The following is a 144,179-nucleotide window of genomic DNA, read 5'->3' as shown; positions in this document are numbered from 1 at the left end:
AACGCCGCAGCGCGCGTGCGTCCTTCCTTCCTTCCTTCCTTCCTTGCTTGCTTGCTTGCTTGCTTCTCCGTGCCGACGCTGCCTCTATTCCCGCACTGCGCGTACCGGAGTGACACGCGCACCCCCCTCGCGAACGCACGACTCATTGTCCTTGTTGTTTCTCCTCTTTCTTACGTCTTTGTTTCTTGTTTTTTTTTTTTGTTTTGTTTTTGTTTTTTCTTTTTCCTCCCACCGCCGCATGTGACACAATGGCCTCCCTCCCCCTTTCGTTCGTTGTCGCCGCTTTGTTTCTCTTTCCCATTGGTGCACGTCCGACGCGCTCCATTTCCACCACACCACGGCCATCGGCCTCCTCAACGGGCAGGCGCAGTGTGCCATTCTCCGGCGCCCAAGCACACCGCGCGGCTCGCTCTCCTCGCCCCCACGCCACGCCACGCCACGCCACGCCACGCCACGCCACGCCACGCCACGCAGCACAAATGCTGCCGTCTCGCAACACGACACACGGTGCGCACACCCCCGACCGCGCGGCTCTTAAAAGGCATGGCACCGGCGACATGCGCCGCCCCGGCCCGCACCCGTCGTCTCACGTTCACTGCCGGCCGCGTCTGCGGCTACAACCGCACCACAACAACGGTCCCCTCCCGGCAACACATTTGTTGCACAAACACAACCGCCGAGCGCAGCGCGAGCCACCCACACGCGCCCTCCCCGTCTTTAAAGCCTCCGCGTCTCCTTTCTCCTTTCGCGCCCCCTCCCATCTCCCGAATATGCCAGCAGCGGTGCCACTACCGCGAAACGGACACGCCTTCCGGGCCACATGCAAGGGCACGCCCACCACCAACTACTGCCATATTCGCGGACGCAGTTAGGCAACACGCAACGCACTCTCTCTCCACCTACTTTCACTCTCTCTCTCTCTCTCGTCCCTTCTCTTTAAAACACACAAACCAACCAACCAACCACGGCTAACACACTTTTTCGCGACACCTTTGACTGCCGTGACGGCAGCTATCGACCTTCTAAACACACACACACACACCCACCCACCCCTACATACACACCCTTCGCTACACCGGACAACAACAGCGTACACAACAGGAGGGCACACGAAACGGCAGGCAAGGGCAAGGCATTCTCATAGATTCCTCCTCCGAGCCATGTCGGCGAACGCTTTTTTTTTCATCCGGGAAGGCAATGCAATTCAGCCGTCGCCACGGCCGACACTTGCAGCCGCGCCGTAAACGCCTCTCAGTGCGGCTGCAATGCACGGGAACGTTCCGCTGCTATAGACAGCGCCTCTCCGTTTTTCCCTGCTTCGTTTTCCGGTGATTGCTTCTCCATTTTGTTTGTTTGTTTTATTACTTTCCGTTCCCCTCCTCCACCATTGTTTCCGTCCCCAACAGTTTTGCTCATTCCACACGTTCTGCCCAGACACGACACTCGACCGATCAAAGGTCAGCCTTTCGTCACCGTTCGCGGCGCCGACGGTGCCACAGTGCGACTGGTGTTCACACCGACACGTTGCCATGACGCCGGTGTATCGCGCCGATATTGACAGTTACTCAGAGCCGCCGGATCGGATCACATCACCGACACACCTGCCATTTCACACCGGGGGACACAGACCAACGAAACGCGTGTACGCCCATAGCCTCACGCTTACTGTACTCAACCGAACACACGTGCACCTTGAATGACGTGCGTGCGCACAACAGTCCAATCAATCATCAGTCAAACTGCAAGAAACGGCTATCATCACAAATCAAGGGCAACCGTGCGTGTCGCCTACCCCACCCGCCCGTACATTTCTTGGCGACATCGTAATGGATATGCATGATAGTACGACACGTCCATTTAAAACGTCAACCAACACACCAACGCGCCGTACAGCAAAGGGAATAGTCGACGGCAACACAACATTTCACCCTCGCCATCATGTATGATGTGACAACAGACACCCGCAGACGGCCGTAACGGTGACAGCCAACAATCAATCAATCGCGAGGACTTTCAATTGCAGTCACGTGACTAACCGGGCAGACGGAGACAAAGAAATGAATCAGCGCCACAGACAGCACCAACACCTCCTATCTATCTATCTATCTATCTATCTATCTATCTATGTGTCGACAAACAACCACGCCAGGACTCGTGCACGCATTCCACGTCACACCGGCGGCAACCAAACCCTCGCGGCCGTACCCCAGTAACCACAACCACATTCGAGACCACACCACCAGCTGCCTCGCAACCACAACCAAACCGGGTAGCTATGCCGCCCCCCTCTCACACACACACACACACACACACACACACAAACAATTCCGCTCTTCCCGCAAAGGCAATTTGGTGGCCCTGAAAAGGGCCGTTTTGCCGCTCTCGCAACGGAGGGAGCTTCCTTCCTTCCAAGAGCCGAAGTAACAACCTCCCCTCCTTACTTGGAGCTCGTGTACTTGGTCACCGCCTTCGTGCCCTCGCTCACGGCGTGCTTGGCCAGCTCGCCAGGCAGCAAGAGCCGCACAGCCGTCTGGATCTCGCGGGACGTGATGGTCGAGCGCTTGTTGTAGTGCGCCAGGCGAGACGCCTCGGCCGCAATGCGCTCGAAAATGTCGTTCACGAAGCTGTTCATGATGCTCATCGCCTTCGACGAGATGCCCGTGTCGGGGTGCACCTGCTTCAGCACCTTGTAGATGTAGATGGCATAGCTCTCCTTCCTCTTGCGCTTCTTCTTCTTGTCGCCCTTCGAAATGTTCTTCTGCGCCTTGCCGGCCTTCTTGGCGGCCTTCCCGCTAGTCTTGGGCGGCATCTCGAACGTACAACAACAAGCAGCAAGCGCTCCGCTCTAGTCAGCGTCTCCCCACACAGTGGCACCCGCCGCTACCGCAACACCGCACCTTTACCAGCTCGCCCTGTTGCGGCCGCCGACCAATGGGGCGCGCGCGCAACCGGCCGCCGCACCCGAGCCCATAAAGGGACCCCCACCCCGCCGCCGCCGGCACACGCACGCACTCCGCTGCTCGACTCGCTGCGGCTCGCACCGTTACGGTTACGTGTTTCACGCTTACGCCACTAGCCAAACGCCATGTCCGGACGCGGAAAGGGAGGCAAAGTCAAGGGCAAGTCAAAGTCCCGCTCAAGCAGGGCTGGGCTCCAGTTCCCGGTCGGCAGAATCCACCGCCTCCTGCGCAAGGGAAACTACGCCGAGCGCGTCGGCGCCGGGGCGCCCGTCTACCTCGCCGCCGTCATGGAGTACCTCGCGGCTGAGGTGCTCGAGCTGGCCGGAAACGCGGCCCGCGACAACAAGAAGACGCGCATCATCCCGCGCCACCTGCAGCTCGCCATCCGCAACGACGAGGAGCTCAACAAGCTCTTGTCGGGCGTCACCATCGCACAGGGTGGTGTCCTGCCCAACATCCAGGCCGTCCTGCTGCCAAAGAAGACCGAGAAGAAGGCCTAAACAGGGACCGCGGCGCTGCGCTTGCGTGCTCCCTGCACGCAAACGCAAACGCGCCTTTGCCTTGCCGGCTCGCCTCACAACAATCGGCCCTTTTCAGGGCCACCACACAAACCTACGTCCAAAGCAAAGTTTCCGTCGTCCTCGCCGCACTTTACAACAACGTCCACAGTCATTCATTCGCAGCCGGCGCCGGCGCACGTCCGCCATCTTGTCCACAGCCCGTGTGGCCGAACACACACACACATTTTTTCTGCACCCCTCCACGCACGCACAGTCGCGTTCCAAACAACGACAACGACATCAATACACCAATAATGTGATGTGATCATTGTTAATATGTTCATAATTAAAAGAGCGCGCGCGACACACACACAGCGCGTAACGGCCCGACGACGGACGACACGCGGGGCCGCCGCGCGCGCTCTCCAAACACACAGGCACAGCACAAACCAAACCAAACAGCTGATCCGATCGATGGTCCCGGCCCGCGCCACAAACAAACCACGCACACACCGGACTCAGCCGCGCCCTCCCGCATCCATCACACACACACGTCACGTCGAATCTCCAAACGGAACGCACGCACGCAAAGCAACAGAGGCGCACAACAACAACAAACACAGAGGCAGGCAGGCAACACAGACCCTTTCGCACTTTTCAATTTCCGAACAGTGTGGTGGCCCTGAAAAGGGCCGTTTTTCGTCTCTCCCACCAAGCACGGGCAACGGCACGGCCGCGGGAAGGCCACAGCACAGCACACCGGCTGCCTGCCTAACCGCCGAAACCGTACAGGGTGCGCCCCTGCCTCTTCAGGGCGTACACCACGTCCATGGCCGTCACAGTCTTGCGCTTGGCGTGCTCAGTGTACGTCACCGCGTCGCGGATCACGTTCTCCAGGAACACCTTCAGCACTCCGCGGGTCTCCTCGTAGATCAGACCAGAGATGCGCTTCACGCCGCCCCTGCGAGCCAGGCGGCGGATGGCGGGCTTCGTGATGCCCTGGATGTTGTCGCGCAACACCTTGCGGTGCCGCTTGGCGCCACCCTTCCCCAGCCCCTTTCCTCCCTTGCCGCGGCCTGTCATTCTTCCTCCTCCTCAAGCAAAAAAAGCACAAGCGGCAGCTCCTCACCCGGCGCTAGCGAGTCGGCTACGGTGCGCCGTGAGCGCGCGCCGCCCCCCTATATAGACTCTGGCCCGCCCTCCCCCCACCACGCGCACCGAGGGCATATAAGCGCAGCGCGGGCCCGCGCGGGCCCGTTGTCAAGGCAGCACCGGACGCTTCGCTACCGCACGCACCGCTAACCGCTATGGCCCGCACAAAGCAAACGGCCCGCAAGTCCACCGGCGGAAAGGCGCCGCGCAAACAGCTCGCCACCAAGGCGGCGAGGAAGAGCGCGCCCGCCACCGGCGGCGTCAAGAAGCCCCACCGCTACAGGCCGGGCACCGTCGCCCTGCGAGAAATCAGGCGCTACCAGAAGAGCACAGAGCTGCTCATCCGCAAGCTGCCGTTCCAGCGCCTAGTGCGCGAGATCGCCCAGGACTTCAAGACCGACCTGCGCTTCCAGAGCTCCGCAGTCATGGCCCTGCAGGAGGCCAGCGAGGCCTACCTCGTCGGCCTCTTCGAAGACACCAACCTGTGCGCAATCCACGCCAAGCGCGTCACCATCATGCCCAAGGACATCCAGCTCGCGCGCCGCATCCGCGGCGAGCGCGCCTAAACCGCTTAGCCGCGGCACGGCACCGCACGCGCGCAACACAAAAACGGCCCTTTTCAGGGCCACTAACATCTCTCCGTCGCGAGCAAAACTTTTGTCGGTCTTGCCGCCCAGCCTCTCTCTCTAGCCCCGTTAAAACAACCACCACAATTCCCACCCTCCCGTCCACAGCCGCTCTCGCCAACAATCACATTCGACGTCATCAACACCCCACCCCCTTCAGTACACACACACACACACAAACAAACAGCCGGACGACGTCACCCACGGGTGGCTGGCCGCCGCCGTCTCCGAGGCGCCACCGCGCCTTCCCAATTCCCGCCGGCCACTTCCACGTCTCAACGTCTCCCTTTCAGAGACAGAGGACACACACACACAAAAACAAGACGCGCCATCCGCAAAGCAAGCAGAGTCTCCAGAAACATGAGAAACCAACCGTCGGCCGCCGCACAAAATACAAAACACAAAACAAAAAAACGGCCACAACCGCTCCGCTACCGCGCGCCGCCGCCTACCGCCACCGGCCCCACAATCCATCCACCACGGCACGCAAACAGTACCCACAAGGGTCATACAGAAACGCCACACAAACATCAACCAACCACACACACACACACACACACACACACCGGCGCATGCACGCACGGCCACCCAAACAACACAACACAACGCGCCAGGCACGACAATCAACGCCTTCCCGACGTCCTCTGATGGCCCTGAGAAGGGCCGTTTTGGGCCGCGCGCAGCCGTGCCATCGCGCGCCACTAGACGACGCGGGGGAGGGGGGTGGGGGACGACGGGGTCAAGCGCCAGCCCTTCCCCTTTCCTTTCTTTACTTTACTTCACTTCACTTCTTCTTCTTGGGCGACGCCTTCGCCTTAGACGGCGTCGTCGCCTTCTTCGGGCGCGGCGCCTTCGGCTTCTTCGTCGGAACCTTGGCGGCCTTCTTCGCCTTCGACGGCGACTTGGCCTTGGCCGGCTTGGCCGCAGCCGCCTTCTTCGCACCCGCGGGAGCCGCCGACGCCGCAGACGCCTTCTTGGCGGCGCCCGCCTTCCGACCGGTCGCCGCCTTCACGCCACCAGCCTTCTTTGCGCCGGCCGCACGGGCGCCCTTCTTCTCCTTGCTGGCCGGAGCGGCGCGCTTCTTCTTCGCACCGCCGGCACGGGCCTTGCCGCCCTCGGCCGCCCCGCCGCCGGCGCCGGCAAGCTTGAAAGAGCCGGACGCGCCCTTCCCCTTCGTCTGCACCAGCTCGCCAGCCACGACGGCCGACTTGAGGTACTTCTTGATAAAGGGCGCCAGCTTCTCCGCGTCCAGCTTGTAGTGCGCGGCAATGTACTTCTTGATCGCCTGCAGCGACGAGCCGCCGCGCTCCTTCAGACTCTTGATGGCGGCCGTCACCATCTCAGAGGTGCGCGGGTGCGCAGGCTTGGCGCGCGGCTTCTTCGCAGACGCCGCAGACTTGGCCTTCTTCGTCGTGCCGGTGGCGGCGGGTGCCGCAGCAGTCTCGTTCGTAGCCGCCTGATCTGCCATTATTTCGACGGACGACGCGCGTACGCACACGAGAGCGAGAGCGAGAGCGGCAGGCGGCAAGCACGGCGGCAGAGAATAGCCGCCGCGCCGCCAGGCCCAGCCAGTGTCGCGGGCGGGCGCGGACGGCCGAGAGAGCGGCCGCCACTCTGCGCGCCGCCGCGCCGCGCCTCCCGCGCTTGCTACCGCCCAACGTCCGACAGCCTGTGCGGACCAGCCCCAAACCTGCGCCGCAACCACCCGCGCCGTTCAAACCACCGAGGATGGGGCTACACACGGCCACACCACAGTCGCCAACCAGTCGCCACGGCAGCGCCGCAAACCACGGCCAAACTGCAGCTACCGCGCGCTACAGCCTGGCTCGGCCCGCCGAGAATCGCCGCCCCCGCCCACATGCCGCCCCCACAGCCCCAGCCGACGACCCGCCACAATGGCCAAACCTTCGGCAAAACTGCCACACCGTCGCCGCGCCAGCCCGGCCAGCGCGGCCGCCGCCACAGCCACACAAGCGGAGGCGTGCGGCGATGCCGGCCGTGCAAACGCACCTCCGCCGCCCCATCGCCCTCCCACCGTTTCCCGATCGGCCCGCAGCCGTCGGGCCACCTCGCCCGCCAACATTCGCGCCCGTTTCTCACAAAATTGCCCGCCGCAAAGAAAACGGGCGCCGCCTGCGCAACATCGGCACCGGCCAACCGAGCGCCGCCGCCCCTCGCCGCTTACGCGAGGGGGGCTGACCGCCGTCCGCAACGACAGACACACCGCATCTGCCTTCAAGCACACACGACAGCCGACCTCCTACATTTGTACGCCGCAAGCCACCCAACGGTGTGTGGCGGAGGGCACTTTACGTGCCACTGTCATTACCACCCTTTGCCGTTCCAGTCGCGTATGTTACGCGGGAAGAACGACTGTCTGAAAGCCTCCGTGCGCGCTCGAATCTCTCTACTGTTACATTCGGGATCTCCTCGGGAGGTATATACGTACGGGGAAGCAATATGTTCGATACCTCATCCGGAAACGCACCCTCTCGAGAAAAACCTGGCGAGCAAGCTACACCGCGATGCAGGGCGCCTCCCTTGCAGAGTCTGCCACTTAGCCATCTCCGTAACGCTATCACGGTTACCACATACCCCTGTGACGAAAACGTTGGATCTTTCTCTATCTTCCTCCGTCAACCCGACCTGCTACGGGTCCCACACTGGTGGGCAACACTCACGTATGGGTCGGTCGAACGCGTGTTTCTGTAAGCCACCTCCTTTGTTGATGGACTACATTTTTTTGTTTTTGCTAAGCATTCTCCCAATGCATCTCAACCTGGTACCCGCCTTACCAACAATTTACTTTTATCTGATCATCATTCCACTTCCAAATCATTCCGCACGCCTACTCCCAGATACATATTTTACAGACGTCACAGCTACCAGTGTTTGTCCCGCTATCATATAATCAATCACACAGTAAAGGATCCTTCTTTCTGTATATTCGCAATACATTACATTTGTCTATGTTAAGGGGACAGTTGCCACTCCCCCTGCACCGGGTGCCTATCCGCTGCCGATCGTCCTGCAACCTCTCTGTATACTACATACAGCATCATCCGCGAAACGACGCATGGAACGTCCGCCACTATCTACTAGGTCATTTATATGATGTGAATTGTGAAAAAGCAATGGTCCCATAACACTCCCCCGTGGCACGCCAGGGGTTACTTTAACGTCTGTAGACGTCTGTCTCTCCATCGATAACAACATGCTGTGTTCCGTCTGCTGACATCTCTTCAATCCAGCCACACAGTTGGTCTGATATTCTGTAGACTCTTACGTCGTTGATCAGGCGACGGTGCGGAGCTGTCTCGAACGCCTTCCGGACGTCAAGGACAATGGCATCCACCTGGGAGCTTTCTGGGTCTCATGGGCAAATAAAGCGAGCCGGGTCTCACACACGATCGCTGTTTCCGGAATCCATGTTGATTCCTACATAGTAGACTCTGGAGTTTCCACAAACGACATGATACTCGAGCAAACAACATGTTCTACAACACATCGACGTCAGAGATATGGGTCTATGGTTTTGCGCATCTGCTCGACGACTGGGACTACCTGTGCTCTTTTCCAATCATTTGGAACCCTCCCTTCCTCTCCAGAGACTTGCGGTACACGGCTGTTAGGAGGGGGGCAGGTTGTTTCGCGTACCCTGTGTAGGAATCGCGAATTGGTAATCCCGTCGGGTCCGGCGGACTTTCCCATTCCTCCTTGGACACTTACTTCGATGTCAGCCAGTTTCTCGTTCGTGCGAGCATTTAGAAGACGGAACTGCAGAGTGCGGTCCGTCCTCTGTGAAACAGCTTTGGAAACAGGTGCTTAGGTATTTCACCACAGCTTTACGCGTGTCATCCTCTGTTTCAATGCCATCGCCATGCCGGAGTGTCTGGATATGCTGTTTCGAGCCACTTACCGATTCAACGCAAGACCGCAACGTCCTAGCATTTTCTGTCAACGTCGGTCGGTACATAGGGTTTGTTCTACTTTCGAATTCACTGAACGCTTCACGCATAGCCCTCCTTACGCTCACTTTGACATCGTTTAGCTTCCCGTTTGTCTCGGAGGATTTTGGCTGCGTTTTAAACTTTGGGTGAAGCTCTCTTTGCTTTCGCAATAGTTTCCTAACGTTGTTGTTGTTGTAGTAGTATACCACGGTGGGTTTTTTTTCCCATCCCTCACAGTTCTACACTCGGCACGTACCTGTCTAAAAACGCATTTTTACCATTGCCTTGCACTTTCTCCATGAACACTCAACATTGTCAGTGTCGGAACAGGCATTTGCGTTTTCATCTGTCAGGTCGTCTGGAAATCTGCCTTCTATTACTCTTGCTAGCCAAACAGATACACCGTCCTCCCTGCAACGGCCTTATGATCACTGCGTCCCTGTTCTGCACATACAGAGTCGAAACACGTTCGGGTCTGTTTGTCATCAGTAGGTCCACGATGTCATCTCCACGAGTCGGTTCTCTGTTCATTTTGCTCGAGGTACTTTTCGGACAGTGCACTCAGTATAATGTCACTCGATGCTCTCTGTCCCCCAACCACCCGTCCTGAACATCATCTGAGTGTCCCAGTCTATATCGGGTACATTGAAATCTCCACCTAAGACCCTAACATGCTGAGGAAAATGTATGTGAAATGTGTTTCCAAATCCGTCTCTCCGTTGTTCTGCCACTAATGCTGCTGCGTCGGGAGGTCGGTCAAAGGAGCCAATTATTATTAAACCTAGCTCGGTTGTTGAGTGTAACCTCCACCCACAATATTTCACAGGAACCACCCACTTCTACTTCACTACAGGATCAAAACCACTACTAAACAGCGACGAACACACCACCACCGGTTGCATGCAATCGAGCCTTTCTAAAACACCGTCCGTACCTTTGTGACAATTTCGGCAGAATTTATCCCTGGCGTCAGCCAGCTTTCTGTACCTTATAACGATTGCAGAGCTTCGGTGCTTTCTCTGTCAGCGCTTGCGGTTCCGGTACTGTACCAACGCAGCTTCGACAGTTGACAAACAATACCGATTGCTGCTTGGTCCCCGCACCCGTTGAGGCTGCTGTTGCCCCCTTTCTGTACTTGCCCAAGGCCATCTAACCTAACACAAACCGCCCAGCCCACGCCACACAACCCCTGCTACCCGTGTAGCCGCTTGTTGCGTGCAGTGCTCTCCACCTACGACTATAACATGCCTTCGACATTCGCACTGTACAACACCTTAGGTTAGGGTTGGCGTCGCTTGGGTTAGGTTAGGTTACGTTGGTTGGACGTGGGTTAGGTTAAGGGTTAAAGTTAGGTTAGGCGTCAAAGTTAGGTTAAGCGTTCGGACGTGAGGCGTCAGGTGGCCGCACCTACCTTACGGCCGGACATCTTAGGTTAGGCTAAGGGCGCCGAGGTCACGTTACGTTCACCTTCGGGCGCCACACGTAGCTGTCACAGGTAGGTCGTAGTTCGGTCGGTCGGTCGGTCGGTCGGTCGGTCGTCGGCAAGCCGCAAAAAAACTACAGACGACGTCGACAAAACCGCCGCAAGACCGAGCAGGAGGCAGATATATACCGAGCGCCAAAGAGACCGACCACACACACACACACACACACACACACAACAAAAAAAAAACAAAAACAAAAACACACAAAAAACACCACCCACCGGCCAAACGGGCACCACAAAACCCACAAAGCCGAGCACCACACGTCGCGACCAGAGGCAACCCCGCAACCGCAACGGCGCTTTCCGCACCGGGCCGGATGCACGTACGACAACACCGCTACCCGTACACAAGGCCTCCCATTGCACACAGCCGCTCTGTGTTCAACATCATCAATGGCGCGCCCGCGGCTCGTCGCGGTCGCAGCCATGACGCCGCCGCCACTTTTGCACCAACACATTCACGCACCGCAAAACAGCTCGCCGACCCACCGACACAGCACAGCCGACAAACAAAAACAACCGCGGCGGCGGCAACAAAACAAACAACTCGCACCAAGCGTCCGACAGAAAACAAACGGACAAGCACAGGCCTCTGCTAACGACCACGACACAGCGGCACGCTGCTCCTTTCCCGCCACTCTCGATTCACAGCGCACGCGACCCCGTCGACGACGACGACGACGACGACGACAACGACACGCGACGGGCTCGCTTCCCGCAACCTACACCTTTCCGCCACCGCCACTACGCACGGCTCCACCCGACGCCCGTCGCAACGGCACTACTGCACGCACTATCACCCGCCGCCGCCGCCTCTCCCCCCCTTCCCGTACACAACAACACAGCCAAAAAACACACTCACGACCCAAACATGACAACATGATGGCACGTGCATCGGCGCACACCCCCAACCAGTCACCGTCGACACAACCACACGCAAGGCACGGAAACCGGCGTCCTTCCACGTTGCCATCAAAGCAGCACAAACAACCACAGGAGGAACCACCAACAACAGCCGGCCGGCCGGCAACCACCAAACGCACATTCCCGCTCGCCACCACACACCTCTCGGCAGCCGTTTCGCAAAGACAAGACATGACGCGACATCATCGCATCACGGGCGACGCACGCACACCGACCCACTTTCCCCGCCCGTCTCTCTCTCTCTTTTTCTTCCGACGCCTTCGGCCGAGCACACACGTACGTGGCACAACGCCCAACACAGTCACACACAGTCGACAGGCGCACGCCCAGGCACGCAACGACGCAGCGCAGCAAAGGCGCCCGCGACACATACCTCCTCTCCCGTCTCGCCGCCGACCGCCAGCCAGCCACTCGCAATGTGCACTGGCCAACCGGACACACGTCCACCGCGCCGCCTCCGACCACCCGCCAGGGGGCGCTCACGTCCGCGACAACAGCGCGGCCCGCCGCCGGGCGGGCCCAGCCCGGCCCAGGCGGCGCGCGCTGCTCTGCACTCGGCGCGCCGCGCCCCACATCCTGCTGCAGACCGGGCTCGTCTCTCTGTACGCGTCTGCGTCTGCCCGCATCTCATCTTCCTGCGCATCGACACAACGAGGCCACGTGAGCAAACCCCCGTCACAACGCCACATCACGCACTGCCTTGTCGACCGCCTAAATGCACTCACCCACCAGCCATCCGCTTCGTCCTCTTCTTGCTTACTCGTTGTTCGTCGTCGTTGCTGCTGCACCAGCAGCAGCGGCGGCGGCGGCGGCAGCGCACACAGCCCCAGCCGGCCGCATCCGAGGGGGCCCCGCCGCCAGCGTCGCCTCCTTGGGCACAGGTGCGGTGCTGTGGCCGCCCATCCAACCGCATTTGCTGGCCGTCCCAGCCGCCAGGCAGGCGTTCCCACTGCCGCGCACCGCCTCTGCTGCAGAAGACGAACAAACGAAACGTACAAACATACACGCGCCCGAAGCGTGGCCACACACGGACGGGACCGACAGGCTCCAAGGCGACCAAACGATGGAAACACAAACACAAAAACAAAAGACACGCGAGCGAGCGGGCGAGCACGCAAGCAGTCGCCTCGCCTCTGTCCTCCCGCCCCCGCCCTTCTCCCCACCACATGCCCACAAACACCACCGCCTGCCCGCATCTCCACATTCGCCCCCTCCATTTGTTCCCTTGCGTTCGTTCGTTCCTTCCTTCCATGTGTCTGCGTGCGCGGCGCCTCTCCAACATCCGCCGTCCGTCCCGTTTTCGCCGTACCACACGCCACCGTCGGCGCCGCCTCGCCTCGCCTCCTCCCAGGCCACCACCGCCGCCGCCCCTGTCCGCCCCGCACACCACCATACACCGCTGCTTGTCCTGGCCGTTGCCACCAAAGGCGCCAGCCGCAAACCGCGCCAAACGCCGCAGCGCGCGTGCGTCCTTCCTTCCTTCCTTCCTTCCTTGCTTGCTTGCTTGCTTGCTTCTCCGTGCCGACGCTGCCTCTATTCCCGCACTGCGCGTACCGGAGTGACACGCGCACCCCCCTCGCGAACGCACGACTCATTGTCCTTGTTGTTTCTCCTCTTTCTTACGTCTTTGTTTCTTGTTTTTTTTTTTTGTTTTGTTTTTGTTTTTTCTTTTTCCTCCCACCGCCGCATGTGACACAATGGCCTCCCTCCCCCTTTCGTTCGTTGTCGCCGCTTTGTTTCTCTTTCCCATTGGTGCACGTCCGACGCGCTCCATTTCCACCACACCACGGCCATCGGCCTCCTCAACGGGCAGGCGCAGTGTGCCATTCTCCGGCGCCCAAGCACACCGCGCGGCTCGCTCTCCTCGCCCCCACGCCACGCCACGCCACGCCACGCCACGCCACGCCACGCCACGCCACGCCACGCAGCACAAATGCTGCCGTCTCGCAACACGACACACGGTGCGCACACCCCCGACCGCGCGGCTCTTAAAAGGCATGGCACCGGCGACATGCGCCGCCCCGGCCCGCACCCGTCGTCTCACGTTCACTGCCGGCCGCGTCTGCGGCTACAACCGCACCACAACAACGGTCCCCTCCCGGCAACACATTTGTTGCACAAACACAACCGCCGAGCGCAGCGCGAGCCACCCACACGCGCCCTCCCCGTCTTTAAAGCCTCCGCGTCTCCTTTCTCCTTTCGCGCCCCCTCCCATCTCCCGAATATGCCAGCAGCGGTGCCACTACCGCGAAACGGACACGCCTTCCGGGCCACATGCAAGGGCACGCCCACCACCAACTACTGCCATATTCGCGGACGCAGTTAGGCAACACGCAACGCACTCTCTCTCCACCTACTTTCACTCTCTCTCTCTCTCTCGTCCCTTCTCTTTAAAACACACAAACCAACCAACCAACCACGGCTAACACACTTTTTCGCGACACCTTTGACTGCCGTGACGGCAGCTATCGACCTTCTAAACACACACACACACACCCACCCACCCCTACATACACACCCTTCGCTACACCGGACAACAACAGCGTACACAACAGGAGGGCACACGAAACGGCAGGCAAGGGCAAGGCATTCTCATAGATTCCTCCTCCGAGCCATGTCGGCGAACGCTTTTTTTTTCATCCGGGAAGGCAATGCAATTCAGCCGTCGCCACGGCCGACACTTGCAGCCGCGCCGTAAACGCCTCTCAGTGCGGCTGCAATGCACGGGAACGTTCCGCTGCTATAGACAGCGCCTCTCCGTTTTTCCCTGCTTCGTTTTCCGGTGATTGCTTCTCCATTTTGTTTGTTTGTTTTATTACTTTCCGTTCCCCTCCTCCACCATTGTTTCCGTCCCCAACAGTTTTGCTCATTCCACACGTTCTGCCCAGACACGACACTCGACCGATCAAAGGTCAGCCTTTCGTCACCGTTCGCGGCGCCGACGGTGCCACAGTGCGACTGGTGTTCACACCGACACGTTGCCATGACGCCGGTGTATCGCGCCGATATTGACAGTTACTCAGAGCCGCCGGATCGGATCACATCACCGACACACCTGCCATTTCACACCGGGGGACACAGACCAACGAAACGCGTGTACGCCCATAGCCTCACGCTTACTGTACTCAACCGAACACACGTGCACCTTGAATGACGTGCGTGCGCACAACAGTCCAATCAATCATCAGTCAAACTGCAAGAAACGGCTATCATCACAAATCAAGGGCAACCGTGCGTGTCGCCTACCCCACCCGCCCGTACATTTCTTGGCGACATCGTAATGGATATGCATGATAGTACGACACGTCCATTTAAAACGTCAACCAACACACCAACGCGCCGTACAGCAAAGGGAATAGTCGACGGCAACACAACATTTCACCCTCGCCATCATGTATGATGTGACAACAGACACCCGCAGACGGCCGTAACGGTGACAGCCAACAATCAATCAATCGCGAGGACTTTCAATTGCAGTCACGTGACTAACCGGGCAGACGGAGACAAAGAAATGAATCAGCGCCACAGACAGCACCAACACCTCCTATCTATCTATCTATCTATCTATCTATCTATCTATGTGTCGACAAACAACCACGCCAGGACTCGTGCACGCATTCCACGTCACACCGGCGGCAACCAAACCCTCGCGGCCGTACCCCAGTAACCACAACCACATTCGAGACCACACCACCAGCTGCCTCGCAACCACAACCAAACCGGGTAGCTATGCCGCCCCCCTCTCACACACACACACACACACACAAACAATTCCGCTCTTCCCGCAAAGGCAATTTGGTGGCCCTGAAAAGGGCCGTTTTGCCGCTCTCGCAACGGAGGGAGCTTCCTTCCTTCCAAGAGCCGAAGTAACAACCTCCCCTCCTTACTTGGAGCTCGTGTACTTGGTCACCGCCTTCGTGCCCTCGCTCACGGCGTGCTTGGCCAGCTCGCCAGGCAGCAAGAGCCGCACAGCCGTCTGGATCTCGCGGGACGTGATGGTCGAGCGCTTGTTGTAGTGCGCCAGGCGAGACGCCTCGGCCGCAATGCGCTCGAAAATGTCGTTCACGAAGCTGTTCATGATGCTCATCGCCTTCGACGAGATGCCCGTGTCGGGGTGCACCTGCTTCAGCACCTTGTAGATGTAGATGGCATAGCTCTCCTTCCTCTTGCGCTTCTTCTTCTTGTCGCCCTTCGAAATGTTCTTCTGCGCCTTGCCGGCCTTCTTGGCGGCCTTCCCGCTAGTCTTGGGCGGCATCTCGAACGTACAACAACAAGCAGCAAGCGCTCCGCTCTAGTCAGCGTCTCCCCACACAGTGGCACCCGCCGCTACCGCAACACCGCACCTTTACCAGCTCGCCCTGTTGCGGCCGCCGACCAATGGGGCGCGCGCGCAACCGGCCGCCGCACCCGAGCCCATAAAGGGACCCCCACCCCGCCGCCGCCGGCACACGCACGCACTCCGCTGCTCGACTCGCTGCGGCTCGCACCGTTACGGTTACGTGTTTCACGCTTACGCCACTAGCCAAACGCCATGTCCGGACGCGGAAAGGGAGGCAAAGTCAAGGGCAAGTCAAAGTCCCGCTCAAGCAGGGCTGGGCTCCAGTTCCCGGTCGGCAGAATCCACCGCCTCCTGCGCAAGGGAAACTACGCCGAGCGCGTCGGCGCCGGGGCGCCCGTCTACCTCGCCGCCGTCATGGAGTACCTCGCGGCTGAGGTGCTCGAGCTGGCCGGAAACGCGGCCCGCGACAACAAGAAGACGCGCATCATCCCGCGCCACCTGCAGCTCGCCATCCGCAACGACGAGGAGCTCAACAAGCTCTTGTCGGGCGTCACCATCGCACAGGGTGGTGTCCTGCCCAACATCCAGGCCGTCCTGCTGCCAAAGAAGACCGAGAAGAAGGCCTAAACAGGGACCGCGGCGCTGCGCTTGCGTGCTCCCTGCACGCAAACGCAAACGCGCCTTTGCCTTGCCGGCTCGCCTCACAACAATCGGCCCTTTTCAGGGCCACCACACAAACCTACGTCCAAAGCAAAGTTTCCGTCGTCCTCGCCGCACTTTACAACAACGTCCACAGTCATTCATTCGCAGCCGGCGCCGGCGCACGTCCGCCATCTTGTCCACAGCCCGTGTGGCCGAACACACACACACATTTTTTCTGCACCCCTCCACGCACGCACAGTCGCGTTCCAAACAACGACAACGACATCAATACACCAATAATGTGATGTGATCATTGTTAATATGTTCATAATTAAAAGAGCGCGCGCGACACACACACAGCGCGTAACGGCCCGACGACGGACGACACGCGGGGCCGCCGCGCGCGCTCTCCAAACACACAGGCACAGCACAAACCAAACCAAACAGCTGATCCGATCGATGGTCCCGGCCCGCGCCACAAACAAACCACGCACACACCGGACTCAGCCGCGCCCTCCCGCATCCATCACACACACACGTCACGTCGAATCTCCAAACGGAACGCACGCACGCAAAGCAACAGAGGCGCACAACAACAACAAACACAGAGGCAGGCAGGCAACACAGACCCTTTCGCACTTTTCAATTTCCGAACAGTGTGGTGGCCCTGAAAAGGGCCGTTTTTCGTCTCTCCCACCAAGCACGGGCAACGGCACGGCCGCGGGAAGGCCACAGCACAGCACACCGGCTGCCTGCCTAACCGCCGAAACCGTACAGGGTGCGCCCCTGCCTCTTCAGGGCGTACACCACGTCCATGGCCGTCACAGTCTTGCGCTTGGCGTGCTCAGTGTACGTCACCGCGTCGCGGATCACGTTCTCCAGGAACACCTTCAGCACTCCGCGGGTCTCCTCGTAGATCAGACCAGAGATGCGCTTCACGCCGCCCCTGCGAGCCAGGCGGCGGATGGCGGGCTTCGTGATGCCCTGGATGTTGTCGCGCAACACCTTGCGGTGCCGCTTGGCGCCACCCTTCCCCAGCCCCTTTCCTCCCTTGCCGCGGCCTGTCATTCTTCCTCCTCCTCAAGCAAAAAAAGCACAAGCGGCAGCTCCTCACCCGGCGCTAGCGAGTCGGCTACGGTGCGCCGTGAGCGCGCGCCGCCCCCCTATATAGACTCTGGCCCGCCCTCCCCCCACCACGCGCACCGAGGGCATATAAGCGCAGCGCGGGCCCGCGCGGGCCCGTTCCGGAGGAGCGTGCTCCCCCGGCGGCCCCGTCTGACCCGCCGTCTACGACGACTCGGCCTCCGAACCCGGACCTCGAGTCAGGTGAAGATGATGATGTCATCGTCAACCTGGCAGATTTCCTGCTAACGAAGGACGGGCAATGGACGGCTGCCAGCTCACCGCATCTACCAGATGGCGGGCGGCGCAAACGGCCGATGTCCGCTGCTCAACTAGGCGCCAGAAAGACAGCTAAGAAGAAGAGGCAGCCTACTGTCTCTACCACGGGAGGCAGAAGACGTGCCATCCGAGACGACAGCGAGGCAGGCGCCACCTGGACGACCGTTTCGTCCCGACGGGCGGCCAGACCCAGGGCGACGCCTTCCCCGCCTCCCACATCGACTGCAAACCGCTTCGGCGCGCTTGCAGACGACGAGAGGCCGGAGCAGCCAATGACCTCGCAGACGGCACCCACGACCGCTGCACAGGATGGCTGCTCAGATGACGAAGTGGAGATGGCCCCCGCCACCGGGCTATCTCATCGACGGCCGCCGCCGATAGTCTTTGAGGTGGCCAAAGACTACAAGCGTTTCCTGCAGCTCGTAAGGCAGTGGACGACTGCAGACTTCACACTGCGGGCTGCCCATGGAAACCTTGTGCGGCTGCAAGTCAGCAACACGCAGGACTACGTGAAGGTGACGTCGGAGGCGTCGAACCAGGGCCTGCACTGGTACACGCACGCCGCCGTCCCCGAGAGGCTACTTAAGGTAGTCGTCAAGGGCTTTCCCTTGGCGGCTGAACCAGACCTGCTAAAAGAAGAGCTGGCGGACCTTGATTTCCACGTCAGGAATGTGACGAGGGTCAAGTCCCACGTCAGCCATAAAGAGTCGCCTTCCCTGCTGGTGATTGCCACAGACACACCGGAGAACAGGCGGCTCTTCGAGCTGAAGAAGGTGGCCAACACGTCGGTCACCGCAGAGGGCCTCAAGCAGAAGAGGGGGCTCGTGCAGTGCTTCCGCTGCCAGGGAATGGGACACGTGGCTCGCCACTGTGCCTTTCCCGAGGCATGCGTGAAGTGCGCAGGCCCCCACGCAAGTGGGCTCTGCCCGCTACCAAGGACGCACACACCCAAGTGTGCAAACTGCGGCGGCCCGCACGTGGCAAGTTATCGCGGCTGTGAAGTGTTCATAGCCGCGGTTGCTCGCCAGCGCGGGAAGCCAGCACAGAAGTCTGCCGGCCGCTCCCACGGCCGTCCGCGCCCAGGCGCAAAACCGGCGAGGCGGCAGGCAACAGCGACTACCCAAAGGACAGCCGCAGGCGCTGACAACCACCCCACCACCGTGGGGAGCAGAAGAAGGCGCATCCGCGCCAACAAACGTGCCCGTGAGGGCACACCAGAAGCCGAGCGTGTTTCCCCCCACAAGGGGAAAATGCGCAAAGAAGAAGCCACATCAACGGGCGGAGGCAAGAGTGGCAACACGACTGCCACCGCCCGTCAGACTGCTGCGCCAAGGCGTGACGCTGCACCTGCAGCGAATGAAGACATTCTGGCAGCAGCCGTCTCTGCACTCTCTGTGGCGATCGACAAGGTCGCAAGCCTTGCCGACACGCTGCAGCGCGTTGCAGAGGCCTTGCTGACGGCCACACAAGCGGCCGCCAAGCAGCAGCCGCAGTGAGGCGCTCCCTGCGCCGTCCGCGCCGGGAGGTGTGCAGTCGGCCCGCCACGGGTCAGCACCGTTGTCCGCACACGCGGACACAGAGAAGACAAGATAATCTGAAAAGGGCAAACAGATGACACCAACTAAAAGAGAAGAACCACACACCATTCGTCGAAGAGATGTTAGGGAGGCAATGCAGGGAAAGCCTGCAAAAACTCCGACCGACCAGGGTGAAGACCGCACACCCTGATGAAGATGCTCTAGCGGGCCCGTTGTCAAGGCAGCACCGGACGCTTCGCTACCGCACGCACCGCTAACCGCTATGGCCCGCACAAAGCAAACGGCCCGCAAGTCCACCGGCGGAAAGGCGCCGCGCAAACAGCTCGCCACCAAGGCGGCGAGGAAGAGCGCGCCCGCCACCGGCGGCGTCAAGAAGCCCCACCGCTACAGGCCGGGCACCGTCGCCCTGCGAGAAATCAGGCGCTACCAGAAGAGCACAGAGCTGCTCATCCGCAAGCTGCCGTTCCAGCGCCTAGTGCGCGAGATCGCCCAGGACTTCAAGACCGACCTGCGCTTCCAGAGCTCCGCAGTCATGGCCCTGCAGGAGGCCAGCGAGGCCTACCTCGTCGGCCTCTTCGAAGACACCAACCTGTGCGCAATCCACGCCAAGCGCGTCACCATCATGCCCAAGGACATCCAGCTCGCGCGCCGCATCCGCGGCGAGCGCGCCTAAACCGCTTAGCCGCGGCACGGCACCGCACGCGCGCAACACAAAAACGGCCCTTTTCAGGGCCACTAACATCTCTCCGTCGCGAGCAAAACTTTTGTCGGTCTTGCCGCCCAGCCTCTCTCTCTAGCCCCGTTAAAACAACCACCACAATTCCCACCCTCCCGTCCACAGCCGCTCTCGCCAACAATCACATTCGACGTCATCAACACCCCACCCCCTTCAGTACACACACACACACACACACACACAAACAAACAGCCGGACGACGTCACCCACGGGTGGCTGGCCGCCGCCGTCTCCGAGGCGCCACCGCGCCTTCCCAATTCCCGCCGGCCACTTCCACGTCTCAACGTCTCCCTTTCAGAGACAGAGGACACACACACACAAAAACAAGACGCGCCATCCGCAAAGCAAGCAGAGTCTCCAGAAACATGAGAAACCAACCGTCGGCCGCCGCACAAAATACAAAACACAAAACAAAAAAACGGCCACAACCGCTCCGCTACCGCGCGCCGCCGCCTACCGCCACCGGCCCCACAATCCATCCACCACGGCACGCAAACAGTACCCACAAGGGTCATACAGAAACGCCACACAAACATCAACCAACCACACACACACACACACACACACACACCGGCGCATGCACGCACGGCCACCCAAACAACACAACACAACGCGCCAGGCACGACAATCAACGCCTTCCCGACGTCCTCTGATGGCCCTGAGAAGGGCCGTTTTGGGCCGCGCGCAGCCGTGCCATCGCGCGCCACTAGACGACGCGGGGGAGGGGGGTGGGGGACGACGGGGTCAAGCGCCAGCCCTTCCCCTTTCCTTTCTTTACTTTACTTCACTTCACTTCTTCTTCTTGGGCGACGCCTTCGCCTTAGACGGCGTCGTCGCCTTCTTCGGGCGCGGCGCCTTCGGCTTCTTCGTCGGAACCTTGGCGGCCTTCTTCGCCTTCGACGGCGACTTGGCCTTGGCCGGCTTGGCCGCAGCCGCCTTCTTCGCACCCGCGGGAGCCGCCGACGCCGCAGACGCCTTCTTGGCGGCGCCCGCCTTCCGACCGGTCGCCGCCTTCACGCCACCAGCCTTCTTTGCGCCGGCCGCACGGGCGCCCTTCTTCTCCTTGCTGGCCGGAGCGGCGCGCTTCTTCTTCGCACCGCCGGCACGGGCCTTGCCGCCCTCGGCCGCCCCGCCGCCGGCGCCGGCAAGCTTGAAAGAGCCGGACGCGCCCTTCCCCTTCGTCTGCACCAGCTCGCCAGCCACGACGGCCGACTTGAGGTACTTCTTGATAAAGGGCGCCAGCTTCTCCGCGTCCAGCTTGTAGTGCGCGGCAATGTACTTCTTGATCGCCTGCAGCGACGAGCCGCCGCGCTCCTTCAGACTCTTGATGGCGGCCGTCACCATCTCAGAGGTGCGCGGGTGCGCAGGCTTGGCGCGCGGCTTCTTCGCAGACGCCGCAGACTTGGCCTTCTTCGTCGTGCCGGTGGCGGCGGGTGCCGCAGCAGTCTCGTTCGTAGCCGCCTGATCTGCCATTATTTCGACGGACGACGCGCGTACGCACACGAGAGCGAGAGCGAGAGCGGCAGGCGGCAAGCACGGCGGCAGAGAATAGCCGCCGCGCCGCCAGGCCCAGCCAGTGTCGCGGGCGGGCGCGGACGGCCGAGAGAGCGGCCGCCACTCTGCGCGCCGCCGCGCCGCGCCTCCCGCGCTTGCTACCGCCCAACGTCCGACAGCCTGTGCGGACCAGCCCCAAACCTGCGCCGCAACCACCCGCGCCGTTCAAACCACCGAGGATGGGGCTACACACGGCCACACCACAGTCGCCAACCAGTCGCCACGGCAGCGCCGCAAACCACGGCCAAACTGCAGCTACCGCGCGCTACAGCCTGGCTCGGCCCGCCGAGAATCGCCGCCCCCGCCCACATGCCGCCCCCACAGCCCCAGCCGACGACCCGCCACAATGGCCAAACCTTCGGCAAAACTGCCACACCGTCGCCGCGCCAGCCCGGCCAGCGCGGCCGCCGCCACAGCCACACAAGCGGAGGCGTGCGGCGATGCCGGCCGTGCAAACGCACCTCCGCCGCCCCATCGCCCTCCCACCGTTTCCCGATCGGCCCGCAGCCGTCGGGCCACCTCGCCCGCCAACATTCGCGCCCGTTTCTCACAAAATTGCCCGCCGCAAAGAAAACGGGCGCCGCCTGCGCAACATCGGCACCGGCCAACCGAGCGCCGCCGCCCCTCGCCGCTTACGCGAGGGGGGCTGACCGCCGTCCGCAACGACAGACACACCGCATCTGCCTTCAAGCACACACGACAGCCGACCTCCTACATTTGTACGCCGCAAGCCACCCAACGGTGTGTGGCGGAGGGCACTTTACGTGCCACTGTCATTACCACCCTTTGCCGTTCCAGTCGCGTATGTTACGCGGGAAGAACGACTGTCTGAAAGCCTCCGTGCGCGCTCGAATCTCTCTACTGTTACATTCGGGATCTCCTCGGGAGGTATATACGTACGGGGAAGCAATATGTTCGATACCTCATCCGGAAACGCACCCTCTCGAGAAAAACCTGGCGAGCAAGCTACACCGCGATGCAGGGCGCCTCCCTTGCAGAGTCTGCCACTTAGCCATCTCCGTAACGCTATCACGGTTACCACATACCCCTGTGACGAAAACGTTGGATCTTTCTCTATCTTCCTCCGTCAACCCGACCTGCTACGGGTCCCACACTGGTGGGCAACACTCACGTATGGGTCGGTCGAACGCGTGTTTCTGTAAGCCACCTCCTTTGTTGATGGACTACATTTTTTTGTTTTTGCTAAGCATTCTCCCAATGCATCTCAACCTGGTACCCGCCTTACCAACAATTTACTTTTATCTGATCATCATTCCACTTCCAAATCATTCCGCACGCCTACTCCCAGATACATATTTTACAGACGTCACAGCTACCAGTGTTTGTCCCGCTATCATATAATCAATCACACAGTAAAGGATCCTTCTTTCTGTATATTCGCAATACATTACATTTGTCTATGTTAAGGGGACAGTTGCCACTCCCCCTGCACCGGGTGCCTATCCGCTGCCGATCGTCCTGCAACCTCTCTGTATACTACATACAGCATCATCCGCGAAACGACGCATGGAACGTCCGCCACTATCTACTAGGTCATTTATATGATGTGAATTGTGAAAAAGCAATGGTCCCATAACACTCCCCCGTGGCACGCCAGGGGTTACTTTAACGTCTGTAGACGTCTGTCTCTCCATCGATAACAACATGCTGTGTTCCGTCTGCTGACATCTCTTCAATCCAGCCACACAGTTGGTCTGATATTCTGTAGACTCTTACGTCGTTGATCAGGCGACGGTGCGGAGCTGTCTCGAACGCCTTCCGGACGTCAAGGACAATGGCATCCACCTGGGAGCTTTCTGGGTCTCATGGGCAAATAAAGCGAGCCGGGTCTCACACACGATCGCTGTTTCCGGAATCCATGTTGATTCCTACATAGTAGACTCTGGAGTTTCCACAAACGACATGATACTCGAGCAAACAACATGTTCTACAACACATCGACGTCAGAGATATGGGTCTATGGTTTTGCGCATCTGCTCGACGACTGGGACTACCTGTGCTCTTTTCCAATCATTTGGAACCCTCCCTTCCTCTCCAGAGACTTGCGGTACACGGCTGTTAGGAGGGGGGCAGGTTGTTTCGCGTACCCTGTGTAGGAATCGCGAATTGGTAATCCCGTCGGGTCCGGCGGACTTTCCCATTCCTCCTTGGACACTTACTTCGATGTCAGCCAGTTTCTCGTTCGTGCGAGCATTTAGAAGACGGAACTGCAGAGTGCGGTCCGTCCTCTGTGAAACAGCTTTGGAAACAGGTGCTTAGGTATTTCACCACAGCTTTACGCGTGTCATCCTCTGTTTCAATGCCATCGCCATGCCGGAGTGTCTGGATATGCTGTTTCGAGCCACTTACCGATTCAACGCAAGACCGCAACGTCCTAGCATTTTCTGTCAACGTCGGTCGGTACATAGGGTTTGTTCTACTTTCGAATTCACTGAACGCTTCACGCATAGCCCTCCTTACGCTCACTTTGACATCGTTTAGCTTCCCGTTTGTCTCGGAGGATTTTGGCTGCGTTTTAAACTTTGGGTGAAGCTCTCTTTGCTTTCGCAATAGTTTCCTAACGTTGTTGTTGTTGTAGTAGTATACCACGGTGGGTTTTTTTTCCCATCCCTCACAGTTCTACACTCGGCACGTACCTGTCTAAAAACGCATTTTTACCATTGCCTTGCACTTTCTCCATGAACACTCAACATTGTCAGTGTCGGAACAGGCATTTGCGTTTTCATCTGTCAGGTCGTCTGGAAATCTGCCTTCTATTACTCTTGCTAGCCAAACAGATACACCGTCCTCCCTGCAACGGCCTTATGATCACTGCGTCCCTGTTCTGCACATACAGAGTCGAAACACGTTCGGGTCTGTTTGTCATCAGTAGGTCCACGATGTCATCTCCACGAGTCGGTTCTCTGTTCATTTTGCTCGAGGTACTTTTCGGACAGTGCACTCAGTATAATGTCACTCGATGCTCTCTGTCCCCCAACCACCCGTCCTGAACATCATCTGAGTGTCCCAGTCTATATCGGGTACATTGAAATCTCCACCTAAGACCCTAACATGCTGAGGAAAATGTATGTGAAATGTGTTTCCAAATCCGTCTCTCCGTTGTTCTGCCACTAATGCTGCTGCGTCGGGAGGTCGGTCAAAGGAGCCAATTATTATTAAACCTAGCTCGGTTGTTGAGTGTAACCTCCACCCACAATATTTCACAGGAACCACCCACTTCTACTTCACTACAGGATCAAAACCACTACTAAACAGCGACGAACACACCACCACCGGTTGCATGCAATCGAGCCTTTCTAAAACACCGTCCGTACCTTTGTGACAATTTCGGCAGAATTTATCCCTGGCGTCAGCCAGCTTTCTGTACCTTATAACGATTGCAGAGCTTCGGTGCTTTCTCTGTCAGCGCTTGCGGTTCCGGTACTGTACCAACGCAGCTTCGACAGTTGACAAACAATACCGATTGCTGCTTGGTCCCCGCACCCGTTGAGGCTGCTGTTGCCCCCTTTCTGTACTTGCCCAAGGCCATCTAACCTAACACAAACCGCCCAGCCCACGCCACACAACCCCTGCTACCCGTGTAGCCGCTTGTTGCGTGCAGTGCTCTCCACCTACGACTATAACATGCCTTCGACATTCGCACTGTACAACACCTTAGGTTAGGGTTGGCGTCGCTTGGGTTAGGTTAGGTTACGTTGGTTGGACGTGGGTTAGGTTAAGGGTTAAAGTTAGGTTAGGCGTCAAAGTTAGGTTAAGCGTTCGGACGTGAGGCGTCAGGTGGCCGCACCTACCTTACGGCCGGACATCTTAGGTTAGGCTAAGGGCGCCGAGGTCACGTTACGTTCACCTTCGGGCGCCACACGTAGCTGTCACAGGTAGGTCGTAGTTCGGTCGGTCGGTCGGTCGGTCGGTCGGTCGTCGGCAAGCCGCAAAAAAACTACAGACGACGTCGACAAAACCGCCGCAAGACCGAGCAGGAGGCAGATATATACCGAGCGCCAAAGAGACCGACCACACACACACACACACACACACACACAACAAAAAAAAAACAAAAACAAAAACACACAAAAAACACCACCCACCGGCCAAACGGGCACCACAAAACCCACAAAGCCGAGCACCACACGTCGCGACCAGAGGCAACCCCGCAACCGCAACGGCGCTTTCCGCACCGGGCCGGATGCACGTACGACAACACCGCTACCCGTACACAAGGCCTCCCATTGCACACAGCCGCTCTGTGTTCAACATCATCAATGGCGCGCCCGCGGCTCGTCGCGGTCGCAGCCATGACGCCGCCGCCACTTTTGCACCAACACATTCACGCACCGCAAAACAGCTCGCCGACCCACCGACACAGCACAGCCGACAAACAAAAACAACCGCGGCGGCGGCAACAAAACAAACAACTCGCACCAAGCGTCCGACAGAAAACAAACGGACAAGCACAGGCCTCTGCTAACGACCACGACACAGCGGCACGCTGCTCCTTTCCCGCCACTCTCGATTCACAGCGCACGCGACCCCGTCGACGACGACGACGACGACGACGACAACGACACGCGACGGGCTCGCTTCCCGCAACCTACACCTTTCCGCCACCGCCACTACGCACGGCTCCACCCGACGCCCGTCGCAACGGCACTACTGCACGCACTATCACCCGCCGCCGCCGCCTCTCCCCCCCTTCCCGTACACAACAACACAGCCAAAAAACACACTCACGACCCAAACATGACAACATGATGGCACGTGCATCGGCGCACACCCCCAACCAGTCACCGTCGACACAACCACACGCAAGGCACGGAAACCGGCGTCCTTCCACGTTGCCATCAAAGCAGCACAAACAACCACAGGAGGAACCACCAACAACAGCCGGCCGGCCGGCAACCACCAAACGCACATTCCCGCTCGCCACCACACACCTCTCGGCAGCCGTTTCGCAAAGACAAGACATGACGCGACATCATCGCATCACGGGCGACGCACGCACACCGACCCACTTTCCCCGCCCGTCTCTCTCTCTCTTTTTCTTCCGACGCCTTCGGCCGAGCACACACGTACGTGGCACAACGCCCAACACAGTCACACACAGTCGACAGGCGCACGCCCAGGCACGCAACGACGCAGCGCAGCAAAGGCGCCCGCGACACATACCTCCTCTCCCGTCTCGCCGCCGACCGCCAGCCAGCCACTCGCAATGTGCACTGGCCAACCGGACACACGTCCACCGCGCCGCCTCCGACCACCCGCCAGGGGGCGCTCACGTCCGCGACAACAGCGCGGCCCGCCGCCGGGCGGGCCCAGCCCGGCCCAGGCGGCGCGCGCTGCTCTGCACTCGGCGCGCCGCGCCCCACATCCTGCTGCAGACCGGGCTCGTCTCTCTGTACGCGTCTGCGTCTGCCCGCATCTCATCTTCCTGCGCATCGACACAACGAGGCCACGTGAGCAAACCCCCGTCACAACGCCACATCACGCACTGCCTTGTCGACCGCCTAAATGCACTCACCCACCAGCCATCCGCTTCGTCCTCTTCTTGCTTACTCGTTGTTCGTCGTCGTTGCTGCTGCACCAGCAGCAGCGGCGGCGGCGGCGGCAGCGCACACAGCCCCAGCCGGCCGCATCCGAGGGGGCCCCGCCGCCAGCGTCGCCTCCTTGGGCACAGGTGCGGTGCTGTGGCCGCCCATCCAACCGCATTTGCTGGCCGTCCCAGCCGCCAGGCAGGCGTTCCCACTGCCGCGCACCGCCTCTGCTGCAGAAGACGAACAAACGAAACGTACAAACATACACGCGCCCGAAGCGTGGCCACACACGGACGGGACCGACAGGCTCCAAGGCGACCAAACGATGGAAACACAAACACAAAAACAAAAGACACGCGAGCGAGCGGGCGAGCACGCAAGCAGTCGCCTCGCCTCTGTCCTCCCGCCCCCGCCCTTCTCCCCACCACATGCCCACAAACACCACCGCCTGCCCGCATCTCCACATTCGCCCCCTCCATTTGTTCCCTTGCGTTCGTTCGTTCCTTCCTTCCATGTGTCTGCGTGCGCGGCGCCTCTCCAACATCCGCCGTCCGTCCCGTTTTCGCCGTACCACACGCCACCGTCGGCGCCGCCTCGCCTCGCCTCCTCCCAGGCCACCACCGCCGCCGCCCCTGTCCGCCCCGCACACCACCATACACCGCTGCTTGTCCTGGCCGTTGCCACCAAAGGCGCCAGCCGCAAACCGCGCCAAACGCCGCAGCGCGCGTGCGTCCTTCCTTCCTTCCTTCCTTCCTTGCTTGCTTGCTTGCTTGCTTCTCCGTGCCGACGCTGCCTCTATTCCCGCACTGCGCGTACCGGAGTGACACGCGCACCCCCCTCGCGAACGCACGACTCATTGTCCTTGTTGTTTCTCCTCTTTCTTACGTCTTTGTTTCTTGTTTTTTTTTTTTGTTTTGTTTTTGTTTTTTCTTTTTCCTCCCACCGCCGCATGTGACACAATGGCCTCCCTCCCCCTTTCGTTCGTTGTCGCCGCTTTGTTTCTCTTTCCCATTGGTGCACGTCCGACGCGCTCCATTTCCACCACACCACGGCCATCGGCCTCCTCAACGGGCAGGCGCAGTGTGCCATTCTCCGGCGCCCAAGCACACCGCGCGGCTCGCTCTCCTCGCCCCCACGCCACGCCACGCCACGCCACGCCACGCCACGCCACGCCACGCCACGCCACGCAGCACAAATGCTGCCGTCTCGCAACACGACACACGGTGCGCACACCCCCGACCGCGCGGCTCTTAAAAGGCATGGCACCGGCGACATGCGCCGCCCCGGCCCGCACCCGTCGTCTCACGTTCACTGCCGGCCGCGTCTGCGGCTACAACCGCACCACAACAACGGTCCCCTCCCGGCAACACATTTGTTGCACAAACACAACCGCCGAGCGCAGCGCGAGCCACCCACACGCGCCCTCCCCGTCTTTAAAGCCTCCGCGTCTCCTTTCTCCTTTCGCGCCCCCTCCCATCTCCCGAATATGCCAGCAGCGGTGCCACTACCGCGAAACGGACACGCCTTCCGGGCCACATGCAAGGGCACGCCCACCACCAACTACTGCCATATTCGCGGACGCAGTTAGGCAACACGCAACGCACTCTCTCTCCACCTACTTTCACTCTCTCTCTCTCTCTCGTCCCTTCTCTTTAAAACACACAAACCAACCAACCAACCACGGCTAACACACTTTTTCGCGACACCTTTGACTGCCGTGACGGCAGCTATCGACCTTCTAAACACACACACACACACCCACCCACCCCTACATACACACCCTTCGCTACACCGGACAACAACAGCGTACACAACAGGAGGGCACACGAAACGGCAGGCAAGGGCAAGGCATTCTCATAGATTCCTCCTCCGAGCCATGTCGGCGAACGCTTTTTTTTTCATCCGGGAAGGCAATGCAATTCAGCCGTCGCCACGGCCGACACTTGCAGCCGCGCCGTAAACGCCTCTCAGTGCGGCTGCAATGCACGGGAACGTTCCGCTGCTATAGACAGCGCCTCTCCGTTTTTCCCTGCTTCGTTTTCCGGTGATTGCTTCTCCATTTTGTTTGTTTGTTTTATTACTTTCCGTTCCCCTCCTCCACCATTGTTTCCGTCCCCAACAGTTTTGCTCATTCCACACGTTCTGCCCAGACACGACACTCGACCGATCAAAGGTCAGCCTTTCGTCACCGTTCGCGGCGCCGACGGTGCCACAGTGCGACTGGTGTTCACACCGACACGTTGCCATGACGCCGGTGTATCGCGCCGATATTGACAGTTACTCAGAGCCGCCGGATCGGATCACATCACCGACACACCTGCCATTTCACACCGGGGGACACAGACCAACGAAACGCGTGTACGCCCATAGCCTCACGCTTACTGTACTCAACCGAACACACGTGCACCTTGAATGACGTGCGTGCGCACAACAGTCCAATCAATCATCAGTCAAACTGCAAGAAACGGCTATCATCACAAATCAAGGGCAACCGTGCGTGTCGCCTACCCCACCCGCCCGTACATTTCTTGGCGACATCGTAATGGATATGCATGATAGTACGACACGTCCATTTAAAACGTCAACCAACACACCAACGCGCCGTACAGCAAAGGGAATAGTCGACGGCAACACAACATTTCACCCTCGCCATCATGTATGATGTGACAACAGACACCCGCAGACGGCCGTAACGGTGACAGCCAACAATCAATCAATCGCGAGGACTTTCAATTGCAGTCACGTGACTAACCGGGCAGACGGAGACAAAGAAATGAATCAGCGCCACAGACAGCACCAACACCTCCTATCTATCTATCTATCTATCTATCTATCTATCTATGTGTCGACAAACAACCACGCCAGGACTCGTGCACGCATTCCACGTCACACCGGCGGCAACCAAACCCTCGCGGCCGTACCCCAGTAACCACAACCACATTCGAGACCACACCACCAGCTGCCTCGCAACCACAACCAAACCGGGTAGCTATGCCGCCCCCCTCTCACACACACACACACACACACACACACACACACACACAAACAATTCCGCTCTTCCCGCAAAGGCAATTTGGTGGCCCTGAAAAGGGCCGTTTTGCCGCTCTCGCAACGGAGGGAGCTTCCTTCCTTCCAAGAGCCGAAGTAACAACCTCCCCTCCTTACTTGGAGCTCGTGTACTTGGTCACCGCCTTCGTGCCCTCGCTCACGGCGTGCTTGGCCAGCTCGCCAGGCAGCAAGAGCCGCACAGCCGTCTGGATCTCGCGGGACGTGATGGTCGAGCGCTTGTTGTAGTGCGCCAGGCGAGACGCCTCGGCCGCAATGCGCTCGAAAATGTCGTTCACGAAGCTGTTCATGATGCTCATCGCCTTCGACGAGATGCCCGTGTCGGGGTGCACCTGCTTCAGCACCTTGTAGATGTAGATGGCATAGCTCTCCTTCCTCTTGCGCTTCTTCTTCTTGTCGCCCTTCGAAATGTTCTTCTGCGCCTTGCCGGCCTTCTTGGCGGCCTTCCCGCTAGTCTTGGGCGGCATCTCGAACGTACAACAACAAGCAGCAAGCGCTCCGCTCTAGTCAGCGTCTCCCCACACAGTGGCACCCGCCGCTACCGCAACACCGCACCTTTACCAGCTCGCCCTGTTGCGGCCGCCGACCAATGGGGCGCGCGCGCAACCGGCCGCCGCACCCGAGCCCATAAAGGGACCCCCACCCCGCCGCCGCCGGCGCGCGCAACCGGCCGCCGCACCCGAGCCCATAAAGGGACCCCCACCCCGCCGCCGCCGGCTACAGGCACAGATGACCCAGCTAGTGGGCATACTAGCAACACTGACGCAGCTCCCCGCCGACCTCAGATCGGCAGCACAGCAGTCGCCTGTAGCAGCGACAGCCGCAGGAAAAATTGTCCCCCACCATGGATAGGAGACCTAATATACAAGGTCTCAAAATATGCGCGTTTAACGCAGACAACCTTACTCGCCAACCCATGGAGTTCAGAGAATTCATACAGGAAGAAAAAGTTGACATATGCCTAGTGGGAGAAACATTCCTCAAACCAGGACTAAGAGTTTCTGTACCAAATTACATTTGCTACAGAAACGACCGACCCACTCACGGAGGCGGGGTCGCGGTATATGTCAAAAAAGGAATCAGACACCACCAAATATACCCCCCCAATACAGCAGAAATAGAAACGGCGGCAATCGAAGTGGCCACAGTAACTGGCCCCCTAACAGTCGTTGCAGTATATCGCCCCCCTTCCCAAAGACTAGAAGAGGACGACATAGCTGCACTAAGCCGTATTAGAGGCAAACTACTGATAGCAGGGGACCTAAATGCTAAGCACGCGGACTGGAACTCGAGACACCGAAATCAAGCTGGTCAACAACTGCAACGACTTGCGCGCACACACCAGTTACAAATATGGGGCCCAGAGGAACCGACACACTTCCCAAAGAACGGAGGAAGACCGGACGTCCTCGACATAGCCATCACAAAGAATCTGGTGGGCTTTGTATCCGCGACATCGGTGAACAGAATGTCGTCGGACCACAATCCTGTGATTTTTGAGGTCGATATGGGAGAATGGCTCTCTATCCCACAACGGCATGCGACATACAAGCGCATCAATAAGGAGCAATTCAGCAACGCAGTAGCAGCTGAACTTGCCCAGACCCCGCCTCCAACTGCAGAGACAGCAGAACAGGCACTAGACGACCTCACAAGAGCGATCCTACAAGCTGCTGAGGGAGCCACACCGCCTCCTGCGGGGCCCCCCCGCTCCAGGCAACTCCCCCCGCACTTGCTTGCGCAAATACGGCACAAAAATAGGATCGCCAAAGAGTGGAAGCTCACCAGAAATAGGGATACACGGAGGCTACTCAACAGGCTACAGAGAGAGCTGAAAGCAGACCTCAATGAGTACCGCAACCAACAATGGTCGGCAAGGCTCTCAGCTCTCAAACTAGGAGACAATAGTTTATGGCAAGCCACCAAACAGTACACGAAAAGACGCGCGAAAATGCCACCACTGCATGGCGAACGCGGACTGCAGTTCAGCCCCACTGACAAAGCTAACGCACTAGCAGACGTGTTCGAAAAACAGTTCAGACCAGCAGAAGTACAGGACAGAGAACACGTCGCAACAGTCCGCAGAGAACTGGCCGTGTTCCTGGAAGCAGACGACGAAGATGACTACACGCCACTCTTCAGTACTGAAGACGTGGCGCGCTGCATCAAGTCCCTGCCCACCAGGAAAACCCCGGGTCACGACCAGGTTACAAATGAATTGCTGAAACTCCTCCCGCCTCTGGCAATCACCCACCTCACCGATATAGTTAATGAACTGACGCGATCACAAAAATTCCCGGCGCAGTGGAAGCACGCAGAAGTCATTGCGATCGCGAAACCAGGAAAAGATCCGGTGTTCCCGCAACATTATAGACCAATTAGTCTACTGCCTACCCTCAGTAAACTTTACGAGCGCCTCCTACTAACCCCCATACAGGACCATATCACAAGAGAGCAGATTCTGCCGAAATTCCAATTCGGATTTAGGCAAAGACACTCCGCCCCCCAGCAAATCATGAGGGTGGTTGAAGCAGCCACGGACAGCTTCAACCGAAAGGGCTACTGCGGGCTTGTCTTGCTAGACGTAGCAAAAGCCTTTGACTCAGTCTGGCACACCGGAATACTACACAAGATGTACACCCTAGGCTTCCCCGGAAAGATCGTCAAAATCGTTAAAAACTATCTCTCCGGTAGGACTTTCTCAGTCAAGATCGATGGATCCCTGTCGACCAGGAGAAGAATCAGTGCAGGCGTGCCCCAGGGCTCCGTCCTGGGACCCGTCCTCTACAGTGTCTACACTGCTGACATCCCTACGACTCAGCATGTACACACTGCACAATACGCAGACGACACTGCATTCTTCTCCTGCTCGACAAACAGGAACCTGGTTACAAGGCGTCTGCAAACCGCCCTAAACAGGACGGAAAACTGGGCCAAGCAGTGGCGCATCTCAATAAATTCAGAGAAGACTCAAGCCATGCTGCTCACCAGACGCCATGGGAAACGCCGACCCCCAAGAAGACCATACCAACTGCTGCGATTGCAGGGACAGAACTTGCCATGGAGAAATTCTGCGAAGTACCTCGGTGTCACACTTGACAGACGCCTGACATGGAAGTGCCACATAGAGGAACTTCGCAGAATAGCTCATGCCAGGATGCAGATTTTGTACCCTGTCTTGAACAGCACCAGTTCCCTCGACCCAGCAACAGGAGTAGCGATCTATCGAAGTCTAATTCGACCGATACTGGAATATGCGTGCCCTGTATGGGGCTACGCAGCCAGATCGACGATAGATCGCTTACAGAAGGCTCAAAATAGAGCGCTACGACGGGCCTTACACGTCCCCACGCGCTTCCCCACGGCAGACCTGCATGAAGCCGCAGGCATAGAGCCACTCACAACACGATTCCGTGCCCTGGCAGAAGCGTTCTACGCCACGGCGCGGAAGTCAGAAAACGACCTAATAAACACCCTTGGGCAATACGAACACCATAGGGACAGTTATAAAAGACCAAAGTCGCTACTCCTGCAGTAGCACAAACGGAACATCTAAGAACTCTCAACAAACAGAAACAAACAAAAGCAAAGGAACAAAAACAACACACATGAAAAGAGGAGGAAATGTCCGAAGGTGACAATAACCTCCACCACCACCACCCTCTAACGGTAGAGGACTAAAAGAGAGTAGAGAGAGCCGCCGCCGGCACACGCACGCACTCCGCTGCTCGACTCGCTGCGGCTCGCACCGTTACGGTTACGTGTTTCACGCTTACGCCACTAGCCAAACGCCATGTCCGGACGCGGAAAGGGAGGCAAAGTCAAGGGCAAGTCAAAGTCCCGCTCAAGCAGGGCTGGGCTCCAGTTCCCGGTCGGCAGAATCCACCGCCTCCTGCGCAAGGGAAACTACGCCGAGCGCGTCGGCGCCGGGGCGCCCGTCTACCTCGCCGCCGTCATGGAGTACCTCGCGGCTGAGGTGCTCGAGCTGGCCGGAAACGCGGCCCGCGACAACAAGAAGACGCGCATCATCCCGCGCCACCTGCAGCTCGCCATCCGCAACGACGAGGAGCTCAACAAGCTCTTGTCGGGCGTCACCATCGCACAGGGTGGTGTCCTGCCCAACATCCAGGCCGTCCTGCTGCCAAAGAAGACCGAGAAGAAGGCCTAAACAGGGACCGCGGCGCTGCGCTTGCGTGCTCCCTGCACGCAAACGCAAACGCGCCTTTGCCTTGCCGGCTCGCCTCACAACAATCGGCCCTTTTCAGGGCCACCACACAAACCTACGTCCAAAGCAAAGTTTCCGTCGTCCTCGCCGCACTTTACAACAACGTCCACAGTCATTCATTCGCAGCCGGCGCCGGCGCACGTCCGCCATCTTGTCCACAGCCCGTGTGGCCGAACACACACACACATTTTTTCTGCACCCCTCCACGCACGCACAGTCGCGTTCCAAACAACGACAACGACATCAATACACCAATAATGTGATGTGATCATTGTTAATATGTTCATAATTAAAAGAGCGCGCGCGACACACACACAGCGCGTAACGGCCCGACGACGGACGACACGCGGGGCCGCCGCGCGCGCTCTCCAAACACACAGGCACAGCACAAACCAAACCAAACAGCTGATCCGATCGATGGTCCCGGCCCGCGCCACAAACAAACCACGCACACACCGGACTCAGCCGCGCCCTCCCGCATCCATCACACACACACGTCACGTCGAATCTCCAAACGGAACGCACGCACGCAAAGCAACAGAGGCGCACAACAACAACAAACACAGAGGCAGGCAGGCAACACAGACCCTTTCGCACTTTTCAATTTCCGAACAGTGTGGTGGCCCTGAAAAGGGCCGTTTTTCGTCTCTCCCACCAAGCACGGGCAACGGCACGGCCGCGGGAAGGCCACAGCACAGCACACCGGCTGCCTGCCTAACCGCCGAAACCGTACAGGGTGCGCCCCTGCCTCTTCAGGGCGTACACCACGTCCATGGCCGTCACAGTCTTGCGCTTGGCGTGCTCAGTGTACGTCACCGCGTCGCGGATCACGTTCTCCAGGAACACCTTCAGCACTCCGCGGGTCTCCTCGTAGATCAGACCAGAGATGCGCTTCACGCCGCCCCTGCGAGCCAGGCGGCGGATGGCGGGCTTCGTGATGCCCTGGATGTTGTCGCGCAACACCTTGCGGTGCCGCTTGGCGCCACCCTTCCCCAGCCCCTTTCCTCCCTTGCCGCGGCCTGTCATTCTTCCTCCTCCTCAAGCAAAAAAAGCACAAGCGGCAGCTCCTCACCCGGCGCTAGCGAGTCGGCTACGGTGCGCCGTGAGCGCGCGCCGCCCCCCTATATAGACTCTGGCCCGCCCTCCCCCCACCACGCGCACCGAGGGCATATAAGCGCAGCGCGGGCCCGCGCGGGCCCGTTGTCAAGGCAGCACCGGACGCTTCGCTACCGCACGCACCGCTAACCGCTATGGCCCGCACAAAGCAAACGGCCCGCAAGTCCACCGGCGGAAAGGCGCCGCGCAAACAGCTCGCCACCAAGGCGGCGAGGAAGAGCGCGCCCGCCACCGGCGGCGTCAAGAAGCCCCACCGCTACAGGCCGGGCACCGTCGCCCTGCGAGAAATCAGGCGCTACCAGAAGAGCACAGAGCTGCTCATCCGCAAGCTGCCGTTCCAGCGCCTAGTGCGCGAGATCGCCCAGGACTTCAAGACCGACCTGCGCTTCCAGAGCTCCGCAGTCATGGCCCTGCAGGAGGCCAGCGAGGCCTACCTCGTCGGCCTCTTCGAAGACACCAACCTGTGCGCAATCCACGCCAAGCGCGTCACCATCATGCCCAAGGACATCCAGCTCGCGCGCCGCATCCGCGGCGAGCGCGCCTAAACCGCTTAGCCGCGGCACGGCACCGCACGCGCGCAACACAAAAACGGCCCTTTTCAGGGCCACTAACATCTCTCCGTCGCGAGCAAAACTTTTGTCGGTCTTGCCGCCCAGCCTCTCTCTCTAGCCCCGTTAAAACAACCACCACAATTCCCACCCTCCCGTCCACAGCCGCTCTCGCCAACAATCACATTCGACGTCATCAACACCCCACCCCCTTCAGTACACACACACACACACACACACACAAACAAACAGCCGGACGACGTCACCCACGGGTGGCTGGCCGCCGCCGTCTCCGAGGCGCCACCGCGCCTTCCCAATTCCCGCCGGCCACTTCCACGTCTCAACGTCTCCCTTTCAGAGACAGAGGACACACACACACAAAAACAAGACGCGCCATCCGCAAAGCAAGCAGAGTCTCCAGAAACATGAGAAACCAACCGTCGGCCGCCGCACAAAATACAAAACACAAAACAAAAAAACGGCCACAACCGCTCCGCTACCGCGCGCCGCCGCCTACCGCCACCGGCCCCACAATCCATCCACCACGGCACGCAAACAGTACCCACAAGGGTCATACAGAAACGCCACACAAACATCAACCAACCACACACACACACACACACACACACACCGGCGCATGCACGCACGGCCACCCAAACAACACAACACAACGCGCCAGGCACGACAATCAACGCCTTCCCGACGTCCTCTGATGGCCCTGAGAAGGGCCGTTTTGGGCCGCGCGCAGCCGTGCCATCGCGCGCCACTAGACGACGCGGGGGAGGGGGGTGGGGGACGACGGGGTCAAGCGCCAGCCCTTCCCCTTTCCTTTCTTTACTTTACTTCACTTCACTTCTTCTTCTTGGGCGACGCCTTCGCCTTAGACGGCGTCGTCGCCTTCTTCGGGCGCGGCGCCTTCGGCTTCTTCGTCGGAACCTTGGCGGCCTTCTTCGCCTTCGACGGCGACTTGGCCTTGGCCGGCTTGGCCGCAGCCGCCTTCTTCGCACCCGCGGGAGCCGCCGACGCCGCAGACGCCTTCTTGGCGGCGCCCGCCTTCCGACCGGTCGCCGCCTTCACGCCACCAGCCTTCTTTGCGCCGGCCGCACGGGCGCCCTTCTTCTCCTTGCTGGCCGGAGCGGCGCGCTTCTTCTTCGCACCGCCGGCACGGGCCTTGCCGCCCTCGGCCGCCCCGCCGCCGGCGCCGGCAAGCTTGAAAGAGCCGGACGCGCCCTTCCCCTTCGTCTGCACCAGCTCGCCAGCCACGACGGCCGACTTGAGGTACTTCTTGATAAAGGGCGCCAGCTTCTCCGCGTCCAGCTTGTAGTGCGCGGCAATGTACTTCTTGATCGCCTGCAGCGACGAGCCGCCGCGCTCCTTCAGACTCTTGATGGCGGCCGTCACCATCTCAGAGGTGCGCGGGTGCGCAGGCTTGGCGCGCGGCTTCTTCGCAGACGCCGCAGACTTGGCCTTCTTCGTCGTGCCGGTGGCGGCGGGTGCCGCAGCAGTCTCGTTCGTAGCCGCCTGATCTGCCATTATTTCGACGGACGACGCGCGTACGCACACGAGAGCGAGAGCGAGAGCGGCAGGCGGCAAGCACGGCGGCAGAGAATAGCCGCCGCGCCGCCAGGCCCAGCCAGTGTCGCGGGCGGGCGCGGACGGCCGAGAGAGCGGCCGCCACTCTGCGCGCCGCCGCGCCGCGCCTCCCGCGCTTGCTACCGCCCAACGTCCGACAGCCTGTGCGGACCAGCCCCAAACCTGCGCCGCAACCACCCGCGCCGTTCAAACCACCGAGGATGGGGCTACACACGGCCACACCACAGTCGCCAACCAGTCGCCACGGCAGCGCCGCAAACCACGGCCAAACTGCAGCTACCGCGCGCTACAGCCTGGCTCGGCCCGCCGAGAATCGCCGCCCCCGCCCACATGCCGCCCCCACAGCCCCAGCCGACGACCCGCCACAATGGCCAAACCTTCGGCAAAACTGCCACACCGTCGCCGCGCCAGCCCGGCCAGCGCGGCCGCCGCCACAGCCACACAAGCGGAGGCGTGCGGCGATGCCGGCCGTGCAAACGCACCTCCGCCGCCCCATCGCCCTCCCACCGTTTCCCGATCGGCCCGCAGCCGTCGGGCCACCTCGCCCGCCAACATTCGCGCCCGTTTCTCACAAAATTGCCCGCCGCAAAGAAAACGGGCGCCGCCTGCGCAACATCGGCACCGGCCAACCGAGCGCCGCCGCCCCTCGCCGCTTACGCGAGGGGGGCTGACCGCCGTCCGCAACGACAGACACACCGCATCTGCCTTCAAGCACACACGACAGCCGACCTCCTACATTTGTACGCCGCAAGCCACCCAACGGTGTGTGGCGGAGGGCACTTTACGTGCCACTGTCATTACCACCCTTTGCCGTTCCAGTCGCGTATGTTACGCGGGAAGAACGACTGTCTGAAAGCCTCCGTGCGCGCTCGAATCTCTCTACTGTTACATTCGGGATCTCCTCGGGAGGTATATACGTACGGGGAAGCAATATGTTCGATACCTCATCCGGAAACGCACCCTCTCGAGAAAAACCTGGCGAGCAAGCTACACCGCGATGCAGGGCGCCTCCCTTGCAGAGTCTGCCACTTAGCCATCTCCGTAACGCTATCACGGTTACCACATACCCCTGTGACGAAAACGTTGGATCTTTCTCTATCTTCCTCCGTCAACCCGACCTGCTACGGGTCCCACACTGGTGGGCAACACTCACGTATGGGTCGGTCGAACGCGTGTTTCTGTAAGCCACCTCCTTTGTTGATGGACTACATTTTTTTGTTTTTGCTAAGCATTCTCCCAATGCATCTCAACCTGGTACCCGCCTTACCAACAATTTACTTTTATCTGATCATCATTCCACTTCCAAATCATTCCGCACGCCTACTCCCAGATACATATTTTACAGACGTCACAGCTACCAGTGTTTGTCCCGCTATCATATAATCAATCACACAGTAAAGGATCCTTCTTTCTGTATATTCGCAATACATTACATTTGTCTATGTTAAGGGGACAGTTGCCACTCCCCCTGCACCGGGTGCCTATCCGCTGCCGATCGTCCTGCAACCTCTCTGTATACTACATACAGCATCATCCGCGAAACGACGCATGGAACGTCCGCCACTATCTACTAGGTCATTTATATGATGTGAATTGTGAAAAAGCAATGGTCCCATAACACTCCCCCGTGGCACGCCAGGGGTTACTTTAACGTCTGTAGACGTCTGTCTCTCCATCGATAACAACATGCTGTGTTCCGTCTGCTGACATCTCTTCAATCCAGCCACACAGTTGGTCTGATATTCTGTAGACTCTTACGTCGTTGATCAGGCGACGGTGCGGAGCTGTCTCGAACGCCTTCCGGACGTCAAGGACAATGGCATCCACCTGGGAGCTTTCTGGGTCTCATGGGCAAATAAAGCGAGCCGGGTCTCACACACGATCGCTGTTTCCGGAATCCATGTTGATTCCTACATAGTAGACTCTGGAGTTTCCACAAACGACATGATACTCGAGCAAACAACATGTTCTACAACACATCGACGTCAGAGATATGGGTCTATGGTTTTGCGCATCTGCTCGACGACTGGGACTACCTGTGCTCTTTTCCAATCATTTGGAACCCTCCCTTCCTCTCCAGAGACTTGCGGTACACGGCTGTTAGGAGGGGGGCAGGTTGTTTCGCGTACCCTGTGTAGGAATCGCGAATTGGTAATCCCGTCGGGTCCGGCGGACTTTCCCATTCCTCCTTGGACACTTACTTCGATGTCAGCCAGTTTCTCGTTCGTGCGAGCATTTAGAAGACGGAACTGCAGAGTGCGGTCCGTCCTCTGTGAAACAGCTTTGGAAACAGGTGCTTAGGTATTTCACCACAGCTTTACGCGTGTCATCCTCTGTTTCAATGCCATCGCCATGCCGGAGTGTCTGGATATGCTGTTTCGAGCCACTTACCGATTCAACGCAAGACCGCAACGTCCTAGCATTTTCTGTCAACGTCGGTCGGTACATAGGGTTTGTTCTACTTTCGAATTCACTGAACGCTTCACGCATAGCCCTCCTTACGCTCACTTTGACATCGTTTAGCTTCCCGTTTGTCTCGGAGGATTTTGGCTGCGTTTTAAACTTTGGGTGAAGCTCTCTTTGCTTTCGCAATAGTTTCCTAACGTTGTTGTTGTTGTAGTAGTATACCACGGTGGGTTTTTTTTCCCATCCCTCACAGTTCTACACTCGGCACGTACCTGTCTAAAAACGCATTTTTACCATTGCCTTGCACTTTCTCCATGAACACTCAACATTGTCAGTGTCGGAACAGGCATTTGCGTTTTCATCTGTCAGGTCGTCTGGAAATCTGCCTTCTATTACTCTTGCTAGCCAAACAGATACACCGTCCTCCCTGCAACGGCCTTATGATCACTGCGTCCCTGTTCTGCACATACAGAGTCGAAACACGTTCGGGTCTGTTTGTCATCAGTAGGTCCACGATGTCATCTCCACGAGTCGGTTCTCTGTTCATTTTGCTCGAGGTACTTTTCGGACAGTGCACTCAGTATAATGTCACTCGATGCTCTCTGTCCCCCAACCACCCGTCCTGAACATCATCTGAGTGTCCCAGTCTATATCGGGTACATTGAAATCTCCACCTAAGACCCTAACATGCTGAGGAAAATGTATGTGAAATGTGTTTCCAAATCCGTCTCTCCGTTGTTCTGCCACTAATGCTGCTGCGTCGGGAGGTCGGTCAAAGGAGCCAATTATTATTAAACCTAGCTCGGTTGTTGAGTGTAACCTCCACCCACAATATTTCACAGGAACCACCCACTTCTACTTCACTACAGGATCAAAACCACTACTAAACAGCGACGAACACACCACCACCGGTTGCATGCAATCGAGCCTTTCTAAAACACCGTCCGTACCTTTGTGACAATTTCGGCAGAATTTATCCCTGGCGTCAGCCAGCTTTCTGTACCTTATAACGATTGCAGAGCTTCGGTGCTTTCTCTGTCAGCGCTTGCGGTTCCGGTACTGTACCAACGCAGCTTCGACAGTTGACAAACAATACCGATTGCTGCTTGGTCCCCGCACCCGTTGAGGCTGCTGTTGCCCCCTTTCTGTACTTGCCCAAGGCCATCTAACCTAACACAAACCGCCCAGCCCACGCCACACAACCCCTGCTACCCGTGTAGCCGCTTGTTGCGTGCAGTGCTCTCCACCTACGACTATAACATGCCTTCGACATTCGCACTGTACAACACCTTAGGTTAGGGTTGGCGTCGCTTGGGTTAGGTTAGGTTACGTTGGTTGGACGTGGGTTAGGTTAAGGGTTAAAGTTAGGTTAGGCGTCAAAGTTAGGTTAAGCGTTCGGACGTGAGGCGTCAGGTGGCCGCACCTACCTTACGGCCGGACATCTTAGGTTAGGCTAAGGGCGCCGAGGTCACGTTACGTTCACCTTCGGGCGCCACACGTAGCTGTCACAGGTAGGTCGTAGTTCGGTCGGTCGGTCGGTCGGTCGGTCGGTCGGTCGGTCGTCGGCAAGCCGCAAAAAAACTACAGACGACGTCGACAAAACCGCCGCAAGACCGAGCAGGAGGCAGATATATACCGAGCGCCAAAGAGACCGACCACACACACACACACACACACACACAACAAAAAAAAAACAAAAACAAAAACACACAAAAAACACCACCCACCGGCCAAACGGGCACCACAAAACCCACAAAGCCGAGCACCACACGTCGCGACCAGAGGCAACCCCGCAACCGCAACGGCGCTTTCCGCACCGGGCCGGATGCACGTACGACAACACCGCTACCCGTACACAAGGCCTCCCATTGCACACAGCCGCTCTGTGTTCAACATCATCAATGGCGCGCCCGCGGCTCGTCGCGGTCGCAGCCATGACGCCGCCGCCACTTTTGCACCAACACATTCACGCACCGCAAAACAGCTCGCCGACCCACCGACACAGCACAGCCGACAAACAAAAACAACCGCGGCGGCGGCAACAAAACAAACAACTCGCACCAAGCGTCCGACAGAAAACAAACGGACAAGCACAGGCCTCTGCTAACGACCACGACACAGCGGCACGCTGCTCCTTTCCCGCCACTCTCGATTCACAGCGCACGCGACCCCGTCGACGACGACGACGACGACGACAACGACACGCGACGGGCTCGCTTCCCGCAACCTACACCTTTCCGCCACCGCCACTACGCACGGCTCCACCCGACGCCCGTCGCAACGGCACTACTGCACGCACTATCACCCGCCGCCGCCGCCTCTCCCCCCCTTCCCGTACACAACAACACAGCCAAAAAACACACTCACGACCCAAACATGACAACATGATGGCACGTGCATCGGCGCACACCCCCAACCAGTCACCGTCGACACAACCACACGCAAGGCACGGAAACCGGCGTCCTTCCACGTTGCCATCAAAGCAGCACAAACAACCACAGGAGGAACCACCAACAACAGCCGGCCGGCCGGCAACCACCAAACGCACATTCCCGCTCGCCACCACACACCTCTCGGCAGCCGTTTCGCAAAGACAAGACATGACGCGACATCATCGCATCACGGGCGACGCACGCACACCGACCCACTTTCCCCGCCCGTCTCTCTCTCTCTTTTTCTTCCGACGCCTTCGGCCGAGCACACACGTACGTGGCACAACGCCCAACACAGTCACACACAGTCGACAGGCGCACGCCCAGGCACGCAACGACGCAGCGCAGCAAAGGCGCCCGCGACACATACCTCCTCTCCCGTCTCGCCGCCGACCGCCAGCCAGCCACTCGCAATGTGCACTGGCCAACCGGACACACGTCCACCGCGCCGCCTCCGACCACCCGCCAGGGGGCGCTCACGTCCGCGACAACAGCGCGGCCCGCCGCCGGGCGGGCCCAGCCCGGCCCAGGCGGCGCGCGCTGCTCTGCACTCGGCGCGCCGCGCCCCACATCCTGCTGCAGACCGGGCTCGTCTCTCTGTACGCGTCTGCGTCTGCCCGCATCTCATCTTCCTGCGCATCGACACAACGAGGCCACGTGAGCAAACCCCCGTCACAACGCCACATCACGCACTGCCTTGTCGACCGCCTAAATGCACTCACCCACCAGCCATCCGCTTCGTCCTCTTCTTGCTTACTCGTTGTTCGTCGTCGTTGCTGCTGCACCAGCAGCAGCGGCGGCGGCGGCGGCAGCGCACACAGCCCCAGCCGGCCGCATCCGAGGGGGCCCCGCCGCCAGCGTCGCCTCCTTGGGCACAGGTGCGGTGCTGTGGCCGCCCATCCAACCGCATTTGCTGGCCGTCCCAGCCGCCAGGCAGGCGTTCCCACTGCCGCGCACCGCCTCTGCTGCAGAAGACGAACAAACGAAACGTACAAACATACACGCGCCCGAAGCGTGGCCACACACGGACGGGACCGACAGGCTCCAAGGCGACCAAACGATGGAAACACAAACACAAAAACAAAAGACACGCGAGCGAGCGGGCGAGCACGCAAGCAGTCGCCTCGCCTCTGTCCTCCCGCCCCCGCCCTTCTCCCCACCACATGCCCACAAACACACCGCCTGCCCGCATCTCCACATTCGCCCCCTCCATTTGTTCCCTTGCGTTCGTTCGTTCCTTCCTTCCATGTGTCTGCGTGCGCGGCGCCTCTCCAACATCCGCCGTCCGTCCCGTTTTCGCCGTACCACACGCCACCGTCGGCGCCGCCTCGCCTCGCCTCCTCCCAGGCCACCACCGCCGCCGCCCCTGTCCGCCCCGCACACCACCATACACCGCTGCTTGTCCTGGCCGTTGCCACCAAAGGCGCCAGCCGCAAACCGCGCCAAACGCCGCAGCGCGCGTGCGTCCTTCCTTCCTTCCTTCCTTCCTTGCTTGCTTGCTTGCTTGCTTCTCCGTGCCGACGCTGCCTCTATTCCCGCACTGCGCGTACCGGAGTGACACGCGCACCCCCCTCGCGAACGCACGACTCATTGTCCTTGTTGTTTCTCCTCTTTCTTACGTCTTTGTTTCTTGTTTTTTTTTTTTGTTTTGTTTTTGTTTTTTCTTTTTCCTCCCACCGCCGCATGTGACACAATGGCCTCCCTCCCCCTTTCGTTCGTTGTCGCCGCTTTGTTTCTCTTTCCCATTGGTGCACGTCCGACGCGCTCCATTTCCACCACACCACGGCCATCGGCCTCCTCAACGGGCAGGCGCAGTGTGCCATTCTCCGGCGCCCAAGCACACCGCGCGGCTCGCTCTCCTCGCCCCCACGCCACGCCACGCCACGCCACGCCACGCCACGCCACGCCACGCCACGCCACGCAGCACAAATGCTGCCGTCTCGCAACACGACACACGGTGCGCACACCCCCGACCGCGCGGCTCTTAAAAGGCATGGCACCGGCGACATGCGCCGCCCCGGCCCGCACCCGTCGTCTCACGTTCACTGCCGGCCGCGTCTGCGGCTACAACCGCACCACAACAACGGTCCCCTCCCGGCAACACATTTGTTGCACAAACACAACCGCCGAGCGCAGCGCGAGCCACCCACACGCGCCCTCCCCGTCTTTAAAGCCTCCGCGTCTCCTTTCTCCTTTCGCGCCCCCTCCCATCTCCCGAATATGCCAGCAGCGGTGCCACTACCGCGAAACGGACACGCCTTCCGGGCCACATGCAAGGGCACGCCCACCACCAACTACTGCCATATTCGCGGACGCAGTTAGGCAACACGCAACGCACTCTCTCTCCACCTACTTTCACTCTCTCTCTCTCTCTCGTCCCTTCTCTTTAAAACACACAAACCAACCAACCAACCACGGCTAACACACTTTTTCGCGACACCTTTGACTGCCGTGACGGCAGCTATCGACCTTCTAAACACACACACACACACCCACCCACCCCTACATACACACCCTTCGCTACACCGGACAACAACAGCGTACACAACAGGAGGGCACACGAAACGGCAGGCAAGGGCAAGGCATTCTCATAGATTCCTCCTCCGAGCCATGTCGGCGAACGCTTTTTTTTTCATCCGGGAAGGCAATGCAATTCAGCCGTCGCCACGGCCGACACTTGCAGCCGCGCCGTAAACGCCTCTCAGTGCGGCTGCAATGCACGGGAACGTTCCGCTGCTATAGACAGCGCCTCTCCGTTTTTCCCTGCTTCGTTTTCCGGTGATTGCTTCTCCATTTTGTTTGTTTGTTTTATTACTTTCCGTTCCCCTCCTCCACCATTGTTTCCGTCCCCAACAGTTTTGCTCATTCCACACGTTCTGCCCAGACACGACACTCGACCGATCAAAGGTCAGCCTTTCGTCACCGTTCGCGGCGCCGACGGTGCCACAGTGCGACTGGTGTTCACACCGACACGTTGCCATGACGCCGGTGTATCGCGCCGATATTGACAGTTACTCAGAGCCGCCGGATCGGATCACATCACCGACACACCTGCCATTTCACACCGGGGGACACAGACCAACGAAACGCGTGTACGCCCATAGCCTCACGCTTACTGTACTCAACCGAACACACGTGCACCTTGAATGACGTGCGTGCGCACAACAGTCCAATCAATCATCAGTCAAACTGCAAGAAACGGCTATCATCACAAATCAAGGGCAACCGTGCGTGTCGCCTACCCCACCCGCCCGTACATTTCTTGGCGACATCGTAATGGATATGCATGATAGTACGACACGTCCATTTAAAACGTCAACCAACACACCAACGCGCCGTACAGCAAAGGGAATAGTCGACGGCAACACAACATTTCACCCTCGCCATCATGTATGATGTGACAACAGACACCCGCAGACGGCCGTAACGGTGACAGCCAACAATCAATCAATCGCGAGGACTTTCAATTGCAGTCACGTGACTAACCGGGCAGACGGAGACAAAGAAATGAATCAGCGCCACAGACAGCACCAACACCTCCTATCTATCTATCTATCTATCTATCTATCTATCTATGTGTCGACAAACAACCACGCCAGGACTCGTGCACGCATTCCACGTCACACCGGCGGCAACCAAACCCTCGCGGCCGTACCCCAGTAACCACAACCACATTCGAGACCACACCACCAGCTGCCTCGCAACCACAACCAAACCGGGTAGCTATGCCGCCCCCCTCTCACACACACACACACACACACACACACACACACACACAAACAATTCCGCTCTTCCCGCAAAGGCAATTTGGTGGCCCTGAAAAGGGCCGTTTTGCCGCTCTCGCAACGGAGGGAGCTTCCTTCCTTCCAAGAGCCGAAGTAACAACCTCCCCTCCTTACTTGGAGCTCGTGTACTTGGTCACCGCCTTCGTGCCCTCGCTCACGGCGTGCTTGGCCAGCTCGCCAGGCAGCAAGAGCCGCACAGCCGTCTGGATCTCGCGGGACGTGATGGTCGAGCGCTTGTTGTAGTGCGCCAGGCGAGACGCCTCGGCCGCAATGCGCTCGAAAATGTCGTTCACGAAGCTGTTCATGATGCTCATCGCCTTCGACGAGATGCCCGTGTCGGGGTGCACCTGCTTCAGCACCTTGTAGATGTAGATGGCATAGCTCTCCTTCCTCTTGCGCTTCTTCTTCTTGTCGCCCTTCGAAATGTTCTTCTGCGCCTTGCCGGCCTTCTTGGCGGCCTTCCCGCTAGTCTTGGGCGGCATCTCGAACGTACAACAACAAGCAGCAAGCGCTCCGCTCTAGTCAGCGTCTCCCCACACAGTGGCACCCGCCGCTACCGCAACACCGCACCTTTACCAGCTCGCCCTGTTGCGGCCGCCGACCAATGGGGCGCGCGCGCAACCGGCCGCCGCACCCGAGCCCATAAAGGGACCCCCACCCCGCCGCCGCCGGCACACGCACGCACTCCGCTGCTCGACTCGCTGCGGCTCGCACCGTTACGGTTACGTGTTTCACGCTTACGCCACTAGCCAAACGCCATGTCCGGACGCGGAAAGGGAGGCAAAGTCAAGGGCAAGTCAAAGTCCCGCTCAAGCAGGGCTGGGCTCCAGTTCCCGGTCGGCAGAATCCACCGCCTCCTGCGCAAGGGAAACTACGCCGAGCGCGTCGGCGCCGGGGCGCCCGTCTACCTCGCCGCCGTCATGGAGTACCTCGCGGCTGAGGTGCTCGAGCTGGCCGGAAACGCGGCCCGCGACAACAAGAAGACGCGCATCATCCCGCGCCACCTGCAGCTCGCCATCCGCAACGACGAGGAGCTCAACAAGCTCTTGTCGGGCGTCACCATCGCACAGGGTGGTGTCCTGCCCAACATCCAGGCCGTCCTGCTGCCAAAGAAGACCGAGAAGAAGGCCTAAACAGGGACCGCGGCGCTGCGCTTGCGTGCTCCCTGCACGCAAACGCAAACGCGCCTTTGCCTTGCCGGCTCGCCTCACAACAATCGGCCCTTTTCAGGGCCACCACACAAACCTACGTCCAAAGCAAAGTTTCCGTCGTCCTCGCCGCACTTTACAACAACGTCCACAGTCATTCATTCGCAGCCGGCGCCGGCGCACGTCCGCCATCTTGTCCACAGCCCGTGTGGCCGAACACACACACACATTTTTTCTGCACCCCTCCACGCACGCACAGTCGCGTTCCAAACAACGACAACGACATCAATACACCAATAATGTGATGTGATCATTGTTAATATGTTCATAATTAAAAGAGCGCGCGCGACACACACACAGCGCGTAACGGCCCGACGACGGACGACACGCGGGGCCGCCGCGCGCGCTCTCCAAACACACAGGCACAGCACAAACCAAACCAAACAGCTGATCCGATCGATGGTCCCGGCCCGCGCCACAAACAAACCACGCACACACCGGACTCAGCCGCGCCCTCCCGCATCCATCACACACACACGTCACGTCGAATCTCCAAACGGAACGCACGCACGCAAAGCAACAGAGGCGCACAACAACAACAAACACAGAGGCAGGCAGGCAACACAGACCCTTTCGCACTTTTCAATTTCCGAACAGTGTGGTGGCCCTGAAAAGGGCCGTTTTTCGTCTCTCCCACCAAGCACGGGCAACGGCACGGCCGCGGGAAGGCCACAGCACAGCACACCGGCTGCCTGCCTAACCGCCGAAACCGTACAGGGTGCGCCCCTGCCTCTTCAGGGCGTACACCACGTCCATGGCCGTCACAGTCTTGCGCTTGGCGTGCTCAGTGTACGTCACCGCGTCGCGGATCACGTTCTCCAGGAACACCTTCAGCACTCCGCGGGTCTCCTCGTAGATCAGACCAGAGATGCGCTTCACGCCGCCCCTGCGAGCCAGGCGGCGGATGGCGGGCTTCGTGATGCCCTGGATGTTGTCGCGCAACACCTTGCGGTGCCGCTTGGCGCCACCCTTCCCCAGCCCCTTTCCTCCCTTGCCGCGGCCTGTCATTCTTCCTCCTCCTCAAGCAAAAAAAGCACAAGCGGCAGCTCCTCACCCGGCGCTAGCGAGTCGGCTACGGTGCGCCGTGAGCGCGCGCCGCCCCCCTATATAGACTCTGGCCCGCCCTCCCCCCACCACGCGCACCGAGGGCATATAAGCGCAGCGCGGGCCCGCGCGGGCCCGTTGTCAAGGCAGCACCGGACGCTTCGCTACCGCACGCACCGCTAACCGCTATGGCCCGCACAAAGCAAACGGCCCGCAAGTCCACCGGCGGAAAGGCGCCGCGCAAACAGCTCGCCACCAAGGCGGCGAGGAAGAGCGCGCCCGCCACCGGCGGCGTCAAGAAGCCCCACCGCTACAGGCCGGGCACCGTCGCCCTGCGAGAAATCAGGCGCTACCAGAAGAGCACAGAGCTGCTCATCCGCAAGCTGCCGTTCCAGCGCCTAGTGCGCGAGATCGCCCAGGACTTCAAGACCGACCTGCGCTTCCAGAGCTCCGCAGTCATGGCCCTGCAGGAGGCCAGCGAGGCCTACCTCGTCGGCCTCTTCGAAGACACCAACCTGTGCGCAATCCACGCCAAGCGCGTCACCATCATGCCCAAGGACATCCAGCTCGCGCGCCGCATCCGCGGCGAGCGCGCCTAAACCGCTTAGCCGCGGCACGGCACCGCACGCGCGCAACACAAAAACGGCCCTTTTCAGGGCCACTAACATCTCTCCGTCGCGAGCAAAACTTTTGTCGGTCTTGCCGCCCAGCCTCTCTCTCTAGCCCCGTTAAAACAACCACCACAATTCCCACCCTCCCGTCCACAGCCGCTCTCGCCAACAATCACATTCGACGTCATCAACACCCCACCCCCTTCAGTACACACACACACACACACACACACAAACAAACAGCCGGACGACGTCACCCACGGGTGGCTGGCCGCCGCCGTCTCCGAGGCGCCACCGCGCCTTCCCAATTCCCGCCGGCCACTTCCACGTCTCAACGTCTCCCTTTCAGAGACAGAGGACACACACACACAAAAACAAGACGCGCCATCCGCAAAGCAAGCAGAGTCTCCAGAAACATGAGAAACCAACCGTCGGCCGCCGCACAAAATACAAAACACAAAACAAAAAAACGGCCACAACCGCTCCGCTACCGCGCGCCGCCGCCTACCGCCACCGGCCCCACAATCCATCCACCACGGCACGCAAACAGTACCCACAAGGGTCATACAGAAACGCCACACAAACATCAACCAACCACACACACACACACACACACACACACCGGCGCATGCACGCACGGCCACCCAAACAACACAACACAACGCGCCAGGCACGACAATCAACGCCTTCCCGACGTCCTCTGATGGCCCTGAGAAGGGCCGTTTTGGGCCGCGCGCAGCCGTGCCATCGCGCGCCACTAGACGACGCGGGGGAGGGGGGTGGGGGACGACGGGGTCAAGCGCCAGCCCTTCCCCTTTCCTTTCTTTACTTTACTTCACTTCACTTCTTCTTCTTGGGCGACGCCTTCGCCTTAGACGGCGTCGTCGCCTTCTTCGGGCGCGGCGCCTTCGGCTTCTTCGTCGGAACCTTGGCGGCCTTCTTCGCCTTCGACGGCGACTTGGCCTTGGCCGGCTTGGCCGCAGCCGCCTTCTTCGCACCCGCGGGAGCCGCCGACGCCGCAGACGCCTTCTTGGCGGCGCCCGCCTTCCGACCGGTCGCCGCCTTCACGCCACCAGCCTTCTTTGCGCCGGCCGCACGGGCGCCCTTCTTCTCCTTGCTGGCCGGAGCGGCGCGCTTCTTCTTCGCACCGCCGGCACGGGCCTTGCCGCCCTCGGCCGCCCCGCCGCCGGCGCCGGCAAGCTTGAAAGAGCCGGACGCGCCCTTCCCCTTCGTCTGCACCAGCTCGCCAGCCACGACGGCCGACTTGAGGTACTTCTTGATAAAGGGCGCCAGCTTCTCCGCGTCCAGCTTGTAGTGCGCGGCAATGTACTTCTTGATCGCCTGCAGCGACGAGCCGCCGCGCTCCTTCAGACTCTTGATGGCGGCCGTCACCATCTCAGAGGTGCGCGGGTGCGCAGGCTTGGCGCGCGGCTTCTTCGCAGACGCCGCAGACTTGGCCTTCTTCGTCGTGCCGGTGGCGGCGGGTGCCGCAGCAGTCTCGTTCGTAGCCGCCTGATCTGCCATTATTTCGACGGACGACGCGCGTACGCACACGAGAGCGAGAGCGAGAGCGGCAGGCGGCAAGCACGGCGGCAGAGAATAGCCGCCGCGCCGCCAGGCCCAGCCAGTGTCGCGGGCGGGCGCGGACGGCCGAGAGAGCGGCCGCCACTCTGCGCGCCGCCGCGCCGCGCCTCCCGCGCTTGCTACCGCCCAACGTCCGACAGCCTGTGCGGACCAGCCCCAAACCTGCGCCGCAACCACCCGCGCCGTTCAAACCACCGAGGATGGGGCTACACACGGCCACACCACAGTCGCCAACCAGTCGCCACGGCAGCGCCGCAAACCACGGCCAAACTGCAGCTACCGCGCGCTACAGCCTGGCTCGGCCCGCCGAGAATCGCCGCCCCCGCCCACATGCCGCCCCCACAGCCCCAGCCGACGACCCGCCACAATGGCCAAACCTTCGGCAAAACTGCCACACCGTCGCCGCGCCAGCCCGGCCAGCGCGGCCGCCGCCACAGCCACACAAGCGGAGGCGTGCGGCGATGCCGGCCGTGCAAACGCACCTCCGCCGCCCCATCGCCCTCCCACCGTTTCCCGATCGGCCCGCAGCCGTCGGGCCACCTCGCCCGCCAACATTCGCGCCCGTTTCTCACAAAATTGCCCGCCGCAAAGAAAACGGGCGCCGCCTGCGCAACATCGGCACCGGCCAACCGAGCGCCGCCGCCCCTCGCCGCTTACGCGAGGGGGGCTGACCGCCGTCCGCAACGACAGACACACCGCATCTGCCTTCAAGCACACACGACAGCCGACCTCCTACATTTGTACGCCGCAAGCCACCCAACGGTGTGTGGCGGAGGGCACTTTACGTGCCACTGTCATTACCACCCTTTGCCGTTCCAGTCGCGTATGTTACGCGGGAAGAACGACTGTCTGAAAGCCTCCGTGCGCGCTCGAATCTCTCTACTGTTACATTCGGGATCTCCTCGGGAGGTATATACGTACGGGGAAGCAATATGTTCGATACCTCATCCGGAAACGCACCCTCTCGAGAAAAACCTGGCGAGCAAGCTACACCGCGATGCAGGGCGCCTCCCTTGCAGAGTCTGCCACTTAGCCATCTCCGTAACGCTATCACGGTTACCACATACCCCTGTGACGAAAACGTTGGATCTTTCTCTATCTTCCTCCGTCAACCCGACCTGCTACGGGTCCCACACTGGTGGGCAACACTCACGTATGGGTCGGTCGAACGCGTGTTTCTGTAAGCCACCTCCTTTGTTGATGGACTACATTTTTTTGTTTTTGCTAAGCATTCTCCCAATGCATCTCAACCTGGTACCCGCCTTACCAACAATTTACTTTTATCTGATCATCATTCCACTTCCAAATCATTCCGCACGCCTACTCCCAGATACATATTTTACAGACGTCACAGCTACCAGTGTTTGTCCCGCTATCATATAATCAATCACACAGTAAAGGATCCTTCTTTCTGTATATTCGCAATACATTACATTTGTCTATGTTAAGGGGACAGTTGCCACTCCCCCTGCACCGGGTGCCTATCCGCTGCTGCCGATCGTCCTGCAACCTCTCTGTATACTACATACAGCATCATCCGCGAAACGACGCATGGAACGTCCGCCACTATCTACTAGGTCATTTATATGATGTGAATTGTGAAAAAGCAATGGTCCCATAACACTCCCCCGTGGCACGCCAGGGGTTACTTTAACGTCTGTAGACGTCTGTCTCTCCATCGATAACAACATGCTGTGTTCCGTCTGCTGACATCTCTTCAATCCAGCCACACAGTTGGTCTGATATTCTGTAGACTCTTACGTCGTTGATCAGGCGACGGTGCGGAGCTGTCTCGAACGCCTTCCGGACGTCAAGGACAATGGCATCCACCTGGGAGCTTTCTGGGTCTCATGGGCAAATAAAGCGAGCCGGGTCTCACACACGATCGCTGTTTCCGGAATCCATGTTGATTCCTACATAGTAGACTCTGGAGTTTCCACAAACGACATGATACTCGAGCAAACAACATGTTCTACAACACATCGACGTCAGAGATATGGGTCTATGGTTTTGCGCATCTGCTCGACGACTGGGACTACCTGTGCTCTTTTCCAATCATTTGGAACCCTCCCTTCCTCTCCAGAGACTTGCGGTACACGGCTGTTAGGAGGGGGGCAGGTTGTTTCGCGTACCCTGTGTAGGAATCGCGAATTGGTAATCCCGTCGGGTCCGGCGGACTTTCCCATTCCTCCTTGGACACTTACTTCGATGTCAGCCAGTTTCTCGTTCGTGCGAGCATTTAGAAGACGGAACTGCAGAGTGCGGTCCGTCCTCTGTGAAACAGCTTTGGAAACAGGTGCTTAGGTATTTCACCACAGCTTTACGCGTGTCATCCTCTGTTTCAATGCCATCGCCATGCCGGAGTGTCTGGATATGCTGTTTCGAGCCACTTACCGATTCAACGCAAGACCGCAACGTCCTAGCATTTTCTGTCAACGTCGGTCGGTACATAGGGTTTGTTCTACTTTCGAATTCACTGAACGCTTCACGCATAGCCCTCCTTACGCTCACTTTGACATCGTTTAGCTTCCCGTTTGTCTCGGAGGATTTTGGCTGCGTTTTAAACTTTGGGTGAAGCTCTCTTTGCTTTCGCAATAGTTTCCTAACGTTGTTGTTGTTGTAGTAGTATACCACGGTGGGTTTTTTTTCCCATCCCTCACAGTTCTACACTCGGCACGTACCTGTCTAAAAACGCATTTTTACCATTGCCTTGCACTTTCTCCATGAACACTCAACATTGTCAGTGTCGGAACAGGCATTTGCGTTTTCATCTGTCAGGTCGTCTGGAAATCTGCCTTCTATTACTCTTGCTAGCCAAACAGATACACCGTCCTCCCTGCAACGGCCTTATGATCACTGCGTCCCTGTTCTGCACATACAGAGTCGAAACACGTTCGGGTCTGTTTGTCATCAGTAGGTCCACGATGTCATCTCCACGAGTCGGTTCTCTGTTCATTTTGCTCGAGGTACTTTTCGGACAGTGCACTCAGTATAATGTCACTCGATGCTCTCTGTCCCCCAACCACCCGTCCTGAACATCATCTGAGTGTCCCAGTCTATATCGGGTACATTGAAATCTCCACCTAAGACCCTAACATGCTGAGGAAAATGTATGTGAAATGTGTTTCCAAATCCGTCTCTCCGTTGTTCTGCCACTAATGCTGCTGCGTCGGGAGGTCGGTCAAAGGAGCCAATTATTATTAAACCTAGCTCGGTTGTTGAGTGTAACCTCCACCCACAATATTTCACAGGAACCACCCACTTCTACTTCACTACAGGATCAAAACCACTACTAAACAGCGACGAACACACCACCACCGGTTGCATGCAATCGAGCCTTTCTAAAACACCGTCCGTACCTTTGTGACAATTTCGGCAGAATTTATCCCTGGCGTCAGCCAGCTTTCTGTACCTTATAACGATTGCAGAGCTTCGGTGCTTTCTCTGTCAGCGCTTGCGGTTCCGGTACTGTACCAACGCAGCTTCGACAGTTGACAAACAATACCGATTGCTGCTTGGTCCCCGCACCCGTTGAGGCTGCTGTTGCCCCCTTTCTGTACTTGCCCAAGGCCATCTAACCTAACACAAACCGCCCAGCCCACGCCACACAACCCCTGCTACCCGTGTAGCCGCTTGTTGCGTGCAGTGCTCTCCACCTACGACTATAACATGCCTTCGACATTCGCACTGTACAACACCTTAGGTTAGGGTTGGCGTCGCTTGGGTTAGGTTAGGTTACGTTGGTTGGACGTGGGTTAGGTTAAGGGTTAAAGTTAGGTTAGGCGTCAAAGTTAGGTTAAGCGTTCGGACGTGAGGCGTCAGGTGGCCGCACCTACCTTACGGCCGGACATCTTAGGTTAGGCTAAGGGCGCCGAGGTCACGTTACGTTCACCTTCGGGCGCCACACGTAGCTGTCACAGGTAGGTCGTAGTTCGGTCGGTCGGTCGGTCGGTCGGTCGGTCGGTCGGTCGTCGGCAAGCCGCAAAAAAACTACAGACGACGTCGACAAAACCGCCGCAAGACCGAGCAGGAGGCAGATATATACCGAGCGCCAAAGAGACCGACCACACACACACACACACACACACACAACAAAAAAAAAACAAAAACAAAAACACACAAAAAACACCACCCACCGGCCAAACGGGCACCACAAAACCCACAAAGCCGAGCACCACACGTCGCGACCAGAGGCAACCCCGCAACCGCAACGGCGCTTTCCGCACCGGGCCGGATGCACGTACGACAACACCGCTACCCGTACACAAGGCCTCCCATTGCACACAGCCGCTCTGTGTTCAACATCATCAATGGCGCGCCCGCGGCTCGTCGCGGTCGCAGCCATGACGCCGCCGCCACTTTTGCACCAACACATTCACGCACCGCAAAACAGCTCGCCGACCCACCGACACAGCACAGCCGACAAACAAAAACAACCGCGGCGGCGGCAACAAAACAAACAACTCGCACCAAGCGTCCGACAGAAAACAAACGGACAAGCACAGGCCTCTGCTAACGACCACGACACAGCGGCACGCTGCTCCTTTCCCGCCACTCTCGATTCACAGCGCACGCGACCCCGTCGACGACGACGACGACGACGACAACGACACGCGACGGGCTCGCTTCCCGCAACCTACACCTTTCCGCCACCGCCACTACGCACGGCTCCACCCGACGCCCGTCGCAACGGCACTACTGCACGCACTATCACCCGCCGCCGCCGCCTCTCCCCCCCTTCCCGTACACAACAACACAGCCAAAAAACACACTCACGACCCAAACATGACAACATGATGGCACGTGCATCGGCGCACACCCCCAACCAGTCACCGTCGACACAACCACACGCAAGGCACGGAAACCGGCGTCCTTCCACGTTGCCATCAAAGCAGCACAAACAACCACAGGAGGAACCACCAACAACAGCCGGCCGGCCGGCAACCACCAAACGCACATTCCCGCTCGCCACCACACACCTCTCGGCAGCCGTTTCGCAAAGACAAGACATGACGCGACATCATCGCATCACGGGCGACGCACGCACACCGACCCACTTTCCCCGCCCGTCTCTCTCTCTCTTTTTCTTCCGACGCCTTCGGCCGAGCACACACGTACGTGGCACAACGCCCAACACAGTCACACACAGTCGACAGGCGCACGCCCAGGCACGCAACGACGCAGCGCAGCAAAGGCGCCCGCGACACATACCTCCTCTCCCGTCTCGCCGCCGACCGCCAGCCAGCCACTCGCAATGTGCACTGGCCAACCGGACACACGTCCACCGCGCCGCCTCCGACCACCCGCCAGGGGGCGCTCACGTCCGCGACAACAGCGCGGCCCGCCGCCGGGCGGGCCCAGCCCGGCCCAGGCGGCGCGCGCTGCTCTGCACTCGGCGCGCCGCGCCCCACATCCTGCTGCAGACCGGGCTCGTCTCTCTGTACGCGTCTGCGTCTGCCCGCATCTCATCTTCCTGCGCATCGACACAACGAGGCCACGTGAGCAAACCCCCGTCACAACGCCACATCACGCACTGCCTTGTCGACCGCCTAAATGCACTCACCCACCAGCCATCCGCTTCGTCCTCTTCTTGCTTACTCGTTGTTCGTCGTCGTTGCTGCTGCACCAGCAGCAGCGGCGGCGGCGGCGGCAGCGCACACAGCCCCAGCCGGCCGCATCCGAGGGGGCCCCGCCGCCAGCGTCGCCTCCTTGGGCACAGGTGCGGTGCTGTGGCCGCCCATCCAACCGCATTTGCTGGCCGTCCCAGCCGCCAGGCAGGCGTTCCCACTGCCGCGCACCGCCTCTGCTGCAGAAGACGAACAAACGAAACGTACAAACATACACGCGCCCGAAGCGTGGCCACACACGGACGGGACCGACAGGCTCCAAGGCGACCAAACGATGGAAACACAAACACAAAAACAAAAGACACGCGAGCGAGCGGGCGAGCACGCAAGCAGTCGCCTCGCCTCTGTCCTCCCGCCCCCGCCCTTCTCCCCACCACATGCCCACAAACACCACCGCCTGCCCGCATCTCCACATTCGCCCCCTCCATTTGTTCCCTTGCGTTCGTTCGTTCCTTCCTTCCATGTGTCTGCGTGCGCGGCGCCTCTCCAACATCCGCCGTCCGTCCCGTTTTCGCCGTACCACACGCCACCGTCGGCGCCGCCTCGCCTCGCCTCCTCCCAGGCCACCACCGCCGCCGCCCCTGTCCGCCCCGCACACCACCATACACCGCTGCTTGTCCTGGCCGTTGCCACCAAAGGCGCCAGCCGCAAACCGCGCCAAACGCCGCAGCGCGCGTGCGTCCTTCCTTCCTTCCTTCCTTCCTTGCTTGCTTGCTTGCTTGCTTCTCCGTGCCGACGCTGCCTCTATTCCCGCACTGCGCGTACCGGAGTGACACGCGCACCCCCCTCGCGAACGCACGACTCATTGTCCTTGTTGTTTCTCCTCTTTCTTACGTCTTTGTTTCTTGTTTTTTTTTTTTGTTTTGTTTTTGTTTTTTCTTTTTCCTCCCACCGCCGCATGTGACACAATGGCCTCCCTCCCCCTTTCGTTCGTTGTCGCCGCTTTGTTTCTCTTTCCCATTGGTGCACGTCCGACGCGCTCCATTTCCACCACACCACGGCCATCGGCCTCCTCAACGGGCAGGCGCAGTGTGCCATTCTCCGGCGCCCAAGCACACCGCGCGGCTCGCTCTCCTCGCCCCCACGCCACGCCACGCCACGCCACGCCACGCCACGCCACGCCACGCCACGCAGCACAAATGCTGCCGTCTCGCAACACGACACACGGTGCGCACACCCCCGACCGCGCGGCTCTTAAAAGGCATGGCACCGGCGACATGCGCCGCCCCGGCCCGCACCCGTCGTCTCACGTTCACTGCCGGCCGCGTCTGCGGCTACAACCGCACCACAACAACGGTCCCCTCCCGGCAACACATTTGTTGCACAAACACAACCGCCGAGCGCAGCGCGAGCCACCCACACGCGCCCTCCCCGTCTTTAAAGCCTCCGCGTCTCCTTTCTCCTTTCGCGCCCCCTCCCATCTCCCGAATATGCCAGCAGCGGTGCCACTACCGCGAAACGGACACGCCTTCCGGGCCACATGCAAGGGCACGCCCACCACCAACTACTGCCATATTCGCGGACGCAGTTAGGCAACACGCAACGCACTCTCTCTCCACCTACTTTCACTCTCTCTCTCTCTCTCGTCCCTTCTCTTTAAAACACACAAACCAACCAACCAACCACGGCTAACACACTTTTTCGCGACACCTTTGACTGCCGTGACGGCAGCTATCGACCTTCTAAACACACACACACACACCCACCCACCCCTACATACACACCCTTCGCTACACCGGACAACAACAGCGTACACAACAGGAGGGCACACGAAACGGCAGGCAAGGGCAAGGCATTCTCATAGATTCCTCCTCCGAGCCATGTCGGCGAACGCTTTTTTTTTCATCCGGGAAGGCAATGCAATTCAGCCGTCGCCACGGCCGACACTTGCAGCCGCGCCGTAAACGCCTCTCAGTGCGGCTGCAATGCACGGGAACGTTCCGCTGCTATAGACAGCGCCTCTCCGTTTTTCCCTGCTTCGTTTTCCGGTGATTGCTTCTCCATTTTGTTTGTTTGTTTTATTACTTTCCGTTCCCCTCCTCCACCATTGTTTCCGTCCCCAACAGTTTTGCTCATTCCACACGTTCTGCCCAGACACGACACTCGACCGATCAAAGGTCAGCCTTTCGTCACCGTTCGCGGCGCCGACGGTGCCACAGTGCGACTGGTGTTCACACCGACACGTTGCCATGACGCCGGTGTATCGCGCCGATATTGACAGTTACTCAGAGCCGCCGGATCGGATCACATCACCGACACACCTGCCATTTCACACCGGGGGACACAGACCAACGAAACGCGTGTACGCCCATAGCCTCACGCTTACTGTACTCAACCGAACACACGTGCACCTTGAATGACGTGCGTGCGCACAACAGTCCAATCAATCATCAGTCAAACTGCAAGAAACGGCTATCATCACAAATCAAGGGCAACCGTGCGTGTCGCCTACCCCACCCGCCCGTACATTTCTTGGCGACATCGTAATGGATATGCATGATAGTACGACACGTCCATTTAAAACGTCAACCAACACACCAACGCGCCGTACAGCAAAGGGAATAGTCGACGGCAACACAACATTTCACCCTCGCCATCATGTATGATGTGACAACAGACACCCGCAGACGGCCGTAACGGTGACAGCCAACAATCAATCAATCGCGAGGACTTTCAATTGCAGTCACGTGACTAACCGGGCAGACGGAGACAAAGAAATGAATCAGCGCCACAGACAGCACCAACACCCCTATCTATCTATCTATCTATCTATCTATCTATCTATGTGTCGACAAACAACCACGCCAGGACTCGTGCACGCATTCCACGTCACACCGGCGGCAACCAAACCCTCGCGGCCGTACCCCAGTAACCACAACCACATTCGAGACCACACCACCAGCTGCCTCGCAACCACAACCAAACCGGGTAGCTATGCCGCCCCCCTCTCACACACACACACACACACACACACACACACACACAACAATTCCGCTCTTCCCGCAAAGGCAATTTGGTGGCCCTGAAAAGGGCCGTTTTGCCGCTCTCGCAACGGAGGGAGCTTCCTTCCTTCCAAGAGCCGAAGTAACAACCTCCCCTCCTTACTTGGAGCTCGTGTACTTGGTCACCGCCTTCGTGCCCTCGCTCACGGCGTGCTTGGCCAGCTCGCCAGGCAGCAAGAGCCGCACAGCCGTCTGGATCTCGCGGGACGTGATGGTCGAGCGCTTGTTGTAGTGCGCCAGGCGAGACGCCTCGGCCGCAATGCGCTCGAAAATGTCGTTCACGAAGCTGTTCATGATGCTCATCGCCTTCGACGAGATGCCCGTGTCGGGGTGCACCTGCTTCAGCACCTTGTAGATGTAGATGGCATAGCTCTCCTTCCTCTTGCGCTTCTTCTTCTTGTCGCCCTTCGAAATGTTCTTCTGCGCCTTGCCGGCCTTCTTGGCGGCCTTCCCGCTAGTCTTGGGCGGCATCTCGAACGTACAACAACAAGCAGCAAGCGCTCCGCTCTAGTCAGCGTCTCCCCACACAGTGGCACCCGCCGCTACCGCAACACCGCACCTTTACCAGCTCGCCCTGTTGCGGCCGCCGACCAATGGGGCGCGCGCGCAACCGGCCGCCGCACCCGAGCCCATAAAGGGACCCCCACCCCGCCGCCGCCGGCACACGCACGCACTCCGCTGCTCGACTCGCTGCGGCTCGCACCGTTACGGTTACGTGTTTCACGCTTACGCCACTAGCCAAACGCCATGTCCGGACGCGGAAAGGGAGGCAAAGTCAAGGGCAAGTCAAAGTCCCGCTCAAGCAGGGCTGGGCTCCAGTTCCCGGTCGGCAGAATCCACCGCCTCCTGCGCAAGGGAAACTACGCCGAGCGCGTCGGCGCCGGGGCGCCCGTCTACCTCGCCGCCGTCATGGAGTACCTCGCGGCTGAGGTGCTCGAGCTGGCCGGAAACGCGGCCCGCGACAACAAGAAGACGCGCATCATCCCGCGCCACCTGCAGCTCGCCATCCGCAACGACGAGGAGCTCAACAAGCTCTTGTCGGGCGTCACCATCGCACAGGGTGGTGTCCTGCCCAACATCCAGGCCGTCCTGCTGCCAAAGAAGACCGAGAAGAAGGCCTAAACAGGGACCGCGGCGCTGCGCTTGCGTGCTCCCTGCACGCAAACGCAAACGCGCCTTTGCCTTGCCGGCTCGCCTCACAACAATCGGCCCTTTTCAGGGCCACCACACAAACCTACGTCCAAAGCAAAGTTTCCGTCGTCCTCGCCGCACTTTACAACAACGTCCACAGTCATTCATTCGCAGCCGGCGCCGGCGCACGTCCGCCATCTTGTCCACAGCCCGTGTGGCCGAACACACACACACATTTTTTCTGCACCCCTCCACGCACGCACAGTCGCGTTCCAAACAACGACAACGACATCAATACACCAATAATGTGATGTGATCATTGTTAATATGTTCATAATTAAAAGAGCGCGCGCGCGACACACACACAGCGCGTAACGGCCCGACGACGGACGACACGCGGGGCCGCCGCGCGCGCTCTCCAAACACACAGGCACAGCACAAACCAAACCAAACAGCTGATCCGATCGATGGTCCCGGCCCGCGCCACAAACAAACCACGCACACACCGGACTCAGCCGCGCCCTCCCGCATCCATCACACACACACGTCACGTCGAATCTCCAAACGGAACGCACGCACGCAAAGCAACAGAGGCGCACAACAACAACAAACACAGAGGCAGGCAGGCAACACAGACCCTTTCGCACTTTTCAATTTCCGAACAGTGTGGTGGCCCTGAAAAGGGCCGTTTTTCGTCTCTCCCACCAAGCACGGGCAACGGCACGGCCGCGGGAAGGCCACAGCACAGCACACCGGCTGCCTGCCTAACCGCCGAAACCGTACAGGGTGCGCCCCTGCCTCTTCAGGGCGTACACCACGTCCATGGCCGTCACAGTCTTGCGCTTGGCGTGCTCAGTGTACGTCACCGCGTCGCGGATCACGTTCTCCAGGAACACCTTCAGCACTCCGCGGGTCTCCTCGTAGATCAGACCAGAGATGCGCTTCACGCCGCCCCTGCGAGCCAGGCGGCGGATGGCGGGCTTCGTGATGCCCTGGATGTTGTCGCGCAACACCTTGCGGTGCCGCTTGGCGCCACCCTTCCCCAGCCCCTTTCCTCCCTTGCCGCGGCCTGTCATTCTTCCTCCTCCTCAAGCAAAAAAAGCACAAGCGGCAGCTCCTCACCCGGCGCTAGCGAGTCGGCTACGGTGCGCCGTGAGCGCGCGCCGCCCCCCTATATAGACTCTGGCCCGCCCTCCCCCCACCACGCGCACCGAGGGCATATAAGCGCAGCGCGGGCCCGCGCGGGCCCGTTGTCAAGGCAGCACCGGACGCTTCGCTACCGCACGCACCGCTAACCGCTATGGCCCGCACAAAGCAAACGGCCCGCAAGTCCACCGGCGGAAAGGCGCCGCGCAAACAGCTCGCCACCAAGGCGGCGAGGAAGAGCGCGCCCGCCACCGGCGGCGTCAAGAAGCCCCACCGCTACAGGCCGGGCACCGTCGCCCTGCGAGAAATCAGGCGCTACCAGAAGAGCACAGAGCTGCTCATCCGCAAGCTGCCGTTCCAGCGCCTAGTGCGCGAGATCGCCCAGGACTTCAAGACCGACCTGCGCTTCCAGAGCTCCGCAGTCATGGCCCTGCAGGAGGCCAGCGAGGCCTACCTCGTCGGCCTCTTCGAAGACACCAACCTGTGCGCAATCCACGCCAAGCGCGTCACCATCATGCCCAAGGACATCCAGCTCGCGCGCCGCATCCGCGGCGAGCGCGCCTAAACCGCTTAGCCGCGGCACGGCACCGCACGCGCGCAACACAAAAACGGCCCTTTTCAGGGCCACTAACATCTCTCCGTCGCGAGCAAAACTTTTGTCGGTCTTGCCGCCCAGCCTCTCTCTCTAGCCCCGTTAAAACAACCACCACAATTCCCACCCTCCCGTCCACAGCCGCTCTCGCCAACAATCACATTCGACGTCATCAACACCCCACCCCCTTCAGTACACACACACACACACACACACACAAACAAACAGCCGGACGACGTCACCCACGGGTGGCTGGCCGCCGCCGTCTCCGAGGCGCCACCGCGCCTTCCCAATTCCCGCCGGCCACTTCCACGTCTCAACGTCTCCCTTTCAGAGACAGAGGACACACACACACAAAAACAAGACGCGCCATCCGCAAAGCAAGCAGAGTCTCCAGAAACATGAGAAACCAACCGTCGGCCGCCGCACAAAATACAAAACACAAAACAAAAAAACGGCCACAACCGCTCCGCTACCGCGCGCCGCCGCCTACCGCCACCGGCCCCACAATCCATCCACCACGGCACGCAAACAGTACCCACAAGGGTCATACAGAAACGCCACACAAACATCAACCAACCACACACACACACACACACACACACCGGCGCATGCACGCACGGCCACCCAAACAACACAACACAACGCGCCAGGCACGACAATCAACGCCTTCCCGACGTCCTCTGATGGCCCTGAGAAGGGCCGTTTTGGGCCGCGCGCAGCCGTGCCATCGCGCGCCACTAGACGACGCGGGGGAGGGGGGTGGGGGACGACGGGGTCAAGCGCCAGCCCTTCCCCTTTCCTTTCTTTACTTTACTTCACTTCACTTCTTCTTCTTGGGCGACGCCTTCGCCTTAGACGGCGTCGTCGCCTTCTTCGGGCGCGGCGCCTTCGGCTTCTTCGTCGGAACCTTGGCGGCCTTCTTCGCCTTCGACGGCGACTTGGCCTTGGCCGGCTTGGCCGCAGCCGCCTTCTTCGCACCCGCGGGAGCCGCCGACGCCGCAGACGCCTTCTTGGCGGCGCCCGCCTTCCGACCGGTCGCCGCCTTCACGCCACCAGCCTTCTTTGCGCCGGCCGCACGGGCGCCCTTCTTCTCCTTGCTGGCCGGAGCGGCGCGCTTCTTCTTCGCACCGCCGGCACGGGCCTTGCCGCCCTCGGCCGCCCCGCCGCCGGCGCCGGCAAGCTTGAAAGAGCCGGACGCGCCCTTCCCCTTCGTCTGCACCAGCTCGCCAGCCACGACGGCCGACTTGAGGTACTTCTTGATAAAGGGCGCCAGCTTCTCCGCGTCCAGCTTGTAGTGCGCGGCAATGTACTTCTTGATCGCCTGCAGCGACGAGCCGCCGCGCTCCTTCAGACTCTTGATGGCGGCCGTCACCATCTCAGAGGTGCGCGGGTGCGCAGGCTTGGCGCGCGGCTTCTTCGCAGACGCCGCAGACTTGGCCTTCTTCGTCGTGCCGGTGGCGGCGGGTGCCGCAGCAGTCTCGTTCGTAGCCGCCTGATCTGCCATTATTTCGACGGACGACGCGCGTACGCACACGAGAGCGAGAGCGAGAGCGGCAGGCGGCAAGCACGGCGGCAGAGAATAGCCGCCGCGACAGGCTTTCAGGTTGTTCTGGGATACCGAAGTGCCACTGGGCTGTGCCCGTCTGACTTCAAGTTATGCGCTTGGGGATTTATGAAAATGAGGTATTGTGTTGTGTGCGTGTTTTTATCTAAATGTTTGTTCTGTGTGTGTGTATGTATTCTCTAAATGTCTTTAAATTGACGGGTGAGTGTTAATTTTGGGCGTTTGTGTTGAAAATCGGGGTGTTCGCGACCTAAATTTTGTATGAGGTTGTGGGGCGATGTTTGTGTTTTCTCATAAAGTTTGGTGGATTTCTCCTTTATGAGGGAGTATATGGTTGGGTGGCCTAAAAATTCTCTAATTTGTGTGTTTCGGACGTATCTGTCAGCGCCTGTGATGACTCGGAAGGTTTTGTTCTGCAGTCGCTGTAGTCGTGCCAGGGTGGTGTCTGACGCCATCGACCATACTTCCGATCCATACAAGATGGCCGGTAGCATGAGCTGACGCCAGAGAAGCATTTTGCAGCTTAGGGTGAGGCCGTCACCCTTTAGGAGGGGGTATAGCTGCGACAGGAGGGCGCAGCCTTTGTTCGCAGCTTTGTGAATGTGTTTTTGCCACGTAAGACGCCTGTCTATTTCGAGGCCTAAGTATGTGATACAATTACGCCAGGCTAGGTCCCGACCACCAATGGTGAGTTGTTGGTCTGGGAGTTTTAGCCTGGTCGTAAAGTATATGGCTTGGGATTTTTCCGGGTTAACTTTAATCTTCCAGATGTTGCACCACTGTGTTATGGTATCAAGGTGCTCTTGCAGCTTGCGTCGGATGAATGCAAGGTTACGACAGCTCCTGAAGATTGCTGTATCGTCGGCGTAGAGGGCAATCCCTCCGCCGACCTGCTTGGGTATGTCGTTTGTGTAGACTGAGTAGAGAACGGGACCCAAGACCGAACCTTGCGGTACTCCGGCCGCAATCGGTCGTGTCTGGCTCGATCTCGATCCACTTCTTACGAAGAATTGACGCTCCGCAAGAAATGAATCAATGATCTGTATTAGATGTCCTGGGCACCCTATTTGATCTAGTTTATATATTAGGCCATCGTGCCAGACGCGGTCAAATGCCTTCTCTATATCCAGGAACACTGCTCCTGTAGATTCTCTCTTTGCCCTGGCCATACAAATGTGCTCTACCAAGCGCAGGCATTGTTGGGTTGTGGAGTGTTCAGAGCGGAATCCAAACTGCTCGGGCATCAGGATGTTGTGTGCAGTAAGGAAGTGTTGAAGGGGTGAGAGGATGAGCAGCTCGAGTATTTTACTCATGCCGTTTAGTAGGGAGATAGGTCTATAGCTTTCTGGAAGGAGCAGGTTTTTATTAGGTTTGGGGAGGGTGATTACTTTTGCAGTTTTCCACACTGAGGGGAAGTAGGTGAGTTTTAGGCAAGCGTTGAAGACGCTTGCCAGAAATGTTATGGCAGGAGGTGGAAGGTGCTTTAGGAGTGGGGTGCGGATTTGGTCAGGGCCAGGAGCTTTGTGGTTTCCCTGACGCTTGATAAGTGCGCTAATTGTCGGCTCGTTTACGGGCACGAATTCTGTATTTGGGCGCGTATTTCTAATCTGAGTCACTCGTCCGACGACTAATCTTTCCTGCCTGTCACTCTCGTCATCGTCGATGACGTGAGTTCGGAATTGTGACTCTAGTGATTGTGCCATTATTTCCGCCTTGTCGTGATCTTCGTACGCTAGACCGTTCACGCCGTGGAGTGGCCTGTTTTCTCTGGTGGGGGCTTTCCGCTGCCGGGCTATCTGCCAGATCTTGCGTTTACTGCTCTCTGTTTCGGCGGTTTGTAACATCTCCTCCCAGCAGCGGCTCCTGTGCTCCTGCAGTCGGAGTTTGACCTGGTCCTCCAGCCGCCGCAGCCGGCGGCGGTCAGCTGGGTCGCGGTGACGCTGCCACAGCTTACGCAACCTGCGTTTGGCGACTATGAGGTTCCAGATGTCAGGGGGCAGGTCCCTGGCGCCAGGCTCTGTGGTGAGCCTGACGCTTGTAGCGCGAGCACAGGCGTGGAGGACGTCTGTAAAGTTGGTGATTGCTTCGTCTATTTCTTCTTTTGTTTCCATCTGTGGGATTTCCTCCACGTGCTCACCCACCAGGTATTTGTATCGGTCCCAGTTTGTTATTACTTCTGTTTTTGCCATCCTCCCGGCTTCGTCTTCGACACTGGCTATGTCCAGAACGACCGGGTTGTGGTCAGAGTTCAGCTCGTAGTGCACGGTGACTGTCGCGTCGAGAGCAAAGTTTTTCACGACAAAAATATCCAGGATATCCGGATTTTTTGTCGGGTCCACAGGGATATGCGTAGGCTCGTCGGGTGCGATGACGCTGAGGGCGGCACGCCTCTCAACAAGCCTATGCAATCTCCCACCACTTCTGTTCTCGGCGCGGCAGCCAAAGGCCGTATGTTTCGAGTTTAGGTCCCCTCCCACAATCACACGAGCGCCAGTACCCAGCAGAGCCTGAAGGTCCTGTGTCAGTATGGTGGTGCCCGGGGGGTGGTAGGCGGAGATGATGGTGTATGGAGTGTTTTGAATTTTGATTTCTATACCGGCTGCCTCGATGCTGGGTGTCTGCGGTAGGTCCACTGTGCGGAAACACCTTCTGCCTTTTACGAGAACCGCTACTCCGCCGCGCTCGCGGCCTACGCGGTCAACTCTATGAATGGAGTAATTTCTCAGCGAAAAGCGGTCCTCGGGCTTAAGGTGGGTTTCCGTCAGGCACACAACGTCGATCGCATACCGGTCTAGAAACTCCTCTAGGATGTTTTTCTGTGTTTTTACGCCATTGGCGTTAAAAGTTAAAATGCTGTACTTTCTGGATCTACGGCGATCCATTAAATACATCAAATAATGTCATTGCTCCCTCGGCGAGGGCCATGAATTTACTTAGGCCATCAGGCGCCGCCCGCACGCGCGCCATGGTGTCCCTAATTGTGTACATGATATTTGCCAGGCTGAAGCCAGCAACCAGTTGGCGCAGCTCGTCAAAGACGCCGAGCGGCGTCCCCGGCTGCTGGCCAGCAGCCGACTGAGGCGGCGCGGCAGCTGCGGGCGCCTCAGTGCGCTGGTGGCGTGGAGGGGGAGGCCAGGCGGCAGCAGCCGTCGGGGCGCGTGGTGGGGGAAGCGAGGGAAAGGCATCTCGCCCCGGCACAGTCGCTCCGCGGCCGCTGCCGGAGGCAGAGCTAGCTGCCTGCGCGTTGGCCGCAAATGTGGGCTGCTGCGCCGTAGAGGCAGAAGCGCCTCGCGGCAGAGCAGCACCGTTTGCCGACCGAGGGGGGCGGGTGGCCATCAATTGGATACGTGTGGGGCATCGGCTGTAGTTCGCCGGGTGATCGCCCCCACATAGGGCGCATTTTGCCGGGGTTGCACGGCTCTTTTTACATGTGTTTGTCAAGTGTGGGCCGGCACACTTGACGCACTTTGGAGGATGGTGGCACTGCTCTGCAGAGTGAAACAGCTGCTGGCACTGGTGGCACTGGACAGGACCTTCAGGTTGGCGATACCTCTCTACCGTAACCTTGCAGTTCATGAACAGTTCGATTTTTAAGAGCTCTCTATTCCGTTCGTCAGGGTGTAATATGACTTTGAAAGAAGCTCTCTTCCTGCGCCCCTCTCCCGGGTTGCTCGGGTCAGACGCCTTGGTCTCTTGTTTGACCTCGATGACCCTGAAGTGGCGCGCAAGGAGAAGCTCCTTTATCTCCGCGGGATCAGTGTCTCTGGGGAGACCTTTGATCACCGCCTTGTACGCGTTTTTCTCAGTGACCGGGTAAGTGTGATAGGGTATTTTCTTCTGTGTGAAATAGGCTGTGAGGAATCTGTAGTCAGGCAGGGTTGACGGTTGAAATTTTACCGAGGACCCCCTGCATGAGGTATTTAGTCCTCCTTTTAGTTGAGGGGCGACCTCCTTTATGATTTTCATCGTACCGTTTAAGATTGTGGCAAGAATTGGGGGCACCTTTTCCCGTTTCGGTCTCGATTGCGCTTGCGCGCCCGAGGTCGAAGGACGGGTAGGCGTTTCTTCGGTCGTTTCCGCTCCGTCGGTGTCAATCGGAGCGAAACTGTTTGATGTTGGTATGTTTGCGATAACAGTTTCCCCCCCTACTTCCATGTCATCACTCACAGGTTGCTCTGTTTCCTCAGCGAGCCGGCTAGGGGCCGGACGCTTAGGCGCTGGCATTACGTCCGAGTCTTGTACACGTGTTTTGGCTTTGGTAATGGCTGAAGTTTGTTGGCCGCGGGTACCCAGTGACTGGGTGCCGCAGCGGACTGGGGCTTTGGGCTTACCCAAGATGACTGTGTCAGCGGAACTTGAAGTCTGACATTGACTGCCCAGGGGCACTGGTTGTTCGTTCGTTGGCACCGTTAGGTATCCCCGAACAGTGCCAGCCCTACCATTGACTGCACGCGGGTTACCGGGTAGTACCACGGACCCTGGCGCAGGAATTTCCCTACTCTTGGAGGAGCAGGGAGGATGCCCTGCGGCAGTATCTGGATGATTCACGTCTGAGGCAGATCAGGCGACCGGTGAACTAGAAAACCACGGCCCTCGCCGCCACCGCGCTGCCAGTAGACCGGCAGCAGCTGCACGACAAAGGGACCACGTAAGCGTCGTACCACGACAAATTTGCGGCGCAATCGCTAAGCGTGCGCACCCACACACGACAATTTTGCTTGCGTTGTGCACGCACAACGCACACGACAAAGTTTGCTATGCTACGGCAAGCGTAGCGCTCCCAAAGGGTCTCTCAGTAGCGCGCGGCAGTATAGCGTCCGCTCACGACCGATCCACCCCCTCGAGCCGCCGCGCCGCCAGGCCCAGCCAGTGTCGCGGGCGGGCGCGGACGGCCGAGAGAGCGGCCGCCACTCTGCGCGCCGCCGCGCCGCGCCTCCCGCGCTTGCTACCGCCCAACGTCCGACAGCCTGTGCGGACCAGCCCCAAACCTGCGCCGCAACCACCCGCGCCGTTCAAACCACCGAGGATGGGGCTACACACGGCCACACCACAGTCGCCAACCAGTCGCCACGGCAGCGCCGCAAACCACGGCCAAACTGCAGCTACCGCGCGCTACAGCCTGGCTCGGCCCGCCGAGAATCGCCGCCCCCGCCCACATGCCGCCCCCACAGCCCCAGCCGACGACCCGCCACAATGGCCAAACCTTCGGCAAAACTGCCACACCGTCGCCGCGCCAGCCCGGCCAGCGCGGCCGCCGCCACAGCCACACAAGCGGAGGCGTGCGGCGATGCCGGCCGTGCAAACGCACCTCCGCCGCCCCATCGCCCTCCCACCGTTTCCCGATCGGCCCGCAGCCGTCGGGCCACCTCGCCCGCCAACATTCGCGCCCGTTTCTCACAAAAAAAAAATTGCCCGCCGCAAAGAAAACGGGCGCCGCCTGCGCAACATCGGCACCGGCCAACCGAGCGCCGCCGCCCCTCGCCGCTTACGCGAGGGGGGCTGACCGCCGTCCGCAACGACAGACACACCGCATCTGCCTTCAAGCACACACGACAGCCGACCTCCTACATTTGTACGCCGCAAGCCACCCAACGGTGTGTGGCGGAGGGCACTTTACGTGCCACTGTCATTACCACCCTTTGCCGTTCCAGTCGCGTATGTTACGCGGGAAGAACGACTGTCTGAAAGCCTCCGTGCGCGCTCGAATCTCTCTACTGTTACATTCGGGATCTCCTCGGGAGGTATATACGTACGGGGAAGCAATATGTTCGATACCTCATCCGGAAACGCACCCTCTCGAGAAAAACCTGGCGAGCAAGCTACACCGCGATGCAGGGCGCCTCCCTTGCAGAGTCTGCCACTTAGCCATCTCCGTAACGCTATCACGGTTACCACATACCCCTGTGACGAAAACGTTGGATCTTTCTCTATCTTCCTCCGTCAACCCGACCTGCTACGGGTCCCACACTGGTGGGCAACACTCACGTATGGGTCGGTCGAACGCGTGTTTCTGTAAGCCACCTCCTTTGTTGATGGACTACATTTTTTTGTTTTTGCTAAGCATTCTCCCAATGCATCTCAACCTGGTACCCGCCTTACCAACAATTTACTTTTATCTGATCATCATTCCACTTCCAAATCATTCCGCACGCCTACTCCCAGATACATATTTTACAGACGTCACAGCTACCAGTGTTTGTCCCGCTATCATATAATCAATCACACAGTAAAGGATCCTTCTTTCTGTATATTCGCAATACATTACATTTGTCTATGTTAAGGGGACAGTTGCCACTCCCCCTGCACCGGGTGCCTATCCGCTGCCGATCGTCCTGCAACCTCTCTGTATACTACATACAGCATCATCCGCGAAACGACGCATGGAACGTCCGCCACTATCTACTAGGTCATTTATATGATGTGAATTGTGAAAAAGCAATGGTCCCATAACACTCCCCCGTGGCACGCCAGGGGTTACTTTAACGTCTGTAGACGTCTGTCTCTCCATCGATAACAACATGCTGTGTTCCGTCTGCTGACATCTCTTCAATCCAGCCACACAGTTGGTCTGATATTCTGTAGACTCTTACGTCGTTGATCAGGCGACGGTGCGGAGCTGTCTCGAACGCCTTCCGGACGTCAAGGACAATGGCATCCACCTGGGAGCTTTCTGGGTCTCATGGGCAAATAAAGCGAGCCGGGTCTCACACACGATCGCTGTTTCCGGAATCCATGTTGATTCCTACATAGTAGACTCTGGAGTTTCCACAAACGACATGATACTCGAGCAAACAACATGTTCTACAACACATCGACGTCAGAGATATGGGTCTATGGTTTTGCGCATCTGCTCGACGACTGGGACTACCTGTGCTCTTTTCCAATCATTTGGAACCCTCCCTTCCTCTCCAGAGACTTGCGGTACACGGCTGTTAGGAGGGGGGCAGGTTGTTTCGCGTACCCTGTGTAGGAATCGCGAATTGGTAATCCCGTCGGGTCCGGCGGACTTTCCCATTCCTCCTTGGACACTTACTTCGATGTCAGCCAGTTTCTCGTTCGTGCGAGCATTTAGAAGACGGAACTGCAGAGTGCGGTCCGTCCTCTGTGAAACAGCTTTGGAAACAGGTGCTTAGGTATTTCACCACAGCTTTACGCGTGTCATCCTCTGTTTCAATGCCATCGCCATGCCGGAGTGTCTGGATATGCTGTTTCGAGCCACTTACCGATTCAACGCAAGACCGCAACGTCCTAGCATTTTCTGTCAACGTCGGTCGGTACATAGGGTTTGTTCTACTTTCGAATTCACTGAACGCTTCACGCATAGCCCTCCTTACGCTCACTTTGACATCGTTTAGCTTCCCGTTTGTCTCGGAGGATTTTGGCTGCGTTTTAAACTTTGGGTGAAGCTCTCTTTGCTTTCGCAATAGTTTCCTAACGTTGTTGTTGTTGTAGTAGTATACCACGGTGGGTTTTTTTTCCCATCCCTCACAGTTCTACACTCGGCACGTACCTGTCTAAAAACGCATTTTTACCATTGCCTTGCACTTTCTCCATGAACACTCAACATTGTCAGTGTCGGAACAGGCATTTGCGTTTTCATCTGTCAGGTCGTCTGGAAATCTGCCTTCTATTACTCTTGCTAGCCAAACAGATACACCGTCCTCCCTGCAACGGCCTTATGATCACTGCGTCCCTGTTCTGCACATACAGAGTCGAAACACGTTCGGGTCTGTTTGTCATCAGTAGGTCCACGATGTCATCTCCACGAGTCGGTTCTCTGTTCATTTTGCTCGAGGTACTTTTCGGACAGTGCACTCAGTATAATGTCACTCGATGCTCTCTGTCCCCCAACCACCCGTCCTGAACATCATCTGAGTGTCCCAGTCTATATCGGGTACATTGAAATCTCCACCTAAGACCCTAACATGCTGAGGAAAATGTATGTGAAATGTGTTTCCAAATCCGTCTCTCCGTTGTTCTGCCACTAATGCTGCTGCGTCGGGAGGTCGGTCAAAGGAGCCAATTATTATTAAACCTAGCTCGGTTGTTGAGTGTAACCTCCACCCACAATATTTCACAGGAACCACCCACTTCTACTTCACTACAGGATCAAAACCACTACTAAACAGCGACGAACACACCACCACCGGTTGCATGCAATCGAGCCTTTCTAAAACACCGTCCGTACCTTTGTGACAATTTCGGCAGAATTTATCCCTGGCGTCAGCCAGCTTTCTGTACCTTATAACGATTGCAGAGCTTCGGTGCTTTCTCTGTCAGCGCTTGCGGTTCCGGTACTGTACCAACGCAGCTTCGACAGTTGACAAACAATACCGATTGCTGCTTGGTCCCCGCACCCGTTGAGGCTGCTGTTGCCCCCTTTCTGTACTTGCCCAAGGCCATCTAACCTAACACAAACCGCCCAGCCCACGCCACACAACCCCTGCTACCCGTGTAGCCGCTTGTTGCGTGCAGTGCTCTCCACCTACGACTATAACATGCCTTCGACATTCGCACTGTACAACACCTTAGGTTAGGGTTGGCGTCGCTTGGGTTAGGTTAGGTTACGTTGGTTGGACGTGGGTTAGGTTAAGGGTTAAAGTTAGGTTAGGCGTCAAAGTTAGGTTAAGCGTTCGGACGTGAGGCGTCAGGTGGCCGCACCTACCTTACGGCCGGACATCTTAGGTTAGGCTAAGGGCGCCGAGGTCACGTTACGTTCACCTTCGGGCGCCACACGTAGCTGTCACAGGTAGGTCGTAGTTCGGTCGGTCGGTCGGTCGGTCGGTCGGTCGGTCGGTCGTCGGCAAGCCGCAAAAAAACTACAGACGACGTCGACAAAACCGCCGCAAGACCGAGCAGGAGGCAGATATATACCGAGCGCCAAAGAGACCGACCACACACACACACACACACACACAACAAAAAAAAAACAAAAACAAAAACACACAAAAAACACCACCCACCGGCCAAACGGGCACCACAAAACCCACAAAGCCGAGCACCACACGTCGCGACCAGAGGCAACCCCGCAACCGCAACGGCGCTTTCCGCACCGGGCCGGATGCACGTACGACAACACCGCTACCCGTACACAAGGCCTCCCATTGCACACAGCCGCTCTGTGTTCAACATCATCAATGGCGCGCCCGCGGCTCGTCGCGGTCGCAGCCATGACGCCGCCGCCACTTTTGCACCAACACATTCACGCACCGCAAAACAGCTCGCCGACCCACCGACACAGCACAGCCGACAAACAAAAACAACCGCGGCGGCGGCAACAAAACAAACAACTCGCACCAAGCGTCCGACAGAAAACAAACGGACAAGCACAGGCCTCTGCTAACGACCACGACACAGCGGCACGCTGCTCCTTTCCCGCCACTCTCGATTCACAGCGCACGCGACCCCGTCGACGACGACGACGACGACGACAACGACACGCGACGGGCTCGCTTCCCGCAACCTACACCTTTCCGCCACCGCCACTACGCACGGCTCCACCCGACGCCCGTCGCAACGGCACTACTGCACGCACTATCACCCGCCGCCGCCGCCTCTCCCCCCCTTCCCGTACACAACAACACAGCCAAAAAACACACTCACGACCCAAACATGACAACATGATGGCACGTGCATCGGCGCACACCCCCAACCAGTCACCGTCGACACAACCACACGCAAGGCACGGAAACCGGCGTCCTTCCACGTTGCCATCAAAGCAGCACAAACAACCACAGGAGGAACCACCAACAACAGCCGGCCGGCCGGCAACCACCAAACGCACATTCCCGCTCGCCACCACACACCTCTCGGCAGCCGTTTCGCAAAGACAAGACATGACGCGACATCATCGCATCACGGGCGACGCACGCACACCGACCCACTTTCCCCGCCCGTCTCTCTCTCTCTTTTTCTTCCGACGCCTTCGGCCGAGCACACACGTACGTGGCACAACGCCCAACACAGTCACACACAGTCGACAGGCGCACGCCCAGGCACGCAACGACGCAGCGCAGCAAAGGCGCCCGCGACACATACCTCCTCTCCCGTCTCGCCGCCGACCGCCAGCCAGCCACTCGCAATGTGCACTGGCCAACCGGACACACGTCCACCGCGCCGCCTCCGACCACCCGCCAGGGGGCGCTCACGTCCGCGACAACAGCGCGGCCCGCCGCCGGGCGGGCCCAGCCCGGCCCAGGCGGCGCGCGCTGCTCTGCACTCGGCGCGCCGCGCCCCACATCCTGCTGCAGACCGGGCTCGTCTCTCTGTACGCGTCTGCGTCTGCCCGCATCTCATCTTCCTGCGCATCGACACAACGAGGCCACGTGAGCAAACCCCCGTCACAACGCCACATCACGCACTGCCTTGTCGACCGCCTAAATGCACTCACCCACCAGCCATCCGCTTCGTCCTCTTCTTGCTTACTCGTTGTTCGTCGTCGTTGCTGCTGCACCAGCAGCAGCGGCGGCGGCGGCGGCAGCGCACACAGCCCCAGCCGGCCGCATCCGAGGGGGCCCCGCCGCCAGCGTCGCCTCCTTGGGCACAGGTGCGGTGCTGTGGCCGCCCATCCAACCGCATTTGCTGGCCGTCCCAGCCGCCAGGCAGGCGTTCCCACTGCCGCGCACCGCCTCTGCTGCAGAAGACGAACAAACGAAACGTACAAACATACACGCGCCCGAAGCGTGGCCACACACGGACGGGACCGACAGGCTCCAAGGCGACCAAACGATGGAAACACAAACACAAAAACAAAAGACACGCGAGCGAGCGGGCGAGCACGCAAGCAGTCGCCTCGCCTCTGTCCTCCCGCCCCCGCCCTTCTCCCCACCACATGCCCACAAACACCACCGCCTGCCCGCATCTCCACATTCGCCCCCTCCATTTGTTCCCTTGCGTTCGTTCGTTCCTTCCTTCCATGTGTCTGCGTGCGCGGCGCCTCTCCAACATCCGCCGTCCGTCCCGTTTTCGCCGTACCACACGCCACCGTCGGCGCCGCCTCGCCTCGCCTCCTCCCAGGCCACCACCGCCGCCGCCCCTGTCCGCCCCGCACACCACCATACACCGCTGCTTGTCCTGGCCGTTGCCACCAAAGGCGCCAGCCGCAAACCGCGCCAAACGCCGCAGCGCGCGTGCGTCCTTCCTTCCTTCCTTCCTTCCTTGCTTGCTTGCTTGCTTGCTTCTCCGTGCCGACGCTGCCTCTATTCCCGCACTGCGCGTACCGGAGTGACACGCGCACCCCCCTCGCGAACGCACGACTCATTGTCCTTGTTGTTTCTCCTCTTTCTTACGTCTTTGTTTCTTGTTTTTTTTTTTTGTTTTGTTTTTGTTTTTTCTTTTTCCTCCCACCGCCGCATGTGACACAATGGCCTCCCTCCCCCTTTCGTTCGTTGTCGCCGCTTTGTTTCTCTTTCCCATTGGTGCACGTCCGACGCGCTCCATTTCCACCACACCACGGCCATCGGCCTCCTCAACGGGCAGGCGCAGTGTGCCATTCTCCGGCGCCCAAGCACACCGCGCGGCTCGCTCTCCTCGCCCCCACGCCACGCCACGCCACGCCACGCCACGCCACGCCACGCCACGCCACGCAGCACAAATGCTGCCGTCTCGCAACACGACACACGGTGCGCACACCCCCGACCGCGCGGCTCTTAAAAGGCATGGCACCGGCGACATGCGCCGCCCCGGCCCGCACCCGTCGTCTCACGTTCACTGCCGGCCGCGTCTGCGGCTACAACCGCACCACAACAACGGTCCCCTCCCGGCAACACATTTGTTGCACAAACACAACCGCCGAGCGCAGCGCGAGCCACCCACACGCGCCCTCCCCGTCTTTAAAGCCTCCGCGTCTCCTTTCTCCTTTCGCGCCCCCTCCCATCTCCCGAATATGCCAGCAGCGGTGCCACTACCGCGAAACGGACACGCCTTCCGGGCCACATGCAAGGGCACGCCCACCACCAACTACTGCCATATTCGCGGACGCAGTTAGGCAACACGCAACGCACTCTCTCTCCACCTACTTTCACTCTCTCTCTCTCTCTCGTCCCTTCTCTTTAAAACACACAAACCAACCAACCAACCACGGCTAACACACTTTTTCGCGACACCTTTGACTGCCGTGACGGCAGCTATCGACCTTCTAAACACACACACACACACCCACCCACCCCTACATACACACCCTTCGCTACACCGGACAACAACAGCGTACACAACAGGAGGGCACACGAAACGGCAGGCAAGGGCAAGGCATTCTCATAGATTCCTCCTCCGAGCCATGTCGGCGAACGCTTTTTTTTTCATCCGGGAAGGCAATGCAATTCAGCCGTCGCCACGGCCGACACTTGCAGCCGCGCCGTAAACGCCTCTCAGTGCGGCTGCAATGCACGGGAACGTTCCGCTGCTATAGACAGCGCCTCTCCGTTTTTCCCTGCTTCGTTTTCCGGTGATTGCTTCTCCATTTTGTTTGTTTGTTTTATTACTTTCCGTTCCCCTCCTCCACCATTGTTTCCGTCCCCAACAGTTTTGCTCATTCCACACGTTCTGCCCAGACACGACACTCGACCGATCAAAGGTCAGCCTTTCGTCACCGTTCGCGGCGCCGACGGTGCCACAGTGCGACTGGTGTTCACACCGACACGTTGCCATGACGCCGGTGTATCGCGCCGATATTGACAGTTACTCAGAGCCGCCGGATCGGATCACATCACCGACACACCTGCCATTTCACACCGGGGGACACAGACCAACGAAACGCGTGTACGCCCATAGCCTCACGCTTACTGTACTCAACCGAACACACGTGCACCTTGAATGACGTGCGTGCGCACAACAGTCCAATCAATCATCAGTCAAACTGCAAGAAACGGCTATCATCACAAATCAAGGGCAACCGTGCGTGTCGCCTACCCCACCCGCCCGTACATTTCTTGGCGACATCGTAATGGATATGCATGATAGTACGACACGTCCATTTAAAACGTCAACCAACACACCAACGCGCCGTACAGCAAAGGGAATAGTCGACGGCAACACAACATTTCACCCTCGCCATCATGTATGATGTGACAACAGACACCCGCAGACGGCCGTAACGGTGACAGCCAACAATCAATCAATCGCGAGGACTTTCAATTGCAGTCACGTGACTAACCGGGCAGACGGAGACAAAGAAATGAATCAGCGCCACAGACAGCACCAACACCTCCTATCTATCTATCTATCTATCTATCTATCTATCTATGTGTCGACAAACAACCACGCCAGGACTCGTGCACGCATTCCACGTCACACCGGCGGCAACCAAACCCTCGCGGCCGTACCCCAGTAACCACAACCACATTCGAGACCACACCACCAGCTGCCTCGCAACCACAACCAAACCGGGTAGCTATGCCGCCCCCCTCTCACACACACACACACACACACACACACAAACAATTCCGCTCTTCCCGCAAAGGCAATTTGGTGGCCCTGAAAAGGGCCGTTTTGCCGCTCTCGCAACGGAGGGAGCTTCCTTCCTTCCAAGAGCCGAAGTAACAACCTCCCCTCCTTACTTGGAGCTCGTGTACTTGGTCACCGCCTTCGTGCCCTCGCTCACGGCGTGCTTGGCCAGCTCGCCAGGCAGCAAGAGCCGCACAGCCGTCTGGATCTCGCGGGACGTGATGGTCGAGCGCTTGTTGTAGTGCGCCAGGCGAGACGCCTCGGCCGCAATGCGCTCGAAAATGTCGTTCACGAAGCTGTTCATGATGCTCATCGCCTTCGACGAGATGCCCGTGTCGGGGTGCACCTGCTTCAGCACCTTGTAGATGTAGATGGCATAGCTCTCCTTCCTCTTGCGCTTCTTCTTCTTGTCGCCCTTCGAAATGTTCTTCTGCGCCTTGCCGGCCTTCTTGGCGGCCTTCCCGCTAGTCTTGGGCGGCATCTCGAACGTACAACAACAAGCAGCAAGCGCTCCGCTCTAGTCAGCGTCTCCCCACACAGTGGCACCCGCCGCTACCGCAACACCGCACCTTTACCAGCTCGCCCTGTTGCGGCCGCCGACCAATGGGGCGCGCGCGCAACCGGCCGCCGCACCCGAGCCCATAAAGGGACCCCCACCCCGCCGCCGCCGACCCACCTAAAGCCGGGAATAAAAGCGACAGTTCCCAACTACGTTACCTACCGTAAAGACAGGCCAACCCAAGGCGGAGGAGTGGCCATATATGTAAAAAGAGGGATCCCCCACCACCAGGTATTCTTACCAGCTACCAACAAAATCGAAGCAGTAGCGGTGGAAGTAACCACTGCCACTGGACCCCTAACAATTGTCGCAGTCTACCGACCCCCACATGACCAGATAGATGAGGGAGACATAGCTGCTCTAGGGCAAATTGAAGGCAAACTCATAATAGGGGGAGACTTCAATGCCAAACATCCTGACTGGAATTCTAGAGTAACCTCCAGAGCAGGCGCCAAACTGCAACAACTAGCGCGCACCCACCACTTCGAAACATGGGGTCCAGTCGAGCCCACACATTTTCCAAAAAATGGAGCCAGGCCCGACGTGTTAGACATAGCTCTCACTAGGAGGATCGCAGGGTTTGTGGCCGCAAGGACAATCAACAGAATGTCCTCCGACCACAACCCAGTGATTCTGGAGGTCGATGTGGGAGAATGGGTAGCACTCCCACGGTACCAGACGTCGTACAAACGTACAGACTGGGAGCGATACCAAGAAACTGTCGCCTCTGATATCGCTCGCGCTCCGCCACCTACTGCGGAAACAGTAGAACAAGCGCTACAAGACCTAACAGGCACCATCTTGCAGGCAGCGGAAGAAGCCACCCCTCCACAAAGGGATGGCCCTCCGCCGCAAATACAGCTCCCGGAACACTTGCTAGCTCAAATTCGACACAAGAACAGAGTGGCAAAAGAGTGGAAGATCACCAGAAACCAGGCCACCAGGAGGCTGCTCAATCGTCTACAGAGAGAACTAAAGGTAGCGCTCAATGAGCACAGAAACCAGCAATGGCAAAACCGCCTCACAGCTCTCAAAGTAGACGACCATACACTATGGCAAGCGACCAAACAGTTTACAAAACGACGCGCTAGGATGCCGCCACTGCATGGCGAGCGTGGACTGGTCTACAGCCATGCTGGAAAGGCCAACGCCCTCGCCGACTCCTTCGAGAAGCAGTTTCAAACGGCAGAACCCCAGGATGAAGAGCATGAAGAGGTAGTTAGTCGTCAACTGGCTGTCTTCCTCAATGCTGAGGAGGACCCAGAGGACGAACCCACACTTTTTGCCCCCGAGGACGTGGCAAGAGTAATCAGGTCCCTACCTACAAAAAAGGCGCCAGGGCACGATAGTGTCACAAACCAGCTAGTCAAAAAACTCCCACCCACAGCGATCACACACCTCGCGAACGTCCTCAACGAGATTACTCGTTCCCGTATTTTCCCAGCTTGCTGGAAACATGCGGAAGTGGTCGCGATACACAAACCAGGGAAAGACCCTCTATTCCCGCAGCACTACAGGCCGATTAGCCTCTTGCCAACTCTCAGCAAGATCTATGAGCGCCTCCTGCTAAGACCCATACAAGAACATATTACCAGAGAGCAAATTCTGCCGGATTTCCAATTCGGATTCCGGCAGAACCACTCTGCCCCACAACAGGTCATGAGAGTGGTTGAAGCAGCCACGGAGGGCTTCAACCACAGAGGCTACTGCGGGATAGTGCTACTAGACGTAGCCAAAGCCTTTGATTCAGTATGGCATAGAGGGCTACTCTACAAGTTGTACACACAAGGGTTTCCTGGGAGTATAGTTCAGCTGATCAAGAGCTATCTCACCAATAGGACTTTCTCCGTCAAAGTAGAAACTGCCACCTCCACCAGAAGGCGTATTCGTGCGGGGGTGCCACAGGGATCGGTCCTGGGGCCCGTATTGTACAGTCTGTACACTGCGGACACTCCAACGGCCCCCCTGGTGCATACTGCGCAGTACGCTGACGATACAGCCTTCTACACGAGAAACGCGAACAAGGACCTGGTCATTCGTAGGCTACAAAGGGTTTTAGATGACACAGAAACCTGGGCCCGTCGCTGGCGCATCACCATCAACTCGGAGAAGACACAGGCAATGCTGATTACCCGCAGGCTCGGAAGGCGCGTACCTCCTCAACGTCCCCCCCTCCACCTTCACCTAAATGGAACCCAACTCCCCTGGCGCAGAACCGCCAAGTACCTTGGTGTAACCCTGGACTCTCGACTTACGTGGAAACCCCACATAGACGAGGTCCACAGGAAGGTCTGCGCCAGAATGTCCATCCTATACCCTATCCTGAACACAACCAGCTCCCTTCCTTGCCCAGTAGCAGTAAATGTATACCAGGCCCTGATCCGGCCGGTAATGGAGTATGCGTGCCCTGTCTGGGGATACGCGGCAAAGCAGCACCTGGACAAACTCCAGAGGCTGCAGAACCGCGCCCTCAGAAGGGCATTGCACCTACCTCTCGGATTCCCTACAGACGACTTGCACGCCGCAGCCGAAATCCCACTCCTGAGAGAGCGTTTCCAGGATCTGGCAAGGGCCTTCTATGAGGGTTCTTCCAGATCCGGAAATGCACTCATCCACTCCCTAGGTCGGTATGACATGTCCCGCGATAAGCATAAGCGCCCTATGACGATCTTCGACGACTAAGTCGAAGAGAAAAATCCCAATATCCATTCCCAAATCCTGCTCCTACCCAAACCACTACAATTATCTCGCCAAACCTCAGGCAAGTACCAGACTCACACAGAACAAACATCACATTTCATAGACACCAAAAAAAATACAGAAATAATCATACACACAAGTACACAGGGGAGTAAAAGCCGAAAGGCTACAAACTCCCCCTCACACTTCTCCAAAGAGGAGAAAGTATTAGATGTAAGCAGCAGCGCCGCCGCCGGCACACGCACGCACTCCGCTGCTCGACTCGCTGCGGCTCGCACCGTTACGGTTACGTGTTTCACGCTTACGCCACTAGCCAAACGCCATGTCCGGACGCGGAAAGGGAGGCAAAGTCAAGGGCAAGTCAAAGTCCCGCTCAAGCAGGGCTGGGCTCCAGTTCCCGGTCGGCAGAATCCACCGCCTCCTGCGCAAGGGAAACTACGCCGAGCGCGTCGGCGCCGGGGCGCCCGTCTACCTCGCCGCCGTCATGGAGTACCTCGCGGCTGAGGTGCTCGAGCTGGCCGGAAACGCGGCCCGCGACAACAAGAAGACGCGCATCATCCCGCGCCACCTGCAGCTCGCCATCCGCAACGACGAGGAGCTCAACAAGCTCTTGTCGGGCGTCACCATCGCACAGGGTGGTGTCCTGCCCAACATCCAGGCCGTCCTGCTGCCAAAGAAGACCGAGAAGAAGGCCTAAACAGGGACCGCGGCGCTGCGCTTGCGTGCTCCCTGCACGCAAACGCAAACGCGCCTTTGCCTTGCCGGCTCGCCTCACAACAATCGGCCCTTTTCAGGGCCACCACACAAACCTACGTCCAAAGCAAAGTTTCCGTCGTCCTCGCCGCACTTTACAACAACGTCCACAGTCATTCATTCGCAGCCGGCGCCGGCGCACGTCCGCCATCTTGTCCACAGCCCGTGTGGCCGAACACACACACACATTTTTTCTGCACCCCTCCACGCACGCACAGTCGCGTTCCAAACAACGACAACGACATCAATACACCAATAATGTGATGTGATCATTGTTAATATGTTCATAATTAAAAGAGCGCGCGCGACACACACACAGCGCGTAACGGCCCGACGACGGACGACACGCGGGGCCGCCGCGCGCGCTCTCCAAACACACAGGCACAGCACAAACCAAACCAAACAGCTGATCCGATCGATGGTCCCGGCCCGCGCCACAAACAAACCACGCACACACCGGACTCAGCCGCGCCCTCCCGCATCCATCACACACACACGTCACGTCGAATCTCCAAACGGAACGCACGCACGCAAAGCAACAGAGGCGCACAACAACAACAAACACAGAGGCAGGCAGGCAACACAGACCCTTTCGCACTTTTCAATTTCCGAACAGTGTGGTGGCCCTGAAAAGGGCCGTTTTTCGTCTCTCCCACCAAGCACGGGCAACGGCACGGCCGCGGGAAGGCCACAGCACAGCACACCGGCTGCCTGCCTAACCGCCGAAACCGTACAGGGTGCGCCCCTGCCTCTTCAGGGCGTACACCACGTCCATGGCCGTCACAGTCTTGCGCTTGGCGTGCTCAGTGTACGTCACCGCGTCGCGGATCACGTTCTCCAGGAACACCTTCAGCACTCCGCGGGTCTCCTCGTAGATCAGACCAGAGATGCGCTTCACGCCGCCCCTGCGAGCCAGGCGGCGGATGGCGGGCTTCGTGATGCCCTGGATGTTGTCGCGCAACACCTTGCGGTGCCGCTTGGCGCCACCCTTCCCCAGCCCCTTTCCTCCCTTGCCGCGGCCTGTCATTCTTCCTCCTCCTCAAGCAAAAAAAGCACAAGCGGCAGCTCCTCACCCGGCGCTAGCGAGTCGGCTACGGTGCGCCGTGAGCGCGCGCCGCCCCCCTATATAGACTCTGGCCCGCCCTCCCCCCACCACGCGCACCGAGGGCATATAAGCGCAGCGCGGGCCCGCGCGGGCCCGTTGTCAAGGCAGCACCGGACGCTTCGCTACCGCACGCACCGCTAACCGCTATGGCCCGCACAAAGCAAACGGCCCGCAAGTCCACCGGCGGAAAGGCGCCGCGCAAACAGCTCGCCACCAAGGCGGCGAGGAAGAGCGCGCCCGCCACCGGCGGCGTCAAGAAGCCCCACCGCTACAGGCCGGGCACCGTCGCCCTGCGAGAAATCAGGCGCTACCAGAAGAGCACAGAGCTGCTCATCCGCAAGCTGCCGTTCCAGCGCCTAGTGCGCGAGATCGCCCAGGACTTCAAGACCGACCTGCGCTTCCAGAGCTCCGCAGTCATGGCCCTGCAGGAGGCCAGCGAGGCCTACCTCGTCGGCCTCTTCGAAGACACCAACCTGTGCGCAATCCACGCCAAGCGCGTCACCATCATGCCCAAGGACATCCAGCTCGCGCGCCGCATCCGCGGCGAGCGCGCCTAAACCGCTTAGCCGCGGCACGGCACCGCACGCGCGCAACACAAAAACGGCCCTTTTCAGGGCCACTAACATCTCTCCGTCGCGAGCAAAACTTTTGTCGGTCTTGCCGCCCAGCCTCTCTCTCTAGCCCCGTTAAAACAACCACCACAATTCCCACCCTCCCGTCCACAGCCGCTCTCGCCAACAATCACATTCGACGTCATCAACACCCCACCCCCTTCAGTACACACACACACACACACACACACAAACAAACAGCCGGACGACGTCACCCACGGGTGGCTGGCCGCCGCCGTCTCCGAGGCGCCACCGCGCCTTCCCAATTCCCGCCGGCCACTTCCACGTCTCAACGTCTCCCTTTCAGAGACAGAGGACACACACACACAAAAACAAGACGCGCCATCCGCAAAGCAAGCAGAGTCTCCAGAAACATGAGAAACCAACCGTCGGCCGCCGCACAAAATACAAAACACAAAACAAAAAAACGGCCACAACCGCTCCGCTACCGCGCGCCGCCGCCTACCGCCACTGGCCCCACAATCCATCCACCACGGCACGCAAACAGTACCCACAAGGGTCATACAGAAACGCCACACAAACATCAACCAACCACACACACACACACACACACACACCGGCGCATGCACGCACGGCCACCCAAACACAACACAACGCGCCAGGCACGACAATCAACGCCTTCCCGACGTCCTCTGATGGCCCTGAGAAGGGCCGTTTTGGGCCGCGCGCAGCCGTGCCATCGCGCGCCACTAGACGACGCGGGGGAGGGGGGTGGGGGACGACGGGGTCAAGCGCCAGCCCTTCCCCTTTCCTTTCTTTACTTTACTTCACTTCACTTCTTCTTCTTGGGCGACGCCTTCGCCTTAGACGGCGTCGTCGCCTTCTTCGGGCGCGGCGCCTTCGGCTTCTTCGTCGGAACCTTGGCGGCCTTCTTCGCCTTCGACGGCGACTTGGCCTTGGCCGGCTTGGCCGCAGCCGCCTTCTTCGCACCCGCGGGAGCCGCCGACGCCGCAGACGCCTTCTTGGCGGCGCCCGCCTTCCGACCGGTCGCCGCCTTCACGCCACCAGCCTTCTTTGCGCCGGCCGCACGGGCGCCCTTCTTCTCCTTGCTGGCCGGAGCGGCGCGCTTCTTCTTCGCACCGCCGGCACGGGCCTTGCCGCCCTCGGCCGCCCCGCCGCCGGCGCCGGCAAGCTTGAAAGAGCCGGACGCGCCCTTCCCCTTCGTCTGCACCAGCTCGCCAGCCACGACGGCCGACTTGAGGTACTTCTTGATAAAGGGCGCCAGCTTCTCCGCGTCCAGCTTGTAGTGCGCGGCAATGTACTTCTTGATCGCCTGCAGCGACGAGCCGCCGCGCTCCTTCAGACTCTTGATGGCGGCCGTCACCATCTCAGAGGTGCGCGGGTGCGCAGGCTTGGCGCGCGGCTTCTTCGCAGACGCCGCAGACTTGGCCTTCTTCGTCGTGCCGGTGGCGGCGGGTGCCGCAGCAGTCTCGTTCGTAGCCGCCTGATCTGCCATTATTTCGACGGACGACGCGCGTACGCACACGAGAGCGAGAGCGAGAGCGGCAGGCGGCAAGCACGGCGGCAGAGAATAGCCGCCGCGCCGCCAGGCCCAGCCAGTGTCGCGGGCGGGCGCGGACGGCCGAGAGAGCGGCCGCCACTCTGCGCGCCGCCGCGCCGCGCCTCCCGCGCTTGCTACCGCCCAACGTCCGACAGCCTGTGCGGACCAGCCCCAAACCTGCGCCGCAACCACCCGCGCCGTTCAAACCACCGAGGATGGGGCTACACACGGCCACACCACAGTCGCCAACCAGTCGCCACGGCAGCGCCGCAAACCACGGCCAAACTGCAGCTACCGCGCGCTACAGCCTGGCTCGGCCCGCCGAGAATCGCCGCCCCCGCCCACATGCCGCCCCCACAGCCCCAGCCGACGACCCGCCACAATGGCCAAACCTTCGGCAAAACTGCCACACCGTCGCCGCGCCAGCCCGGCCAGCGCGGCCGCCGCCACAGCCACACAAGCGGAGGCGTGCGGCGATGCCGGCCGTGCAAACGCACCTCCGCCGCCCCATCGCCCTCCCACCGTTTCCCGATCGGCCCGCAGCCGTCGGGCCACCTCGCCCGCCAACATTCGCGCCCGTTTCTCACAAAATTGCCCGCCGCAAAGAAAACGGGCGCCGCCTGCGCAACATCGGCACCGGCCAACCGAGCGCCGCCGCCCCTCGCCGCTTACGCGAGGGGGGCTGACCGCCGTCCGCAACGACAGACACACCGCATCTGCCTTCAAGCACACACGACAGCCGACCTCCTACATTTGTACGCCGCAAGCCACCCAACGGTGTGTGGCGGAGGGCACTTTACGTGCCACTGTCATTACCACCCTTTGCCGTTCCAGTCGCGTATGTTACGCGGGAAGAACGACTGTCTGAAAGCCTCCGTGCGCGCTCGAATCTCTCTACTGTTACATTCGGGATCTCCTCGGGAGGTATATACGTACGGGGAAGCAATATGTTCGATACCTCATCCGGAAACGCACCCTCTCGAGAAAAACCTGGCGAGCAAGCTACACCGCGATGCAGGGCGCCTCCCTTGCAGAGTCTGCCACTTAGCCATCTCCGTAACGCTATCACGGTTACCACATACCCCTGTGACGAAAACGTTGGATCTTTCTCTATCTTCCTCCGTCAACCCGACCTGCTACGGGTCCCACACTGGTGGGCAACACTCACGTATGGGTCGGTCGAACGCGTGTTTCTGTAAGCCACCTCCTTTGTTGATGGACTACATTTTTTTGTTTTTGCTAAGCATTCTCCCAATGCATCTCAACCTGGTACCCGCCTTACCAACAATTTACTTTTATCTGATCATCATTCCACTTCCAAATCATTCCGCACGCCTACTCCCAGATACATATTTTACAGACGTCACAGCTACCAGTGTTTGTCCCGCTATCATATAATCAATCACACAGTAAAGGATCCTTCTTTCTGTATATTCGCAATACATTACATTTGTCTATGTTAAGGGGACAGTTGCCACTCCCCCTGCACCGGGTGCCTATCCGCTGCCGATCGTCCTGCAACCTCTCTGTATACTACATACAGCATCATCCGCGAAACGACGCATGGAACGTCCGCCACTATCTACTAGGTCATTTATATGATGTGAATTGTGAAAAAGCAATGGTCCCATAACACTCCCCCGTGGCACGCCAGGGGTTACTTTAACGTCTGTAGACGTCTGTCTCTCCATCGATAACAACATGCTGTGTTCCGTCTGCTGACATCTCTTCAATCCAGCCACACAGTTGGTCTGATATTCTGTAGACTCTTACGTCGTTGATCAGGCGACGGTGCGGAGCTGTCTCGAACGCCTTCCGGACGTCAAGGACAATGGCATCCACCTGGGAGCTTTCTGGGTCTCATGGGCAAATAAAGCGAGCCGGGTCTCACACACGATCGCTGTTTCCGGAATCCATGTTGATTCCTACATAGTAGACTCTGGAGTTTCCACAAACGACATGATACTCGAGCAAACAACATGTTCTACAACACATCGACGTCAGAGATATGGGTCTATGGTTTTGCGCATCTGCTCGACGACTGGGACTACCTGTGCTCTTTTCCAATCATTTGGAACCCTCCCTTCCTCTCCAGAGACTTGCGGTACACGGCTGTTAGGAGGGGGGCAGGTTGTTTCGCGTACCCTGTGTAGGAATCGCGAATTGGTAATCCCGTCGGGTCCGGCGGACTTTCCCATTCCTCCTTGGACACTTACTTCGATGTCAGCCAGTTTCTCGTTCGTGCGAGCATTTAGAAGACGGAACTGCAGAGTGCGGTCCGTCCTCTGTGAAACAGCTTTGGAAACAGGTGCTTAGGTATTTCACCACAGCTTTACGCGTGTCATCCTCTGTTTCAATGCCATCGCCATGCCGGAGTGTCTGGATATGCTGTTTCGAGCCACTTACCGATTCAACGCAAGACCGCAACGTCCTAGCATTTTCTGTCAACGTCGGTCGGTACATAGGGTTTGTTCTACTTTCGAATTCACTGAACGCTTCACGCATAGCCCTCCTTACGCTCACTTTGACATCGTTTAGCTTCCCGTTTGTCTCGGAGGATTTTGGCTGCGTTTTAAACTTTGGGTGAAGCTCTCTTTGCTTTCGCAATAGTTTCCTAACGTTGTTGTTGTTGTAGTAGTATACCACGGTGGGTTTTTTTTCCCATCCTTCACAGTTCTACACTCGGCACGTACCTGTCTAAAAACGCATTTTTACCATTGCCTTGCACTTTCTCCATGAACACTCAACATTGTCAGTGTCGGAACAGGCATTTGCGTTTTCATCTGTCAGGTCGTCTGGAAATCTGCCTTCTATTACTCTTGCTAGCCAAACAGATACACCGTCCTCCCTGCAACGGCCTTATGATCACTGCGTCCCTGTTCTGCACATACAGAGTCGAAACACGTTCGGGTCTGTTTGTCATCAGTAGGTCCACGATGTCATCTCCACGAGTCGGTTCTCTGTTCATTTTGCTCGAGGTACTTTTCGGACAGTGCACTCAGTATAATGTCACTCGATGCTCTCTGTCCCCCAACCACCCGTCCTGAACATCATCTGAGTGTCCCAGTCTATATCGGGTACATTGAAATCTCCACCTAAGACCCTAACATGCTGAGGAAAATGTATGTGAAATGTGTTTCCAAATCCGTCTCTCCGTTGTTCTGCCACTAATGCTGCTGCGTCGGGAGGTCGGTCAAAGGAGCCAATTATTATTAAACCTAGCTCGGTTGTTGAGTGTAACCTCCACCCACAATATTTCACAGGAACCACCCACTTCTACTTCACTACAGGATCAAAACCACTACTAAACAGCGACGAACACACCACCACCGGTTGCATGCAATCGAGCCTTTCTAAAACACCGTCCGTACCTTTGTGACAATTTCGGCAGAATTTATCCCTGGCGTCAGCCAGCTTTCTGTACCTTATAACGATTGCAGAGCTTCGGTGCTTTCTCTGTCAGCGCTTGCGGTTCCGGTACTGTACCAACGCAGCTTCGACAGTTGACAAACAATACCGATTGCTGCTTGGTCCCCGCACCCGTTGAGGCTGCTGTTGCCCCCTTTCTGTACTTGCCCAAGGCCATCTAACCTAACACAAACCGCCCAGCCCACGCCACACAACCCCTGCTACCCGTGTAGCCGCTTGTTGCGTGCAGTGCTCTCCACCTACGACTATAACATGCCTTCGACATTCGCACTGTACAACACCTTAGGTTAGGGTTGGCGTCGCTTGGGTTAGGTTAGGTTACGTTGGTTGGACGTGGGTTAGGTTAAGGGTTAAAGTTAGGTTAGGCGTCAAAGTTAGGTTAAGCGTTCGGACGTGAGGCGTCAGGTGGCCGCACCTACCTTACGGCCGGACATCTTAGGTTAGGCTAAGGGCGCCGAGGTCACGTTACGTTCACCTTCGGGCGCCACACGTAGCTGTCACAGGTAGGTCGTAGTTCGGTCGGTCGGTCGGTCGGTCGGTCGGTCGGTCGGTCGTCGGCAAGCCGCAAAAAAACTACAGACGACGTCGACAAAACCGCCGCAAGACCGAGCAGGAGGCAGATATATACCGAGCGCCAAAGAGACCGACCACACACACACACACACACACACAACAAAAAAAAAACAAAAACAAAAACACACAAAAAACACCACCCACCGGCCAAACGGGCACCACAAAACCCACAAAGCCGAGCACCACACGTCGCGACCAGAGGCAACCCCGCAACCGCAACGGCGCTTTCCGCACCGGGCCGGATGCACGTACGACAACACCGCTACCCGTACACAAGGCCTCCCATTGCACACAGCCGCTCTGTGTTCAACATCATCAATGGCGCGCCCGCGGCTCGTCGCGGTCGCAGCCATGACGCCGCCGCCACTTTTGCACCAACACATTCACGCACCGCAAAACAGCTCGCCGACCCACCGACACAGCACAGCCGACAAACAAAAACAACCGCGGCGGCGGCAACAAAACAAACAACTCGCACCAAGCGTCCGACAGAAAACAAACGGACAAGCACAGGCCTCTGCTAACGACCACGACACAGCGGCACGCTGCTCCTTTCCCGCCACTCTCGATTCACAGCGCACGCGACCCCGTCGACGACGACGACGACGACGACAACGACACGCGACGGGCTCGCTTCCCGCAACCTACACCTTTCCGCCACCGCCACTACGCACGGCTCCACCCGACGCCCGTCGCAACGGCACTACTGCACGCACTATCACCCGCCGCCGCCGCCTCTCCCCCCCTTCCCGTACACAACAACACAGCCAAAAAACACACTCACGACCCAAACATGACAACATGATGGCACGTGCATCGGCGCACACCCCCAACCAGTCACCGTCGACACAACCACACGCAAGGCACGGAAACCGGCGTCCTTCCACGTTGCCATCAAAGCAGCACAAACAACCACAGGAGGAACCACCAACAACAGCCGGCCGGCCGGCAACCACCAAACGCACATTCCCGCTCGCCACCACACACCTCTCGGCAGCCGTTTCGCAAAGACAAGACATGACGCGACATCATCGCATCACGGGCGACGCACGCACACCGACCCACTTTCCCCGCCCGTCTCTCTCTCTCTTTTTCTTCCGACGCCTTCGGCCGAGCACACACGTACGTGGCACAACGCCCAACACAGTCACACACAGTCGACAGGCGCACGCCCAGGCACGCAACGACGCAGCGCAGCAAAGGCGCCCGCGACACATACCTCCTCTCCCGTCTCGCCGCCGACCGCCAGCCAGCCACTCGCAATGTGCACTGGCCAACCGGACACACGTCCACCGCGCCGCCTCCGACCACCCGCCAGGGGGCGCTCACGTCCGCGACAACAGCGCGGCCCGCCGCCGGGCGGGCCCAGCCCGGCCCAGGCGGCGCGCGCTGCTCTGCACTCGGCGCGCCGCGCCCCACATCCTGCTGCAGACCGGGCTCGTCTCTCTGTACGCGTCTGCGTCTGCCCGCATCTCATCTTCCTGCGCATCGACACAACGAGGCCACGTGAGCAAACCCCCGTCACAACGCCACATCACGCACTGCCTTGTCGACCGCCTAAATGCACTCACCCACCAGCCATCCGCTTCGTCCTCTTCTTGCTTACTCGTTGTTCGTCGTCGTTGCTGCTGCACCAGCAGCAGCGGCGGCGGCGGCGGCAGCGCACACAGCCCCAGCCGGCCGCATCCGAGGGGGCCCCGCCGCCAGCGTCGCCTCCTTGGGCACAGGTGCGGTGCTGTGGCCGCCCATCCAACCGCATTTGCTGGCCGTCCCAGCCGCCAGGCAGGCGTTCCCACTGCCGCGCACCGCCTCTGCTGCAGAAGACGAACAAACGAAACGTACAAACATACACGCGCCCGAAGCGTGGCCACACACGGACGGGACCGACAGGCTCCAAGGCGACCAAACGATGGAAACACAAACACAAAAACAAAAGACACGCGAGCGAGCGGGCGAGCACGCAAGCAGTCGCCTCGCCTCTGTCCTCCCGCCCCCGCCCTTCTCCCCACCACATGCCCACAAACACCACCGCCTGCCCGCATCTCCACATTCGCCCCCTCCATTTGTTCCCTTGCGTTCGTTCGTTCCTTCCTTCCATGTGTCTGCGTGCGCGGCGCCTCTCCAACATCCGCCGTCCGTCCCGTTTTCGCCGTACCACACGCCACCGTCGGCGCCGCCTCGCCTCGCCTCCTCCCAGGCCACCACCGCCGCCGCCCCTGTCCGCCCCGCACACCACCATACACCGCTGCTTGTCCTGGCCGTTGCCACCAAAGGCGCCAGCCGCAAACCGCGCCAAACGCCGCAGCGCGCGTGCGTCCTTCCTTCCTTCCTTCCTTCCTTGCTTGCTTGCTTGCTTGCTTCTCCGTGCCGACGCTGCCTCTATTCCCGCACTGCGCGTACCGGAGTGACACGCGCACCCCCCTCGCGAACGCACGACTCATTGTCCTTGTTGTTTCTCCTCTTTCTTACGTCTTTGTTTCTTGTTTTTTTTTTTTGTTTTGTTTTTGTTTTTTCTTTTTCCTCCCACCGCCGCATGTGACACAATGGCCTCCCTCCCCCTTTCGTTCGTTGTCGCCGCTTTGTTTCTCTTTCCCATTGGTGCACGTCCGACGCGCTCCATTTCCACCACACCACGGCCATCGGCCTCCTCAACGGGCAGGCGCAGTGTGCCATTCTCCGGCGCCCAAGCACACCGCGCGGCTCGCTCTCCTCGCCCCCACGCCACGCCACGCCACGCCACGCCACGCCACGCCACGCCACGCCACGCAGCACAAATGCTGCCGTCTCGCAACACGACACACGGTGCGCACACCCCCGACCGCGCGGCTCTTAAAAGGCATGGCACCGGCGACATGCGCCGCCCCGGCCCGCACCCGTCGTCTCACGTTCACTGCCGGCCGCGTCTGCGGCTACAACCGCACCACAACAACGGTCCCCTCCCGGCAACACATTTGTTGCACAAACACAACCGCCGAGCGCAGCGCGAGCCACCCACACGCGCCCTCCCCGTCTTTAAAGCCTCCGCGTCTCCTTTCTCCTTTCGCGCCCCCTCCCATCTCCCGAATATGCCAGCAGCGGTGCCACTACCGCGAAACGGACACGCCTTCCGGGCCACATGCAAGGGCACGCCCACCACCAACTACTGCCATATTCGCGGACGCAGTTAGGCAACACGCAACGCACTCTCTCTCCACCTACTTTCACTCTCTCTCTCTCTCTCGTCCCTTCTCTTTAAAACACACAAACCAACCAACCAACCACGGCTAACACACTTTTTCGCGACACCTTTGACTGCCGTGACGGCAGCTATCGACCTTCTAAACACACACACACACACCCACCCACCCCTACATACACACCCTTCGCTACACCGGACAACAACAGCGTACACAACAGGAGGGCACACGAAACGGCAGGCAAGGGCAAGGCATTCTCATAGATTCCTCCTCCGAGCCATGTCGGCGAACGCTTTTTTTTTCATCCGGGAAGGCAATGCAATTCAGCCGTCGCCACGGCCGACACTTGCAGCCGCGCCGTAAACGCCTCTCAGTGCGGCTGCAATGCACGGGAACGTTCCGCTGCTATAGACAGCGCCTCTCCGTTTTTCCCTGCTTCGTTTTCCGGTGATTGCTTCTCCATTTTGTTTGTTTGTTTTATTACTTTCCGTTCCCCTCCTCCACCATTGTTTCCGTCCCCAACAGTTTTGCTCATTCCACACGTTCTGCCCAGACACGACACTCGACCGATCAAAGGTCAGCCTTTCGTCACCGTTCGCGGCGCCGACGGTGCCACAGTGCGACTGGTGTTCACACCGACACGTTGCCATGACGCCGGTGTATCGCGCCGATATTGACAGTTACTCAGAGCCGCCGGATCGGATCACATCACCGACACACCTGCCATTTCACACCGGGGGACACAGACCAACGAAACGCGTGTACGCCCATAGCCTCACGCTTACTGTACTCAACCGAACACACGTGCACCTTGAATGACGTGCGTGCGCACAACAGTCCAATCAATCATCAGTCAAACTGCAAGAAACGGCTATCATCACAAATCAAGGGCAACCGTGCGTGTCGCCTACCCCACCCGCCCGTACATTTCTTGGCGACATCGTAATGGATATGCATGATAGTACGACACGTCCATTTAAAACGTCAACCAACACACCAACGCGCCGTACAGCAAAGGGAATAGTCGACGGCAACACAACATTTCACCCTCGCCATCATGTATGATGTGACAACAGACACCCGCAGACGGCCGTAACGGTGACAGCCAACAATCAATCAATCGCGAGGACTTTCAATTGCAGTCACGTGACTAACCGGGCAGACGGAGACAAAGAAATGAATCAGCGCCACAGACAGCACCAACACCTCCTATCTATCTATCTATCTATCTATCTATCTATCTATGTGTCGACAAACAACCACGCCAGGACTCGTGCACGCATTCCACGTCACACCGGCGGCAACCAAACCCTCGCGGCCGTACCCCAGTAACCACAACCACATTCGAGACCACACCACCAGCTGCCTCGCAACCACAACCAAACCGGGTAGCTATGCCGCCCCCCTCTCACACACACACACACACACACACACACACAAACAATTCCGCTCTTCCCGCAAAGGCAATTTGGTGGCCCTGAAAAGGGCCGTTTTGCCGCTCTCGCAACGGAGGGAGCTTCCTTCCTTCCAAGAGCCGAAGTAACAACCTCCCCTCCTTACTTGGAGCTCGTGTACTTGGTCACCGCCTTCGTGCCCTCGCTCACGGCGTGCTTGGCCAGCTCGCCAGGCAGCAAGAGCCGCACAGCCGTCTGGATCTCGCGGGACGTGATGGTCGAGCGCTTGTTGTAGTGCGCCAGGCGAGACGCCTCGGCCGCAATGCGCTCGAAAATGTCGTTCACGAAGCTGTTCATGATGCTCATCGCCTTCGACGAGATGCCCGTGTCGGGGTGCACCTGCTTCAGCACCTTGTAGATGTAGATGGCATAGCTCTCCTTCCTCTTGCGCTTCTTCTTCTTGTCGCCCTTCGAAATGTTCTTCTGCGCCTTGCCGGCCTTCTTGGCGGCCTTCCCGCTAGTCTTGGGCGGCATCTCGAACGTACAACAACAAGCAGCAAGCGCTCCGCTCTAGTCAGCGTCTCCCCACACAGTGGCACCCGCCGCTACCGCAACACCGCACCTTTACCAGCTCGCCCTGTTGCGGCCGCCGACCAATGGGGCGCGCGCGCAACCGGCCGCCGCACCCGAGCCCATAAAGGGACCCCCACCCCGCCGCCGCCGGCACACGCACGCACTCCGCTGCTCGACTCGCTGCGGCTCGCACCGTTACGGTTACGTGTTTCACGCTTACGCCACTAGCCAAACGCCATGTCCGGACGCGGAAAGGGAGGCAAAGTCAAGGGCAAGTCAAAGTCCCGCTCAAGCAGGGCTGGGCTCCAGTTCCCGGTCGGCAGAATCCACCGCCTCCTGCGCAAGGGAAACTACGCCGAGCGCGTCGGCGCCGGGGCGCCCGTCTACCTCGCCGCCGTCATGGAGTACCTCGCGGCTGAGGTGCTCGAGCTGGCCGGAAACGCGGCCCGCGACAACAAGAAGACGCGCATCATCCCGCGCCACCTGCAGCTCGCCATCCGCAACGACGAGGAGCTCAACAAGCTCTTGTCGGGCGTCACCATCGCACAGGGTGGTGTCCTGCCCAACATCCAGGCCGTCCTGCTGCCAAAGAAGACCGAGAAGAAGGCCTAAACAGGGACCGCGGCGCTGCGCTTGCGTGCTCCCTGCACGCAAACGCAAACGCGCCTTTGCCTTGCCGGCTCGCCTCACAACAATCGGCCCTTTTCAGGGCCACCACACAAACCTACGTCCAAAGCAAAGTTTCCGTCGTCCTCGCCGCACTTTACAACAACGTCCACAGTCATTCATTCGCAGCCGGCGCCGGCGCACGTCCGCCATCTTGTCCACAGCCCGTGTGGCCGAACACACACACACATTTTTTCTGCACCCCTCCACGCACGCACAGTCGCGTTCCAAACAACGACAACGACATCAATACACCAATAATGTGATGTGATCATTGTTAATATGTTCATAATTAAAAGAGCGCGCGCGACACACACACAGCGCGTAACGGCCCGACGACGGACGACACGCGGGGCCGCCGCGCGCGCTCTCCAAACACACAGGCACAGCACAAACCAAACCAAACAGCTGATCCGATCGATGGTCCCGGCCCGCGCCACAAACAAACCACGCACACACCGGACTCAGCCGCGCCCTCCCGCATCCATCACACACACACGTCACGTCGAATCTCCAAACGGAACGCACGCACGCAAAGCAACAGAGGCGCACAACAACAACAAACACAGAGGCAGGCAGGCAACACAGACCCTTTCGCACTTTTCAATTTCCGAACAGTGTGGTGGCCCTGAAAAGGGCCGTTTTTCGTCTCTCCCACCAAGCACGGGCAACGGCACGGCCGCGGGAAGGCCACAGCACAGCACACCGGCTGCCTGCCTAACCGCCGAAACCGTACAGGGTGCGCCCCTGCCTCTTCAGGGCGTACACCACGTCCATGGCCGTCACAGTCTTGCGCTTGGCGTGCTCAGTGTACGTCACCGCGTCGCGGATCACGTTCTCCAGGAACACCTTCAGCACTCCGCGGGTCTCCTCGTAGATCAGACCAGAGATGCGCTTCACGCCGCCCCTGCGAGCCAGGCGGCGGATGGCGGGCTTCGTGATGCCCTGGATGTTGTCGCGCAACACCTTGCGGTGCCGCTTGGCGCCACCCTTCCCCAGCCCCTTTCCTCCCTTGCCGCGGCCTGTCATTCTTCCTCCTCCTCAAGCAAAAAAAGCACAAGCGGCAGCTCCTCACCCGGCGCTAGCGAGTCGGCTACGGTGCGCCGTGAGCGCGCGCCGCCCCCCTATATAGACTCTGGCCCGCCCTCCCCCCACCACGCGCACCGAGGGCATATAAGCGCAGCGCGGGCCCGCGCGGGCCCGTTGTCAAGGCAGCACCGGACGCTTCGCTACCGCACGCACCGCTAACCGCTATGGCCCGCACAAAGCAAACGGCCCGCAAGTCCACCGGCGGAAAGGCGCCGCGCAAACAGCTCGCCACCAAGGCGGCGAGGAAGAGCGCGCCCGCCACCGGCGGCGTCAAGAAGCCCCACCGCTACAGGCCGGGCACCGTCGCCCTGCGAGAAATCAGGCGCTACCAGAAGAGCACAGAGCTGCTCATCCGCAAGCTGCCGTTCCAGCGCCTAGTGCGCGAGATCGCCCAGGACTTCAAGACCGACCTGCGCTTCCAGAGCTCCGCAGTCATGGCCCTGCAGGAGGCCAGCGAGGCCTACCTCGTCGGCCTCTTCGAAGACACCAACCTGTGCGCAATCCACGCCAAGCGCGTCACCATCATGCCCAAGGACATCCAGCTCGCGCGCCGCATCCGCGGCGAGCGCGCCTAAACCGCTTAGCCGCGGCACGGCACCGCACGCGCGCAACACAAAAACGGCCCTTTTCAGGGCCACTAACATCTCTCCGTCGCGAGCAAAACTTTTGTCGGTCTTGCCGCCCAGCCTCTCTCTCTAGCCCCGTTAAAACAACCACCACAATTCCCACCCTCCCGTCCACAGCCGCTCTCGCCAACAATCACATTCGACGTCATCAACACCCCACCCCCTTCAGTACACACACACACACACACACACACAAACAAACAGCCGGACGACGTCACCCACGGGTGGCTGGCCGCCGCCGTCTCCGAGGCGCCACCGCGCCTTCCCAATTCCCGCCGGCCACTTCCACGTCTCAACGTCTCCCTTTCAGAGACAGAGGACACACACACACAAAAACAAGACGCGCCATCCGCAAAGCAAGCAGAGTCTCCAGAAACATGAGAAACCAACCGTCGGCCGCCGCACAAAATACAAAACACAAAACAAAAAAACGGCCACAACCGCTCCGCTACCGCGCGCCGCCGCCTACCGCCACCGGCCCCACAATCCATCCACCACGGCACGCAAACAGTACCCACAAGGGTCATACAGAAACGCCACACAAACATCAACCAACCACACACACACACACACACACACACACCGGCGCATGCACGCACGGCCACCCAAACAACACAACACAACGCGCCAGGCACGACAATCAACGCCTTCCCGACGTCCTCTGATGGCCCTGAGAAGGGCCGTTTTGGGCCGCGCGCAGCCGTGCCATCGCGCGCCACTAGACGACGCGGGGGAGGGGGGTGGGGGACGACGGGGTCAAGCGCCAGCCCTTCCCCTTTCCTTTCTTTACTTTACTTCACTTCACTTCTTCTTCTTGGGCGACGCCTTCGCCTTAGACGGCGTCGTCGCCTTCTTCGGGCGCGGCGCCTTCGGCTTCTTCGTCGGAACCTTGGCGGCCTTCTTCGCCTTCGACGGCGACTTGGCCTTGGCCGGCTTGGCCGCAGCCGCCTTCTTCGCACCCGCGGGAGCCGCCGACGCCTTCTTGGCGGCGCCCGCCTTCCGACCGGTCGCCGCCTTCACGCCACCAGCCTTCTTTGCGCCGGCCGCACGGGCGCCCTTCTTCTCCTTGCTGGCCGGAGCGGCGCGCTTCTTCTTCGCACCGCCGGCACGGGCCTTGCCGCCCTCGGCCGCCCCGCCGCCGGCGCCGGCAAGCTTGAAAGAGCCGGACGCGCCCTTCCCCTTCGTCTGCACCAGCTCGCCAGCCACGACGGCCGACTTGAGGTACTTCTTGATAAAGGGCGCCAGCTTCTCCGCGTCCAGCTTGTAGTGCGCGGCAATGTACTTCTTGATCGCCTGCAGCGACGAGCCGCCGCGCTCCTTCAGACTCTTGATGGCGGCCGTCACCATCTCAGAGGTGCGCGGGTGCGCAGGCTTGGCGCGCGGCTTCTTCGCAGACGCCGCAGACTTGGCCTTCTTCGTCGTGCCGGTGGCGGCGGGTGCCGCAGCAGTCTCGTTCGTAGCCGCCTGATCTGCCATTATTTCGACGGACGACGCGCGTACGCACACGAGAGCGAGAGCGAGAGCGGCAGGCGGCAAGCACGGCGGCAGAGAATAGCCGCCGCGCCGCCAGGCCCAGCCAGTGTCGCGGGCGGGCGCGGACGGCCGAGAGAGCGGCCGCCACTCTGCGCGCCGCCGCGCCGCGCCTCCCGCGCTTGCTACCGCCCAACGTCCGACAGCCTGTGCGGACCAGCCCCAAACCTGCGCCGCAACCACCCGCGCCGTTCAAACCACCGAGGATGGGGCTACACACGGCCACACCACAGTCGCCAACCAGTCGCCACGGCAGCGCCGCAAACCACGGCCAAACTGCAGCTACCGCGCGCTACAGCCTGGCTCGGCCCGCCGAGAATCGCCGCCCCCGCCCACATGCCGCCCCCACAGCCCCAGCCGACGACCCGCCACAATGGCCAAACCTTCGGCAAAACTGCCACACCGTCGCCGCGCCAGCCCGGCCAGCGCGGCCGCCGCCACAGCCACACAAGCGGAGGCGTGCGGCGATGCCGGCCGTGCAAACGCACCTCCGCCGCCCCATCGCCCTCCCACCGTTTCCCGATCGGCCCGCAGCCGTCGGGCCACCTCGCCCGCCAACATTCGCGCCCGTTTCTCACAAAATTGCCCGCCGCAAAGAAAACGGGCGCCGCCTGCGCAACATCGGCACCGGCCAACCGAGCGCCGCCGCCCCTCGCCGCTTACGCGAGGGGGGCTGACCGCCGTCCGCAACGACAGACACACCGCATCTGCCTTCAAGCACACACGACAGCCGACCTCCTACATTTGTACGCCGCAAGCCACCCAACGGTGTGTGGCGGAGGGCACTTTACGTGCCACTGTCATTACCACCCTTTGCCGTTCCAGTCGCGTATGTTACGCGGGAAGAACGACTGTCTGAAAGCCTCCGTGCGCGCTCGAATCTCTCTACTGTTACATTCGGGATCTCCTCGGGAGGTATATACGTACGGGGAAGCAATATGTTCGATACCTCATCCGGAAACGCACCCTCTCGAGAAAAACCTGGCGAGCAAGCTACACCGCGATGCAGGGCGCCTCCCTTGCAGAGTCTGCCACTTAGCCATCTCCGTAACGCTATCACGGTTACCACATACCCCTGTGACGAAAACGTTGGATCTTTCTCTATCTTCCTCCGTCAACCCGACCTGCTACGGGTCCCACACTGGTGGGCAACACTCACGTATGGGTCGGTCGAACGCGTGTTTCTGTAAGCCACCTCCTTTGTTGATGGACTACATTTTTTTGTTTTTGCTAAGCATTCTCCCAATGCATCTCAACCTGGTACCCGCCTTACCAACAATTTACTTTTATCTGATCATCATTCCACTTCCAAATCATTCCGCACGCCTACTCCCAGATACATATTTTACAGACGTCACAGCTACCAGTGTTTGTCCCGCTATCATATAATCAATCACACAGTAAAGGATCCTTCTTTCTGTATATTCGCAATACATTACATTTGTCTATGTTAAGGGGACAGTTGCCACTCCCCCTGCACCGGGTGCCTATCCGCTGCCGATCGTCCTGCAACCTCTCTGTATACTACATACAGCATCATCCGCGAAACGACGCATGGAACGTCCGCCACTATCTACTAGGTCATTTATATGATGTGAATTGTGAAAAAGCAATGGTCCCATAACACTCCCCCGTGGCACGCCAGGGGTTACTTTAACGTCTGTAGACGTCTGTCTCTCCATCGATAACAACATGCTGTGTTCCGTCTGCTGACATCTCTTCAATCCAGCCACACAGTTGGTCTGATATTCTGTAGACTCTTACGTCGTTGATCAGGCGACGGTGCGGAGCTGTCTCGAACGCCTTCCGGACGTCAAGGACAATGGCATCCACCTGGGAGCTTTCTGGGTCTCATGGGCAAATAAAGCGAGCCGGGTCTCACACACGATCGCTGTTTCCGGAATCCATGTTGATTCCTACATAGTAGACTCTGGAGTTTCCACAAACGACATGATACTCGAGCAAACAACATGTTCTACAACACATCGACGTCAGAGATATGGGTCTATGGTTTTGCGCATCTGCTCGACGACTGGGACTACCTGTGCTCTTTTCCAATCATTTGGAACCCTCCCTTCCTCTCCAGAGACTTGCGGTACACGGCTGTTAGGAGGGGGGCAGGTTGTTTCGCGTACCCTGTGTAGGAATCGCGAATTGGTAATCCCGTCGGGTCCGGCGGACTTTCCCATTCCTCCTTGGACACTTACTTCGATGTCAGCCAGTTTCTCGTTCGTGCGAGCATTTAGAAGACGGAACTGCAGAGTGCGGTCCGTCCTCTGTGAAACAGCTTTGGAAACAGGTGCTTAGGTATTTCACCACAGCTTTACGCGTGTCATCCTCTGTTTCAATGCCATCGCCATGCCGGAGTGTCTGGATATGCTGTTTCGAGCCACTTACCGATTCAACGCAAGACCGCAACGTCCTAGCATTTTCTGTCAACGTCGGTCGGTACATAGGGTTTGTTCTACTTTCGAATTCACTGAACGCTTCACGCATAGCCCTCCTTACGCTCACTTTGACATCGTTTAGCTTCCCGTTTGTCTCGGAGGATTTTGGCTGCGTTTTAAACTTTGGGTGAAGCTCTCTTTGCTTTCGCAATAGTTTCCTAACGTTGTTGTTGTTGTAGTAGTATACCACGGTGGGTTTTTTTTCCCATCCCTCACAGTTCTACACTCGGCACGTACCTGTCTAAAAACGCATTTTTACCATTGCCTTGCACTTTCTCCATGAACACTCAACATTGTCAGTGTCGGAACAGGCATTTGCGTTTTCATCTGTCAGGTCGTCTGGAAATCTGCCTTCTATTACTCTTGCTAGCCAAACAGATACACCGTCCTCCCTGCAACGGCCTTATGATCACTGCGTCCCTGTTCTGCACATACAGAGTCGAAACACGTTCGGGTCTGTTTGTCATCAGTAGGTCCACGATGTCATCTCCACGAGTCGGTTCTCTGTTCATTTTGCTCGAGGTACTTTTCGGACAGTGCACTCAGTATAATGTCACTCGATGCTCTCTGTCCCCCAACCACCCGTCCTGAACATCATCTGAGTGTCCCAGTCTATATCGGGTACATTGAAATCTCCACCTAAGACCCTAACATGCTGAGGAAAATGTATGTGAAATGTGTTTCCAAATCCGTCTCTCCGTTGTTCTGCCACTAATGCTGCTGCGTCGGGAGGTCGGTCAAAGGAGCCAATTATTATTAAACCTAGCTCGGTTGTTGAGTGTAACCTCCACCCACAATATTTCACAGGAACCACCCACTTCTACTTCACTACAGGATCAAAACCACTACTAAACAGCGACGAACACACCACCACCGGTTGCATGCAATCGAGCCTTTCTAAAACACCGTCCGTACCTTTGTGACAATTTCGGCAGAATTTATCCCTGGCGTCAGCCAGCTTTCTGTACCTTATAACGATTGCAGAGCTTCGGTGCTTTCTCTGTCAGCGCTTGCGGTTCCGGTACTGTACCAACGCAGCTTCGACAGTTGACAAACAATACCGATTGCTGCTTGGTCCCCGCACCCGTTGAGGCTGCTGTTGCCCCCTTTCTGTACTTGCCCAAGGCCATCTAACCTAACACAAACCGCCCAGCCCACGCCACACAACCCCTGCTACCCGTGTAGCCGCTTGTTGCGTGCAGTGCTCTCCACCTACGACTATAACATGCCTTCGACATTCGCACTGTACAACACCTTAGGTTAGGGTTGGCGTCGCTTGGGTTAGGTTAGGTTACGTTGGTTGGACGTGGGTTAGGTTAAGGGTTAAAGTTAGGTTAGGCGTCAAAGTTAGGTTAAGCGTTCGGACGTGAGGCGTCAGGTGGCCGCACCTACCTTACGGCCGGACATCTTAGGTTAGGCTAAGGGCGCCGAGGTCACGTTACGTTCACCTTCGGGCGCCACACGTAGCTGTCACAGGTAGGTCGTAGTTCGGTCGGTCGGTCGGTCGGTCGGTCGGTCGGTCGGTCGTCGGCAAGCCGCAAAAAAACTACAGACGACGTCGACAAAACCGCCGCAAGACCGAGCAGGAGGCAGATATATACCGAGCGCCAAAGAGACCGACCACACACACACACACACACACACAACAAAAAAAAAACAAAAACAAAAACACACAAAAAACACCACCCACCGGCCAAACGGGCACCACAAAACCCACAAAGCCGAGCACCACACGTCGCGACCAGAGGCAACCCCGCAACCGCAACGGCGCTTTCCGCACCGGGCCGGATGCACGTACGACAACACCGCTACCCGTACACAAGGCCTCCCATTGCACACAGCCGCTCTGTGTTCAACATCATCAATGGCGCGCCCGCGGCTCGTCGCGGTCGCAGCCATGACGCCGCCGCCACTTTTGCACCAACACATTCACGCACCGCAAAACAGCTCGCCGACCCACCGACACAGCACAGCCGACAAACAAAAACAACCGCGGCGGCGGCAACAAAACAAACAACTCGCACCAAGCGTCCGACAGAAAACAAACGGACAAGCACAGGCCTCTGCTAACGACCACGACACAGCGGCACGCTGCTCCTTTCCCGCCACTCTCGATTCACAGCGCACGCGACCCCGTCGACGACGACGACGACGACGACAACGACACGCGACGGGCTCGCTTCCCGCAACCTACACCTTTCCGCCACCGCCACTACGCACGGCTCCACCCGACGCCCGTCGCAACGGCACTACTGCACGCACTATCACCCGCCGCCGCCGCCTCTCCCCCCCTTCCCGTACACAACAACACAGCCAAAAAACACACTCACGACCCAAACATGACAACATGATGGCACGTGCATCGGCGCACACCCCCAACCAGTCACCGTCGACACAACCACACGCAAGGCACGGAAACCGGCGTCCTTCCACGTTGCCATCAAAGCAGCACAAACAACCACAGGAGGAACCACCAACAACAGCCGGCCGGCCGGCAACCACCAAACGCACATTCCCGCTCGCCACCACACACCTCTCGGCAGCCGTTTCGCAAAGACAAGACATGACGCGACATCATCGCATCACGGGCGACGCACGCACACCGACCCACTTTCCCCGCCCGTCTCTCTCTCTCTTTTTCTTCCGACGCCTTCGGCCGAGCACACACGTACGTGGCACAACGCCCAACACAGTCACACACAGTCGACAGGCGCACGCCCAGGCACGCAACGACGCAGCGCAGCAAAGGCGCCCGCGACACATACCTCCTCTCCCGTCTCGCCGCCGACCGCCAGCCAGCCACTCGCAATGTGCACTGGCCAACCGGACACACGTCCACCGCGCCGCCTCCGACCACCCGCCAGGGGGCGCTCACGTCCGCGACAACAGCGCGGCCCGCCGCCGGGCGGGCCCAGCCCGGCCCAGGCGGCGCGCGCTGCTCTGCACTCGGCGCGCCGCGCCCCACATCCTGCTGCAGACCGGGCTCGTCTCTCTGTACGCGTCTGCGTCTGCCCGCATCTCATCTTCCTGCGCATCGACACAACGAGGCCACGTGAGCAAACCCCCGTCACAACGCCACATCACGCACTGCCTTGTCGACCGCCTAAATGCACTCACCCACCAGCCATCCGCTTCGTCCTCTTCTTGCTTACTCGTTGTTCGTCGTCGTTGCTGCTGCACCAGCAGCAGCGGCGGCGGCGGCGGCAGCGCACACAGCCCCAGCCGGCCGCATCCGAGGGGGCCCCGCCGCCAGCGTCGCCTCCTTGGGCACAGGTGCGGTGCTGTGGCCGCCCATCCAACCGCATTTGCTGGCCGTCCCAGCCGCCAGGCAGGCGTTCCCACTGCCGCGCACCGCCTCTGCTGCAGAAGACGAACAAACGAAACGTACAAACATACACGCGCCCGAAGCGTGGCCACACACGGACGGGACCGACAGGCTCCAAGGCGACCAAACGATGGAAACACAAACACAAAAACAAAAGACACGCGAGCGAGCGGGCGAGCACGCAAGCAGTCGCCTCGCCTCTGTCCTCCCGCCCCCGCCCTTCTCCCCACCACATGCCCACAAACACCACCGCCTGCCCGCATCTCCACATTCGCCCCCTCCATTTGTTCCCTTGCGTTCGTTCGTTCCTTCCTTCCATGTGTCTGCGTGCGCGGCGCCTCTCCAACATCCGCCGTCCGTCCCGTTTTCGCCGTACCACACGCCACCGTCGGCGCCGCCTCGCCTCGCCTCCTCCCAGGCCACCACCGCCGCCGCCCCTGTCCGCCCCGCACACCACCATACACCGCTGCTTGTCCTGGCCGTTGCCACCAAAGGCGCCAGCCGCAAACCGCGCCAAACGCCGCAGCGCGCGTGCGTCCTTCCTTCCTTCCTTCCTTCCTTGCTTGCTTGCTTGCTTGCTTCTCCGTGCCGACGCTGCCTCTATTCCCGCACTGCGCGTACCGGAGTGACACGCGCACCCCCCTCGCGAACGCACGACTCATTGTCCTTGTTGTTTCTCCTCTTTCTTACGTCTTTGTTTCTTGTTTTTTTTTTTTGTTTTGTTTTTGTTTTTTCTTTTTCCTCCCACCGCCGCATGTGACACAATGGCCTCCCTCCCCCTTTCGTTCGTTGTCGCCGCTTTGTTTCTCTTTCCCATTGGTGCACGTCCGACGCGCTCCATTTCCACCACACCACGGCCATCGGCCTCCTCAACGGGCAGGCGCAGTGTGCCATTCTCCGGCGCCCAAGCACACCGCGCGGCTCGCTCTCCTCGCCCCCACGCCACGCCACGCCACGCCACGCCACGCCACGCCACGCCACGCCACGCAGCACAAATGCTGCCGTCTCGCAACACGACACACGGTGCGCACACCCCCGACCGCGCGGCTCTTAAAAGGCATGGCACCGGCGACATGCGCCGCCCCGGCCCGCACCCGTCGTCTCACGTTCACTGCCGGCCGCGTCTGCGGCTACAACCGCACCACAACAACGGTCCCCTCCCGGCAACACATTTGTTGCACAAACACAACCGCCGAGCGCAGCGCGAGCCACCCACACGCGCCCTCCCCGTCTTTAAAGCCTCCGCGTCTCCTTTCTCCTTTCGCGCCCCCTCCCATCTCCCGAATATGCCAGCAGCGGTGCCACTACCGCGAAACGGACACGCCTTCCGGGCCACATGCAAGGGCACGCCCACCACCAACTACTGCCATATTCGCGGACGCAGTTAGGCAACACGCAACGCACTCTCTCTCCACCTACTTTCACTCTCTCTCTCTCTCTCGTCCCTTCTCTTTAAAACACACAAACCAACCAACCAACCACGGCTAACACACTTTTTCGCGACACCTTTGACTGCCGTGACGGCAGCTATCGACCTTCTAAACACACACACACACACCCACACACCCCTACATACACACCCTTCGCTACACCGGACAACAACAGCGTACACAACAGGAGGGCACACGAAACGGCAGGCAAGGGCAAGGCATTCTCATAGATTCCTCCTCCGAGCCATGTCGGCGAACGCTTTTTTTTTCATCCGGGAAGGCAATGCAATTCAGCCGTCGCCACGGCCGACACTTGCAGCCGCGCCGTAAACGCCTCTCAGTGCGGCTGCAATGCACGGGAACGTTCCGCTGCTATAGACAGCGCCTCTCCGTTTTTCCCTGCTTCGTTTTCCGGTGATTGCTTCTCCATTTTGTTTGTTTGTTTTATTACTTTCCGTTCCCCTCCTCCACCATTGTTTCCGTCCCCAACAGTTTTGCTCATTCCACACGTTCTGCCCAGACACGACACTCGACCGATCAAAGGTCAGCCTTTCGTCACCGTTCGCGGCGCCGACGGTGCCACAGTGCGACTGGTGTTCACACCGACACGTTGCCATGACGCCGGTGTATCGCGCCGATATTGACAGTTACTCAGAGCCGCCGGATCGGATCACATCACCGACACACCTGCCATTTCACACCGGGGGACACAGACCAACGAAACGCGTGTACGCCCATAGCCTCACGCTTACTGTACTCAACCGAACACACGTGCACCTTGAATGACGTGCGTGCGCACAACAGTCCAATCAATCATCAGTCAAACTGCAAGAAACGGCTATCATCACAAATCAAGGGCAACCGTGCGTGTCGCCTACCCCACCCGCCCGTACATTTCTTGGCGACATCGTAATGGATATGCATGATAGTACGACACGTCCATTTAAAACGTCAACCAACACACCAACGCGCCGTACAGCAAAGGGAATAGTCGACGGCAACACAACATTTCACCCTCGCCATCATGTATGATGTGACAACAGACACCCGCAGACGGCCGTAACGGTGACAGCCAACAATCAATCAATCGCGAGGACTTTCAATTGCAGTCACGTGACTAACCGGGCAGACGGAGACAAAGAAATGAATCAGCGCCACAGACAGCACCAACACCTCCTATCTATCTATCTATCTATCTATCTATCTATCTATGTGTCGACAAACAACCACGCCAGGACTCGTGCACGCATTCCACGTCACACCGGCGGCAACCAAACCCTCGCGGCCGTACCCCAGTAACCACAACCACATTCGAGACCACACCACCAGCTGCCTCGCAACCACAACCAAACCGGGTAGCTATGCCGCCCCCCTCTCACACACACACACACACACACACACACAAACAATTCCGCTCTTCCCGCAAAGGCAATTTGGTGGCCCTGAAAAGGGCCGTTTTGCCGCTCTCGCAACGGAGGGAGCTTCCTTCCTTCCAAGAGCCGAAGTAACAACCTCCCCTCCTTACTTGGAGCTCGTGTACTTGGTCACCGCCTTCGTGCCCTCGCTCACGGCGTGCTTGGCCAGCTCGCCAGGCAGCAAGAGCCGCACAGCCGTCTGGATCTCGCGGGACGTGATGGTCGAGCGCTTGTTGTAGTGCGCCAGGCGAGACGCCTCGGCCGCAATGCGCTCGAAAATGTCGTTCACGAAGCTGTTCATGATGCTCATCGCCTTCGACGAGATGCCCGTGTCGGGGTGCACCTGCTTCAGCACCTTGTAGATGTAGATGGCATAGCTCTCCTTCCTCTTGCGCTTCTTCTTCTTGTCGCCCTTCGAAATGTTCTTCTGCGCCTTGCCGGCCTTCTTGGCGGCCTTCCCGCTAGTCTTGGGCGGCATCTCGAACGTACAACAACAAGCAGCAAGCGCTCCGCTCTAGTCAGCGTCTCCCCACACAGTGGCACCCGCCGCTACCGCAACACCGCACCTTTACCAGCTCGCCCTGTTGCGGCCGCCGACCAATGGGGCGCGCGCGCAACCGGCCGCCGCACCCGAGCCCATAAAGGGACCCCCACCCCGCCGCCGCCGGCACACGCACGCACTCCGCTGCTCGACTCGCTGCGGCTCGCACCGTTACGGTTACGTGTTTCACGCTTACGCCACTAGCCAAACGCCATGTCCGGACGCGGAAAGGGAGGCAAAGTCAAGGGCAAGTCAAAGTCCCGCTCAAGCAGGGCTGGGCTCCAGTTCCCGGTCGGCAGAATCCACCGCCTCCTGCGCAAGGGAAACTACGCCGAGCGCGTCGGCGCCGGGGCGCCCGTCTACCTCGCCGCCGTCATGGAGTACCTCGCGGCTGAGGTGCTCGAGCTGGCCGGAAACGCGGCCCGCGACAACAAGAAGACGCGCATCATCCCGCGCCACCTGCAGCTCGCCATCCGCAACGACGAGGAGCTCAACAAGCTCTTGTCGGGCGTCACCATCGCACAGGGTGGTGTCCTGCCCAACATCCAGGCCGTCCTGCTGCCAAAGAAGACCGAGAAGAAGGCCTAAACAGGGACCGCGGCGCTGCGCTTGCGTGCTCCCTGCACGCAAACGCAAACGCGCCTTTGCCTTGCCGGCTCGCCTCACAACAATCGGCCCTTTTCAGGGCCACCACACAAACCTACGTCCAAAGCAAAGTTTCCGTCGTCCTCGCCGCACTTTACAACAACGTCCACAGTCATTCATTCGCAGCCGGCGCCGGCGCACGTCCGCCATCTTGTCCACAGCCCGTGTGGCCGAACACACACACACATTTTTTCTGCACCCCTCCACGCACGCACAGTCGCGTTCCAAACAACGACAACGACATCAATACACCAATAATGTGATGTGATCATTGTTAATATGTTCATAATTAAAAGAGCGCGCGCGACACACACACAGCGCGTAACGGCCCGACGACGGACGACACGCGGGGCCGCCGCGCGCGCTCTCCAAACACACAGGCACAGCACAAACCAAACCAAACAGCTGATCCGATCGATGGTCCCGGCCCGCGCCACAAACAAACCACGCACACACCGGACTCAGCCGCGCCCTCCCGCATCCATCACACACACACGTCACGTCGAATCTCCAAACGGAACGCACGCACGCAAAGCAACAGAGGCGCACAACAACAACAAACACAGAGGCAGGCAGGCAACACAGACCCTTTCGCACTTTTCAATTTCCGAACAGTGTGGTGGCCCTGAAAAGGGCCGTTTTTCGTCTCTCCCACCAAGCACGGGCAACGGCACGGCCGCGGGAAGGCCACAGCACAGCACACCGGCTGCCTGCCTAACCGCCGAAACCGTACAGGGTGCGCCCCTGCCTCTTCAGGGCGTACACCACGTCCATGGCCGTCACAGTCTTGCGCTTGGCGTGCTCAGTGTACGTCACCGCGTCGCGGATCACGTTCTCCAGGAACACCTTCAGCACTCCGCGGGTCTCCTCGTAGATCAGACCAGAGATGCGCTTCACGCCGCCCCTGCGAGCCAGGCGGCGGATGGCGGGCTTCGTGATGCCCTGGATGTTGTCGCGCAACACCTTGCGGTGCCGCTTGGCGCCACCCTTCCCCAGCCCCTTTCCTCCCTTGCCGCGGCCTGTCATTCTTCCTCCTCCTCAAGCAAAAAAAGCACAAGCGGCAGCTCCTCACCCGGCGCTAGCGAGTCGGCTTTTTTTTTTTTTTTTTTTTTTTTTTTTTTTTTTTTTTTTCCACGTCTCTGGGATGGAGAACGTGTGGCTGTTGATGCGCGATATAATCCGCTTTTCAGCCATGGGGGTAGGAATGTTATGCTGTTTTGTCACAGTTTATTTCTTCAATGGGGATTGTTTTTTTCTTTTGTTTGAGTTCATTCCGTTTCATATTGGAAGTATTCTTTCTTTTCTGAATATTCATTATATTATTTTAATTTCTTTTTTGGTGGGAATACTCGCCCTGGCATTCGCCTTACAGCTTGAGGGAAACCACCAAAACCTCAGCTAGGGCGGAACGAATATTCATCTATGTGATACATTATCTTCTATTCTAGTGAGTTGTGTTCTTAATCTGTTTTCCTAATCTAGTTTGCTATCGTAATTCAAATTTTTGAGTTCTTTCTATAGCTCATGGTCCAGTTCTCTTATCCTATCCTAGTCTACTTGTCTTATTCTATGTAATTTTGTCCATTTGGTGTTCTTTCTATAGCCTATGGTCCAGATCTCTTAACCTATCCTAGTTTACTTGTCTTATTCTACGTGAGTTTGTCTATTTGGTGCTCCTTCTGGTTGGAGTAGTATTGCGGTGCGCCGTGAGCGCGCGCCGCCCCCCTATATAGACTCTGGCCCGCCCTCCCCCCACCACGCGCACCGAGGGCATATAAGCGCAGCGCGGGCCCGCGCGGGCCCGTTGTCAAGGCAGCACCGGACGCTTCGCTACCGCACGCACCGCTAACCGCTATGGCCCGCACAAAGCAAACGGCCCGCAAGTCCACCGGCGGAAAGGCGCCGCGCAAACAGCTCGCCACCAAGGCGGCGAGGAAGAGCGCGCCCGCCACCGGCGGCGTCAAGAAGCCCCACCGCTACAGGCCGGGCACCGTCGCCCTGCGAGAAATCAGGCGCTACCAGAAGAGCACAGAGCTGCTCATCCGCAAGCTGCCGTTCCAGCGCCTAGTGCGCGAGATCGCCCAGGACTTCAAGACCGACCTGCGCTTCCAGAGCTCCGCAGTCATGGCCCTGCAGGAGGCCAGCGAGGCCTACCTCGTCGGCCTCTTCGAAGACACCAACCTGTGCGCAATCCACGCCAAGCGCGTCACCATCATGCCCAAGGACATCCAGCTCGCGCGCCGCATCCGCGGCGAGCGCGCCTAAACCGCTTAGCCGCGGCACGGCACCGCACGCGCGCAACACAAAAACGGCCCTTTTCAGGGCCACTAACATCTCTCCGTCGCGAGCAAAACTTTTGTCGGTCTTGCCGCCCAGCCTCTCTCTCTAGCCCCGTTAAAACAACCACCACAATTCCCACCCTCCCGTCCACAGCCGCTCTCGCCAACAATCACATTCGACGTCATCAACACCCCACCCCCTTCAGTACACACACACACACACACACACACAAACAAACAGCCGGACGACGTCACCCACGGGTGGCTGGCCGCCGCCGTCTCCGAGGCGCCACCGCGCCTTCCCAATTCCCGCCGGCCACTTCCACGTCTCAACGTCTCCCTTTCAGAGACAGAGGACACACACACACAAAAACAAGACGCGCCATCCGCAAAGCAAGCAGAGTCTCCAGAAACATGAGAAACCAACCGTCGGCCGCCGCACAAAATACAAAACACAAAACAAAAAAACGGCCACAACCGCTCCGCTACCGCGCGCCGCCGCCTACCGCCACCGGCCCCACAATCCATCCACCACGGCACGCAAACAGTACCCACAAGGGTCATACAGAAACGCCACACAAACATCAACCAACCACACACACACACACACACACACACCGGCGCATGCACGCACGGCCACCCAAACAACACAACACAACGCGCCAGGCACGACAATCAACGCCTTCCCGACGTCCTCTGATGGCCCTGAGAAGGGCCGTTTTGGGCCGCGCGCAGCCGTGCCATCGCGCGCCACTAGACGACGCGGGGGAGGGGGGTGGGGGACGACGGGGTCAAGCGCCAGCCCTTCCCCTTTCCTTTCTTTACTTTACTTCACTTCACTTCTTCTTCTTGGGCGACGCCTTCGCCTTAGACGGCGTCGTCGCCTTCTTCGGGCGCGGCGCCTTCGGCTTCTTCGTCGGAACCTTGGCGGCCTTCTTCGCCTTCGACGGCGACTTGGCCTTGGCCGGCTTGGCCGCAGCCGCCTTCTTCGCACCCGCGGGAGCCGCCGACGCCGCAGACGCCTTCTTGGCGGCGCCCGCCTTCCGACCGGTCGCCGCCTTCACGCCACCAGCCTTCTTTGCGCCGGCCGCACGGGCGCCCTTCTTCTCCTTGCTGGCCGGAGCGGCGCGCTTCTTCTTCGCACCGCCGGCACGGGCCTTGCCGCCCTCGGCCGCCCCGCCGCCGGCGCCGGCAAGCTTGAAAGAGCCGGACGCGCCCTTCCCCTTCGTCTGCACCAGCTCGCCAGCCACGACGGCCGACTTGAGGTACTTCTTGATAAAGGGCGCCAGCTTCTCCGCGTCCAGCTTGTAGTGCGCGGCAATGTACTTCTTGATCGCCTGCAGCGACGAGCCGCCGCGCTCCTTCAGACTCTTGATGGCGGCCGTCACCATCTCAGAGGTGCGCGGGTGCGCAGGCTTGGCGCGCGGCTTCTTCGCAGACGCCGCAGACTTGGCCTTCTTCGTCGTGCCGGTGGCGGCGGGTGCCGCAGCAGTCTCGTTCGTAGCCGCCTGATCTGCCATTATTTCGACGGACGACGCGCGTACGCACACGAGAGCGAGAGCGAGAGCGGCAGGCGGCAAGCACGGCGGCAGAGAATAGCCGCCGCGCCGCACGCACGCACGCACTTTACTTGCGAGCAATCCTTGCTCGTGAAGGGGCAGGGTGAGCATCGGGTGCTATTCCTGCTAATATTTACTTACATGGTACGGGAGGGAACTGGCTTAGTTCGGGCTGGCCTATCGGATGCGTAGCATCCATTGGCTGTTGCGAGTTTTTATGCTCGTAACAGGTCGGGCCAACGTGTGGTCGGCCTGTGGTGTGTTTGGTGGCCAAGTGCCTGGATTAGCCTATTTTGAGACCTGTTGGCCTCTACATAAAACTGTCTCGCTGTTTGTCGGAAGCGATCTCTCAGCAGAGGTATACCAGTTTGCTGGTGCAGCTGCGCAGTTGGATATCGCCAAGGTAGACGGAGGGCGAGCCGAAGTGCTCGGTTCTGCACCCTCTGGAGTTCAACAATGTGAGTTTCGGCCGCATTTCCCCACACCACGGCAGCATACTCCAGCACCGGGCGAACCAGTACCAGGTATAGGGTGATGCCGTGGCGAGGGGGAAGCGTCGAAGTCGGGTTGAGTAGGGGGTACAGGACACGAAGACGCCCTGCAGCTCTACCCTTTACCTCCTGTATGTGGGGACGCCATGTTAACCGCTGGTCTAGGGTTACCCCGAGGTATTTGGCCGTTTTACACCACGGGATGGGGCCTCCCGCGATCGTCACCGGCTCTAAGTCAGGTGGCAGCACTCTTTTGGTGAATATTACTGCCTGGCTTTTGGCGGCGTTAAATTTCAGCCGCCATTTCGTGGACCAGCTTCCTAAAGCCTCACACCCTAGCTGGAGACGCCGTCTCATTTCCTGCAAGTTCATGCTCCGGACGAGCAGCGCAGTGTCGTCGGCATATAATGCGAGCGACACCCGCGCTACCCGCGGAGCATCTGCAGTGTAGAGGGAGTACAGCAGGGGGCCGAGTACGGACCCCTGCGGCACTCCAGCCTGTATCGGTCGTTGAGTGGACACTCCCTCCTCAAGACGCACATGAAAGGTCCGGTTTCCGAGGTAGGACTTCAGTAGCACCCCGTGCGACGTCGGGACCCCGTGCACGAATAGTTTGTACACGAGGCCGTCGTGCCACACGGAGTCGAACGCCCTAGAGACGTCCAGGAACACCGCCCCAAGGTATTCCCGGGTCTCTAGGGCTCTCATGGCTTCCTCCACGACACGCATGAGTTGGTGTGCTGTGGAGTGGCCCCTACGAAAACCGAACTGTTCATCGGGAAGCAGATGTTCTGCCTCCACGTGTCTGAGGAGGCGTTTGGCGTAGAGGCGCTCGAATACTTTCGAGAGTATGGGCAGGAGGCTGATCGGGCGGTAGGAGGCCGCCAGACGGGGGTCCTTATCTGTCTTTGGGATTGCTACCACTTCCGCGTGTTTCCACTCGGAAGGGTAGATTCCCGTGCGCAGGATGGTGTTGAAAATGTCAGCGAGCGTCTGGTGTGCCTCTGCTGGGAGTTCGCGCAGGAGGATGCCGACGATGCCGTCATCCCCTCCCGCCTTTTTCGGGCTGATTGTCCGTAGCTGCAAGGCTACTTCTTCTACTGATATCTGTTCAATGTCGTCACCGTCTGCTCTGGCCGCCAGGAAGGTGGGGAGCTGTGTTTCTACCAGGCGAACGTGATCTGCGTCCACGACGTCTTCCATGGGTGTGAAAGACGCCGCGAAGTGGTCGGCCAACACGTTCGCCTTTTCATCGGGGTGGCTGAAGACCTCTTGGCCTACCTGAATTGGTGGGACGCGCCTACGGCGTCTCAAAAACGATTTTGCGACGCGCCAGGCGTTGCCGTCAGCAGGGTCAAGAGTTTCCACCAGGGCCGCCCATTCCCTGTTACGGTGGGCCTCGACTGCAGCCTTGATCTCCCGGCGCATGTGGTTCAGCCGGGCCTTCGTGTGACGTTGGCGTGTAATTTGCCACTCTCGGAAGAGCCTGTTTTTCTCCCTGATCGTCTCCCTGATTTCGGGCGGGAGGCGACGGGAGTTCACCGGTGGATGTTGTGGCGGAGGCGGTGAGGCTGCTTCAGCGGCCTGGACTAGTTTCTCTGTGAGATACCGCAGGGCAGCGTCCGTGCCGACCGTGGCAGGGTCTGGGGCGTCTGTCAGGAGAGGGAGGACCTCCTCCTGATAGCGCTCTCGATTTAGGCGCCTGAAGTTCGGGCGACGTGGCGGAAGGGCCGCGCCGACGATGTCCACGTCATAGATCACTGGGACGTGGTCTGATGACAGTGCACAGCGCGTCGATGCAGATATGTGGTGCCCTATACCTTTGAGGAGTGCTATGTCCAGCACATCGGACAACAGACCCTGGCGACCTGGGAAAATGGTATGTTCGAATGGCCCCAGCACTAGGGCGCCATTTCTCTGGGCAGCTCGGAGGAGGCGGCGGCCATTGGCATTTGTGAGGCGGGAGTTCCACTCCGCGTGCTTCGAGTTGAAGTCACCCGCAATGAAAACCCGCCTCCCAGCCGCCAGGAGCGCGTCGATATCCTGATCTGCGAGAGTGGCACGTGGTGGCTTATAGGCAGCAACAAAAGTTACCTGTCCTATTGCGGTGGACACGCTGACTGCTGTGGCTTCCACCGACACTAGATCGGGGAGGTGGGTGGCGTGGTGCAGCAGTGCACGTCGGACGTACACGGCCGTCCCGCCACCGGCAGTCGGCCTATCATAGCGGTAGCAGGCGTAATTGGATGCCCTGACATGGACTCCAGGCTTAAGGTGGGTTTCGCAAACGAGACATATATCAACTGCTTCGTCCTGCAGAAAGTTGCGAAACTCACCTTGCTGCCTTACCAGGCCGTTTGCGTTGAAGCCGCAGACGGTTAGCCCATGTATGTGTGGGTTATCCATGGTGTGGGGCTGGGACGGTGCTGGCCTGGAGGGCCGCCGTGACTGCCTGCACTAGCACCGGTAGTTGCTGGAGCATTGTGGTCAACGAGTGCAGGAGGGCATTTAGCTGTGTTGTCTCCAAACAGGGTTTACTGTGGGGCTCCGGAATGGCTGTTGCAGTATTCCGAACCGGTGGGATGTGTGCAGCAGGTGCCGTGCGACTGGCCACCTGTGCATTTGCCTGCAGTGTTTGGGGTGGGGAGCTGGGGGTGGGACGCAGTGGTCCCTGACTGCAGTCTTTGGTGCTTGTTGCGGGTGGTGTGGGGCCTGGCTGGGCTGCTGGTGGCTGGTTTGTGGCAGCCGGCTTGCTCGTGGCGTCTGGGGGTGCTTGCTGTCGCCCCTGGTGGGCTGGGGCCGCGCCTTTTGCGGCTGTGGCATAGCTGGTGCCTTGTTGGACTGGGCGTGACGTTCCACGTCCGCGGCGCCTAGTCTTTTTAAACAGGTTGCAGCCCCTGTAGCTGGCAACGTGTTGTTCACTGCAGTTGCAGCATTTCGGCGGTTCATCTTTGGTCTTCTTGCAATCTCTGCTTTGATGGGAGCCCGCGCCGCCAGGCCCAGCCAGTGTCGCGGGCGGGCGCGGACGGCCGAGAGAGCGGCCGCCACTCTGCGCGCCGCCGCGCCGCGCCTCCCGCGCTTGCTACCGCCCAACGTCCGACAGCCTGTGCGGACCAGCCCCAAACCTGCGCCGCAACCACCCGCGCCGTTCAAACCACCGAGGATGGGGCTACACACGGCCACACCACAGTCGCCAACCAGTCGCCACGGCAGCGCCGCAAACCACGGCCAAACTGCAGCTACCGCGCGCTACAGCCTGGCTCGGCCCGCCGAGAATCGCCGCCCCCGCCCACATGCCGCCCCCACAGCCCCAGCCGACGACCCGCCACAATGGCCAAACCTTCGGCAAAACTGCCACACCGTCGCCGCGCCAGCCCGGCCAGCGCGGCCGCCGCCACAGCCACACAAGCGGAGGCGTGCGGCGATGCCGGCCGTGCAAACGCACCTCCGCCGCCCCATCGCCCTCCCACCGTTTCCCGATCGGCCCGCAGCCGTCGGGCCACCTCGCCCGCCAACATTCGCGCCCGTTTCTCACAAAATTGCCCGCCGCAAAGAAAACGGGCGCCGCCTGCGCAACATCGGCACCGGCCAACCGAGCGCCGCCGCCCCTCGCCGCTTACGCGAGGGGGGCTGACCGCCGTCCGCAACGACAGACACACCGCATCTGCCTTCAAGCACACACGACAGCCGACCTCCTACATTTGTACGCCGCAAGCCACCCAACGGTGTGTGGCGGAGGGCACTTTACGTGCCACTGTCATTACCACCCTTTGCCGTTCCAGTCGCGTATGTTACGCGGGAAGAACGACTGTCTGAAAGCCTCCGTGCGCGCTCGAATCTCTCTACTGTTACATTCGGGATCTCCTCGGGAGGTATATACGTACGGGGAAGCAATATGTTCGATACCTCATCCGGAAACGCACCCTCTCGAGAAAAACCTGGCGAGCAAGCTACACCGCGATGCAGGGCGCCTCCCTTGCAGAGTCTGCCACTTAGCCATCTCCGTAACGCTATCACGGTTACCACATACCCCTGTGACGAAAACGTTGGATCTTTCTCTATCTTCCTCCGTCAACCCGACCTGCTACGGGTCCCACACTGGTGGGCAACACTCACGTATGGGTCGGTCGAACGCGTGTTTCTGTAAGCCACCTCCTTTGTTGATGGACTACATTTTTTTGTTTTTGCTAAGCATTCTCCCAATGCATCTCAACCTGGTACCCGCCTTACCAACAATTTACTTTTATCTGATCATCATTCCACTTCCAAATCATTCCGCACGCCTACTCCCAGATACATATTTTACAGACGTCACAGCTACCAGTGTTTGTCCCGCTATCATATAATCAATCACACAGTAAAGGATCCTTCTTTCTGTATATTCGCAATACATTACATTTGTCTATGTTAAGGGGACAGTTGCCACTCCCCCTGCACCGGGTGCCTATCCGCTGCCGATCGTCCTGCAACCTCTCTGTATACTACATACAGCATCATCCGCGAAACGACGCATGGAACGTCCGCCACTATCTACTAGGTCATTTATATGATGTGAATTGTGAAAAAGCAATGGTCCCATAACACTCCCCCGTGGCACGCCAGGGGTTACTTTAACGTCTGTAGACGTCTGTCTCTCCATCGATAACAACATGCTGTGTTCCGTCTGCTGACATCTCTTCAATCCAGCCACACAGTTGGTCTGATATTCTGTAGACTCTTACGTCGTTGATCAGGCGACGGTGCGGAGCTGTCTCGAACGCCTTCCGGACGTCAAGGACAATGGCATCCACCTGGGAGCTTTCTGGGTCTCATGGGCAAATAAAGCGAGCCGGGTCTCACACACGATCGCTGTTTCCGGAATCCATGTTGATTCCTACATAGTAGACTCTGGAGTTTCCACAAACGACATGATACTCGAGCAAACAACATGTTCTACAACACATCGACGTCAGAGATATGGGTCTATGGTTTTGCGCATCTGCTCGACGACTGGGACTACCTGTGCTCTTTTCCAATCATTTGGAACCCTCCCTTCCTCTCCAGAGACTTGCGGTACACGGCTGTTAGGAGGGGGGCAGGTTGTTTCGCGTACCCTGTGTAGGAATCGCGAATTGGTAATCCCGTCGGGTCCGGCGGACTTTCCCATTCCTCCTTGGACACTTACTTCGATGTCAGCCAGTTTCTCGTTCGTGCGAGCATTTAGAAGACGGAACTGCAGAGTGCGGTCCGTCCTCTGTGAAACAGCTTTGGAAACAGGTGCTTAGGTATTTCACCACAGCTTTACGCGTGTCATCCTCTGTTTCAATGCCATCGCCATGCCGGAGTGTCTGGATATGCTGTTTCGAGCCACTTACCGATTCAACGCAAGACCGCAACGTCCTAGCATTTTCTGTCAACGTCGGTCGGTACATAGGGTTTGTTCTACTTTCGAATTCACTGAACGCTTCACGCATAGCCCTCCTTACGCTCACTTTGACATCGTTTAGCTTCCCGTTTGTCTCGGAGGATTTTGGCTGCGTTTTAAACTTTGGGTGAAGCTCTCTTTGCTTTCGCAATAGTTTCCTAACGTTGTTGTTGTTGTAGTAGTATACCACGGTGGGTTTTTTTTCCCATCCCTCACAGTTCTACACTCGGCACGTACCTGTCTAAAAACGCATTTTTACCATTGCCTTGCACTTTCTCCATGAACACTCAACATTGTCAGTGTCGGAACAGGCATTTGCGTTTTCATCTGTCAGGTCGTCTGGAAATCTGCCTTCTATTACTCTTGCTAGCCAAACAGATACACCGTCCTCCCTGCAACGGCCTTATGATCACTGCGTCCCTGTTCTGCACATACAGAGTCGAAACACGTTCGGGTCTGTTTGTCATCAGTAGGTCCACGATGTCATCTCCACGAGTCGGTTCTCTGTTCATTTTGCTCGAGGTACTTTTCGGACAGTGCACTCAGTATAATGTCACTCGATGCTCTCTGTCCCCCAACCACCCGTCCTGAACATCATCTGAGTGTCCCAGTCTATATCGGGTACATTGAAATCTCCACCTAAGACCCTAACATGCTGAGGAAAATGTATGTGAAATGTGTTTCCAAATCCGTCTCTCCGTTGTTCTGCCACTAATGCTGCTGCGTCGGGAGGTCGGTCAAAGGAGCCAATTATTATTAAACCTAGCTCGGTTGTTGAGTGTAACCTCCACCCACAATATTTCACAGGAACCACCCACTTCTACTTCACTACAGGATCAAAACCACTACTAAACAGCGACGAACACACCACCACCGGTTGCATGCAATCGAGCCTTTCTAAAACACCGTCCGTACCTTTGTGACAATTTCGGCAGAATTTATCCCTGGCGTCAGCCAGCTTTCTGTACCTTATAACGATTGCAGAGCTTCGGTGCTTTCTCTGTCAGCGCTTGCGGTTCCGGTACTGTACCAACGCAGCTTCGACAGTTGACAAACAATACCGATTGCTGCTTGGTCCCCGCACCCGTTGAGGCTGCTGTTGCCCCCTTTCTGTACTTGCCCAAGGCCATCTAACCTAACACAAACCGCCCAGCCCACGCCACACAACCCCTGCTACCCGTGTAGCCGCTTGTTGCGTGCAGTGCTCTCCACCTACGACTATAACATGCCTTCGACATTCGCACTGTACAACACCTTAGGTTAGGGTTGGCGTCGCTTGGGTTAGGTTAGGTTACGTTGGTTGGACGTGGGTTAGGTTAAGGGTTAAAGTTAGGTTAGGCGTCAAAGTTAGGTTAAGCGTTCGGACGTGAGGCGTCAGGTGGCCGCACCTACCTTACGGCCGGACATCTTAGGTTAGGCTAAGGGCGCCGAGGTCACGTTACGTTCACCTTCGGGCGCCACACGTAGCTGTCACAGGTAGGTCGTAGTTCGGTCGGTCGGTCGGTCGGTCGGTCGGTCGGTCGGTCGTCGGCAAGCCGCAAAAAAACTACAGACGACGTCGACAAAACCGCCGCAAGACCGAGCAGGAGGCAGATATATACCGAGCGCCAAAGAGACCGACCACACACACACACACACACACACAACAAAAAAAAAACAAAAACAAAAACACACAAAAAACACCACCCACCGGCCAAACGGGCACCACAAAACCCACAAAGCCGAGCACCACACGTCGCGACCAGAGGCAACCCCGCAACCGCAACGGCGCTTTCCGCACCGGGCCGGATGCACGTACGACAACACCGCTACCCGTACACAAGGCCTCCCATTGCACACAGCCGCTCTGTGTTCAACATCATCAATGGCGCGCCCGCGGCTCGTCGCGGTCGCAGCCATGACGCCGCCGCCACTTTTGCACCAACACATTCACGCACCGCAAAACAGCTCGCCGACCCACCGACACAGCACAGCCGACAAACAAAAACAACCGCGGCGGCGGCAACAAAACAAACAACTCGCACCAAGCGTCCGACAGAAAACAAACGGACAAGCACAGGCCTCTGCTAACGACCACGACACAGCGGCACGCTGCTCCTTTCCCGCCACTCTCGATTCACAGCGCACGCGACCCCGTCGACGACGACGACGACGACGACAACGACACGCGACGGGCTCGCTTCCCGCAACCTACACCTTTCCGCCACCGCCACTACGCACGGCTCCACCCGACGCCCGTCGCAACGGCACTACTGCACGCACTATCACCCGCCGCCGCCGCCTCTCCCCCCCTTCCCGTACACAACAACACAGCCAAAAAACACACTCACGACCCAAACATGACAACATGATGGCACGTGCATCGGCGCACACCCCCAACCAGTCACCGTCGACACAACCACACGCAAGGCACGGAAACCGGCGTCCTTCCACGTTGCCATCAAAGCAGCACAAACAACCACAGGAGGAACCACCAACAACAGCCGGCCGGCCGGCAACCACCAAACGCACATTCCCGCTCGCCACCACACACCTCTCGGCAGCCGTTTCGCAAAGACAAGACATGACGCGACATCATCGCATCACGGGCGACGCACGCACACCGACCCACTTTCCCCGCCCGTCTCTCTCTCTCTTTTTCTTCCGACGCCTTCGGCCGAGCACACACGTACGTGGCACAACGCCCAACACAGTCACACACAGTCGACAGGCGCACGCCCAGGCACGCAACGACGCAGCGCAGCAAAGGCGCCCGCGACACATACCTCCTCTCCCGTCTCGCCGCCGACCGCCAGCCAGCCACTCGCAATGTGCACTGGCCAACCGGACACACGTCCACCGCGCCGCCTCCGACCACCCGCCAGGGGGCGCTCACGTCCGCGACAACAGCGCGGCCCGCCGCCGGGCGGGCCCAGCCCGGCCCAGGCGGCGCGCGCTGCTCTGCACTCGGCGCGCCGCGCCCCACATCCTGCTGCAGACCGGGCTCGTCTCTCTGTACGCGTCTGCGTCTGCCCGCATCTCATCTTCCTGCGCATCGACACAACGAGGCCACGTGAGCAAACCCCCGTCACAACGCCACATCACGCACTGCCTTGTCGACCGCCTAAATGCACTCACCCACCAGCCATCCGCTTCGTCCTCTTCTTGCTTACTCGTTGTTCGTCGTCGTTGCTGCTGCACCAGCAGCAGCGGCGGCGGCGGCGGCAGCGCACACAGCCCCAGCCGGCCGCATCCGAGGGGGCCCCGCCGCCAGCGTCGCCTCCTTGGGCACAGGTGCGGTGCTGTGGCCGCCCATCCAACCGCATTTGCTGGCCGTCCCAGCCGCCAGGCAGGCGTTCCCACTGCCGCGCACCGCCTCTGCTGCAGAAGACGAACAAACGAAACGTACAAACATACACGCGCCCGAAGCGTGGCCACACACGGACGGGACCGACAGGCTCCAAGGCGACCAAACGATGGAAACACAAACACAAAAACAAAAGACACGCGAGCGAGCGGGCGAGCACGCAAGCAGTCGCCTCGCCTCTGTCCTCCCGCCCCCGCCCTTCTCCCCACCACATGCCCACAAACACCACCGCCTGCCCGCATCTCCACATTCGCCCCCTCCATTTGTTCCCTTGCGTTCGTTCGTTCCTTCCTTCCATGTGTCTGCGTGCGCGGCGCCTCTCCAACATCCGCCGTCCGTCCCGTTTTCGCCGTACCACACGCCACCGTCGGCGCCGCCTCGCCTCGCCTCCTCCCAGGCCACCACCGCCGCCGCCCCTGTCCGCCCCGCACACCACCATACACCGCTGCTTGTCCTGGCCGTTGCCACCAAAGGCGCCAGCCGCAAACCGCGCCAAACGCCGCAGCGCGCGTGCGTCCTTCCTTCCTTCCTTCCTTCCTTGCTTGCTTGCTTGCTTGCTTCTCCGTGCCGACGCTGCCTCTATTCCCGCACTGCGCGTACCGGAGTGACACGCGCACCCCCCTCGCGAACGCACGACTCATTGTCCTTGTTGTTTCTCCTCTTTCTTACGTCTTTGTTTCTTGTTTTTTTTTTTTGTTTTGTTTTTGTTTTTTCTTTTTCCTCCCACCGCCGCATGTGACACAATGGCCTCCCTCCCCCTTTCGTTCGTTGTCGCCGCTTTGTTTCTCTTTCCCATTGGTGCACGTCCGACGCGCTCCATTTCCACCACACCACGGCCATCGGCCTCCTCAACGGGCAGGCGCAGTGTGCCATTCTCCGGCGCCCAAGCACACCGCGCGGCTCGCTCTCCTCGCCCCCACGCCACGCCACGCCACGCCACGCCACGCCACGCCACGCCACGCCACGCAGCACAAATGCTGCCGTCTCGCAACACGACACACGGTGCGCACACCCCCGACCGCGCGGCTCTTAAAAGGCATGGCACCGGCGACATGCGCCGCCCCGGCCCGCACCCGTCGTCTCACGTTCACTGCCGGCCGCGTCTGCGGCTACAACCGCACCACAACAACGGTCCCCTCCCGGCAACACATTTGTTGCACAAACACAACCGCCGAGCGCAGCGCGAGCCACCCACACGCGCCCTCCCCGTCTTTAAAGCCTCCGCGTCTCCTTTCTCCTTTCGCGCCCCCTCCCATCTCCCGAATATGCCAGCAGCGGTGCCACTACCGCGAAACGGACACGCCTTCCGGGCCACATGCAAGGGCACGCCCACCACCAACTACTGCCATATTCGCGGACGCAGTTAGGCAACACGCAACGCACTCTCTCTCCACCTACTTTCACTCTCTCTCTCTCTCTCGTCCCTTCTCTTTAAAACACACAAACCAACCAACCAACCACGGCTAACACACTTTTTCGCGACACCTTTGACTGCCGTGACGGCAGCTATCGACCTTCTAAACACACACACACACACCCACCCACCCCTACATACACACCCTTCGCTACACCGGACAACAACAGCGTACACAACAGGAGGGCACACGAAACGGCAGGCAAGGGCAAGGCATTCTCATAGATTCCTCCTCCGAGCCATGTCGGCGAACGCTTTTTTTTTCATCCGGGAAGGCAATGCAATTCAGCCGTCGCCACGGCCGACACTTGCAGCCGCGCCGTAAACGCCTCTCAGTGCGGCTGCAATGCACGGGAACGTTCCGCTGCTATAGACAGCGCCTCTCCGTTTTTCCCTGCTTCGTTTTCCGGTGATTGCTTCTCCATTTTGTTTGTTTGTTTTATTACTTTCCGTTCCCCTCCTCCACCATTGTTTCCGTCCCCAACAGTTTTGCTCATTCCACACGTTCTGCCCAGACACGACACTCGACCGATCAAAGGTCAGCCTTTCGTCACCGTTCGCGGCGCCGACGGTGCCACAGTGCGACTGGTGTTCACACCGACACGTTGCCATGACGCCGGTGTATCGCGCCGATATTGACAGTTACTCAGAGCCGCCGGATCGGATCACATCACCGACACACCTGCCATTTCACACCGGGGGACACAGACCAACGAAACGCGTGTACGCCCATAGCCTCACGCTTACTGTACTCAACCGAACACACGTGCACCTTGAATGACGTGCGTGCGCACAACAGTCCAATCAATCATCAGTCAAACTGCAAGAAACGGCTATCATCACAAATCAAGGGCAACCGTGCGTGTCGCCTACCCCACCCGCCCGTACATTTCTTGGCGACATCGTAATGGATATGCATGATAGTACGACACGTCCATTTAAAACGTCAACCAACACACCAACGCGCCGTACAGCAAAGGGAATAGTCGACGGCAACACAACATTTCACCCTCGCCATCATGTATGATGTGACAACAGACACCCGCAGACGGCCGTAACGGTGACAGCCAACAATCAATCAATCGCGAGGACTTTCAATTGCAGTCACGTGACTAACCGGGCAGACGGAGACAAAGAAATGAATCAGCGCCACAGACAGCACCAACACCTCCTATCTATCTATCTATCTATCTATCTATCTATCTATGTGTCGACAAACAACCACGCCAGGACTCGTGCACGCATTCCACGTCACACCGGCGGCAACCAAACCCTCGCGGCCGTACCCCAGTAACCACAACCACATTCGAGACCACACCACCAGCTGCCTCGCAACCACAACCAAACCGGGTAGCTATGCCGCCCCCCTCTCACACACACACACACACACACACACACAAACAATTCCGCTCTTCCCGCAAAGGCAATTTGGTGGCCCTGAAAAGGGCCGTTTTGCCGCTCTCGCAACGGAGGGAGCTTCCTTCCTTCCAAGAGCCGAAGTAACAACCTCCCCTCCTTACTTGGAGCTCGTGTACTTGGTCACCGCCTTCGTGCCCTCGCTCACGGCGTGCTTGGCCAGCTCGCCAGGCAGCAAGAGCCGCACAGCCGTCTGGATCTCGCGGGACGTGATGGTCGAGCGCTTGTTGTAGTGCGCCAGGCGAGACGCCTCGGCCGCAATGCGCTCGAAAATGTCGTTCACGAAGCTGTTCATGATGCTCATCGCCTTCGACGAGATGCCCGTGTCGGGGTGCACCTGCTTCAGCACCTTGTAGATGTAGATGGCATAGCTCTCCTTCCTCTTGCGCTTCTTCTTCTTGTCGCCCTTCGAAATGTTCTTCTGCGCCTTGCCGGCCTTCTTGGCGGCCTTCCCGCTAGTCTTGGGCGGCATCTCGAACGTACAACAACAAGCAGCAAGCGCTCCGCTCTAGTCAGCGTCTCCCCACACAGTGGCACCCGCCGCTACCGCAACACCGCACCTTTACCAGCTCGCCCTGTTGCGGCCGCCGACCAATGGGGCGCGCGCGCAACCGGCCGCCGCACCCGAGCCCATAAAGGGACCCCCACCCCGCCGCCGCCGGCACACGCACGCACTCCGCTGCTCGACTCGCTGCGGCTCGCACCGTTACGGTTACGTGTTTCACGCTTACGCCACTAGCCAAACGCCATGTCCGGACGCGGAAAGGGAGGCAAAGTCAAGGGCAAGTCAAAGTCCCGCTCAAGCAGGGCTGGGCTCCAGTTCCCGGTCGGCAGAATCCACCGCCTCCTGCGCAAGGGAAACTACGCCGAGCGCGTCGGCGCCGGGGCGCCCGTCTACCTCGCCGCCGTCATGGAGTACCTCGCGGCTGAGGTGCTCGAGCTGGCCGGAAACGCGGCCCGCGACAACAAGAAGACGCGCATCATCCCGCGCCACCTGCAGCTCGCCATCCGCAACGACGAGGAGCTCAACAAGCTCTTGTCGGGCGTCACCATCGCACAGGGTGGTGTCCTGCCCAACATCCAGGCCGTCCTGCTGCCAAAGAAGACCGAGAAGAAGGCCTAAGCAGGGACCGCGGCGCTGCGCTTGCGTGCTCCCTGCACGCAAACGCAAACGCGCCTTTGCCTTGCCGGCTCGCCTCACAACAATCGGCCCTTTTCAGGGCCACCACACAAACCTACGTCCAAAGCAAAGTTTCCGTCGTCCTCGCCGCACTTTACAACAACGTCCACAGTCATTCATTCGCAGCCGGCGCCGGCGCACGTCCGCCATCTTGTCCACAGCCCGTGTGGCCGAACACACACACACATTTTTTCTGCACCCCTCCACGCACGCACAGTCGCGTTCCAAACAACGACAACGACATCAATACACCAATAATGTGATGTGATCATTGTTAATATGTTCATAATTAAAAGAGCGCGCGCGACACACACACAGCGCGTAACGGCCCGACGACGGACGACACGCGGGGCCGCCGCGCGCGCTCTCCAAACACACAGGCACAGCACAAACCAAACCAAACAGCTGATCCGATCGATGGTCCCGGCCCGCGCCACAAACAAACCACGCACACACCGGACTCAGCCGCGCCCTCCCGCATCCATCACACACACACGTCACGTCGAATCTCCAAACGGAACGCACGCACGCAAAGCAACAGAGGCGCACAACAACAACAAACACAGAGGCAGGCAGGCAACACAGACCCTTTCGCACTTTTCAATTTCCGAACAGTGTGGTGGCCCTGAAAAGGGCCGTTTTTCGTCTCTCCCACCAAGCACGGGCAACGGCACGGCCGCGGGAAGGCCACAGCACAGCACACCGGCTGCCTGCCTAACCGCCGAAACCGTACAGGGTGCGCCCCTGCCTCTTCAGGGCGTACACCACGTCCATGGCCGTCACAGTCTTGCGCTTGGCGTGCTCAGTGTACGTCACCGCGTCGCGGATCACGTTCTCCAGGAACACCTTCAGCACTCCGCGGGTCTCCTCGTAGATCAGACCAGAGATGCGCTTCACGCCGCCCCTGCGAGCCAGGCGGCGGATGGCGGGCTTCGTGATGCCCTGGATGTTGTCGCGCAACACCTTGCGGTGCCGCTTGGCGCCACCCTTCCCCAGCCCCTTTCCTCCCTTGCCGCGGCCTGTCATTCTTCCTCCTCCTCAAGCAAAAAAAGCACAAGCGGCAGCTCCTCACCCGGCGCTAGCGAGTCGGCTACGGTGCGCCGTGAGCGCGCGCCGCCCCCCTATATAGACTCTGGCCCGCCCTCCCCCCACCACGCGCACCGAGGGCATATAAGCGCAGCGCGGGCCCGCGCGGGCCACACACGAGAATCGGGAGCCGTCGGGAGCGGTCGACTGAGGTACAACGGACAACGGACAGCGAGCGAGCAGCCGCCAAGAGAGCGGAGCGCTCCCCACCCTCGCACCAGTCCCCCTCCACCGTCCATCCCGCCTGCCGGTGGGCCGAGCTGTAGCGGGCGCCGCAGAGAGACCTTAGTCATCGCGCGGACGACGCAGCGAGCGGACGTGCTGAGGACGACGCCGCGCTCTCACGAGTCCGCCGATCTCCAACGAGTTTCCGCACATCCCAACGGGAAGATACGCAAAATTGCCGAGCCACCCACGCAAATTGTCGTGTTACCCTCACCTGCCACCCCAGAAGTGGTGAATAAAAGCAAAAGTGTTGTCCCCACGATACAGTGTCGCTGGCAGTCAGACTGTCTCCCCCATAAGTACAGGGTATACGCATACCAGGGCCTGCGGCATTGCCCAGTAACCCGCGTATGACAGAATAGGCTGACTCAGGGCGTGGAAACGTATAACGGTGACAACTAAGCGCTCCTGAGTCGGATCCCCACAAGCGACTGTACAGAACCGACACAACAACGACCATCATGTACTCGGACAAGGCGAAGATTCCCACTTCACCCAACCACCAGCAACCACCTGTACCCTCCTCTACTACCAGGTCTTCGCAACCAGGGCCATCGTCCGAGGACAAGGGCAAGCGACTGCAACTCGAAGACCTCAGAACCGTCACGTACGAGATTCTATACCTTCCGGACGACTCAGCCACAGAGAGGAAACTGACTATTTTCATTAATCAATTCTTCAAACAGGAAATGCGGGATGCTATCAAGGACCTAAAGGTCAGACGAGATGGCATCGCCCTTATCAAAATCGCGAAACCGGGAGAAGAAACCCACCTACAAAAACTCTTTAGGCTCCATCTAAATCACAAAATTGTAGTGAGACAACTCTGTCCTCGCGAACCAAGGGAAAGACAGCCCAGGCGTGATCAAGGCAGGCCCCCCCTATCGGCAGTAATCAAGAAAGTTCCTCTCGAAGTTGAAGACCAAGAAGTCCGGAAACAACTGCAAGATCAGGGTCTCACCATTGAGAAGGCGTGGCGTATCAGGTCTCGCGCCAGGAACGCCCCCACAAGGATGATCCGTGTCATAACGAGGGACCAAGAGACCCTCGACAAAATCCTAACCCAAGGGGTAGTAATAGACTATTCGCGGAAGGAAACAGAACCCTCGAATTTCCCCCCACCTCAACCAGCCCAGTGTAGTCTATGCTTATCGTTCGACCATCCAACCAAAAACTGTGTAGGTAAGCCAAAGTGCCCCCAGTGCAGTGGAGACCACACCCTCTCCCAATGCAACAGCCTTGGCGCTGAAAAATGCGCCAACTGCGAAGGCCCCCATTCTGCACTCTCCTACCGCTGCCCGCTGCGCCCCAAGGAGGCTCCGAAGCCAGAGCTTCAAGCCCCCATCAAGTTAATCGACGAGCCAGCGCAGATCGCAGTGGAGGACATCCAGCAGGAGGTGGTGCTGAAAGCAGACTTCCTGAGGGTCCTAGCCGGCTCCCTGATTAACCTGTTTCAGGACAGGAAGGAGGAGATCGTTAGAACAATTAACCAGGTCGCTTTTCAAGCCCTGGAAAAAACAATAAAAGCCACCCAGACGGGATGCAGGCTGCACATCACCGTTAAAGACCAGTGGCACCCACAAACAAGACTCCTCAGCACACACGACAACACACTAAACGGACCACCAGCAAACACACAAAATAGGACTCCCGACGACACTCACCACACACCCCGCCCACCCACCAGAAGTTAAAACAGCAGGACAACACCTCTTACAAGACAAAGACATGGATAACACTACCACACTCACCCACACAAACTTCCTCTTCGTAAATGCGAGGGGGGTAGTAAACAGAAGAACTATGCTGATGCATACACTTATAAATGACCACATACATGTAGCGGGCGTGGCCGAAACCTGGCTGAAAGAGGGAAAGGATTGCAATATACCTAAATACAACTGCTTCCGTAAAGATAGGGCTGACGGAAGGGGAGGCGTAGCTCTGTATGTTCTAAACTCGATACCCGCCACCGAAATCCCCCTCCCCCCAGCGCTACAAAACCTAGAGGCGATAGTGGTTAAAATCAGGGGAACTAACAGACGTTCAATCTCAGTGGCATGCCTATACAACCCCCCCGACAGTCCCCTCCCACTCCAATTCCTACAACACCTGCAAACCTTAGACAAATTCATTCTCCTATCCGACCTCAACGCCAGACACCCCCAACTCGGAGACTGGACAGATAACCAAAACGGACGCACACTCTTCGACATCCTAGCCACTCAACCAATAGACCGCCTTCCCATCTATGACTACACCTTCATAGGGCACAACGGACAGTCTGCCCCCGACCACATCCTGTTTAGCCCCACACTGACGGACACCATCACCTCCCCAAAGATCGGCAATCCGATAACGAGCGACCACCTACCACTCACCTTCTCCACAGAGGCACTCAACCCTCCAGACCCCCCTCCCACCAGACGTACCATCCGCAACTACGCAAATGCAAATTGGGAACGATATTGCGAAGTCATCACAGACCAATTAAACTTCCCAGTGAGCATCACTGACGAAAACGACCTACTATTAGTGACCAGACGCCTTGAAGACGCAATCAAACAAGCCACCGACGAAGCAATACCGACGAAAATCATAAATAACTGGAGACCATCCATCCCCCGTGAGGCCCTACAGCTAATACAACAAAAGAAACGACTACACAGAGAGATTAGACGTACGAACAACCCAGATCTAAGACGACTTTGGAACAGACTAAACAACAGAGTCAGGAACATAATATCCACACATAGACAAACACAGTGGGACGACACCTGCAAACAACTAGACTACAGGAGTGGAGGCAAATTCTGGAAAAAATTCAGGACACTAACGGGACAACGACGAACTACTGAACTTACCTTAATAACAAACAACGAACCGACAACAGACAAACGTGAACAGGCGACCATCTTCAAACAGGTACTGCAGGAGGTATACTCCTTCCCCAATGACAATCTCTTTGACGAAGTACACAGACGTACAGTGGAACTACAACTAAATCGAATACTCACCACAGCAACAGTGGACACAGAGAACGAACACAACCTAACCAAGGAAATAACCAACACTGAAATAGCCGAAGCCATCCACACAGGACGTAACTCCGCTCCTGGACAAAACGAAATCCGACGACTGCACCTACAGAAAGCCCCCCCCCACATCCTCATCCCCATTCTCTCCATAATCTTCAATTATTGCCTCACCTATGAAACGTTACCGACCAACTGGAAGACGAGTAAAACAATTATGATCCTCAAGCCTGACAAACCGAAGACTGACCCCCGCTCATACAGACCAATCTCTCTGCTGGACGTTATAGGGAAGACATACGAACGCATATTAGCGAACAGACTTAGAAAATTCACAGAAGACAAAGGACTACCCCCGACAATCCAGGCAGGCTTCAGACCCAACCACTCGACGAATGACCCTCTCTTTAAACTTACTAACAGCATTACTAAGGGATTCAACGACGGACGATGCACGCTCGCGGTATTCCTAGACATCGAGCGTGCATTCGACAAGCTGTGGCATCAAGGGCTCCTCCTCAAACTAAGCCGACTAGGACTCCCCATTAAATTCATTAAAATCATAAAAGCCTACCTTAGCAACAGAGTATGCAGGATCCATGTAGGGGACCAACATTCCGAACCGTTCACGCCACAGGCAGGTGTCCCACAAGGAGGCATCCTGTCCCCGACCCTGTACGCGCTGTACACAGCAGACATCCCCACCACAGCGACAACAGACGAGACAGTCGCACTATATGCAGACGACACTGCATATTGGTGCACTGCCCCAAACACCAGGACCATACAACGGAAAACGACGGACTACCTACAAAAACTTCAGACCTGGATGACGCAGTGGCGAATCCGACCCAACCCGACCAAAACACAGACCATATTCTTCCAACACAGACACCGAACCAAGAACAGGAACCAAAACACTGGCGACTTGCAACTAACACTATGGAACACGCCACTGACGCTTACTAACTCCGCAAAATACTTAGGCGTGTTCCTAGACAAGCATCTAAACTGGCAGACGCACATCAACTACCTCCTCAACAGAACAAGAAAAAGACAAGGACTCATACGACAGGTGCAGGGTCGCCTCCATGGCTGCCGCCTGGAGACGGCCCTGCACACATACAAGACCTTCGTCAGGCCGGTCATGGAGTATGCAGCCGCACCCCTGGCTGGTCTGGCGAAGAGCCAGGCGGACAGACTCTACAGAACTGAAAGAAGACTACTTCGCAGCATCACCAAACTCCCCCCCCAGACGCCGAGCAACGACGTGTATGACATCACCAACATAGAACCACTACAAACTCGACTAACGAAACTACGCGCCAACTACGGCAGACACATACTGACGAAACGACCAGATATGGAAGACTTATTGACCTCTGAAATCCCGGAAAGGAGGCGCCCTAAATTCAAATACATCCATCCAGCGCGTACAGTGGCACAAAACACGACCTCCCAATTCCCCGACCTTGCTCCCACCATGACCCCACTCGTAAGCGGCACCCTCACTCCCCCCCATCTCGACGCCAGGATGTAGGCAACGACCCTACACACACACACACACACACAACGCACGCAACGGCCACATACACAATAACAATAACAAGCAATAACACGTAAACCTGAGTAGTTACACTTCCCTCCTAAATACATATCGCCACCTTAAATATATGTATACCTAAATTTATTTATTTAAGATTTATATGTTTTTATATGTCCTCCTAAAATTATATGTTCTTCTTAAATTTAAATGTTTTTTCTTTCCTTTTAAATTTATATGTCTTTCCTAAAATTATATGTTCTCATTATGTACTAATTATATCACTAAATTCTTACTATATGTCTTCCATGATAACTACATAAATGTCTCTTGAATGTCAAAATAATTTAAACCCAATACTGTTCAAAAATGACAATGTTAACTTTACATATTACCAGAATAACAAAGCTTGGCACAATTGCAAGCAAATGACATCCAAAAAGCAAAAAATGTACTGAACACCATCGGCCGAAAAAGAGCAACCAGCAAGCTCTAAAAAGGCCCGCCCTCTCCATCAGGGAGGGAATGAAATGTGCCAAAAAAAAAAAAAAAAAAAAAAAAAAAAAAAAAAAAAAAAAAAAAAAAAAAAACCGCGCGGGCCCGTTGTCAAGGCAGCACCGGACGCTTCGCTACCGCACGCACCGCTAACCGCTATGGCCCGCACAAAGCAAACGGCCCGCAAGTCCACCGGCGGAAAGGCGCCGCGCAAACAGCTCGCCACCAAGGCGGCGAGGAAGAGCGCGCCCGCCACCGGCGGCGTCAAGAAGCCCCACCGCTACAGGCCGGGCACCGTCGCCCTGCGAGAAATCAGGCGCTACCAGAAGAGCACAGAGCTGCTCATCCGCAAGCTGCCGTTCCAGCGCCTAGTGCGCGAGATCGCCCAGGACTTCAAGACCGACCTGCGCTTCCAGAGCTCCGCAGTCATGGCCCTGCAGGAGGCCAGCGAGGCCTACCTCGTCGGCCTCTTCGAAGACACCAACCTGTGCGCAATCCACGCCAAGCGCGTCACCATCATGCCCAAGGACATCCAGCTCGCGCGCCGCATCCGCGGCGAGCGCGCCTAAACCGCTTAGCCGCGGCACGGCACCGCACGCGCGCAACACAAAAACGGCCCTTTTCAGGGCCACTAACATCTCTCCGTCGCGAGCAAAACTTTTGTCGGTCTTGCCGCCCAGCCTCTCTCTCTAGCCCCGTTAAAACAACCACCACAATTCCCACCCTCCCGTCCACAGCCGCTCTCGCCAACAATCACATTCGACGTCATCAACACCCCACCCCCTTCAGTACACACACACACACACACACACACAAACAAACAGCCGGACGACGTCACCCACGGGTGGCTGGCCGCCGCCGTCTCCGAGGCGCCACCGCGCCTTCCCAATTCCCGCCGGCCACTTCCACGTCTCAACGTCTCCCTTTCAGAGACAGAGGACACACACACACAAAAACAAGACGCGCCATCCGCAAAGCAAGCAGAGTCTCCAGAAACATGAGAAACCAACCGTCGGCCGCCGCACAAAATACAAAACACAAAACAAAAAAACGGCCACAACCGCTCCGCTACCGCGCGCCGCCGCCTACCGCCACCGGCCCCACAATCCATCCACCACGGCACGCAAACAGTACCCACAAGGGTCATACAGAAACGCCACACAAACATCAACCAACCACACACACACACACACACACACACCGGCGCATGCACGCACGGCCACCCAAACAACACAACACAACGCGCCAGGCACGACAATCAACGCCTTCCCGACGTCCTCTGATGGCCCTGAGAAGGGCCGTTTTGGGCCGCGCGCAGCCGTGCCATCGCGCGCCACTAGACGACGCGGGGGAGGGGGGTGGGGGACGACGGGGTCAAGCGCCAGCCCTTCCCCTTTCCTTTCTTTACTTTACTTCACTTCACTTCTTCTTCTTGGGCGACGCCTTCGCCTTAGACGGCGTCGTCGCCTTCTTCGGGCGCGGCGCCTTCGGCTTCTTCGTCGGAACCTTGGCGGCCTTCTTCGCCTTCGACGGCGACTTGGCCTTGGCCGGCTTGGCCGCAGCCGCCTTCTTCGCACCCGCGGGAGCCGCCGACGCCGCAGACGCCTTCTTGGCGGCGCCCGCCTTCCGACCGGTCGCCGCCTTCACGCCACCAGCCTTCTTTGCGCCGGCCGCACGGGCGCCCTTCTTCTCCTTGCTGGCCGGAGCGGCGCGCTTCTTCTTCGCACCGCCGGCACGGGCCTTGCCGCCCTCGGCCGCCCCGCCGCCGGCGCCGGCAAGCTTGAAAGAGCCGGACGCGCCCTTCCCCTTCGTCTGCACCAGCTCGCCAGCCACGACGGCCGACTTGAGGTACTTCTTGATAAAGGGCGCCAGCTTCTCCGCGTCCAGCTTGTAGTGCGCGGCAATGTACTTCTTGATCGCCTGCAGCGACGAGCCGCCGCGCTCCTTCAGACTCTTGATGGCGGCCGTCACCATCTCAGAGGTGCGCGGGTGCGCAGGCTTGGCGCGCGGCTTCTTCGCAGACGCCGCAGACTTGGCCTTCTTCGTCGTGCCGGTGGCGGCGGGTGCCGCAGCAGTCTCGTTCGTAGCCGCCTGATCTGCCATTATTTCGACGGACGACGCGCGTACGCACACGAGAGCGAGAGCGAGAGCGGCAGGCGGCAAGCACGGCGGCAGAGAATAGCCGCCGCGCCGCCAGGCCCAGCCAGTGTCGCGGGCGGGCGCGGACGGCCGAGAGAGCGGCCGCCACTCTGCGCGCCGCCGCGCCGCGCCTCCCGCGCTTGCTACCGCCCAACGTCCGACAGCCTGTGCGGACCAGCCCCAAACCTGCGCCGCAACCACCCGCGCCGTTCAAACCACCGAGGATGGGGCTACACACGGCCACACCACAGTCGCCAACCAGTCGCCACGGCAGCGCCGCAAACCACGGCCAAACTGCAGCTACCGCGCGCTACAGCCTGGCTCGGCCCGCCGAGAATCGCCGCCCCCGCCCACATGCCGCCCCCACAGCCCCAGCCGACGACCCGCCACAATGGCCAAACCTTCGGCAAAACTGCCACACCGTCGCCGCGCCAGCCCGGCCAGCGCGGCCGCCGCCACAGCCACACAAGCGGAGGCGTGCGGCGATGCCGGCCGTGCAAACGCACCTCCGCCGCCCCATCGCCCTCCCACCGTTTCCCGATCGGCCCGCAGCCGTCGGGCCACCTCGCCCGCCAACATTCGCGCCCGTTTCTCACAAAATTGCCCGCCGCAAAGAAAACGGGCGCCGCCTGCGCAACATCGGCACCGGCCAACCGAGCGCCGCCGCCCCTCGCCGCTTACGCGAGGGGGGCTGACCGCCGTCCGCAACGACAGACACACCGCATCTGCCTTCAAGCACACACGACAGCCGACCTCCTACATTTGTACGCCGCAAGCCACCCAACGGTGTGTGGCGGAGGGCACTTTACGTGCCACTGTCATTACCACCCTTTGCCGTTCCAGTCGCGTATGTTACGCGGGAAGAACGACTGTCTGAAAGCCTCCGTGCGCGCTCGAATCTCTCTACTGTTACATTCGGGATCTCCTCGGGAGGTATATACGTACGGGGAAGCAATATGTTCGATACCTCATCCGGAAACGCACCCTCTCGAGAAAAACCTGGCGAGCAAGCTACACCGCGATGCAGGGCGCCTCCCTTGCAGAGTCTGCCACTTAGCCATCTCCGTAACGCTATCACGGTTACCACATACCCCTGTGACGAAAACGTTGGATCTTTCTCTATCTTCCTCCGTCAACCCGACCTGCTACGGGTCCCACACTGGTGGGCAACACTCACGTATGGGTCGGTCGAACGCGTGTTTCTGTAAGCCACCTCCTTTGTTGATGGACTACATTTTTTTGTTTTTGCTAAGCATTCTCCCAATGCATCTCAACCTGGTACCCGCCTTACCAACAATTTACTTTTATCTGATCATCATTCCACTTCCAAATCATTCCGCACGCCTACTCCCAGATACATATTTTACAGACGTCACAGCTACCAGTGTTTGTCCCGCTATCATATAATCAATCACACAGTAAAGGATCCTTCTTTCTGTATATTCGCAATACATTACATTTGTCTATGTTAAGGGGACAGTTGCCACTCCCCCTGCACCGGGTGCCTATCCGCTGCCGATCGTCCTGCAACCTCTCTGTATACTACATACAGCATCATCCGCGAAACGACGCATGGAACGTCCGCCACTATCTACTAGGTCATTTATATGATGTGAATTGTGAAAAAGCAATGGTCCCATAACACTCCCCCGTGGCACGCCAGGGGTTACTTTAACGTCTGTAGACGTCTGTCTCTCCATCGATAACAACATGCTGTGTTCCGTCTGCTGACATCTCTTCAATCCAGCCACACAGTTGGTCTGATATTCTGTAGACTCTTACGTCGTTGATCAGGCGACGGTGCGGAGCTGTCTCGAACGCCTTCCGGACGTCAAGGACAATGGCATCCACCTGGGAGCTTTCTGGGTCTCATGGGCAAATAAAGCGAGCCGGGTCTCACACACGATCGCTGTTTCCGGAATCCATGTTGATTCCTACATAGTAGACTCTGGAGTTTCCACAAACGACATGATACTCGAGCAAACAACATGTTCTACAACACATCGACGTCAGAGATATGGGTCTATGGTTTTGCGCATCTGCTCGACGACTGGGACTACCTGTGCTCTTTTCCAATCATTTGGAACCCTCCCTTCCTCTCCAGAGACTTGCGGTACACGGCTGTTAGGAGGGGGGCAGGTTGTTTCGCGTACCCTGTGTAGGAATCGCGAATTGGTAATCCCGTCGGGTCCGGCGGACTTTCCCATTCCTCCTTGGACACTTACTTCGATGTCAGCCAGTTTCTCGTTCGTGCGAGCATTTAGAAGACGGAACTGCAGAGTGCGGTCCGTCCTCTGTGAAACAGCTTTGGAAACAGGTGCTTAGGTATTTCACCACAGCTTTACGCGTGTCATCCTCTGTTTCAATGCCATCGCCATGCCGGAGTGTCTGGATATGCTGTTTCGAGCCACTTACCGATTCAACGCAAGACCGCAACGTCCTAGCATTTTCTGTCAACGTCGGTCGGTACATAGGGTTTGTTCTACTTTCGAATTCACTGAACGCTTCACGCATAGCCCTCCTTACGCTCACTTTGACATCGTTTAGCTTCCCGTTTGTCTCGGAGGATTTTGGCTGCGTTTTAAACTTTGGGTGAAGCTCTCTTTGCTTTCGCAATAGTTTCCTAACGTTGTTGTTGTTGTAGTAGTATACCACGGTGGGTTTTTTTTCCCATCCCTCACAGTTCTACACTCGGCACGTACCTGTCTAAAAACGCATTTTTACCATTGCCTTGCACTTTCTCCATGAACACTCAACATTGTCAGTGTCGGAACAGGCATTTGCGTTTTCATCTGTCAGGTCGTCTGGAAATCTGCCTTCTATTACTCTTGCTAGCCAAACAGATACACCGTCCTCCCTGCAACGGCCTTATGATCACTGCGTCCCTGTTCTGCACATACAGAGTCGAAACACGTTCGGGTCTGTTTGTCATCAGTAGGTCCACGATGTCATCTCCACGAGTCGGTTCTCTGTTCATTTTGCTCGAGGTACTTTTCGGACAGTGCACTCAGTATAATGTCACTCGATGCTCTCTGTCCCCCAACCACCCGTCCTGAACATCATCTGAGTGTCCCAGTCTATATCGGGTACATTGAAATCTCCACCTAAGACCCTAACATGCTGAGGAAAATGTATGTGAAATGTGTTTCCAAATCCGTCTCTCCGTTGTTCTGCCACTAATGCTGCTGCGTCGGGAGGTCGGTCAAAGGAGCCAATTATTATTAAACCTAGCTCGGTTGTTGAGTGTAACCTCCACCCACAATATTTCACAGGAACCACCCACTTCTACTTCACTACAGGATCAAAACCACTACTAAACAGCGACGAACACACCACCACCGGTTGCATGCAATCGAGCCTTTCTAAAACACCGTCCGTACCTTTGTGACAATTTCGGCAGAATTTATCCCTGGCGTCAGCCAGCTTTCTGTACCTTATAACGATTGCAGAGCTTCGGTGCTTTCTCTGTCAGCGCTTGCGGTTCCGGTACTGTACCAACGCAGCTTCGACAGTTGACAAACAATACCGATTGCTGCTTGGTCCCCGCACCCGTTGAGGCTGCTGTTGCCCCCTTTCTGTACTTGCCCAAGGCCATCTAACCTAACACAAACCGCCCAGCCCACGCCACACAACCCCTGCTACCCGTGTAGCCGCTTGTTGCGTGCAGTGCTCTCCACCTACGACTATAACATGCCTTCGACATTCGCACTGTACAACACCTTAGGTTAGGGTTGGCGTCGCTTGGGTTAGGTTAGGTTACGTTGGTTGGACGTGGGTTAGGTTAAGGGTTAAAGTTAGGTTAGGCGTCAAAGTTAGGTTAAGCGTTCGGACGTGAGGCGTCAGGTGGCCGCACCTACCTTACGGCCGGACATCTTAGGTTAGGCTAAGGGCGCCGAGGTCACGTTACGTTCACCTTCGGGCGCCACACGTAGCTGTCACAGGTAGGTCGTAGTTCGGTCGGTCGGTCGGTCGGTCGGTCGGTCGTCGGCAAGCCGCAAAAAAACTACAGACGACGTCGACAAAACCGCCGCAAGACCGAGCAGGAGGCAGATATATACCGAGCGCCAAAGAGACCGACCACACACACACACACACACACACACACAACAAAAAAAAAACAAAAACAAAAACACACAAAAAACACCACCCACCGGCCAAACGGGCACCACAAAACCCACAAAGCCGAGCACCACACGTCGCGACCAGAGGCAACCCCGCAACCGCAACGGCGCTTTCCGCACCGGGCCGGATGCACGTACGACAACACCGCTACCCGTACACAAGGCCTCCCATTGCACACAGCCGCTCTGTGTTCAACATCATCAATGGCGCGCCCGCGGCTCGTCGCGGTCGCAGCCATGACGCCGCCGCCACTTTTGCACCAACACATTCACGCACCGCAAAACAGCTCGCCGACCCACCGACACAGCACAGCCGACAAACAAAAACAACCGCGGCGGCGGCAACAAAACAAACAACTCGCACCAAGCGTCCGACAGAAAACAAACGGACAAGCACAGGCCTCTGCTAACGACCACGACACAGCGGCACGCTGCTCCTTTCCCGCCACTCTCGATTCACAGCGCACGCGACCCCGTCGACGACGACGACGACGACGACGACAACGACACGCGACGGGCTCGCTTCCCGCAACCTACACCTTTCCGCCACCGCCACTACGCACGGCTCCACCCGACGCCCGTCGCAACGGCACTACTGCACGCACTATCACCCGCCGCCGCCGCCTCTCCCCCCCTTCCCGTACACAACAACACAGCCAAAAAACACACTCACGACCCAAACATGACAACATGATGGCACGTGCATCGGCGCACACCCCCAACCAGTCACCGTCGACACAACCACACGCAAGGCACGGAAACCGGCGTCCTTCCACGTTGCCATCAAAGCAGCACAAACAACCACAGGAGGAACCACCAACAACAGCCGGCCGGCCGGCAACCACCAAACGCACATTCCCGCTCGCCACCACACACCTCTCGGCAGCCGTTTCGCAAAGACAAGACATGACGCGACATCATCGCATCACGGGCGACGCACGCACACCGACCCACTTTCCCCGCCCGTCTCTCTCTCTCTTTTTCTTCCGACGCCTTCGGCCGAGCACACACGTACGTGGCACAACGCCCAACACAGTCACACACAGTCGACAGGCGCACGCCCAGGCACGCAACGACGCAGCGCAGCAAAGGCGCCCGCGACACATACCTCCTCTCCCGTCTCGCCGCCGACCGCCAGCCAGCCACTCGCAATGTGCACTGGCCAACCGGACACACGTCCACCGCGCCGCCTCCGACCACCCGCCAGGGGGCGCTCACGTCCGCGACAACAGCGCGGCCCGCCGCCGGGCGGGCCCAGCCCGGCCCAGGCGGCGCGCGCTGCTCTGCACTCGGCGCGCCGCGCCCCACATCCTGCTGCAGACCGGGCTCGTCTCTCTGTACGCGTCTGCGTCTGCCCGCATCTCATCTTCCTGCGCATCGACACAACGAGGCCACGTGAGCAAACCCCCGTCACAACGCCACATCACGCACTGCCTTGTCGACCGCCTAAATGCACTCACCCACCAGCCATCCGCTTCGTCCTCTTCTTGCTTACTCGTTGTTCGTCGTCGTTGCTGCTGCACCAGCAGCAGCGGCGGCGGCGGCGGCAGCGCACACAGCCCCAGCCGGCCGCATCCGAGGGGGCCCCGCCGCCAGCGTCGCCTCCTTGGGCACAGGTGCGGTGCTGTGGCCGCCCATCCAACCGCATTTGCTGGCCGTCCCAGCCGCCAGGCAGGCGTTCCCACTGCCGCGCACCGCCTCTGCTGCAGAAGACGAACAAACGAAACGTACAAACATACACGCGCCCGAAGCGTGGCCACACACGGACGGGACCGACAGGCTCCAAGGCGACCAAACGATGGAAACACAAACACAAAAACAAAAGACACGCGAGCGAGCGGGCGAGCACGCAAGCAGTCGCCTCGCCTCTGTCCTCCCGCCCCCGCCCTTCTCCCCACCACATGCCCACAAACACCACCGCCTGCCCGCATCTCCACATTCGCCCCCTCCATTTGTTCCCTTGCGTTCGTTCGTTCCTTCCTTCCATGTGTCTGCGTGCGCGGCGCCTCTCCAACATCCGCCGTCCGTCCCGTTTTCGCCGTACCACACGCCACCGTCGGCGCCGCCTCGCCTCGCCTCCTCCCAGGCCACCACCGCCGCCGCCCCTGTCCGCCCCGCACACCACCATACACCGCTGCTTGTCCTGGCCGTTGCCACCAAAGGCGCCAGCCGCAAACCGCGCCAAACGCCGCAGCGCGCGTGCGTCCTTCCTTCCTTCCTTCCTTCCTTGCTTGCTTGCTTGCTTGCTTCTCCGTGCCGACGCTGCCTCTATTCCCGCACTGCGCGTACCGGAGTGACACGCGCACCCCCCTCGCGAACGCACGACTCATTGTCCTTGTTGTTTCTCCTCTTTCTTACGTCTTTGTTTCTTGTTTTTTTTTTTTGTTTTGTTTTTGTTTTTTCTTTTTCCTCCCACCGCCGCATGTGACACAATGGCCTCCCTCCCCCTTTCGTTCGTTGTCGCCGCTTTGTTTCTCTTTCCCATTGGTGCACGTCCGACGCGCTCCATTTCCACCACACCACGGCCATCGGCCTCCTCAACGGGCAGGCGCAGTGTGCCATTCTCCGGCGCCCAAGCACACCGCGCGGCTCGCTCTCCTCGCCCCCACGCCACGCCACGCCACGCCACGCCACGCCACGCCACGCCACGCCACGCCACGCAGCACAAATGCTGCCGTCTCGCAACACGACACACGGTGCGCACACCCCCGACCGCGCGGCTCTTAAAAGGCATGGCACCGGCGACATGCGCCGCCCCGGCCCGCACCCGTCGTCTCACGTTCACTGCCGGCCGCGTCTGCGGCTACAACCGCACCACAACAACGGTCCCCTCCCGGCAACACATTTGTTGCACAAACACAACCGCCGAGCGCAGCGCGAGCCACCCACACGCGCCCTCCCCGTCTTTAAAGCCTCCGCGTCTCCTTTCTCCTTTCGCGCCCCCTCCCATCTCCCGAATATGCCAGCAGCGGTGCCACTACCGCGAAACGGACACGCCTTCCGGGCCACATGCAAGGGCACGCCCACCACCAACTACTGCCATATTCGCGGACGCAGTTAGGCAACACGCAACGCACTCTCTCTCCACCTACTTTCACTCTCTCTCTCTCTCTCGTCCCTTCTCTTTAAAACACACAAACCAACCAACCAACCACGGCTAACACACTTTTTCGCGACACCTTTGACTGCCGTGACGGCAGCTATCGACCTTCTAAACACACACACACACACCCACCCACCCCTACATACACACCCTTCGCTACACCGGACAACAACAGCGTACACAACAGGAGGGCACACGAAACGGCAGGCAAGGGCAAGGCATTCTCATAGATTCCTCCTCCGAGCCATGTCGGCGAACGCTTTTTTTTTCATCCGGGAAGGCAATGCAATTCAGCCGTCGCCACGGCCGACACTTGCAGCCGCGCCGTAAACGCCTCTCAGTGCGGCTGCAATGCACGGGAACGTTCCGCTGCTATAGACAGCGCCTCTCCGTTTTTCCCTGCTTCGTTTTCCGGTGATTGCTTCTCCATTTTGTTTGTTTGTTTTATTACTTTCCGTTCCCCTCCTCCACCATTGTTTCCGTCCCCAACAGTTTTGCTCATTCCACACGTTCTGCCCAGACACGACACTCGACCGATCAAAGGTCAGCCTTTCGTCACCGTTCGCGGCGCCGACGGTGCCACAGTGCGACTGGTGTTCACACCGACACGTTGCCATGACGCCGGTGTATCGCGCCGATATTGACAGTTACTCAGAGCCGCCGGATCGGATCACATCACCGACACACCTGCCATTTCACACCGGGGGACACAGACCAACGAAACGCGTGTACGCCCATAGCCTCACGCTTACTGTACTCAACCGAACACACGTGCACCTTGAATGACGTGCGTGCGCACAACAGTCCAATCAATCATCAGTCAAACTGCAAGAAACGGCTATCATCACAAATCAAGGGCAACCGTGCGTGTCGCCTACCCCACCCGCCCGTACATTTCTTGGCGACATCGTAATGGATATGCATGATAGTACGACACGTCCATTTAAAACGTCAACCAACACACCAACGCGCCGTACAGCAAAGGGAATAGTCGACGGCAACACAACATTTCACCCTCGCCATCATGTATGATGTGACAACAGACACCCGCAGACGGCCGTAACGGTGACAGCCAACAATCAATCAATCGCGAGGACTTTCAATTGCAGTCACGTGACTAACCGGGCAGACGGAGACAAAGAAATGAATCAGCGCCACAGACAGCACCAACACCTCCTATCTATCTATCTATCTATCTATCTATCTATCTATGTGTCGACAAACAACCACGCCAGGACTCGTGCACGCATTCCACGTCACACCGGCGGCAACCAAACCCTCGCGGCCGTACCCCAGTAACCACAACCACATTCGAGACCACACCACCAGCTGCCTCGCAACCACAACCAAACCGGGTAGCTATGCCGCCCCCCTCTCACACACACACACACACACACACACACACACACACACACAAACAATTCCGCTCTTCCCGCAAAGGCAATTTGGTGGCCCTGAAAAGGGCCGTTTTGCCGCTCTCGCAACGGAGGGAGCTTCCTTCCTTCCAAGAGCCGAAGTAACAACCTCCCCTCCTTACTTGGAGCTCGTGTACTTGGTCACCGCCTTCGTGCCCTCGCTCACGGCGTGCTTGGCCAGCTCGCCAGGCAGCAAGAGCCGCACAGCCGTCTGGATCTCGCGGGACGTGATGGTCGAGCGCTTGTTGTAGTGCGCCAGGCGAGACGCCTCGGCCGCAATGCGCTCGAAAATGTCGTTCACGAAGCTGTTCATGATGCTCATCGCCTTCGACGAGATGCCCGTGTCGGGGTGCACCTGCTTCAGCACCTTGTAGATGTAGATGGCATAGCTCTCCTTCCTCTTGCGCTTCTTCTTCTTGTCGCCCTTCGAAATGTTCTTCTGCGCCTTGCCGGCCTTCTTGGCGGCCTTCCCGCTAGTCTTGGGCGGCATCTCGAACGTACAACAACAAGCAGCAAGCGCTCCGCTCTAGTCAGCGTCTCCCCACACAGTGGCACCCGCCGCACCACCACCACCACCGCTAACTTGACTGGACTTTCGTCCTTAAGTATTGAAGGATCGCTTTGGGCCTGCCTTCAGAATGAATATTAGGTACGAGATGGCGTTTTTATGTGATATGACGTTAGAAGTAGAAAAAAGGAGTGATCAAACACATCAGCAGAGACCCAACTGAGTTGATACCGTCAGTTGGGACGATACCGGCGCTGAAGTATCAGCGTCGGATGAGGGTATGGGATGTCTCCAACAGCACGACAGAGAACTGTAAGGTGATCGTGAGGTGAGTTTTCGAGAAAGGTAAGGGTGTTCATGGCACGAAGGCGAATTTGTTGTATGAGCGGCGGAATGTGGAGAAGGCGGCGGATGTCGTGGTTGGAGACATAACGTGGAGCGTTTAGAATGATCCTGAGTGATTTACTTTGTACCACCTGGGCCTGGAGAACGTGGGTGTCAGCTGCTAGGCCCCACAGTTCACAGCCATATAGCAGGAGTGACAGGACGCAGGACGTCCAGATAAGCAGCTTGGATTGTGTCGAAAGGCCGGGGCCCTTCAGTAACGGGAAGAGTCTGTGTATCATCCCGTATGCCTTATGACAGACTCCTTCAACATGGGGTTTCCATGTGAGGCGGGTGTCAAAGGTCAGGCCAAGATATGTAACAGTGTTGGACCATGGAATGTGACGTCCCTCCAGTTCCACTAGGCGGGCTGGCGGAGTCCGTTTGTGTGTGAAAAGAATGGCCTGTGTCTTGTCTGCATTGATTTTTATCTTCCATTTGTTGCTCCATTGTGTGATCTGTTCGAGGTGGCGAGTGAGGTTGAGAGCTATAAACTGTAGGTTTCGGTGTGAGGTGAAGACAGCAGTGTCATCCGCATACAGGGCCAGATGGTTGGAGACACGGGATGGGATGTCATTAGTGTATATGGCGTACAAAAGCGGTGAGAGGAGAGACCCCTGGGGCACACCAGCTTCCACAGCCCGGATTGAACTTTGGCTTCGACCTTGTATAACGTAAAATGAACGCCCTGTTAAGAAGCGTCGGAGCATTTGTATGATGTGGAGAGGGCAGCCATAATCGGCAAGCTTATATAGTAAACCCTCGTGCCATACCCGGTCAAAGGCCTTTTCAATGTCCAGTAAAATCATGCCAGTACTTTGACGCTCCAGCTGCGCCCTGCGGATAGTGTCGTGGAGGCGGATCAGCTGGTGGACCGTGCCATGACCAGCCCGAAACCCGAACTGTTGGGGAATGATGATGGAATGGGCGTCTAGGAAGGATTGAAGGTGGGAAAGGATAATACGTTCTAGAATCTTGCCGAGGAAGTTGAGGAGGGAAATGGGACGGTAGTTCTGTGGGAAGAGTGGATCTTTCCGGGGTTTCGGGAGGGCAATGACACGGGCCAGCTTCCAAACCGGAGGGAAGTAATTGTAGGAAAGGCAGCTGTTGTAGAGGTTGACCAGGTAGGTAAGGGCAGCTGGAGAGAGGTGATGAAGAAGGGCCGGCCGGATACCGTCAGGACCTGGGGCCTTACGGGATGGGATGCTGCTGATGTACTTCGCCACCACTGGCAGAGTGACCGGTGGAAAGGTAGTGTCGGTACGACGGCGAAGGAGCTGACGGACCCGACGGTGGACACGGGTCTCGTGGGCGTCAGCCTCGTCGTCGTCAACTTCATTGAGGCAAAATTGCCGCTCAAGGCTGTGTGCGAGGGCCTCTGCCTTGTCCTGAGGCGAGTATACCAGGCCTTGGGGACCATGGAGTGGCTGAGAAGGAGGGGGAGTGGTTGTGGTCTCCTTGACTATACGCCACAGTCGTTCAGGACGGTCTGTGGCCTCGCGAAGGC

The 144,179-nt window shown here is 58.6% G+C and overlaps 2 protein-coding genes across 2 annotated transcripts in view; both read right to left on the bottom strand.

The window, feature by feature from the left end:
• LOC126232406 (uncharacterized PE-PGRS family protein PE_PGRS20-like) overlaps window positions 1–12,802 on the bottom strand; it is a gene marked incomplete at its 3' end in the record, with an annotated part of 74,526 nt that extends 61,724 nt beyond the window's left edge. The window contains exons 1-2 of the mRNA XM_049942669.1: window positions 12,676–12,802; window positions 12,419–12,566 (exon numbers count right to left, since the gene is read on the bottom strand). Of these exons, the coding sequence (XP_049798626.1) occupies window positions 12,419–12,566; window positions 12,676–12,802 (275 nt within the window). The remainder of the gene's footprint in view (window positions 1–12,418; window positions 12,567–12,675) is intronic.
• Window positions 12,803–26,230: 13,428 nt separating this feature from the next.
• LOC126232405 (loricrin-like) lies at window positions 26,231–122,634 on the bottom strand. Its single transcript, XM_049942668.1, has 9 exons — window positions 122,577–122,634; window positions 120,475–120,622; window positions 103,388–103,533; window positions 90,339–90,486; window positions 74,468–74,613; window positions 56,574–56,721; window positions 43,503–43,648; window positions 27,380–27,527; window positions 26,231–26,357 (listed from the first exon to the last, which is right to left on the bottom strand). The coding sequence occupies exons 1-9, from the start codon at window positions 122,632–122,634 to the stop codon at window positions 26,231–26,233; spliced, it is 1,215 nt and encodes a 404-aa protein (XP_049798625.1).
• Between the last annotated feature and the right edge of the window lie 21,545 nt (window positions 122,635–144,179).

The sequence above is a fragment of the Schistocerca nitens genome, unplaced genomic scaffold (genome assembly GCF_023898315.1).
Source record: "Schistocerca nitens isolate TAMUIC-IGC-003100 unplaced genomic scaffold, iqSchNite1.1 HiC_scaffold_487, whole genome shotgun sequence".
In the NCBI taxonomy this organism is placed as follows: domain Eukaryota; kingdom Metazoa; phylum Arthropoda; class Insecta; order Orthoptera; family Acrididae; genus Schistocerca; species Schistocerca nitens.
The sequence above is the reverse complement of the archived record's forward strand: the minus strand, read 5'-3'. Positions and strand labels throughout refer to the sequence as shown.

Coding starts and splice junctions, on each gene's coding strand:
- LOC126232405 (XM_049942668.1), bottom strand. CDS start 122,634: ATGGCAACGTGTCGGTGTGAACACCAGTCGCACTGTGGCACCGTCGGC. Junction 43,649..56,573: donor ATGCGGCCGGCTGGGGCTGT/GTGCGCTGCCGC, acceptor CGTCTTCTGCAG/CAGAGGCGGTGCGCGGCAGT. Junction 26,358..27,379: donor ATGCGGCCGGCTGGGGCTGT/GTGCGCTGCCGC, acceptor GGAAAGGTGTAG/GTTGCGGGAAGCGAGCCCGT.